General features: G+C 45.6%; 4 protein-coding genes across 14 annotated transcripts; all 4 read left to right on the forward strand.

Annotated features, from left to right (window-relative positions):
• The first annotated feature begins 2,490 nt into the window (after positions 1-2,490).
• On the forward strand, positions 2,491-84,829 carry stat5b (signal transducer and activator of transcription 5B). Of its 2 annotated transcripts, none has more exons than XM_012952833.3 (19): positions 2,491-2,684; positions 54,314-54,452; positions 57,544-57,700; positions 58,751-58,840; positions 60,589-60,763; positions 67,687-67,817; positions 69,115-69,266; positions 70,058-70,213; positions 70,932-71,111; positions 72,155-72,242; positions 73,073-73,195; positions 75,256-75,348; positions 76,891-77,097; positions 77,582-77,676; positions 81,862-81,992; positions 82,105-82,269; positions 82,352-82,400; positions 83,584-83,682; positions 84,285-84,829. In XM_012952833.3, the coding sequence occupies exons 2-19, from the start codon at positions 54,325-54,327 to the stop codon at positions 84,409-84,411; spliced, it is 2,346 nt and encodes a 781-aa protein (XP_012808287.1). In that variant the 5' UTR covers positions 2,491-2,684; positions 54,314-54,324; the 3' UTR covers positions 84,412-84,829. The 2 variants fall into 2 exon arrangements, with proteins under 2 accessions (XP_012808287.1, XP_012808286.2); XM_012952832.3 differs by lacking the exon at positions 2,491-2,684 and adding an exon at positions 19,091-19,111.
• Positions 84,606-86,894, forward strand: LOC116407957. 3 transcript variants are annotated; one of them, XM_031894422.1, is made up of 2 exons: positions 84,606-85,232; positions 85,302-86,894. In XM_031894422.1, exon 2 carries the CDS (start codon positions 85,326-85,328, stop codon positions 86,421-86,423), a length of 1,098 nt encoding a protein of 365 aa, XP_031750282.1. In that variant the 5' UTR covers positions 84,606-85,232; positions 85,302-85,325; the 3' UTR covers positions 86,424-86,894. The 3 variants fall into 3 exon arrangements, with proteins under 3 accessions (XP_031750282.1, XP_031750283.1, XP_031750284.1); XM_031894423.1 differs by having other exon boundaries at positions 84,611-86,277; positions 86,383-86,894; XM_031894424.1 differs by having other exon boundaries at positions 84,616-86,220; positions 86,410-86,894.
• Positions 86,895-87,925: 1,031 nt separating this feature from the next.
• On the forward strand, positions 87,926-104,882 carry ino80c (INO80 complex subunit C). Of its 6 annotated transcripts, none has more exons than XM_031894549.1 (5): positions 87,926-88,192; positions 100,973-101,087; positions 102,244-102,355; positions 103,559-103,626; positions 104,679-104,882. In XM_031894549.1, the coding sequence occupies exons 2-5, from the start codon at positions 100,986-100,988 to the stop codon at positions 104,808-104,810; spliced, it is 414 nt and encodes a 137-aa protein (XP_031750409.1). In that variant the 5' UTR covers positions 87,926-88,192; positions 100,973-100,985; the 3' UTR covers positions 104,811-104,882. The 6 variants fall into 6 exon arrangements, with proteins under 6 accessions (XP_031750409.1, XP_031750407.1, XP_031750404.1 ...); XM_031894547.1 differs by lacking the exon at positions 87,926-88,192 and adding an exon at positions 99,995-100,080; XM_031894544.1 differs by lacking the exon at positions 87,926-88,192 and adding an exon at positions 100,087-100,387.
• A 2,174-nt stretch (positions 104,883-107,056) lies between these two features.
• On the forward strand, positions 107,057-119,244 carry ghdc (GH3 domain containing). 3 transcript variants are annotated; one of them, XM_004918713.4, is made up of 10 exons: positions 107,057-107,263; positions 107,680-107,779; positions 108,358-108,635; positions 109,218-109,414; positions 110,056-110,653; positions 111,603-111,792; positions 114,028-114,099; positions 114,285-114,418; positions 115,642-115,730; positions 118,648-119,244. In XM_004918713.4, the coding sequence occupies exons 3-10, from the start codon at positions 108,359-108,361 to the stop codon at positions 118,867-118,869; spliced, it is 1,779 nt and encodes a 592-aa protein (XP_004918770.1). In that variant the 5' UTR covers positions 107,057-107,263; positions 107,680-107,779; position 108,358; the 3' UTR covers positions 118,870-119,244. The 3 variants fall into 3 exon arrangements, with proteins under 3 accessions (XP_004918770.1, XP_004918771.1, XP_002942362.1); XM_004918714.4 differs by having other exon boundaries at positions 107,057-107,199; XM_002942316.5 differs by lacking the exon at positions 107,057-107,263 and adding an exon at positions 107,388-107,509.
• Positions 119,245-122,387: the final 3,143 nt, after the last annotated feature.

Raw genomic sequence — 122,387 nt, forward strand, 5'->3', positions numbered from 1 at the left:
ACACACACACACACACACACGGGGGCACTGCACACACACACACACACACACACACACGGGGCACTGCACACACACGGGGGCCACTGCACACACACACGGGGCACTGCACACACACACACACAGGGGGCACTGCGCACACACACACACACACAGGGGCACTGCGCGCACACACACACACAGGGGCACTGCACACACACACACAGGGGGCACTGCGCGCACACACACACACACACACAGGGGGCACTGCACACACACACAGGGGGCACTGCACGCACACACACACACACACACACACAGGGGGGGCACTGCACGCACACACACACGGGGGGGGCACTGCACACACACACAGGGGGCACTGCACACACACACACAGGGGGCACTACACACACACACACAGGGGGCACGGCACTGCACACACACACACACACACAGGGGGCACTGCACACACACACACACACACACAGGGGGCACTGCACACACACACAGGGGGCACTGCACACACACAGGGGGCACTGCACACACACACACACACACAGGGGGCACTGCACACACACACACACACACAGGGGGCACTACACACACACACACAGGGGGCACGGCACTGCACACACACACACACACACAGGGGGCACTGCACACACACACACACACACACACACACACACACACACAGGGGCACTGCACACACACACAGGGGGGCACTGCACACACACGGGGGGCACTGCACACACACACGGGGCACTGCACACACACACACACACAGGGGGCACTGCGCACACACACAGGGGCACTGCGCACACGCACACACACACACAGGGGCCACTGCACACACACACAGGGGGCACTGCGCACACACACACACACACACACACAGGGGGGCACTGCACACACACACACAGGGGGCACTGCACACACACACACACACACAGGGGGCACTGCACACACACACACACACACAGGGGGGGCACTGCACACACACACACACACGGGGGGGGGCACTGCACACACACACAGGGGCACTGCACACACACACACACACACACACACACACACACAGGGGGCACTGCACACACACACACACACACACAGGGGGCACTGCCACACACACACACACACAGGGGGCACTGCACGCACACACACAGGGGGCACTGCACACACACACACACACACAGGGGGGCACTGCACACACACACGGGCACTGCACACACACACACACACAGGGGGCACTGCGCACACACACACACAGGGGCACTGCGCGCACACACACACACAGGGGCACTGCACACACACACACAGGGGGCACTGCGCACACACACACACACACAGGGGGGCACTGCACACACACACACACAGGGGGCACTGCACGCACACACACACAGGGGGGGGCACTGCACGCACACACACGGGGGGCACTGCACACACACACAGGGGCACTGCACACACACACACACACACACACAGGGGGCACTGCACACACACACACACACACACACACACACAGGGGGCACTGCACACACACACACAGGGGGCACTGCACACACACACACACACACACACGGGGCACTGCACACACACACACACACAGGGGGCACTGCACACACACACACACACAGGGGGCACTGCACACACACACACACACACACACACAGGGGGCACTGCACACACACACACACACACACACAGGGGGCACTGCACACACCACACACACACACACACACACAGGGGGCACTGCACACACACACACACACACACACACACACAGGGGGCACTGCACACACACACACAGGGGGCACTGCACACACACACCACACACACAGGGGGCACTGCACACACACACACACACACACACAGGGGGCACTGCACACACACACACACACACACACACACACAGGGGGCACTGCACACACACACACACACACACACAGGGGGCACTGCACACACACACACACACACACACACACAGGGGGCACTGCACACACACACACACACACACACACACACACAGGGGGCACTGCACACACACACACACACACACACACAGGGGGCACCACACACACACACACACACACACACACACAGGGGCACACAGTTCAGCACATGAAGGCAGAAAACAAAGGCAGATCTCTCCCAGCCCCTTACTAAGCACTTCTCTCTATCTCTGTATTTGCTTATGTGAGCAATTGTGGCCCCATACAGATGGCCTGACTGCCAGTGGCTGCACATGTGGCACTATTATTATTATTATTATTATTATACATGTTACACATACATGTTGGCCACTGACTCACAGTTCTCTGCAGTTCCAGCTTAGATCTTCCCTGTCTTCCCTGACACACTCAGCTCTCTCTCTAGTTCCCGCCCTCCTACTACTCCCTCCTCCCCCCTCCTGCTTCCCTCCTCCCTGCATAGTTCAGAACTGCCTTGGCTTAGCCTGTGCTCCATAGGCCGGCGGCAATGTCAATCAATTTCCCTACTAGAGGCTGCCCCTGTTTGCCTATGCCCCATTGGCCGCTAGTGTTGTCAATCAATTTCCCCACTCGTTCCGTGCTCAAAGTGGAGGACGAAGGAAAGGAGCCTGCTGACAGACATTCCAACTCGTCTACGCCTCCTCCTTCTCCCTGGGGGAACCCGGGGGCCAAAGCACCTCTCTGGGGGGATCAGGGTGCAGCAGCGCACCCCCTGAGGTAAGGGCACGGTGCACTGAGCGGAGGGATCTGCTTGGCGTGGGGGGTTATGAGGGGAACTTGCTGGGGCTGCGGTGACGGAGATGACAGTTTCTGGAGAGTTGCCTGTCACATTGGCAGGGGGGAGGCTGCACTGTACAGGGGGGAGAGTGGGACATATTTGCTTGAGTTGCGAATGAGGGGCTTTATGCCTCATAAGAAGGTTTGCTTGTGTTTGTTGGTGCTGTCACACACCCACACCCCAGGTGCCTCCAGCCTGTGGCCCTACAACTCCCAGCACCCCTATATTTACCTTATTACTTGGACCATTCCCAGATGGTGGCTTTTCTGTTTCACTTCGTTTCATATTGTCTTATTAAGAAAAGAAACAGCAGATTTTGCTTTACTGCAATGTCGTGATGCACTGTATATAACGTTTATAATCCCCCCCCCCCTCACTTGGTCACTGTACTTAGACATGCAGCTCTGCCCATTTGACTTGTTTGTTTGTTTATATTGCAGCCCTTATCTGTGTAACGCCATGATGTGCCCGGTGGGGTGGGGGCTGTAAGGGCAGGCCTATGGGTCAGCGTAGGACCCAAAGGCCTGTATAGGAGCTTATGGCAGAGGCATTGCTGTTTATATCTGTCCCTTAACGGAATGTGCTCAATGGGACCTTGGTGCCTTTGTAGGGGCCACATTGTTTACAGAACCTTGGTGGTTTGGGTTGGGAACTGTTTATCTTTTGAGTTTGGTGCCTGAATTGTCCCACAGGAATCTGATTATTGGCACTAGCAGACGTCTTCTCATTACGCTCATTCTTGGCGATCCCCTTTGTTCTTTATCTAAGACTTGGTTAGTACCATGGATAGGATAAGCAGGATCCTTAGGGTGAAGACACACAGAGCTACTTAGTAGCAGCTACTTGTCACAGCTACCAAACTCCAGAAAATCCCCTGCCATAGACAATACTGAGAATTGCCTCTGCTAAACACACTGACAGTTATCAGTAAATGATCAGCATTTTAGTAGCTGCTACTAGTAGCTCTGTGTGTCTTCACCCTTTTAGATGTGAAAAAGTAGCTGCTACTACTTAGGGTGAAGACACACTGAGCTACTAGTAGCAGCTACTTGTCCACGGCTACTAAACCCCAGAAAATCCCCTGCCATAGACAATACTGAGAATTGCCTCCGCTAAAGCACACGTAGAGACGGTTATCGGTAAATGATTAGTACTGTCTATTTCTGTAGCTGTGACAAGTAGCTGCTACTAAGTAGCTCTGTGTGTCATCACCCCAAGGGTGAAGACACACAGAGCTACTAGTAGCAGCTACTTGTTGTGGCTACTAAAATAGACAATGCTGATCATTTACCGATAACTGTCAGTGTGTTTAGCAGAGGCAATTCTCAGTATTGTCTATGGCAGGGGATTTTCTGGAGTTTAGTAGCCTGTAAAAGTAGCTGCTACTAAGTAGCTCAGTGTGTCACCAGCCTACGTGAGTCTCTAGGATCTAGTAGAGGTTTAGAAAGGGGACACGCGTGTATATATATGTCTTTTTATTCAGTCTTGAATAGTAGAATGCTGACAGATTGTTTTGAAATGTCTAGATAATCTATACTGTCTGTTTAAAGGCATATACACCTTTTCATATATTTATTTTTTGGGGGGGTGTTACTGTACCTTTAAGAACCACGTGCCGTTAAAAAAGAAATTCCCTAATGAAAAAAAACAAATAGAATTCTTAGCAGCTTTCCCAATATTCATTCATGGCACGTTCGGCAGTTGTAAAAGTTCTTTTCTAAATGTAATTTCTATTTATAGTGTTTGTCTTTCCCTTTCTGTTCTGTGACATTTGAAACAGTGTAACAGAAGGCAGCAGATTAATAGCTCTGGGGGGGGGGGACGTGACTTCTGCTACATTGTTTCATCGGAACGGGAGAAACTGATAATTGCTTTCAATTGAAACGACTATTTACTTTTTTTAAAAGTATTGACAGGTTTTAATACAGGTATGGGACCTGTTATCCAGAATGCTCGGTATCTAGGGTTTTTTGGAAAAGGGGTCTTTCCATACCTTTTGTCTGCTAAAAAAATCATGTAAACATGATACTTAAACCCAATAGGATTGTTTTGCCGCCAATAAGGGGTAATTATATCTTAGTTGGGATCAAGTACAGGTACTGTTTTATTATTACAGAGAAAAGGGAATCATTTAACCATTAAATAAACCCAATAGGGCTGTTCTGCCCCAATAAGGGGTAATTATATCTTGGGATCAAGTACAGGTACTGTTTTATTATTACAGAGAAAAGGGAATCATTTACCCATTAAATAAACCCAATAGGGCTGTTCTGCCCCAATAAGGGGTAATTATATCTTAGTTGGGATCAAGTACAGGTACTGTTTTATTATTACAGAGAAAAGGGAATCATTTACCCATTAAATAAACCCAATAGGACTGTTCTGTCCCAATAAGGGGTAATTATATCTTAGTTGGGATCAAGTACAGGTACTGTTTTATTATTACAGAGAAAAGGGAATCATTTAACCATTAAATAAACCCAATAGGGCTGTTCTGCCCCAATAAGGGGTAATTATATCTTGGGATCAAGTACAGGTACTGTTTTATTATTACAGAGAAAAGGGAATCATTTAACCATTAAATAAACCCAATAGGGCTGTTCTGCCCCCAATAAGGGGTAATTATATCTTAGTTGGGATCAAGTACAGGTACTGTTTTATTATTACAGAGAAAAGGGAATCATTTAACCATTAAATAAACCCAATAGGGCTGTTCTGCCCCAATAAGGGGTAATTATATCTTAGTTGGGATCAAGTACAGGTACTGTTTTATTATTACAGAGAAAAGGGAATCATTTAACCATGAAATAAACCCAATAGGGCTGTTCTGCCCCCAATAAGGGGTAATTATATCTTAGTTGGGATCAAGTACAGGTACTGTTTTATTATTACAGAGAAAAGGGAATCATTTAACCATGAAATAAACCCAATAGGGCTGTTCTGCCCCAATAAGGGGTAATTATATCTTAGTTGGGATCAAGTACAGGTACTGTTTTATTATTACTGAGAAAAGAGAAATCATTTTAAAAAATTAGAATTATTTGCGTATAATGGAGTCTATGGGAAATTACTTTTCTGCAATTCGGAACTTTCTAGATAACGGGTTTCCGGATAAGGAATCCTATAACTGTACTATACTAAGTGGATTTTCAAACTGCCCAGGTATGGGCCAGACAGAGGGAATAAAGTAGACTTACATTAATGTCATAGAGACAAGAGAAAGGAGATCCCTGTCCCACAGGGCTTACTATCTAATTGGGTGGGATCTTTGTTGTCAGACGCAGTTGTCCACGTATAAAAATAATGGCATTTTTATTTCAATCTGATCTGTTAACTATGTGATCACTCAGCCGCTGTAGGAAATGCTGCATACTGCGCTATTGTCCAACCAGATAAAGAAAACCTGTTTTTTGTTCATTGACACACATTGTTTGTCGGATGCAGATGAAAACAAGAAACCAACTTCATCTCATCAGATTTTTTTTAATTACAGCATCAAGGATCGGGTTTTGTAGCATCCGGCATAATGCTGACGAGATCCTGTGGGTCAGATAAAGTCCACAAAGTCTGACAAAATTAAAAATCTCCCCCAAATCATAGAAAAATCTTAAGAAATAAAAGAAGTTGTATAGTAAAATAATTATTGCTGCTTTCCTATCTGTAAATAATTGAACTGAAAAAAAAAATGTTTGGAAGGTAAACTTCCCCTTTAATACATGTAAACAAGCCTGAAGCTTCTCAACCCATTTTATAAAAGCTGAGTGTTCTGTTTAATCTGTTTTGTTGTGGCCGTGCTATGTTTTGTTATGATTCCATTTGTGATTGAATTGGCTTATAATATATACTAATATAATATATATTCCTTGTTCTACATGCAGTAGGTTGATCCAAGCTAGGTGCCGATTGGGCAAGTTTGCCCATTGTTAGTAATTGGAACTGGAATAAATAGGGTAGTTGAACTAAAGTCACCCATACCCATAGCAACCAATCAGCAGGTAGTATTTACTGGTCATCTGTTTTAAAAGAGAACATTTGATTGGTTGCTGCTTTAGATTGTAAACTCTGCAAGGACTGGGACTGGGAATGAGGAAAATGTTGCCTAAATAAAACACACAGGGGTTAAGGTGGGTAGAGGACCTGGGTTTAACGGAACAGAAACACCAAAAAATTAAAATGTTTTCAAGTAAATAAAATATAATGTATTGTTGCCCAGCTCTGGTAAAAGCTGTGTGTTTGCTACAGAAACCCTACTATAGTTTATATAAATACCCCGCTGTGTAGCCCCGGGGGCAGCCATTCCTGCACTGGTACAGCTGGGGTGTTTGCTACAGAAACCCTACTATAGTTTATATAAATACCCCGCTGTGTAGCCCCGGGGGCAGCCATTCCTGCACCGGTACAGCTGGGGTGTTTGCTACAGAAACCCTACTATAGTTTATATAAATACCCCGCTGTGTAGCCCCGGGGGCAGCCATTCCTGCACTGGTACAGCTGGGGTGTTTGCTACAGAAATCCTACTATAGTTTGTATAAATACCCCGCTGTGTAGCCCCGGGGCAGCCATTCCTGCACCGGTACAGCTGGGGTGTTTGCTACAGAAACCCTACTATAGTTTATATAAATACCCCGCTGTGTAGCCCCGGGGGCAGCCATTCCTGCACTGGTACAGCTGGGGTGTTTGCTACAGAAATCCTACTATAGTTTGTATAAATACCCCGCTGTGTAGCCCCGGGGCAGCCATTCCTGCACCGGTACAGCTGGGGTGTTTGCTACAGAAACCCTACTATAGTTTATATAAATACCCCGCTGTGTAGCCCCGGGGGCAGCCGTTCCTGCACCGGTACAGCTGGGGTGTTTGCTACAGAAACCCTACTATAGTTTATATAAATACCCCGCTGTGTAGCCCCGGGGGCAGCCATTCCTGCACTGGTACAGCTGGGGTGTTTGCTACAGAAACCCTACTATATGGTTTCTGGAATGGCTGCCCCCGGAGCTACACAGCGGGTATTTATATAAACTATAGTAGGGTTTCTGTAGCAAACACCCCAGCTGTACCAGTGCAGGAATGGTTGCCCCCGGGGCTACACAGCGGGGTATTTATATAAACTATAGTAGGGTTTCTGTAGCAAACACCCCAGCTGTACCAGTGCAGGAATGGCTGCCCCCGGGGGTTACACAGCGGGGTATTTATATAAACTATAGTAGGGTTTCTGTAGCAAACACCCCAGCTGTACCAGTGCAGGAATGGCTGCCCCCGGGGCTACACAGCGGGGTATTTATATAAACTATAGTAGGGTTTCTGTAGCAAACACCCCAGCTGTACCAGTGCAGGAACAGCTGCCCCCGGGGCTACACAGCGGGGTATTTATATAAACTATAGTAGGGTTTCTGTAGCAAAGTCACATTATTTACTAGTGCAGGGAAACAGTACATTATATTGTGATTACTTTGATGCACTTTCCTTTTTTGGTGTTACTGTTCATTTAAGGATCTAGTGGTGCTGTGAGGTGTGGAGATGTGGGATAACCCCTGGGGTATAAATAATGGTGGTGCTGACTCAGGAAGCTGCGTTTCCGAACCAATCACAGAGGGTCAAGTTGTAAAATTTGATACAGAAAAAACAGTAATGTAACTGTAGGAGAAGCAGATCCCACTGCCACAGGTCCACTCGGGCTTACTTATCAGTTTTCGAGTTAATAAGCCAAACTCGTTTGAATAAAAAACTCAAATTCTTCCAGTTTACAAACTTGAAAAATTGAAGTTTGTGTCTATGGCTTTAGTACGACTCCCGTTGACTCCTGTAGAAACTCGCAAATGTTTACATTCAAGTTTGCGAGTTTTTTGTGCATTTCAACCCCAAAAAGAATTTGTTGCCTAATAAAAGAAAACATAATTCCAAGCAACTTTCCAATGTGAATTTATTGAATGTTTTTTAGTGCTGTAAAAGTTATGTGTAAATATAATTGCTATAGAAAGCTGCATTTGCTGAACTCCTGGTTGTTACTTTGTAAACAATGTTGCAAAGGTCGGTCTCCTTCGACGAGTCAGGTCTGTCACTCTGCTGCCTTGTGTTACATTGTTTCAGTCAGAGCCACCGGAGCAGGGAATAGAAAAGGACAGGCAAACACTACTTCTAATAGCAATTATATATACAGGTATGGAATCTGTTATCCAGAATGTTTGGGACCTGGGGTCTTCTGGATAAGGGATCTTTCCGTAATTTGGATCTCCTACCTTAAGTCTACTAAAAGGTTATTTAAACATTAAATAAACCCAATAGGATTGTTCTGCCCCCAATAAGGGGTAATTATATCTTAGTTGGGATCAAGTACAGGTACTGTTTTATTATTACAGAGAAAAGGGAATCATTTAACCATTAAATAAACCCAATAGGGCTGTTCTGCCCCAATAAGGGGTAATTATATCTTAGTTGGGATCAAGTACAGGTACTGTTTTATTATTACAGAGAAAAGGGGAATCATTTAATGATTAAATTAACCCAATAGGGCTGTTCTGCCCCAATAAGGGGTAATTATATCTTAGTTGGGATCAAGTACAGGTACTGTTTTATTATTACAGAGAAAAGGGAATCATTTAACCATTAAATAAACCCAATAGGGCTGTTCTGCCCCCAATAAGGGGTAATTATATCTTAGTTGGGATCAAGTACAGGTACTGTTTTATTATTACAGAGAAAAGGGAATCATTTAACCATGAAATAAACCCAATAGGGCTGTTCTGCCCCCAATAAGGGGTAATTATATCTTAGTTGGGATCAAGTACAGGTACTGTTTTATTATTACAGAGAAAAGGGAATCATTTAACCATGAAATAAACCCAATAGGGCTGTTCTGCCCCCAATAAGGGGTAATTATATCTTAGTTGGGATCAAGTACAGGTACTGTTTTATTATTACAGAGAAAAAGGAAATCAGTTTTAAAATTCTGAATTCTTTGATTACAATGGAGTCTATAGGAGATGGTCTTTCCGTAAGTCAGAGCTTTCTGGATAACGGGTTTCCGGATAAGGGATCCCATACCTGTATTAACATTTATTTATAAAGCGCCAACATATCCTGCAGCGCTGTACAATAAGTGGGTTTCATACATTGGACATACAGAGTAACATATAAAGCAATTAATAGCCCTGTCCAAAAGAGCTTACAATCTACTGTTCCTCCTTCCCACATTTAAATGGATCGCTAGTGCAGAACCTGGGGGGGCCCGCAGGATCTAGGCAGCAAAAAGCCCCGACTATCCCTTGTTATAGCCCATATATATATAATATACAGAGTCTGCTGAAGGTGGGAAAGGTCAGAGAAAAGCAGGGGGAATTAGAGGCAGCAGTGAGAAGGCAGAATAAGCATCAGATTGTTGCAGTGTGTGGCACCAAATCCGCACTCAGCACTCACACAGATCCCTTACTATTGCTTAACATGGACTTTTGTAATTTGAACTGCAATATGAAAGCTATCCGCCCCACCGAGCCGCAGCAGTGCATGAACGGCAGCCCATAGCCAAAAGGGACCGCTTCCCAGGTACCACTAGTAGCCCGAGTAAATGAGAAGAAATGTGTAGAAAGTAACACAAGATCATTTGCTTTTTAGAAAGGAACGGTATCCGCCGGGTTCGTATAGAGGCTGCTTGTGTTCTGCGCAGGCTGTGACACCGCAATGAATTGCACCATAGCATTAAAGGAACAGTAACACCAAAACAAGGAAAATGTTGTAAAGTAATTCAAATTTAATGTACTGTTGCCTTGCTCTTGTGTGTTTGCTACAGAAACCCTACTATAGTTTATATAAATACCCCGCTGTGTAGCCCCGGGGGCAGCCATTCCTGCACTGGTACAGCTGGGGTGTTTGCTACAGAAACCCTACTATAATTTATATAAATACCCCGCTGTGTAGCCCCGGGGGCAGCCGTTCCTGCACTGGTACAGCTGGGGTGTTTGCTACAGAAACCCTACTATAGTTTATATAAATACCCCGCTGTGTAGCCCCGGGGGCAGCCATTCCTGCACTGGTACAGCTGGGGTGTTTGCTACAGAAACCCTACTATAGTTTATATAAATACCCCGCTGTGTAGCCCGGGGGCAGCCGTTCCTGCACCGGTACAGCTGGGGTGTTTGCTACAGAAACCCTACTATAGTTTATATAAATACCCTGCTGTGTAGCCCTGGGGGCAGCCATTCCTGCACTGGTACAGCTGGGGTGTTTGCTACAGAAACCCTACTATAGTTTATATAAATACCCCGCTGTGTAGCCCCGGGGGCAGCCGTTCCTGCACTGGTACAGCTGGGGTGTTTGCTACAGAAACCCTACTATAGTTTATATAAATACCCCGCTGTGTAGCCCCGGGGGCAGCCGTTCCTGCACTGGTACAGCTGGGGTGTTTGCTACAGAAACCCTACTATAGTTTATATAAATACCCCGCTGTGTAGCCCTGGGGGCAGCCATTCCTGCACCGGTACAGCTGGGGTGTTTGCTACAGAAACCCTACTATAGTTTATATAAATACCCCGCTGTGTAGCCCCAGGGGCAGCCATTCCTGCACCGGTACAGCTGGGGTGTTTGCTACAGAAACCCTACTATAGTTTATATAAATACCCCGCTGTGTAGCCCCGGGGGCAGCCATTCCTGCACCGGTACAGCTGGGGTGTTTGCTACAGAAACCCTACTATAGTTTATATAAATACCCCGCTGTGTAGCCCCGGGGGCAGCCATTCCTGCACTGGTACAGCAGGGGTGTTTGCTACAGAAACCCTACTATAGTTTATATAAATACCCCGCTGTGTAGCCCCGGGGGCAGTCATTCAATGGGAGAAAAGGCACAGGTATTTATATAAACTATAGTAGGGTTTCTGTAGGTGCCCCCGCCAGCCGCGTCCCCTAACCCCACCTCCCACCATGGGACGCCGTGCCGTGCGCTGGCATGGGTCGGGTCTGGCCTAGTGTCCCGGCGGCCCAGTCCAACCCTTTCCCTGCCTCTCGCTCTCTTAGTCTTTTTCTTGTTCCATTGGCCCCCAACATTTCATGGCACAATGTGGCCCCCAAGCACTGGGCCCTGACACACAAGCATACTATATACAGTGTAGGACAGGAATTATTGGCAGGCCCGGATTTGTGGAGAGGCCACAAAGGCCCGGGCCTAGGGCGGCAGAAGTTTAGGGGCGGCATGCCGCCCCGCCGCAAGAACATTTTTTAATTTTGCTCCCATACGGAGCAGTCGGGACCTCTCCCCACTGCTCCGTATGGGAGTTAAAAAGAGCGTTCGCGCATGCGCTGGCGCTTTGCGCATGCGCAATGGGGAGCTGGCGCTTTGCGCATGCGCACTGGGGGCGCGCTTGCGCATGCGCACCGGGGGCGCATTTGCGCATGCGCACTGGGGTGCGCGTTCGCGCATGCGCATGGGGGACTCCCACAGGGGCGGCCTCGGGGCGCACCAAAGAGAAATCCGGCCCTGATTATTGGCCCCTAAAGCACACTATACACAGGGACAGACGGTGGGTACCCTGGGGGTAGCAGTATGATTTCCCAGAACCCATAGCAGCATTATTGGGCAATGGTTGTTAGGGGCAGGCTGGACAGCTTTATGTGGTTATTCCCCCTGGTGCGGGGCCCTATTGGCCCCAATAGGTGCAATTAGCCTAAGGCCGGCCCTGAGTACTTTTATTAGCTATTTATAAATATTTAGAGTAATGCTGATAATTGTGCTGCTGCTTTGTTGCATCTATAGAAAATAGAGGCTGTGTTTGTGTCCCCGAGGAACATGTTGTTCTGGATTTTTTTTGTTTTTTAAATGGTAAAAGGGCATTTCTTCCCCCCCCCCCCTTGTTTATTGCATTTTCCTTGCAAACGGCAATTAACATTCAATGTCAGGCAGAGAAATGAGAATGTTTCAAGGTGTTTATGCGCTGAATGTTTCTGCACTTACAGTGATAATTAAAATAATTAGCCAAAGATCGAGCAGATTGGCAGTTGTGATTACCCCGCGGCACAATGCGGTTCTCGGCGCCCGCAGAGACTTTAGTGTTCCGCTGACAGAGGCTGAATGCCTTGTGGCCTACAGACGATTGCCCGACGGCCAGCGCTTCCTATTCCCGGCCTGGTTATTCATCTCTGCAGGGACCCCCTTCGCTTCCACGCGTATCCCATTCAAGTAGGAGAGGATGATGGGTACTCCATTACAGCAGTAATGCACTGAGATTAGATGTTTGTAAATACAAGTTGGAATAGTTGATGCCCCCATTCTGTATGTAATTCAGTTTTTACCATAGGTGTCGGCAGGGCTGCCATCAGAAATCATGGGTTCCCCTCTCCCAGGGCCCCTTCCATCAGTACAAAGGACACATAGACATGAAAAGTATTCTGGCCCCCCTAGCACAGTGCCCCCTAATGCTATGCTGGCCAGGGCCCCCAATTGCCCCATAGACAGTACCCCCCATACACAGTGCCCCCATAGACAGTACCCCCCATACACAGTGCCCCCATAGAGAGTACCCCCCATACACAGTGCCCCCAATTGCCCCCCATAGACAGTGCTCCCAATTGCCCCCATAGACAGTGTCCCTAATTGCTCCCATAGACAGTGCCCCCAGTCGTCCTCGACAGTTGCGCCTCGTGCGTACTGATGTCACACGTACGCACGGGGCACAACCAATCAGATGACAGGGCCCAGCCGTAATACATTAAAGGCCCGAGCCAGTCAGAAAACTGTAGCACAGCCGGGCCCCCTTTAAAAGTGAAGATTGGCCGGGCCCGGGACAACTGTCCCCCCTGTGCTCCCCTGGTGGCGGCTCTGGGTGTCGATCTGTGTAGATACATAACAAAGCTTCCATCTTTGTTATGCAGCAACACAGAAGTAGTAGAGATAGAGGAGGAAGGGTGGGCTTCAGGGGGGCTGTCTTTTGCCACAAAAAGTGGGCGTGGCTGAAAATTTTGGGGACAAGCTATGAGCAAATCCTCCCTCTCCTGGGCCCCCCAACCAAAAACATAGTCTGCTGCCCCCGGTTCCTACTCCTCTTCCTGGGCCAGCTTTGGTACATTGGGGCTGGATCCCTAGGGCTTTGGGCTGATCTGCCTGTTGCAAGAAAGAGGAAGACAGAAAAGGAAAGTGGAAGGAAGGGCTGGACACCCAGTGACTAAGTGATACAGTATATGCATTTTATTATTAAAAATAAAAGGGGTGTTTACATTAAACATACAGATTTACATACAAAAACAACTAATAACCAATAGAAGAGCTAAACAAGCTGACTGTATACAGGGGTGTATATGAGCCTGGTGCTGCCCTAGGGACCCAAATACGCCCCAACATCGTACGCATCACTTCCACAGAACCCCCGACCCTCTACCCCCTCAGTTCCCCATCTCCGTCACCAGATCTCCTATGGAAATCCGCAGTGTATGCTGGGGGCATCTTATTATAAATACCCCCCTGACTGTATACTTTTGCCTGTTTTCCCCCAATGTGAAGTCGGGTTGCCACCTAGTTCGGGTCGGCTATTTGTACACCCACACACAACCCTAACCCGGCCTTTTCCACCCACACCCAAACCACCCCGCCGCATCTATTTATAGACCCATCCCGCCTATGACATTACGGAGGGGGCGGGGCAGGGCCGGCCTATAAATTGATGCCACCCGGAAGTGGGGTTTAAGGTGGCCATACACGGGCCGATTCTAACTGCTGATATGGGTCCCTTAGACCGACTCGGCAGCTTATCGGCCTGTGTATGGGCACTACCGACGGCCTGCCCGACCGATACCTGGCCTGAATTCGGGCAGATATCGATCAGGCAGGTTATAAAATTTAATTGGATCGGGGACCACGTTGGCTCGTTGATGCGGTCCCCAAACCGACTGCGCCCATTATCGTCATTTTAATTCAATCGTTTGGCCCCAGGGCCAAATGACCGAATTAGCCTAAATTCACCCCAAAATCGCCCACCTGTAGGTGGGGAAGATCGCCAAGCGAGCAGATCTTAATGTGTATGGCCACCTTTATTTAGGTCATGGGCAGTGAGGGAGGCAGAAGGGTTCGACCTGCCCACCCCTGATCCCCCCAATCTGTCCAAATCTTACATTTTTTTTTCTTCCTGCATCTGCTCCATAATTTACCCTCCAGCTGTCCTCATGTCAAGCCCCACCCCCTTTCTGTCATTACTCCGCCCCTGTTACATCAAGCCACACCCCTTTTTGCCCACCCACCAGTGGTCGGTTAATATTATTAAGGTGCCAATGCTAATCTGAGGTTTATAGCCAATATGCTTGCCAATCAGAGTTCAGTACAAGTTATTTATTATACAGTCACATAGTTTTTGGTTTCATGTTGGAATCCTTGTCTGTGCAGTTAATATTTCTCATCACTGGGTAAAACGATGAGCCCAACATTGTTGTCAAACTTCATCACTTTGTGAAAAAATGTTAGTTCAGCAATTCCAAACTGCTGAATAAGCATCTTCATTAATTAAATGCACTCCATCCCAGAGGGGCAGCACGGCCTGTAGCCAGGATTGTTTGTAGAGAGAAAATATTCTCTTGCCCCCCCCCCAGTCTAAAGAGGGGACACAGATACTGCCCTAAACCTCAGGGTAATATACATATTTATAGATATACTTCCATGTAGTACCTATACATTTACTATACAGTACTTTGATTAAGCATCAACTAATATTTATAGAGAGAGAGATTGATTTTACCTGGGTGTCTGGACTGTGCCGTTCTTCTGCATTGTATCTATCTATCTATCTATCTATCTATCTATCTATCTATATATGAGAGATCCATAAGGTACACACCATACACAGTTTTACCTGGGTGTCTGGACTTTGCTGTTCTTCTGCATTGTTTACATCTATCTATCTGTATATGAGAGAAGTAAGGTACACACCATACACAGTTTTACCTGGGTGTCCCGACTGTGCTGTTCTACTGCATTGTTAATATCTATCTATCTATCTATTGTGTGTACATTACGTCTCTCATAGATAGATAGATAGATAGATAGATAGATAGATGTAAACAATGCAGAAGAACGGCACAGTCCAGACACCCAGGTAAAACTGTTTATGGTGTCTACCTCTCTCTCTCGATAGATAGATAGATAGATTGATAGATAAACAATGCAGAAGAACGGCACAGTCCAGATACTCAGGTAAAACTGTTTATGGTGCCTTACGTCTTTCTCTCGATAGATGATAGATAGATAGATGAATAGATAGATATAGATAAACAATGCAGTAGAACGGCACAGTCCGGACACCCAGGTAAAACCTGGGTGTCAGGACTGTTCCTTTCTTTTGCATTGTTTATCTATATCTATCTATTCATCTATCTATCATCTATAGAAAGAGATGTAAGTTACACACCATAAACAGTTTTTTTTGGTGGCTCGACTGTGCTGTTCTACTGCATTTTTTATATCTATCTATCTATCTATCTATTTATCATCTTTCTATCTATCTTTATATGTGTTTGAATGTGGAAACCTATAAAAGAATACAGTAGATATATTGGTGCTACATCTATGTCTGCACAGAGATCCGCACATATAATGAAGTAGTTTGAGGCCCATTCAGAATGTAACTCTGTCGTATGAATCAATATATTATAATGTCGTTGCTTTTCCCCCTCCTCTTGGTTTCAGGAGCAGTAATTTCTCTATATTTTCCGCGCAGGTTTTTTACTGTATTATGGATGTGTTTGTAGCACTGAGCTATTTCCTTCATGGTGAGATACAGAGGCCTTACTCTCCTTGTGCAAGGAGGCCCCAGCTTGAGGCCACAGGGGGCAGAGAGAATGCAGGGAATGACTGACATGTAAAACCTGTGCAATGCTAAATATACTATTTACTCTGCCTTATATCTCATAGAAAACCCTTAACCCCTTTCCCTGCCAGAAGTAGCCCGTATAAGCCAGAAGTAGCCTGTATAAGCCAGCAGTAGCCCCGTATAAGCCAGGAGTAGCCCCGTATAAGCCAGGAGTACCCCCCTATAAGCCAGAAGTACCCCCCTATAAGCCAGAAGTACCCCCCTATAAGCCAGAAGTAGCCCCCTATAAGCCAGAAGTAGCCCCCTATAAGCCAGAAGTAGCCCCCTATAAGCCAGAAGTACCCTCCTATAAGCCAGGAGTACCCTCCTATAAGCCAGGAGTACCCTCCTATAAGCCAGGAGTACCCTCCTATAAGCCAGGAGTACCCTCCTATAAGCCAGGAGTACCCTCCTATAAGCCAGGAGTACCCTCCTATAAGCCAGGAGTACCCTCCTATAAGCCAGGAGTACCCCCCTATAAGCCAGAAGTAGCCCCGTATAAGCCAGGAGTAGCCCTGTATAAGCCAGAAGCAGCCCTGTATAAGCCAGAAGCAGCCCTGTATAAACCAGAAGCAGCCTCGTATAAGACAGAAGTATCCCGTATAAGGCAGGAGTAACCCAGTATAAGCCAAAAGTAGCCCCGTATAAGCCAGGAGTAACCCAGTATAAGCCAAAAGTAGCCCCGTATAAGCCAGGAGTAACCCAGTATAAGCCAAAAGTAGCCCCGTATAAGGCAGGAGTAGCCCCGTATAAGGCAGGAGTAGCCCCGTATAAGGCAGGAGTAGCCCCGTATAAGACAGGAGTAGCCCCGTATAAGGCAGGAGTAGCCCCGTATAAGGCAGGAGTAGCCCCGTATAAGGCAGGAGTAGCCCCGTATAAGGCAGAAGTAGCCTGTATGTGGCTGATAGAGTAATAGAAACAGAGCCAATGGATCTGAGCAAAACAGAACATTTGTACCGGATGCCCAACCGCTGGCTTTCCAGCTGTCTAAAAGCCTTTATAGATCACATTTTTGCCCAACTAACCATATTCGATTTTGCCCAACTAACCATATTCGATTTTGCCCAACTGACTATATTCGATCTTGCCCAACTGACTATATTCGATCTTGCCCAACTGACTATATTCGATCTTGCCCAACTGACTATATTCGATTTCGCCCAACTGACTATATTCGATTTCGCCCAACTGACTATATTCGATTTTGCCCAACTTACTGTATTCGATTTCGCCCAACTGACTGTATTCGATTTTGCCCAACTGACTATATTCGATTTTGCCCAACTGACTATATTCGATTTCGCCCAACTGGCTATATTCGATTTCGCCCAACTGACTGTATTCGATTTCGCCCAACTGACTATATTCGATTTCGCCCAACTGGCTATATTCGATTTCGCCCAACTGACTGTATTCAATTTCGCCCAACTGACTGTATTCGATTTTGCCCAGTCTGTTTTACCCAGTTTCATTTTTACGCTGAACTGTTCCTTTAAGGCCAAAGCGAAAGTTGGCCACATAGGGGTTGATTTTTCATACAAATCAGTCAACAGTCAAACCATATGCTCGGCGTGTTGTTTTTTTTTTTTTTAGGGGGGCAGGGTGACCCTTTTTTTTTCCCCTTATCACCAATGGTTCCAGTAATTAATCAGCTCAAATTGGCCGTTTTAGACGCGGCCGCACCGTATCCAGCTGAGCTCGCTGTTGGACATCCTGAAATCCAACCCACGGGACACCGGGCTAACTGCGGTGTTTACAGTGTGCGAGCGGATCCGGTACTTGGCTGCTGATTAGGGGATCCAATAAAGGGGAACCAAACCCTAAAACCTTTGCATTAATGCAATCCTTATCTTCGTCTTTAAAATAAATAAATAAAAGTTGTAAAGTGCAAATATTTTTTTCTTTTTTTTCTTTTTTCTTTTCCTCGTTACGCAGCAGAGCTGACAGCTGTTGTGCTGGCCGGCCACCAGAATGTTAAATGACTGATGAAGGACACTGCACATTTCTCTCCCCTTCTCTTGTTTTGACTTTATGGTGGCCAAGGGGGTACAAAAGCTCTCTCTGGTCTACTGGGAAGGCTTTTCACTAGATTTTGGAAAAGGGCTTTTATAAAAGAGGAATCTGCTCAGGGCCCACTGATTTTGGGGGCCACTATGTCTGTATTAACTTTTTTTTCTTCTACCCCCCCCCCCTTCGTCCCTGGGCAGTGTTGATTCTCCCCCCCCTCTACTACCCAAGCCCCCAGGCTTATCCTGACTGTGAGCACAGAACGAATGGGGAATTTGATTGACTTCACTAGAGCCAATAGAGCATAGGCAAAGAGGGGCAGTAACTAGCGGGGGAATTAACTGACATTGCTGCCGGCCAATAGCGCACAGGCTAAGCCGGGCACTTCTGAACTGTGCCTGGGGGTGGGAGCAGGAGGGGGGGCAGGAGTGGGGGGAGGAGGGAGCAGGAGGAGGGGGAGGAGGAAGCAAAAGGGGGGCGGGAACTAGAGAGAGAGCTGAGTGTGTCAGGGAAGACAGGGAAGATCTAAGCTGGAACTGCAGAGAACTGTGAGTCAGTGGCCAACATGTATGTGTAACATGTATAATAATAATAATAATAATAATAGTGCCACATGTGCAGCCACTGGCAGTCAGGCCATCTCTATGGGGCCACAATTGCTGCTCACATAAGCAAATGCAGAGATAGAGAGAAGTGCTTAGTAAGGGGCTGGGAGAGATCTGCCTTTGTTTTCTGCCTTCATGTGCTGAACTGTGTGCCCCTGTGTGTGTGCAGTGCCCCCTGTGTGTGTGTGTGTGCAGTGCCCCCTGTGTGTGTGTGCAGTGCCCCCTGTGTGTGTGTGCAGTGCCCCCCCTGTGTGTGTGCAGTGCCCCCCCTGTGTGTGTGTGTGCAGTGCCCCCTGTGTGTGTGTGTGTGCAGTGCCCCCTGTGTGTGTGTGTGCAGTGCCCCCTGTGTGTGTGTGTGTGTGCAGTGCCCCCTGTGTGTGTGTGTGTGTGCAGTGCCCCCTGTGTGTGTGTGTGTGCAGTGCCCCCTGTGTGTGTGTGTGTGTGTGTGCAGTGCCCCCTGTGTGTGTGTGTGCAGTGCCCCCCCTGTGTGTGTGCAGTGCCCCCTGTGTGTGTGTGTGCAGTGCCCCCTGTGTGTGTGCGCGCAGTGCCCCCTGTGTGTGTGTGCGCAGTGCCCCCTGTGTGTGTGCGCAGTGCCCCCTGTGTGTGTGTGTGTGCAGTGCCCCCTGTGTGTGTGTGTGTGCAGTGCCCCCTGTGTGTGTGTGTGTGTGCAGTGCCCCTGTGTGTGTGTGTATGCAGTGCCCCCTGTGTGTGTGCAGTGCCCCCCCCCGTGTGTGTGCAGTGCCCCCTGTGTGTGTGTGTGCAGTGCCCCCTGTGTGTGTGTGTGTGCAGTGCCCCCTGTGTGTGTGTGTGTGTGTGCGCAGTGCCCCCTGTGTGTGTGTGCGCAGTGCCCCCTGTGTGTGTGTGTGCAGTGCCCCCTGTGTGTGTGTGTGTGCAGTGCCCCCTGTGTGTGTGTGTGTGTGCAGTGCCCCCTGTGTGTGTGTGCAGTGCCCCCCCTGTGTGTGTGCAGTGCCCCCTGTGTGTGTGTGCAGTGCCCCCCTGTGTGTCTGTGCAGTGCCCCCCTGTGTGTGTGTGTGTGTGTGTGCAGTGTCCCCCTGTGTGTGTGTGTGTGTGTGTGTGTGTGTGCAGTGCCCCCCTGTGTGTGTGTGTGTGTGTGTGTGCAGTGCCCCCCTGTGTGTGTGTGTGTGTGTGCAGTGCCCCCCTGTGTGTGTGTTTGGCTCAATATCTGTTTCACCTGCTGTGGGCCCCGGGCATCAGGGTTATGCAACTGCCATTGTATTTAATCCATAATAATAATAATTATTTAGTTGTGCAGATGTTAAGCCGGGCATACACGTTATACCCCACACCCCAAATACATACAGACAGGTTAATGGCTCCTGATACAACTGCCCCTATAGTGTGTGACTGAGATGGGGACCTTAGATTGTAAGCTCCACTGGAGCAGGGACTGATGGGAATGTGATAGGTACCTTAGATTGTAAGCTCACTGGGGCAGGGACTGATGGGAATGGGATAGGGACCTTAGATTGTAAGCTCACTGGGGCAGGGACTGATGGGAATGTGATAGGGACCTTAGATTGTAAGCTCACTGGGGCAGGGGCTGATGGGAATATGATAGGGGCCTTAGATTGTAAGCTCCACTGGAGCAGGGACTGATGGGAATGTGATAGGGACCTTAGATTGTAAGCTCACTGGGGCAGGGACTGATGGGAATGTGATAGGGACCTTAGATTGTAAGCTCACTGGGGCAGGGGCTGATGGGAATATGATAGGGGCCTTAGATTGTAAGCTCCACTGGAGCAGGGACTGATGGGAATGGGATAGGGACCTTAGATTGTAAGCTCACTGGGGCAGGGGCTGATGGGAATATGATAGGGACCTTAGATTGTAAGCTCCACTGGAGCAGGGACTGATGGGAATGTGATAGGGGCCTTAGATTGTAAGCTCACTGGGGCAGGGACTGATGGGAATGTGATAGGTACCTTAGATTGTAAGCTCACTGGGGCAGGGACTGATGGGAATGTGATAGGGACCTATGATTGTAAGCTCACTGGGGCAGGGACTGATGGGAATGTGATAGGGACCTATGATTGTATATTTTAGGACACACTTTACTGCTGCGCTGCAAGTTGGAGTGATATCCCTCCACCCCCCCCCCCCCCCCCCCCCCAGCAGCCGATCAGCAGAACAATGGGAAGGGAGCAAGATGGCAGCTCCCAGTAGGTATCAGAATAGCACTCAATAGTAAGAAATCCAAGTCCGGCTTGGGACTCCTTCAATTACATGGGAGTAGGAGAAACAATAGGTTAGCTGAAAGCAGTTCTAATGTGTAGCGCTGGCTGAAAGCTCAGACTCGGGCACAAGGCACTGAGATGGCGCCTACACACCAATATTACAGCTACAAATACATTTGTTGGTTTAGGAATAAAAGGTTAAATGGCAGAGGGAATTATTTGCTGTGTAACAGTGTCATTTAGAGATAAAAAGTGCCCCATAAATATCATGGGAGAATCCCTTTGAATTATTTGTAAATGTTATTACTATTGAAAGCAGCGCTTGTCCGTCCCTTCCAGTTCTGGTTCTGACACAATGTTGCAGAAGCCGCTGATTTACAGCCCTTGGAAGACACATACAAGTCATAGTAGGAACAGAGCAGGCTGTCGGTACAGTCAGAAGAGAAACTTAAACGGCACAGAACAAATGCTGCTTTCATTTACAATTTAAACCCACTGAATATGTTTCATGTATATTGGAAAGTTGCTTAGAATTGGGTTGCCTTCCCCTTTAATGGGAAGTGTAGGCTATTTTTATGGATCAAAGGCTTTTTACATTTATTGTATCACATGATTGTTTTGATATAATCAAGCCCTTGTTCCTTAGAATAACCATCCCAGTGCCCTGGAGAATTTCCAACTGAACTATATCCTATAAAATTCTGCTATTTCTCTATGTTATAATCAGTGGTTCCTTACAAAACCTTCCCTTTTCAAACCATATACAGGTATAGGACCCGTTATGCAGAATGCTCGGGCCCAAGGGTATTCCGGATAAGGGGTCTTTCCGTAATTTGGATCTCCATACCTTAAGTCTGCTAAAATATCAATAAAACATTAATTAAACTCAATAGGATTGTTTTGTATCCAATACGGATTATTTATATCTTAACTGGGATCAAGTACAGGTACTGTTTTATTATTACAGAGAAAAGGGAATCATTTAACCATTAAATAAACCCAATAGGGCTGTTCTGCCCCAATAAGGGGTAATTATATCTTAGTTGGGATCAAGTACAGGTACTGTTTTATTATTACAGAGAAAAGGGAATCATTTAACCATGAAATAAACCCAATAGGGCTGTTCTGCCCCAATAAGGGGTAATTATATCTTAGTTGGGATCAAGTACAGGTACTGTTTTATTATTACAGAGAAAAGGGAATCATTTAACCATTAAATAAACCCAATAGGGCTGTTCTGCCCCAATAAGGGGTAATTATATCTTAGTTGGGATCAAGTACAGGTACTGTTTTATTATTACAGAGAAAAGGGAATCATTTAACCATGAAATAAACCCAATAGGGCTGTTCTGCCCCAATAAGGGGTAATTATATCTTAGTTGGGATCAAGTACAGGTACTGTTTTATTATTACAGAGAAAAGGGAATGAGTTTTAAAATTCTGAGTTATTTGATTAAAATGGAGTCTATGGGAGACAGGCTTTCCGTAATTCGGAGCTTTCTGGATAACGGGTTTCCGGATAAGGGATCCCATACCTGTACCTTAAATACTGCATTAATTTTTGTCTCTCTCACATAAGCCTCGTCTGACTTTCTGAACTGCTCAGACTTAATATATCAGTTGATACATTGCTCAATAGCATCAAAGAAATGCCAGGAACTAATATACCACTTGCAACAGTTGCTCCAGGAAGCCCCAGGAGCATGCTCAGTAGGGACTGGAGCTTCCGTCGCTGTGCATTATAGGAATGTATCAATGGATGTATAAATAAATATTTCAAACTGGAACAGTGAGAGATTTGGCTTACTGAGCTTTCTCAATGAAAGAAAGGGAAAACAAGATAAATTCATAATTAACGTTTACGTATAAAACCAGCAAAAAATGGGAAATAACATGAAATAGAAAAGCAATAATTTCTGTGAAGCTAAACTGCTTGTGTAAGACACACAGAGCTACTAGTAGCAGCTACTTGTCATGGCTACTAAATGCCAGAAAATACCCTGCCATAGTGATTACTGAGAATTGCCTCCAGGGTCAAACTGGGCCAGCAGGACACTGGGAAAAAACGCAGAACCGGGCCAGAACCGATCCCCGCTGGGTGCTCCAGGGCCCGCAGGTCCCCCTCTCCCGACATCCCTAAGTATGTGCACCCAGGGGAGGGGGTTGGCGGGGGGGTTACCTGGGGGGAGATTGTGGGGACCACAGCGGGGGTCCCTTGGTGGGATGTGGGGCCCCTGCAGTGGAAGCCCTGGTCGGCCCTGCACCCCCGAATCCGACCCTGATTGCCTCTGCTAAAACACACATAGAGACAAATATCAGTAAATGATCAGCATTGTCTAATTTTGTAGCCACAACATGTAGCTGCTACTAGTAGCTCTGTGTGCCTTCACCCTTAAGGTAGCCATACATGGGAATATTCGCTCATTTGGTAAGGTCGCCAAGCGAGTGGATCCTTGCCCTATATGGTGGGCATAGGTGCCGTTGGATCGGGGATCACATCAACGAGCCAATGGGGTCTCCGATCCGATGGAAAGTCAAACCTGCCTGATCGAGATCTGCCCAATTTTTAGGCCAGATGTCGGTTGGAAAGGCCCATCGGGGGTGCCCATATACAGGCAAATAAGCTGCCGAATCGGTATAAAGGACCCGAATCTGCCCATGTGTGGCCGCCATTAGTCCTGACTCCCTTTTAGGAGAGTGTGCAGCAACCTAAATTCTGATTTTAGCGATTAGGTCTTAGACGTTTTCTGTAAATCCCTTAAAATCAAGTAGGCGGATGAAGATATACGAAGCTCCTGGGAATTCCGTGATCCTCAAGCCTTCATAGACCCACGGTATCGCCCATAACTAGTCCTATCCTTATATGTTTTTGTGTGGGGCACTTCATTGTAAGAATACAGCAATGCCATATGGGCCAGCAAATCCTGTAGGCTTTATCAGCAAAGATCCATCGAGATGTTTTGGGTTTCACTTTATCATGTTTCCTCTATCCCGCCCCCTTTCGGAACAGCCTTCTATCTCGCATTTCTATTCTCACTTTCAATATACTTTTTTTTGCATTGCTGAGTTGCCAATTTGCCCGTCTCAGAATCAGCAGCTTATCTGCCTGTGTATGGGCCTTCCATGATGGCCTATCCCAATTAAATCTGGCAGAAAATCAGATCGATATGTATCAGGCAGCTTCTAAAATCCCATTGGGCAATGGCCAAATAGATGTCCACCATGATCAGATTGTTGGCCTGGAGGCTAAATGATTGGATCAGCCCAATTTGGCCCAGAATGTAGGTGGCCTATTTGGGCAAAGATCAACTCAGACTGATTTTATTATGCATGGCCAGCTTCTCTGGTCAAATATATCATTTCCATTGGTCCTTTTGAAGTACTGTGGGATTTGGCTTTCCAGACCATTTAGGGGTGTATTTCTTAACACTGGAAAGCCGTTTGCACCACTTTGGTATTGCAATGGGAAGGGCTTTCCACCAGCAACTTCTATTGTTGCCCGCAAGTAATCTATCGTGGGCAACTAATCCGCTACATGGGTCTTTAAGGGTGAAGACACATGGAGATACTAGTAGCAGCTACTTGTCACTGCTAAATAATAGACAATGCTGATCATTTACTGATAACTGTCTCTACGTGTGTTTAGCAGAGGCAATTCTCAGTATTGTCTATGGCAGGGGATTTTCTGAAGTTTAGTAGCCAGGACAAGTAGCAGCTACTAAGTAGATCTGTGTGTCTTCACCCTTAGGGTGAAGACAAACAGAGCTACTAGTAGCTGCTACTTTTTCACAGTTGCTAAACCCCAGAAAATCCCCTGCCATAGACAATACTGAGAATTGCCTCTGCTAAACACACGTAGAGACAGTTATCAGTAAATGATCAGCATTGTCTATTTTAGTAGCCACGACAAGTAGCTGCTACTAGTAGCTCCATGTGTCTTCACCCTAAGGGCGAAGACACATAGGATGATAAGTCACCATGATTTTTAAAAAAAGACTAATTGCAGCGATTTTTCCGGCGTAGGGTACTGTATAAGTCACACGCACCAGGTTTTGCTGTGCGGATTAGTCACTGCGAGTTTTAAAAATGTTGCTGCAACTAATTGCCTTGTGTGTATTTGCCCTTAGGGTAAAGACACACAAAGCTATTAGTAGCAGCTACTTGTCTCGGCTACTAATATAGACAATGCTGATCATTTACTGATAACTGTCTCTACGTGTGTTTAGCAGAGGCAATTCTCAGTATTGTCTATGGCAGGGGATTTTCTGGCGTTTAGTAGCCATGACAAGTAGCTGCTACTAAGTAGCTATGTGTGTTTTCACCCTTACTGTTCCTTGTGTTGCAGTTACTGTCCATTCTGTTGCAGTTAGGGTGAATAAAAATATAAAAATATTAGTAGCAGCTACTTCTCGTGGCTACTAATATAGACAATTCTGATCATTTACTGATAACTGTCTCTACATGTGTTTAGCAGAGGCAATTCTCAGTATTGTCTATGGCAGGGGATTTTCTGGCGTTTAGTAGCTGTGACAAGTAGCTGCTACTAAGTAGCTCCGTGTGTTTTCACCCTTACTGTCCCTTGTGTTGCAGTTACTGTCCCTTGTGTTGCAGTTACTGTACCTTGTGTTGCAGTTACTGTCCCTTGTGTTGCAGTTAGGGTGAAGACACACAGAGCTACTAGTAGCAGCTACTTGTCACGGCTACAGAAACAGACAATGCTGATCATTTACTGATAATTGTCTCTACGTGTGTTTAGCAGAGGCAATTCTCAGTATTGTCTATGGCAGGGGATTTTCTGGCGTTTAGTAGCCGTGACAATTAGCTGCTACTAAGTAGCTCTGTGTGTCTTCACCCTCAAGGAGTGCACCACTTATCTCTTCCTCCCCCCGCAGAAGATTTGCTCATTGAGAGCCCATTGAACCCTCGCTCATCTTGCTGCAATCCCTGGCAGGATACGTGACTTAGCCGAATGTTTTGGCAAGTTGCGCAACTCTCTGCACTCGTTCCAACTCCCAGCCGCCCTGCAGAGCCAAAGTGCTTCTGTGTTTAACGCCTTGTGGGCAGTTTTTTCTTTTTACTCTTGTTATGAACATTAACCGATAACGTAGTTGCCAACACCTGAAAACGATTTACTGGTCACTTTGCTGCTGGGTTATTGCTCCGCATTAAATATAAATAGCCTAATATGCCACACCCGCTGTATAATGATTATTATTATTATCCTTTATATGCTGCCAGGGCTTCGGCTGCGGAGCTTACACTTTATTTTCCTTATCACATTCATACAAGACACCCGTGCATCCCAGGGACTTTGGGAAAGGGTGAAAAGATCACCATCTATTCTGTGCTACACTACAACTCTTGCAACAATGTAGCAGAAGTCAGTTCTGTTCCAGGTCTGTAAATGGGGTTGCCATCCAGGGTCGGACTGGGTGGTGCAGGGCCCCACCATGGCCTCCACACCCCCCCCCCCACCACCCATACAACCCCTCCCCCAAGCACGCCTAAATGAAATTTACCAGGGGAGAAAGACTGGCAGCCCAGGGACCCCTGCACCCCCAAGGGGGCGCCTCCACAGCACTCATACAACCCCCTCCCCTGAACTTGCCTAAATACAGCCCTATTGTAGTCCTCTTTCCCCCCCTCCCCCCCGACCCCCCCTTCAGTTGGGGAGGAGGTACTGTTTATACTGGGGCCCCCATAGAAGAATTTATTGCAGGGGGCCCAGTGCAAACAATTAGCGCTACTGAATCGGGACAGGACTCCCCTCGACTGACGCAGTGATCAGCCAATTGCCGATGTCATAGCCCTGCCCTCTGTGATGTCACCACCACGCCCCCTGGCATCAGTACCCGCCCCCTTGCATGGACCCCAAGCTGCAGGAAGGTGGCACGACCCTATCTATAAATCTGCCGGCGTCTGCTTTATTGTTATTAAAACCAGTAGTACAGAGAATGCAAACCCACAATCTGCAGATATCTTTAAAACCATTGAAATATTTCATGTTGAAAAACTGCTTAGAATTTCATTTTCAGTTTATTTTTGGGTGTAGAGCCCTTTTATGTGGCATTTCTATGTGAAGAGGCTAATACAGAAATAGGCAGTGTCTCCGCAACCCCACTCGCCGTAACGCTATACGCTCAGGCTAGGGACTCGACTTGGGGATGCACTGGTATTTAATTTATTTTGTCTATACTGTATCATGCCTGTGTGATTTGCCATGTACAAAGCTATAGGCGATATTAAAATATTCATGTGCCAAATATAAATGGGGTTCAAAAAACTGCCAGTTTAGATCATTTGCTCACCTCCAGATGAAATGCACTGCAGCTACTGTGGTTATAGCAATAGGAGGAGAGCCTTGATCTTAAAGTGCACCTATCGACCGTGGATGAGATTCACCCTCCCAGGGTCGGACTGAGCGGCAGGACACCGGGAAAATACCCGGCGGGCCCCACTGGCCCATATCCGATCCCTGCCAGAGCTCCCAGGGCTGCAGATCTCCCTCCCCCGATGTAAGTTTAATTTATGCGCACTTGGGGGAGGGGGTTGGACGGGTGTGGGGGCCCCTGAGACAGCAGCCCCAATGGACCCTGCACCCCCCAGTCCCATCCCTGCACCCTCCTGCATCACATGCATGCACATAATGAGTGAGTTGTTGCAATTGCTTATTATGCACATATGTCACAACATGGCCGCCTGCAGTGGGACCTCCATAGTGCTGGCAGGGGCTATTTTTTTTTTAAAAAAAGCTATCCTTTCCTCCAATTGGAGCATGGGATCTATCAGCCCACACCTCTGGTTTGAGGGTGATAGGTGCCCTTTAAGCTGTCCATACACTGGCAACCTTGCCAAACAAGATATACCCATCTTGTGGTGGGTGTTTCTTTTATACGTTCCTTCCCGCCATGGCTTTTAGTTCCGCCACTGGGAAGACCCTTGTCTGTAAGAACCGTTTTGCTTTTTCTAAGGCCACTCCTATTTCTGGGTGATTACTGACGGGTAACCCCAAGCTGATATTCTACTTCCAAGACTGTTTGGCCACTAGGGGCCCCTGTTTTCCTACAGTCTATGGATAAGGTCTGTTATTTACTGCTCCCCTTTATTTATAAAGCGCCTTACGCATCACATGACAGGAGTAGTTCCTCATTACCTGCCCCGGTGGAGCTGACAATGTCATTTTCCTATCACATTAACACAACACATAAGCCCTAGGGCATATTTCATTAGTATTTCATCAGTATGGCAGCTTCTAAGCATGTAGATGGTAACTCGGCAGAATAATCATATCTAACGGAGCATATCTAGAGATGTGAATATATCTCTCTGGCTTTATATTGTATATTTCCCTTTGTATTGATAAAGTCAGCAATGAAATAGGTGTCTGTATCCCAGTCCATTGCACTATACTGGTCTGTAGGTTCTCACATAAAATCACCTCTCCGGTTCTGACCTGGTTTTCAGATCAAAACTGCCTGCCTGGTTTTCTCAATTTGGAAAACCAGGCAGGATTCTGTAGGATTGGCGTCATAGCCCCGCCCCTGTGATTTCAGCGGCCTGCCCTCTTGACATCACTTCCCTGCCCTGTGATGCCACGCCCCCAGGGGGGCAGCAGAAGATGTTTTTGGTTGGGAGGGCCAGGAGAGATAGGACACGCCCACTTTTTGAGAGCCCCCCTGAAGCCCACCCACACTGTCCTTCTACTGTCCTGAACCTGCCCCTATACCTGTGCCATCCGCCCCTCCGTCTCCATTTAGCCGCAACTTCCAAAAGCTGGGAGGAATTCTGGGTGGGGCAAAGCCCCCCTGGCCCCACCGGTTCCAACGCCTATGCAGGCCCCGCCTCCCTGCCCGGAGTTTCTGTGTAGGAGAGGTGGCAACCCTAGCCCCTGTATAGCTGTGACACCCCATCTGTCCCAAGTAGGGGAATTCCGGATTCGGTTCCGGATTTGGGCCTAATCTGTCCCAAGTAGGGGAATTCGGATTCGGTTCGGGATTCAGCAGAATCCGTCGGGGTGGGTTCAGGGGTTCGGTGCAGGGGCAATTCTGCGCCCCAGCGGGCCTTCCAATGCTGCCTCCCCTCTCTCCCTGTACTTGCCAATAGGATTCATGGCAAGGCTACAAAGGCCCGGCAGGCTGCTGAAATCACAGGGGCGGGGCTATGAAGCCAATCCTAGAGAATCCTGCCTGGTTTTCCAAATTGAGAAAACCAGGCAGGATTCTCTAGGATTGGCGTCATAGCCCCGCCCCTGTGATTTCAGCGGCCTGCCCTCTTGACATCACTTCCCTGCCCTGTGATGCCACGCCCCAAGGGGGGCAGCAGAAGATGTTTTTGGTTGGGAGGGCCAGGAGAGATAGGTCACGCCCACTTTTTGAGAGCCCCCCTGAAGCCCACCCACACTGTCCTTCTACTGTCCGGAACCTGTCCCTATACCTGTGCCATCCGCCCCTCCGTCTCCATTTAGCCGCAACTTCCAAAAGCTGGGAGGAATTCTGGGTGGGCCAGATTCGGTTCCGGATTCTGGCCTAATCTGTCCCAAGTAGGGGAATTCGGATTCGGTTCGGGATTCAGCAGAATCTGTCGGGGTGGGTTCAGGGGTTCGGTGCAGGGGCAATTCTGCGCCCCAGCAGGCCTTCCAATGCCGCCTCCCCTTTATCCCTGTGCTTGCCAATTGGATTCATGGCAAGGCTACAAAGGCCTGGTTCTAGCCGCCCAGAACGCTATTGGGTTCTCTGCACTAGAAGAACTGAAATTCCTATTGAAATATTGGAAATATTGGAAGTTACCAGGAGAGGTTCCTGTGCATCAATAGGTGCGACTACGCTCAATTATGGCCATAAATGGCCCCTATTGTATCTGATCTATATACAGATGATACATATTTGGTTTATTTAGCTTATTGTGGGTATGAGCGTTCCTTGGTGCAGAATATATACATGTTCTATTGACTCGTATAGTCTATTCTATTCTAACAGTTTAGCAATTTAGGAAACCAGTACTTTTTAGTGGTTTTTGGCCGGGTTTTTCTTTCATGCTAAACAATTTTTTCCTGTAAACTGTTAAAATATGTTTTTTTTATCTCGTGTTCTTTTCTCATTTCATCCTTTTCTGCAAAAGAACAGTGCAAATCTACAAATTCCAGCTCATAACATTACTTGGCGTTCAGTTTGAAACTAGAGGTCTTACTCATCCCCAAACCCAGGATGGGGCGCTGCACTAAGTTGGGTGTAGTTACAATATCTGGGGAAGGTGCAAAAAAAAAAAAATTCAAGTCAATTTAACAGTTCCTGAGTGGGGAAACCACTGTTTTGCCTATAGTCTTTGTCCAGGGATCCCCAACGACACATTCACATATAAAAATTGTTGGTAGGCCACACTACCATGAAAAAAGTTCTTTGGGACAGGGTTGGGCTGGGCCGGCGGGACTCGTGTCTACTTATGCACGCCCTGAGGGAAGGGAGGGGGCGTGTACATGCATCGGGGGCCCCCAGGGATGTGTGTAGCCCCTGTGGGCCCTCACATCACCTGCTTGGGGATGCCAAATAAGAGCTGTGATTGCCTATTTGGTAGCCCCATGTGGCCTACAGGAGGCTCTGCTTGAAGTAGAACTTGGTCTCTGTGCTTCCAAAGCCGGAAAAGTAAAAATGGCACCTACTTCGAGGCCACTGGGAACACCATGAAAGGGGGTGGTGAGAAACATGTTGCCCCCTGAGCCCCCTGGTTGGGTAAGATCCATACCCTAAATCAGTGATCCCCAACCAGTGGCCCATGAGCAACATGCTGCCCCCTGAGCCCCCTGGTTGGGTAAGATCCATACCCTAAATCAGTGATCCCCAACCAGTGGCCCATGAGCAACATGCTGCCCCCTGAGCCCCCTGGTTGGGTAAGATCCATACCCTAAATCAGTGATCCCCAACCAGTGGCTCAGGAGCAACATGCTGCCCCCTGAGCCCCCTGGTTGGGTAAGATCCATACCCTAAATCAGTGATCCCCAACCAGTGGCTCAGGAGCAACATGTTGCCCCTGTGCCCCCTGGTTGGGTAAAATCCATACCCTAAATCAGTGTATTTCCTATGATTCTGTTCCCAGTCGCATTGCTCCGCTCAATGGCTGCGTCATTAAAATCACCCCTAATTAAGACTCTTGTAATCTTTTCTGTCTGCATAAGTGCTAACCCTCCGTTTTCTTCTCTTCATTGTCATGCACTAGTCTCTAACTAGTCTTTATCTATAATTAACCTGTCTGTGTTACAGTGAGTAAAAGTTCTACCCATGATGCCTTATCCCTAATCCAATCCTAGGCTTAGTGAGACTGTATAAAGAATTGCTACTCTGTTGTTGGGGGTCACCATTCAGCCAGGATTTTACCACCTTTTTTTTCCACCGGCGGCTCCTACTGTTGAAATGCCTTTTTGGGGTGGTTTGTCGCCCGCGATAGATGAGATCTATCATGGGCGACTCAACTGCTCTTACCCTTAGGCACCCTTAGTGCTTGCAATAACCTACTTCTCAAGCCTAAAGGTGCCCATACACCTTAAGATCCGCTTGCTTGGCAATGTCGCCAAGTGAGCAGATCTTCTCCCGATATCCCACACCTACGGGTGGGCGATATCGGGGAAATATAGGCTAATTCAATCATTTGGCCCTGGGGCCAAACAATCGAATTATAATGACGGGTATAGGCAAAGTCGGTCCGGGGACCGCATCAATGAGCCAATGTGGTTCCCGATCCGACTTGATTTTCTAAACAACCCGATCGAGATCTGGCCAATTTCAGGCCAGATATCGGTCGGGCAGGCCCATTGGTAGTGCCCATACATGGGCTGATTAGCTGCCGAATCTGTCTAAGGGACCCATATCAGCAGCTAGAATCGGCCCGTGTATGGGGACCTTTAGTTATGCCTCCAGGATACTATCCATCCTATTTTCCAGAGTAGCCGTGCCTTCCGCATTGAGATTCAGCATGTTCCCACCAAAAAGCCTGTCGTTGGCAGAAAGTCTGCCCATTTCTGCATAAAGACCAAACCTTCCTTGTTGAACCAGTTCCATAGTTGTACATTCATCTCCCCAAGCTTCTGCGGTACTACTGGTGTAGCATGTTGCACTGGAAATATCACTTCATATTGCCATACTGGCACATCCCTATGGAAATCGATAGGAACGTGTCCGTACTGGGCAAAATGTTCAATTTTTTTTGCAGAAATGTACCCACCAAGGTGCCCAGGGGTATTTACTGTAGCAGTGCAGTCTGGTATTGGTTAAGGTCCCTCAGTTTAGGAGCCAGTCATTCTTGGCTGGGGGTAATGGACCACCCCAAGCCCAGTGTTCAGAAAGGGGCAAGCACTGATTGTCAGCTCTGTAGCTGGTCTGTAACAGCAGGTATTGCTGGCAGGGGGTACTGGATCCTTTATAGTCTGGTATAATATTCTTATTTATACTCCAGTCTATAGAAGAATAGGCCACCCCAAACCCATTGTGCAGGAACCATGAAGCACTGCTTTTCAGCTCTCTAGCTGCTCAATAACCAGGCTGTCATCAGAAATCACGGGGTCCCTTGCAACAAAATTTTCTGGGTTCCTCTTCCGCCCATGCCCTGCCCCCCAATGGCCCCTCCCCCAGTGACCCCTCCCATCAGTACACAGGATGCTAAAACATTGGTAGCCAGGGCCCCCCTAAAACATTGGTAGCCAGGGCCCCTCTAAAACATTGGTAGCCAGGGCCTCTCTAAAACATTGGTATCCAGGGGTTACGTTTTGCATTGGTGCCAGGGCGGGAACCCCCTAAAACATTGGTAGCCAGGGCCCCCCTTAAAACATTGGTAGCCAGGGTCCCCCTAAAACATTGGCAGCCAGGGGTTACGTGTTGTATTGGTGCCAAGGCAGGAACCCCCTAAAACATTGGTAGCCAGGGCCCCCCTAAAACATTGGTAGCCAGGGCCCCTCTAAAACATTGGTAGCCAGGGTCCCCCTAAAACATTGGTAGCCAGGGTCCCCCTAAAACATTGGTAGCCAGGGGTTACATTTTGCATTGGTGCCAGGACAGGGACCCCCTAAAACATTGGTAGCCAGGGTCCCCCTAAAACATTGGCAGACAGGGGTTACGTTTTGCATTAGTGCCAGGGCTGGGACCCCCTAAAACATTGGTAGCCAGCCCAAGGGCCCGAGCTAAAAAACTGTATCACAGCTGGGCCCCCTTTAAAGCAATGATAGTCCTGGCCCGGGACAACTGTCCCCCCTGTGCCCCCCAGGTATTGCGGGGCTGGGGGAAGCTTTTTTTTGGGGGGGGAGGGCATGTTCCTATTGATTTTCATACAAATATGTCCATTTAGGATCCTGGGGACAGATGCCCCTGTCCAATTGTAAGGTTCATGATTATTTAACCAAAAAAACCTGTAAAAATCGACTCCAAAGATGGCAGTTTGCCAGATTGGCGATTGGGTTTCTCTTTCATTTACCTTTTGCTCGTGACTTGGACCTGAAGGGAGGATGAAGCACCAGTTTTATATCTAGGTCAGCGCTGCCCGAACAGATTTTTTTAGTGTAGCTGAACTTACCGACGCTCACAGTTCTGCATCAGCTTGGGTGGTTTTGCTAAGTGGATAACAAAGAGTTTGAATCATACGCACACAAGCAGGGCTGTAGTTATGGAATCTCCTGCGGCAACTTGAAAAGGCCTGAAAGGCCACTTAGGGTAAAATATGAAAGTAACAGTTGTGATAAAAGGTTTGGGAACCCCCTCACTGAATTACGTTAGGCTAGTGAATATCAGAAATATCGTTAAAGGGATACTGTCATGGCAAAACCCATCAGGAGCAGCTCCCAGTAGGTATTGGAACACTTTACTGCTGCACTTTACTGCTGCGCTGCAAGTTGGAGTGATATCCCCCCCCCTCCCCCCCAGCAGCCGATCAGCAGAACAATGGGAAGGGAGCAAGATAGCAGCTCCCAGTAGGTATCAGAATAGCACTCAATAGTAAGAAATCCAAGTCCGGCTTGGGACTCCTCCAGTTACATGGGAGTAGGAGAAACAATAGGTTAGCTGAAAGCAGCTCTAATGTGTAGCGCTGGCTCCTTCTGAAAGCTCAGACTCAGGCACACTTTACTGCTGCGCTGCAAGTTGGAGTGATATCCCCCCCCAGCAGCCAATCAGCAGAACAATGGGAAGGGAGCAAGATAGCAGCTCCCAGTAGGTATCAGAATAGCACTCAATAGTAAGAAATCCAAGTCCGGCTAGGGACTCCTCCAGTTACATGGGAGTAGGAGAAACAATAGGTTAGCTGAAAGCAGTTCTAATGAGTAGCGCTGGCTGAAAGCTCAGACTCAGGCACAAGGCACTGAGATGGCGCCTACACACCAATATTACAGCTACAAATACATTTGTTGGTTCAAGAATAAAAGGTTAAATGGCAGAGGGAATTATTTGCTGTGTAACAGTGTCATTTAGAGATAAAAAGTGCCCCATAAATATCATGGCAGTATCCCTTTAAGGTCCTTTTTGGATAATAAAACACAGTAGAGCGAGTGTGCTGGGTGTATGGGTGTATGGGTGCCTGAGTTAGCAGCAAGCTGTGCTTGTAGATCAGCAGATGTCAAAAAGCATTTTGCTGATGTGATTTCCAAAATCAGATTAGTGATTGTGAAACTTGCCGTTTACTTCTGGTGTGAGAAAATAAGAACAAGGGCAAATGTATGTGCAGTGACCCCCCCCCTGCAGCGTCTGTGTATAATGAGATCTAATCATCTCTCTGTGTCCTTTAGTAACAGTGTATTTGTGTGGCTCCCTGTGTGTGTAAACTCCAACAGCACATACAGTAGTCTAGGGATTAGTGATGGGCGAAATGTTTCGCCAGGCATGGATTCGCGGCGAATTTCCACGTTTCGCCATTGGCGGATTGTTTCACGAAACGGATGAAAAAATTAGCAGCGGAAAAATTTGCTGCACGTCCAAAAATTGCCGCCGGCGTCAAAAGAATAGCCGCGCAACAAAATAATAGCCGCGGGCAACAAAAGAATAGTTGCGGGCGACATTTTTATTTTGCCGCACGACATTTTCGCTGTTTCGCGAATTTTTCTCCGTTTCGCTGATTATTTGAAAGATTCGCAAATTTTTCTGTGAAGCAAAACGGAACAGATTCGCTCATCACTACTAGGGATGGGTAAAGGTGCCCATACACGGGCCGATTGTAGCTGCCGATATGGGTCCCTTAGACAGATTCGGCAGCTAATCGGCCCGTGTATGGGCACTACCGACGGGCCTGCCCGACCGATATCTGGCCTGAAATCAGCCAGATATCGATTGGGCAGGTTAGAAAATTGGTCCCAGGACGGGTGGGTGATATCTGGGTGTTCAGATTTACTCCTTCCACCACCCTATTGAGCCTAATATTTTGTCGTGATTCCACTTGGCCAAAAACAATGTGCCCGATAAAACAAAATATCAAAAACTTCACCCCACATTTTACCATAATTAACCTTTATGTTAGACTTCCAGTAGTAAGTAGGAGGGCAAATAGGATTCTTGTTAAAGGTCCCCATACACCTTGAGATCGACTCGCTTGGCGATGTCGCCAAACAAGCGGATCTTATCCCGATATCCCCACCTACGGGTGGGGATATTGGGAGATTCCAGGCTAATTCGGCCGTTTGGCCCTGGGGCCAAACGATCAAATTATTGTGACGGGTATAGGCAAAGTCGGTCCTGGGACTGCATCAACGAGCCAATGCATTCCCTGATCCGACTAGATTTTTTAACCTGCCCGATCGATTTCAGGCCAGATATCGGTCGGGCAGTCCCGTCGGTAGTGCCCATACACGGGCCGATTAGCTGCCGAATCTGTCTAAGGGACCAATATCGGCAGCTACAATCGGCCCGTGTATGGGGACCTTTAGTCGGATCAGGGACCGTATCGGCTCATTGATGTGGTCCCCGATCCGACTGATGCCTAATTCTAATTAGATCGTTTGGCCCCAGGACCGAATTGGCCTGATATTGCCCACCCGTAGGTGGGGGTATCGGGAGAAGAGCCCTGGGTGTTTCAGATTTATTGGCAGTGGCAGATATTTTGTCATGGTTCCACTTGGCCAAAAACAATGCGCCCGATATAACAAAATATCAAAAACTTCACCCCCCGTTTTACCATAATTAATCTTTATGTCAGACTTCCAGTAGGAGGGCAAATGGCTATTCTCTGTAACTCTCACCCTAACTAGACTTTTTTTGCTTTTAAAATTCAAATAAACTCATTTCCACCAATGTCTGACATTTACTAAAAAAAGTTGCGACACCGCAACTTTTGTCGAGTTGTTGCACACAAACCTCTACTTTTTCGACCTCGACACATTTTAGCTGGGGTATTTTTGGATTTCTAGCCATTTTGTCGCTTAGTAAATCTTGGAAAAAGTCACAACGTTTTTCTTTTTTTGGCGACCGCTAGTAAATGGCCCCCTGATGTCGGAACCCTACACAAAGACACAGCTGGCAAAGTGCCTGATATCACCCCATGTGCCTGTGCGTTTGCTCTAAGGGACTGTATTAAAGGGGTAGTTCACCTTTACGTTATGTTATAGAATGGCCAATTCCAAGCAACTTTTCAATTGGTCTTCATTATTTGTTTATAGGGATGCACCGAATCCAGGATTCGGTATTCACCCAGGATTCGGCCTTTTTTGACAGGGTTCGGCTGAATCCACGTTAGGCGGGATTTTTAACCCTTCCGGGTTTGGTATCAGGGTGGATTCAGGTTTCGGCCACCCAAAAAACTGGGTTCAGTGTATCCCTATTTATTTCAAAATGTTTTTTAATTATTTGCCGCCTTCTTCTAACCCTTCCCAGCTTTCAAATGGGGGTCACTGACCCCGGCAGCCAGAAACTATTGCTCTGTGAGGCTCCAGTTTTATTATTATTGTTACTTTTTATTACTTATTTTACTGTTCAGCCCCTCCCCTATTCATGAGCAGGCTCTCATTCAAACCACCCCTTGGTTGCTAAGGTAATTTGGACCCTAGCAACCAGATTCGGGGGTTCAGCTGCACCCAAAAAACTGGGTTCAGTGTATCCCTATTTATTTCAAAATGTTTTTTAATTATTTGCCGCCTTCTTCTAACCCTTCCCAGCTTTCAAATGGGGGTCACTGACCCCGGCAGCCAGAACCTATTGCTCTGTGAGGCTCCAGTTTTATTATTATTGTTACTTTTTATTACTTATTTTACTGTTCAGCCCCTCCCCTATTCATGAGCAGGCTCTCATTCAAACCACTCCTTGGTTGCTAAGGTAATTTGGACCCTAGCAACCAGATTCGGGGGTTCAGCCGCACCCAAAAAACTGGGTTCAGTGTATCCCTATTTATTTCAAAATGTTTTTTAATTATTTGCCGCCTTCTTCTAACCCTTCCCAGCTTTCAAATGGGGGTCACTGACCCCGGCAGCCAGAACCTATTGCTCTGTGAGGCTCCAGTTTTATTATTATTGTTACTTTTTATTACTTATTTTACTGTTCAGCCCCTCCCCTATTCATGAGCAGGCTCTCATTCAAACCACTCCTTGGTTGCTAAGGTAATTTGGACCCTAGCAACCAGATTCGGGGGTTCAGCCGCACCCAAAAAACTGGGTTCAGTGTATCCCTATTTATTTCAAAATGTTTTTTAATTATTTGCCGCCTTCTAACCCTTCCCAGCTTTCAAATAGGGGTCACTGACCCCGGCAGCCAGAACCTATTGCTCTGTGAGGCTCCAGTTTTATTATTATTGTTACTTTTTATTACTTATTTTACTGTTCAGCCCCTCCCCTATTCATGAGCAGGCTCTCATTCAAACCACTCCTTGGTTGCTAAGGTAATTTGGACCCTAGCAACCAGATTCGGGGGTTCAGCTGCACCCACAAAACTGGGTTCAGTGTATCCCTATTTATTTCAAAATGTTTTTTAATTATTTGCCGCCTTCTTCTAACCCTTCCCAGCTTTCAAATGGGGGTCACTGACCCCGGCAGCCAGAAACTATTGCTCAGTGAGGCTCCAGTTTTATTGTTATTGTTACTTTTTATTACTAATTTTACTGTTCAGTCCCTCCCCTATTCATGAGCAGGCTCTCATTCAAACCACTCCCTGGTTGCTAAGGTAATTTGGACCCTAGCAACCAGGTAGCTGTTAAAACACCAAACTCAAGATCTTCTTTACAAAAATTGAAATAATTACAAAACTACAAACAAAAAAAAATGAAGACCAATTGCAAATTATCTCAGAATATTACTCTCTACATCCTACTAAAAGTTAACTCAATGGTGAACTACCCCTTATAATGTAAATGATGCCATGTTTTTGAGAGAGAGATTCGAGTGTATTTATGCCCCATGTGGTTTGTCGGATGTGAATGAAGCTTGACCCATTTGTGCAACAAAGGTTTTGCCATTGATAACACGACAAACGTTGCACAAACACCAGAGAGACAGACAGGCAACGGTTGTACTTGACACTTTGCCGTTTGATAACTTGAGCCGCAGGCGAGCGGCTGGGAAAGGGGAGTTGTTTGCATCCTACTGATATGTAATTGTTCAGCGGCAAATTCACTCACATTCTCACCCCCTCGGCCAAATATTTATATTTATCACAATGTGACGGGGGAATTGGTTTCCTAGAATTCCCCAGAAAATGTTTTATTGTGTTCTTTAAAGGGGAAGTAAAGGCTGTTTATACCTCCCAACTGCCCCGATGTTCGCGAGACAGTCCTGTAACAGCTCAGCCCACAGTCCCGGATTCTTACTGAAAAGTTTCCCTTTGATCTCCTGCACTGAACGCCAAGAAAGGTACAATGTTTCTCAAACTTAATTAAATAAGTAGCTTTTGGCACAGCCCAGAATTCTCAGCCCCTGCACTGAGATACAATTGTAACTAATAATCTAAACAGGTCTCTTGGGAGAACTGAGACTCACAGATTAAAGGGCAATTTCAGGAGGGGTATTTAGGGGGTGGGGTCACAAAAACGGTGTGGTCAAAAAAGTTTACACCATTTCTTTTTCCTTCTTTACACTTTTCAAATGTTGGGAGGTATGCTGTATCACTGGGGAGGGCACTAATGTTAGGGACCCCCCCCCCAGCAGGGGCGTATTTAGGTCTGGTGTTGCGTGACATCACCCCCCAGCTTCATCACTATTTTCCTATGGAAAAACACAGCGAAGGCTGGGGGCCGCCCCAAAATATGCTGCCCTATGCCCCCCAACCTAAACACGCCCCTATGTTGTGCGCGTGATATCTCTTCCCCAAAGCCCGCGACCACAGTAGATACTGTATGCAGCAATTTCACGTTAAAAGGAGAAGGAAAGGGTCAATCTTTGGGGTAGGGGAGGGAGATCAGCAGGGGAGTGCCGGAGGGGGGGCGGGCCCTGTTTTTTCCTGGTGCCTCGCCCACCCAATCAGACTCTGCCATATTCTGCTTATGTAGGGCAGGGGTGGGCAAACTTTTTGGCTCAGGGGCCACATTGACTTACCGACAGGCCGGGCCAGTGTCACAAATCACGGGGCCTCCCAGCTCCCCACCCCAGCATCCTCCAGCCCCTCCTCCAGCATCCTCCAGCTCCACCCCCAGCATCCTCCAGCTCCACCACCAGCATCCTCCAGCTCCCTCCTAGCATCCTCCAGCTCCCACCCAGCATCCTCCAGCTCCCTCCTAGCATCCTCCAGTTCCCACCCAGCATCCTCCAGCTCCCTCCCAGCATCCTCCACCCCCAGCATCCTCCAAGCTCCATCCCCAGCATCCTCCAAGCTCCCTCCCAGCATCCTCCAGCTCCACCCCCAGCATCCTCCAGCTCCCTCCAGCTCCCTCCCAGCATCCTCCAGGTCCACCCCCAGCATCCGCCAGCTCCCTCCCAGCATCCTCCAGCTCCCTCCCAGCATCCTCCAGCTCCCTCCCAGCATCCTCCAGCTCCACCCCCAGCATCCTCCAGCTCCACCCCCAGCATCCACCAGCTCCACCCCCAGCATCCGCCAGCTCCCTCCTAGCATCCTCCAGCTCCCTCCCAGCATCCTCCAGCTCCACCCCCAGCATCCGACCAGCTCCACCCCCAGCATCCGCCAGCTCCCTCCCAGCATCCTTCAGCTCCCTCCCAGAATCCTTCAGCTCCCTCCCAGCATCCTCCAGCTCCCTCCCAGCATCCTCCAGCTCCCTCCCAGAATCCTTCAGCTCCCTCCCAGCATCCTCCAGCTCCCCACCTCCATCCAGCGTCCTTCCCAGCGTCCTCCCACCAGCATCCTCCATCTCCCTCCTCCTCCTCCTAAATTTGTTTTTTTTTGGGTTTGTTTTTTTTCAAACTTTGTTGCTAATAGCAACTATTTAGCTGCCCCACAGGACACAGTTATGGGAAAGTGATTCAGGTGGAAAATGTGATGTGAGTTGTAATCATTTATTTCTGCTAATCTGCCCCGCGGGGATTTAACCTGCTTACTGACAGTCACACTGAGCGCCGCAATTGGCTGATGTTTAAACAATTTGCGTTCTTTCACTTTAGGGGCAACTTTTGGTTTCCTTGGGGAAAGGCAGCAAGCTGGCACGGCAGGATAGCATTGCTTTACTGCACTTGGGTCCTTATCTGGGTCTCAGATAGGGCATTATCTGCAGGCAGTTTGTATGTTTTCCCCTGTTTACTTGGGTTTCCTTTGGTTTCCCTGGTTCCCACCACAATCTACAAACATACAGGCGACTGATGAAACGGACCATAATGCAGAGCTGTCAGTCATCCCCATGTCATCAGGGAGATAATGATCCAGTTCTGTTTTTTTCAGAAGTCATGGGAAAACATGTTTCTTTTCAAACCCATCAGTTAATAGAGCTTCTCCAGCAGAATCCTGCATTGTAATCTGTTTTTCCCATGGGGCTAGCCATATTCTTCATTTCCCAGGGTGCCACAGCCATGTGACCTGTGCTCTGATAAACTTCCGTCTCACTTTACTGCTGCGCTGCAAGTTGGAGTGATATCCCCCCCCCCTCACCCCCAGCAGCCGATCAGCAGAACAATGGGAAGGGAGCAAGATAGCAGCTCCCAGTAGGTATCAGAATAGCACTCAATAGTAAGAAATCCAAGTCCGGCTTGGGACTCCTCCAGTTACATGGGAGTAGGAGAAACAATAGGTTAGCTGAAAGCAGTTCTAATGTGTAGCGCTGGCTCCTTCTGAAAGCTCAGACTCAGGCACACTTTACTGCTGCGCTGCAAGTTGGAGTGATATCCCCCCCCCCCTCACCCCCAGCAGCTGATCAGCAGAACAATGGGAAGGGAGCAAGATAGCAGCTCCCAGTAGGTATCAGAATAGCACTCAATAGTAAGAAATCCAAGTCCGGCTTGGGACTCCTCCAGTTACATGGTAGTAGGAGAAACAATAGGTTAGCTGAAAGCAGTTATAATGTGTAGTGCTGGCTCCTTCTGAAAGATCAGACTCATGGTTTACAAAATGCGACCAACTGCAAGGAGTGCCCAATCACTCATTTCTAATTGGCCGGTGTTGCCTTTACCCCAAGCCGCGCAGTACTGAGTACATTTAGAGCTGGACAATCCTGCCCAAAGGTTATGTGAAAACAGATGCAATATTTGCTGAACTTATAATAACCCATACTAACCATGTATCATTAACTGGTTTGTTTGTTTTTGAAAGTTAGTAGTTCTGTGGTTGCTGTGGTTAAACTGGGCCCGTAGCAAACCGTGCACCTCTTATTACATTCCCACCTTATTGGTGTGACAAAATAAAAAGAATGAGTCACAGAAGCTTATGGGTCACAAGATACTGAACAGCACAGGGTTAACACCGGGTCCAGTCATTCATAGCAACAAATACGTTGTTTACTTCCAAACAGCAGAGCAGGATATTCAGCAAGCTGCGGGCAAAGTTGCTTAGAATTATTCTTTTATTAGGCAGAAAATGATATTTGGGGTTGACTTGTCCTTTAATAATAACGTTTTACAAGGAGGCTTTGTCTGGGCCAATCAGTCTGTTTCATGTACATGTGTATCATAGTAGGGACAAAGGCTTCTTTCCCCCTTCCACATAGGCGCCGTCAGATCGAGCACTGCATGAACGAGCCAATGGGGTCCCTGATCCAACGGAAAATCAAACCCGCCCAATCGAGATCTGCCCAATTTTAGGCCACTTATGGGTCGGGTATAGGACCTGTTAGACCCCCGAAAGACCCCCAGGTCTCAAGCATTCTGGATAACAGGTCCTATATCTGTACCAAGAAACAATTCATTCTGATTAAAAGACCAATTTAAATTCATTCTGTTATCCAGAATGTGTGGGGTCTTCTGGATAAGGGGTCTTTCCGTAATTTGGATCTCCATACTTTCAGTGTGCTATAAAACTATTGAAAGGGATACAGCCATGATTTTTATGGGGCACTTTTTATCTCTAAATGACACTGTTACACAGCAAATAATTCCCTCTGCCATTTAACCTTTTATTCTTGAACCAACAAATGTATTTGTAGCTGTAATATTGGTGTGTAGGCGCCATCTCAGTGCCTTGTGCCTGAGTCTGAGCTTTCAGCCAGCGCTACACATTAGAACTGCTTTCAGCTAACCTATTGTTTCTCCTACTCCCATGTAACTGGAGGAGTCCCAAGCCGGACTTGGATTTCTTACTATTGAGTGCTATTCTGATACGACTGCGACTTTTCCAAGATTTTCTCTGTATCTATAGGCTACAAATCTGAATTTGAGAATTTACCAGGATAACCTTGCCAAGTTCACGTGGAAGTCAGTGGCAAATGTCCCTCCCCTTTCCTTTCTTTCTTTTGTCTCAAAAACGTAAAGATTTTTCTAGGTTTTGTCCGAAATCTCAACTTTTTTTGAATTGTCGCAGCGACGATTCTTTTTTATGGATTTTCTTGCGGCGACTTTTCTGTGCATCTTGTTTTAGCAAATATTAGAGCGTCGGACTGGGCTGTGTGGTTACTGGGAAAAAACCTGATGGGCCCCCGAGGCCCAGATCCGACCCCCCCCCCCCAAAGAGCGCTTGAGGGAGGGGGTCGGAGGGTGTTGAGGGGCCTATGCGGGTGGAGGGGGTGAAGGCAGCAGGGGCCATTGGGGGGTGCAGGGGCCACGGTGGGCCCTACACCCCCCAGTCCGACCCTGGACATTCGGGAGAACGAGTTTAGGCGAAAAAAAAAAAAAGAGAAATGATGACGTTTTAGTAAGGCTGCCCCCAGGGTCGGACTGGGCGCCGCCAACGCGTTAAACGTAGGTGCGCTCAGGGAAGGATGTTGGGTGGGGGACCCTGCGGAGGGTTAGGGGGTGCGGGCGACACGGCTGGGAGCCCCGGTGGGCCCTGCACCCCCCAGTCCGACCCTGTCTGCCCCTAAAAGTAAACTGAAAGGTTAACTTCCCCTTTAATCTGAATCCTGAACTGGATCTGGGTGCATTCCCTGAGGAGCCGGAAGATACGCAGATACACACAGCGATACTATGGGTTTTATTTAATGTGCCTGAAATGTGAAGTCGCCCATTTGGGGGCTTCGGTTATTGTAACCCCCCCAGAGCCGCTCAGAGTCATTTTCTCTCTCACATAATAGGGAATAATGTGTGTTCTACTAATCTGTGTGTGTGCTCTGTGATCCCTCTCTCTTCTTATCTCCTCTAATTAAATGTCCTGTCCCCACACACCATCTTGGCTTCTTCATTAAGAACCGAATTGCACCCCGCGGCCCCCCCACCCCATCCGTCGGAACATCGTCTCATAATAACCTTTAGCCCCTGGCTGTGTTTCCAGCTCACGAGTCTAATCCTTAAATCCGTGGATTAATTTAGGGTTTATCATGCAGACACTGACTCTAATTTCTCCTATCGATGTTTATCCCCACGGCTGTTTGCCCAGTCACACCAACCAGATTAGGCGTCCTTAAAGGGACAGTTACGCCAAAGAATGAAATGTATAAAAGTAATGTACTGCTGCCCGGCTCTGGTAGCATTGGTGTGTTTTGAATTGGATTTTTATATAAACGAAGCTGCTGTTTTGTCACTGGGGCAACCATTCAAAATGGCACAGGTAACATAGCAGATAACAGATAAAGCACCATTGTATTCTACAGAGCTTATCTGTTATCTGCTATGTAACCTGTGGCTTTTCTATTTTGAATGGCTGCCCCCGGGGCTACACCGCAGGGTATTTATATAAACTATAGTAGGGTTTCTGTAGCAAACACCCCAGCTGTACCAATGCAGGAATGGCTGCCCCCGGGGCTACACAGCGGGGTATTTATATAAACTATAGTAGGGTTTCTGTAGCAAACACCCCAGCTGTACCAATGCAGGAATGGCTGCCCCCGGGGCTACACAGCGGGGTATTTATATAAACTATAGTAGGGTTTCTGTAGCAAACACCCCAGCTGTACCAGTGCAGGAATGGCTGCCCCCGGGGCTACACAGCGGGGTATTTATATAAACTATAGTAGGGTTTCTGTAGCAAACACCCCAGCTGTACCAGTGCAGGAACGGCTGCCCCCGGGGCTACACAGCGGGGTATTTATATAAACTATAGTAGGGTTTCTGTAGCAAACACCCCAGCTGTACCAGTGCAGGAATGGCTGCCCCCGGGGCTACACAGCGGGGTATTTATATAAACTATAGTAGGGTTTCTGTAGCAAACACCCCAGCTGTACCAGTGCAGGAATGGCTGCCCCCGGGGCTACACAGCGGGGTATTTATATAAACTATAGTAGGGTTTCTGTAGCAAACACCCCAGCTGTACCGGTGCAGGAATGGCTGCCCCCGGGGCTACACAGCGGGGTATTTATATAAACTATAGTAGGGTTTCTGTAGCAAACACCCCAGCTGTACCGGTGCAGGAATGGCTGCCCCCGGGGCTACACAGCGGGGTATTTATATAAACTATAGTAGGGTTTCTGTAGCAAACACCCCAGCTGTACCAGTGCAGGAATGGCTGCCCCCGGGGCTACACAGCGGGGTATTTATATAAACTATAGTAGGGTTTCTGTAGCAAACACCCCAGCTGTACCGGTGCAGGAATGGCTGCCCCCGGGGCTACACAGCGGGGTATTTATATAAATGTGGTAGAGTCTTTCCAGCATTTTTGCAGGAATCCCACTTAGCTCGGAGGTTATTCAGTGGAAGGGGCTTCCATTCAATAAAACATGAGCTTGAACCTGAGTGTTGTGTACGTGGCCTTTTTTTTTTTTTTTTTTTGAAAATCCTGACTTATTGCTCTGTGGAATCAAGCAAGCTGTCAATCACTTGTCAAGGTAGTTGAGACCCTGGTTTTGTTGGAGAACATGGATATGTTTTATCTTCCCCCAAAGGAAGAAGCCGTTTAGCCTGGATATGTCATATAATCCCCATAGTTGTCTGGGTTGGGTGCAAAACGAGTGGTTTTATTAATAAATAAACAAGGATTATGGGTGGATTGGAAGTGACTGAGGCAAATCCAGAATTGTCCCTAATCTTTAATCTTGGTATGTTGGGCGTTATGCTAATAATAAGTGCAAATATGGAGACAAATAATACATGTGCTCCTATGCATTATTGAACATTGAAATAAATAATATATATATATAGGATGCTTTGGAGTATGGGCCCCCCTGATTTAATTCAGCTTTAATCAGTATCTCGTTCTTGAGTAGGTGTCTGTCTAATACCATTCATTATCCAGAAAGCTCCAAATTACGGGAAGGCCATCTCCCATAGACTCCATATATAATAACTCAAATTTATAAAAATTATTTCTTTTTTCTCTGTAATAATAAAACGGTACCTTGTTCGTGAGCCTAAGATAGAATTGCTGCTTATAGGAGGGAAAACAATACTATAGGGTTTAATTCATGTTTAAATGCTTTTTTTGTAGACTTAAGGTATGAAGATCCAATAGATAGACCCCTTATTTACCTTTCTAAAGGTCCCTATACATGATTCTAGCTGCCGATATGGGTCTCTTAGACAGATTCGGCAGCTAATCAGCCCGTGTATGGGCACTACCGACGGGCCTGAAATCATCCACATCTCGATCGGGCAGGTTAAAACTTCTAATCGGATCGGGGACCGCATCGGCTCGTTGATGCGGTCCCTGAACCGACTTTGCCTATACCCGTCATTATAATTCGATCGTTTGGCCCCAGGGCCAAACGATCAAGTTAGCCTGGATTCTCCCGATATCGCCCACCAATAGGTGGGGGATATCGGGAGAAGATCCGCTCACTTGGCGACATCCCCAAGCAAGTGGATCTGAAGGTGTATGGGGACCTTTACTCGCATGCCTCAGTCAAATGTAAAAAGACTTGGGGAGCAACACAAGCACAATAAAAGTTCATGGAGGAGCCAAATAAGGGCTGTGATTGGCTATTAGGGGCCTCTATGCACCCTATCAGCTTACAGGGGGCTTTATTTGGTAGGAAATCTTGTTTTTATTCAACCAAAACTGCCCCCAAGTCAGGAATTCAAAAATAACTACCTGGTTTGGGGGCACTGACTTATCTGGAAAACCCCTGGTCTTAGAGATAACAGGTCCTGTACTTGTACTTTGCTCACTTAGCTGATAATAAGGCTACAGATGTAGGAATACATCAGTTGTTCAACCATCGGAATATCTAGGACACCTTTCCACCTCAGATCCCACCAAAAGGGACTTCTAAGCCGGATATCAGGTGTGTCTAGAAGAGCATTCTTTCTCAAATTTACCCTAAAGGTGGCCATGCCTGTTGGGATCTGCTTGTTTGGCAAGGACCGTCTCCCGTTATGCCCTAAGGTGGGTGATATGAGGCCATTTAGATTGTTTGGCCCTAGACAGAAGGCATAGGCATGGCTGATTGAGATCTGGACAATTTTAGACCAGATATCAGTCGGGTTGGCCCATCGGGGGTGCCCATACATGGTCTGAAGGACTCAAATCGACAGCTAAAAGCAGTACAGTCTGTATCGCTTTGGACCTTCTCTGACAAGAGATGTTTCTTGCAAGCCGTGAAAGTCCCACAGATGTCATGTCTCGATAGTGTAGCTTTCAAACCTTTATCCCGCTTTTATCCTTGCTAATGATCTCTTGGCAGAGCCTTAACCTTCTCACCATGGGGTCCCGTTTCTCTCAGTAACATCCGCACAGTAATTCTGCTTTGCCCCCATCTGTCAGAGAGCCAAGAAAATTGTTTCCTTGGACAGAAGGGCAATAGATTCATGAGCAGCACCACAAATCCCAGAGATAATACAGCAAAGGGGAGTTCCGCAAAGCTCCCTGCTTAGGCTTAAGGTTAAGTCTTGATCATAAAAGGAGGCCAAAGCTCAAACGACGGAGTCTTGACATTGTACAGCAGGGGGGTAAAGGGCTGATTCTGCAACCCTCTTATCTCTCATGTTCTTTGCTTCTGTTCAGTCTCTCAGAGATTTGGTGATTGCTGGGAATGGTTGTTTTTGTGTGATTCTGTTCATACACGCTACGGGTTCAATCTTTCACGTGACCGCTGGTCGTAGGAAAGTTCGTTTGTCCACTTTACTAACGTTAAGCTCTGAATCGTCCGATATGCAAAAATCAGAGGAATTCTTTACCCCTATCTCATGGTTCAGCATTAAGGTGTCCATACACCTTAAGATCCTCTCGCTTGGCGATATCGGGGGAATTTAGGCTAATTCGATCCCCCCAGGGCCAAACGATCGAATTATAATGACGGGTATAGGCAAAGTCGGTCCGGGGACCACATCAACGAGCTGATGCGGTCCCCGATCCAACTAGATTTTCTAACCTGCCCGATCGAGATCTGGCTGATTTCAGGCCAGATATCGGTCAGGCAGGCCTGTCGGTAGTGCCCATACACGGGGCGATTAGCTGCCGAATCTGTCTAAGGGACCCATATCGGCAGCTAGAATCGGCCCGTGTATGGGCACCTTTAGTCTTCTTCTGACGAACATTCGGATATCGGTCGTATGTTTAAAAGCAACGATCTAAAACTGAAGGTGCCCATACACGGGCCGATTCTAGCTGCCGATATGGGTCCCTTAGACAGATTCGGCAGCTTATTGGCCCGTGTATGGGCACTAACAACAGGAACAGGACCTGTTATCTCTAAGACCAGGGGTTTTCCAGATAAGTCAGTGCCCCCAAACCAGGTAGTTATTTTTGAATTCCTGACTTGGGGGCAAGTTTTGGTTGAATAAAAACAAGATTTCCTACCAAATAAAGCCCCCTGTAAGCTGATAGGGTGCATAGAGGCCCCTAATAGCCAATCACAGCCCTTATTTGGCTCCTCCATGAACTTTTATTGTGCTTGTGTTGCTCCCCAAGTCTTTTTACATTTGACTGAGGCATGCGAGTAAAGGTCCCCATACACCTTCAGATCCACTTGCTTGGGGATGTCGCCAAGTGAGCGGATCTTCTCCCGATATCCCCCACCTATTGGTGGGCGATATCGGGAGAATCCAGGCTAACTTGATCGTTTGGCCCTGGGGCCAAACGATCGAATTATAATGACGGGTATAGGCAAAGTCGGTTCAGGGACCGCATCAACGAGCCGATGCGGTCCCCGATCCGATTAGAAGTTTTAACCTGCCCGATCGAGATGTGGATGATTTCAGGCCCGTCGGTAGTGCCCATACACGGGCCGATTAGCTGCCGAATCTGTCTAAGGGACCCATATCGGCAGCTAGAATCGGCCCGTGTATGGGCACCTTTAGTCTTCTTCTGACGAACATTCGGATATCGGTCGTATGTTTAAAAGCAACGATCTAAAACTGAAGGTGCCCATACACGGGCCGATTCTAGCTGCCGATATGGGTCCCTTAGACAGATTCGGCAGCTTATTGGCCCGTGTATGGGCACTAACAACAAGCCTGCCCGACTGATATCTGGCCTGAAATCGGGCAGATCTCGATTGGGCAGGTTTGAAAATTAGTTGGATCGGGGACCGTTTTGGCTTGTTGATGCAGTCCCCGAACCAATGGACGCCTATACCCATTCCCCCAGGGCCAAATGACCGAATTAGCCCGATATTGCTCACCCAAAGGTGGGGATATCGGGGGAAGATCTGCTCGCTTTGTGACCTTGCTAAGCGAGCGGATCTTAGCATGTATGGCCACCTTAACATTCAGCCTGAAATTGTAGGATAAAGCCCTAACAATAACCAAAGGGAGGATGTTCTGAACATGAAATAGTTACAGGCACCAATCGTACGGAAGTGACTCCCATTGTAGGTTCCCCAAGGGTATCCGCAGATACACAGATACATGCGCAGATTTTATCCTTATCCCACCGACATTTTCTAACCTGTCCGACCAACTAAACGACCTATCTCCATTGTACGGAAATTATCGATACAATATTTCTGAGCTCACACACGGTTCGAAAATTGTACGAAACTAGGTTTTGTTTGATTTTATCTGTACATGTATGTCGAGCTTCAGTCTGCGATAGATCTCTGCCATCGTGGGCATCTAACCAATCCAAAATGCCTTTCCACTGGCAACAATAGGAGGAAAGGCCTTTGCATCGCAAGTCACGTGACGTTTCCTTACCCGGAAAACCCCAGATCCCGAACATTCTGGATAACAGGTCCCATACCTGTAACCCCATTCTGCCCCTTTGTCAAGGATCCATGCAATACTGTTTGGTTTCAAGCACGCAATCTACTATTTTTGGATCCGGCCGAACCCCAAATCCTTTGTGAAAGATTCGGCCGAACCCTGAACCCCAATTTGCAATTGCTAAACCTTTCTTATACCAAATACCAAATAACAATAAGAAATACATAATGTTCGTGTTCAGGACAAACCGATATCACCTTTCGGAACTTTCCCTTGATGATATTGCTGTGGCTCTGAATGGGCAGGTTGCCAGGGGAAGGGTTTGTTTTTGCCCCCCGGGGGGGTGGGCGCAGGGAGCTGTGCAGAGAAGGTATAAGAGCTGCGGTGAGGGGGGCCGGCGGTCTCTGGGAGGAAATCTCCTTCCATTTACTGTAAGTCTCCGCTCTCTCACCTACACATGGATTGGGTTTCCTCTAAATGAGGCCTGTGGTTTACTGATAAAACACAACAGTTGTGTCTCTCTCATTTTTACTTTTGTTTCTTTGCCAGTTTTCATCCTCCTCCTCCTCCTTTCTGTTGTTATTGTTTTCTTTTCTTCTTCCTGTATCTCTCCCTTTATCTGCTCTAATGCCCTCCTTCTGCCTTCTCTTGCTCCAGTTCACACAAGCCTTCAGCCTCCTCCTCCTCATTACAGCAGGCTAAATACACAGACATACGTTGTCACGGTAACGGACCTGCATTAGGGTTGCCGCCTGCCCTGTTTTGACCCGGACAGCTCAGTTTTTGGAAGGGCTGTCCAGGACGAAACTAGGGATGCACCAAATCTAGGAATCGGTTCGGTATTTGGCCAGGATTCGGCCTTTTTCGGCAGGGTTTGGATTCGGCCGAAATGAATTGAATCCATAGCATATGCTAATTAGGATTTGGTTCGGTATTCGGCCGAATCCATTGAGATGGATTCTGGTTGGTTCGGCCGAATCGGAAAAACTAGGTTCAGTGCATCCCTAGTCATAACTGCCTGCCCAGTTTCCCAAATTAAGATAACCAGACCGGACTTGCTGTGATTAACACAATGAGGGGCCATAGCCCCGCCCCTTTGATGTCACTGGCCACCCCTTCCCCACCCCTTGTGATGCCACCGACCACCCCCCCTGCCTGGAGATAGGAGCCAGCAAATGTGGCAACCCTAACCTTTGGCCCTGGGGCCAAATGATGGAATTATATTGTCGGCAATGGGGCAGTCGGTTCGGGGACCGCATCAACAAGCCGATGCGGTCCCCGATCCAACTAGATTTTCTGACCTGCCCGATTCGAGATCTGGCTGATTTCAGGCCAGATATCGGTCGGGCAGGCCCGTCAGTAGTGCCCATACACGGGCCGATTAGCTGCCGAATCTGTCTAAGGGACCAATATCGGCAGCTAGAATCGGCCAGTGTATGGGGACCTTAACTCCTTCTCCTTCCCGATCCTCCTCCAGATTTTCATGATGCCAAAGCCCCTCCCACTTTCATCATTACCCCTCCCATATTACATCACCCTTTTGTCGCTGGCCCCTGCTGGCTGGTAAATTTGTTCTTAAAAGGTGGCAACCCTAATGGCAAGTGAAGAGTGGTAGGAGAGGACAGACGGGGAGATTGGTAGCCAGCGGGGCGACTAATCTCCCATCTCCCCGCAATGCCATCCCACTGGCAAGAATGTATATCGCTGGTGGGGTGGCATACGCGTCTCTACGATTTCCGGATGTTGGCCGAAGTTTCCGCTCAAGGCATTCGGAACTTTCTGGATTTCGGGTTCCATACATGTACTGTCTGATATCTCTGTGTGCCTTGTATGCTACTTCTCTCCCTTATCAACAGACACATGTATTCTATATACCTGCACTGTATGAGACGCCGTGCCGCTAATCCTGGCCTGACGCTACTTTCCAAGTGTCTCCCAGGGTATCGTCATTGTCTGGATTTACTCACCCCGGTTGACAGATCAAACCATTACTGAGGGCCCCCCTTGGCTCATAGCATAGTTAGAGATATAAGAAATATTTTTATATTGCTGAGGTTCTAGAAGAGCTAAGACTCTGGAAATGGATAGACAGGTGGAAAGAGATATGGAAAGACAGGTGGAAAGAGACAGATAGATGGATAGACAGGTGGAAAAAGACAGATGGATAGACAGGTGGAAAGAGACAGATGGATAAACAGGTGGAAAGAGACAGATGGATAGACCGGTGGAAAGAGACATGGAAAGACAGGTGGAAAGAGACAGATAGATGGATAGACAGGTGGAAAAAGACAGATGGATAGACAGGTGGAAAGAGACTGATGGATAAACAGGTGGAAAGAGACAGATGGATAGACCGGTGGAAAGAGACATGGAAAGACAGGTGGAAAGAGACAGATAGATGGATAGACAGGTGGAAAAAGACAGATGGATAGACCGGTGGAAAGAGACATGGAAAGACAGGTGGAAAGAGACAGATAGATGGATAGACAGGTGGAAAAAGACAGATGGATAGACAGGTGGAAAGAGAAAGATGGATAAACAGGTGGAAAGAGACATGTGGAAAGAGACAGGTGGAAAGAGACAGGTGGGAAGAGACAGATGGATAGACAGGTGGGAAGAGACAGATGGATAGACAGGTGGAAAGAGACAGATAGATGGATGGATGGATGGATGGATGGATGGATGGATGGATGGATGGATGGATGGATGGATGGATGGATGGATAGATAGTAGATAGATAGGTAGTAGGTAGATAGATTGATAGATAGCTAGTAGAGAGAGAGATTGAGAGATAGATGGGTAGAGATGGATAGACAGGTGGAAAGAGACAGATAGATGGATATACAGGTGGAAAGAGACAGATGGATAGACATAGATAGTAGGTAGATAGATAGTAGGTAGATAGATAGATAGGTAGATAGATAGTAGGTAGATAGATAGGTAGATAGGTAGATAGGTAGATAGATAGTAGGTAGATAGATAGCTAATGGAGAGAGAGAGAGAGAGAGAGAGCGAGAGATGGATAGATAGGTGGAAAGAGACAGATAGATGGATAGACAGGTGGAAAGAGATAGATAGATAGATAGGTAGATAGATAGATAGTAGGTAGATAGATAGCTAGTAGAGAGAGAGAGAGAGAGACAGATAGATGGATAGACAGGTGGAAAGGGACAGACAGACATATAGACAGACAATCTGTGCTTGCAGTACTTAAATCAAAGGTCAAATGCATTTTATTGAGTCGGAATTACTGTATCTGCCTCAATCCCCCAATGGGCCAATTACCCTTCCTGTGTGTAAAATCTGGTGAAAAACATTGAAAATTAAAGTTTGCTCTCCATTAACCTGGATTTCTGCTTCGCTACGCTGGAGCTCCAGGTATTGTCTGTAGGGAGAATGAATCCAAAATGCAGGCAGAATACATCATAGGGAGATGGGATTTTTGGCTTGTAAATCCACCATATAGTAAACTACCCATATAGTAATATATACTATTACATCATATTTATCTGCTTCACTATAATATTGATGGAACTCATTCCATGAGAGAGCTGAGAGTTAGAGCCATTTCCCCATGGAGGTAGAAAAGGGGAATATATAGTTCTTGTTTCCAAGTCGCACATTGTGCAATGAACTTTCTAACAAAAAGATTGTATTTCTGCGTGCCAGAATGGCAGAAAAGGAAGATTTAAAGGAATACTGTCATGGGAAACATGTTTATTTCAATCCCATCAGTTAATAGAGCTTCTCCAGCAGAATCCTGCATTGTAATCTGTTTTTCCCATGGGGCTAGCCATATTCTTCATTTCCCAGGGTGCCACAGCCATGTGACCTGTGCTCTGATAAACTTCACTCACACTTTACTGCTGCGCTGCAAGTTGGAGTGATATCCCCCCCCCCCCCCCCCCCTCATCCCCAGCAGCCGATCAGCAGAACAATGGGAAGGGAGCAAGATAGCAGCTCCCAGTAGGTATCAGAATAGCACTCAATAGTAAGAAATCTAAGTCCGGCTTGGGACTCCTCCAGTTACATGGGAGTAGGAGAAACAATAGGTTAGCTGAAAGCAGTTCTAATGTGTAGCGCTGGCTGAAAGCTCAGACTCAGGCACACTTTACTGCTGCGCTGCAAGTTGGAGTGATATCCCCCCCCCTCACCCCCAGCAGCGGATCAGCAGAACAATGGGAAGGGAGCAAGATAGCAGCTCCCAGTAGGTATCAGAATAGCACTCAGTAGTAAGATATCCAAGTCCGGCTTGGGACTCCTCCAGTTACATGGGAGTAGGAGAAACAATAGGTTAGCTGAAAGCAGTTCTAATGTGTAGCACTGGCTCCTTCCGAAAGCTCAGACTCAGGCACACTTTACTGCTGCGCTGCAAGTTGTATCTGCACAAATTCACTTCTTCTCTTTCTGTATTACGGTACTTGGAATGGCCACGTCTCTTATCATTCTCATGTTGCTTCCCTGCAGGTAGTGATACCATGGCTGTTTGGATCCAGGCCCAGCAGCTTCAGGGTGATGCCCTGCGCCAGATGCAGGCGCTCTATGGACAGCACTTCCCCATAGAGGTGCGACATTACCTGTCTCAGTGGATAGAGGCACAGGCATGGTATGTATATTGTATGTATATATGGTATGTAACTGACCTACATTATCCTGCTGTTTTTACAAGGATAAACGAAATAGATTGACAGGTTCAGGTATGGGACCCGTTATCCAGAATACTCGGGACCTGGGGTTTTCCGGATAAGGGATCTTTCCATAATTTGGATCTCCGTAATTTAAGTCCCCAATAAGGAATTATTATATCTTAGTTGGGATCAAGTACAGGTACTGTTTTATTATTACAGAGAAAAGGGAATCATTTAACCATAAAATAAACCCAATAGGGCTGTTCTGCCCCAATAAGGGGTAATTATATCTTAGTTGGGATCAAGTACAGGTACTGTTTTATTATTACAGAGAAAAGGGAATCATTTAACCATGAAATAAACCCAATAGGGCTGTTCTGCCCCCAATAAGGGGTAATTATATCTTAGTTGGGATCAAGTACAGGTACTGTTTTATTATTACAGAGAAAAGGGAATCATTTAACCATGAAATAAACCCAATAGGGCTGTTCTGCCCCCAATAAGGGGTAATTATATCTTAGTTGGGATCAAGTACAGGTACTGTTTTATTATTACAGAGAAAAGGGAATCATTTAACCATGAAATAAACCCAATAGGGCTGTTCTGCCCCCAATAAGGGGTAATTATATCTTAGTTGGGATCAAGTACAGGTACTGTTTTATTATTACAGAGAAAAGGGAATCATTTAACCATTAAATAAACCCAATAGGGCTGTTCTGCCCCAATAAGGGGTAATTATATCTTAGTTGGGATCAAGTACAGGTACTGTTTTATTATTACAGAGAAAAAGGAATCATTTTTTAAAATTAAAATTATTTGCTTATAATGGAGTCTATGGGAGATGGCCTTTCCATAATTTGGAACTTTCTGGATAATGGGTGCCTATATGGTAAAGCACCAGAGGCTTCCATACACCTTTTTATGAAATGGGTGATTAAAGGGGTTGTTTATCTTTACAGTAATATTTAGGACAATGTAGAGAATGCTTTTTTGATACAATTTGCAATTGGTCTTCAGTTTTTAATATTTGCGGTTTTTGAATTTTTTAGTTTTTTTTTTGGCATTTCAGCAGCTCTCTGGTTGCTGGGGTCCAGTTTACCTTAGCGAGCAGGCACTGATTTGAAAGAGAGACAGGAATATGAATAGAGGAGGGCTCTAATAAAAAGTTAAGTGATAAAAATTAAAACTGTAGCCTCACAGAGCAATGGTATTTTAGCTGCCGGGGTCAGGGACAAATATGAAAAGAAATATTCCAGCTTTCAAATGGGGGTCACTGACCCTGTAGACAAAAACCTTTTGCTCCTCGAGGCTGCAATTGTATTACTTTTTATTACCTATCTTCCTGTTCTGTCCCTCTCCTACACTTATACCAGTCTCTCATGTGAACCACTGCCTGGTTGTTAGGGAAAACAGGACACTAGCAACCAACTTGAAAACTGCCAAGAAAGCAGAAATAAAAATGTATCTATGACCTTGCAGCATTTCCTAATAGCAAAAGTAGATACTTCTGTATTTGTGATTCAGTTCTTCTATACATAGAAACAGCATTGATACACGACTCCCACTTCTCTGTGTGCCGAGGCACGGTGACTAAGTACATGTGACTCTCTATCCCTCATTAGCTCCCTTTGTTGTCCTCATTAGCGACTACTCATCATTTCATAGTTCCTGCAAACCTGTCACTTGCCCAGTAATGACCCCAAATAGAGAAATCTCCCTTCTACTACTAGGGAAAGTTATTTCCAAAGCGGTTCTCTGTATGATAGATAGATAGATAGATAGATAGATAAATAAATAGATAGACTATAGATAGAGAGAGAAACTGTAGATAGATAGACTAAGATATACTTACCCCTTATTGGGGTCAGAACAGCCCTATTGGGTTTATTTCATGGTTAAATGATTCCCTTTTCTCTGTAATAATAAAACAGTACCTGTACTTGATCCCAACTAAGATATAATTACCCCTTATTGGGGGCAGAACAGCCCTATTGGGTTTATTTCATGGTTAAATGATTCCCTTTTCTCTGTAATAATAAAACAGTACCTGTACTTGATCCCAACTAAGATATAATTACCCCTTATTGGGGGGCAGAACAGCCCTATTGGGTTTATTTAATGGTTAAATGATTCCCCTTTCTCTGTAATAATAAAACAGTACCTGTACTTGATCCCAACTAAGATATAATTACCCCTTATTGGGGCAGAACAGCCCTATTGGGTTTATTTAATGGTTAAATGATTCCCTTTTCTCTGTAATAATAAAACAGTACCTGTACTTGATCCCAACTAAGATATAATTACCCCTTATTGGGGGCAGAATAGCCCTATTGGGTTTATTTAATGGTTAAGTGATTCCCCTTTCTCTGTAATAATAAAACAGTACCTGTACTTGATCCCAACTAAGATATAATTACCCCTTATTGGGGGCAGAACAGCCCTATTGGGTTTATTTAATGGTTAAATGATTCCCCTTTCTCTGTAATAATAAAACAGTACCTGTACTTGATCCCAACTAAGATATAATTACCCCTTATTGGGGCAGAACAGCCCTATTGGGTTTATTTAATGGTTAAATGATTCCCTTTTCTCTGTAATAATAAAACAGTACCTGTACTTGATCCCAACTAAGATATAATTACCCCTTATTGGGGGCAGAACAGCCCTATTGGGTTTATTTCATGGTTAAATGATTCCCTTTTCTCTGTAATAATAAAACAGTACCTGTACTTGATCCCAACTAAGATATAATTACCCCTTATTGGGGGCAGAACAGCCCTGTTGGGTTTATTTCATGGTTAAATGATTCCCTTTTCTCTGTAATAATAAAACAGTACCTGTACTTGATCCCAACTGATATAATTAATCCTTATTGAAATTAGAAAAAGATCCCTTATCCGGAAAACGACAGATCCCGAGCATTCTGGATAACAGGTCCCATACCTGTAGTAGAAACAAATCTATGAATCATATGGTACAAAGTGACATTACTTACAACCTCTTATAAACTGTGACTACACTAAAGATATGTGTTGACAAATTTATAATGGATTTAATCCTCATTACTAGGGACTCGGTGGATCCCGAGAACCCACAGGACAATATGAAGGCCACACAGCTGCTAGAAGGACTGGTGCAGGAACTGCAGAAGAAAGCAGAGCACCAAGTGGGCGAGGATGGCTTCTTGTTGAAGATCAAACTCGGGCATTATGCTACACAGTTTAAGGTAGGTTTTTGCCTGTGTTAAGGTGGCCATAAACGGTAAGATCCACTCACTTGGCAAAGTCGCTAAGTGAGCAGATCTTCTACCGATATCCCCACCTATGTGTGGGCAACGGGTTATAGGCGCCATTGGTTCGGTGGCCACATTAACAAGCTGATGTGGTTCCCGATTGGACGGAAAAATCAAACCTGCCCAAAAGAGATCTGCCTGATTTCATGCCCATACACTTTAAGATCCGCTCGCTTGGCAATGTTGTCTAGCGAGCGGATCTTCTCCCGATATCCCCACCTATGGGTGGACGATATTGGGGGAATTTAGGCTAATTCGATCATTTGGCCCTGGGGCCAAACGATCGAATTATAATGACGGGTATAGGCAAAGTCGGTCCGGGGACCGCATCAACAAGCCAATGCGGTCCCCGATCCGACAATATTTCTAACCTGCCCGATCGGTTGGGCAGGCCCGTCGGTAGTGCCCATACACGGGCCGATTAGCTGCTGAAACGGTCTAAGGGGCCGATATCAGCAACTATGGGGACCTTAAGTTGGCCAAATCCGAGGGGCCCATTTGCTAACCATAATTTTTTTTTTTTTAAAAATCTAATTGAATGTTTAGCGCAAAATGTTGCAGAGAATAAACGCTGTGACTTTTCTGAGATTTACTATGTGTCTAAATGGCTAAAATCCGAGTTTTCCAGAATAAACTTGCTAAGTTCATGTAACAGCCAATGGCAAAGGTCCCTTTCCTTGAAGTTCTTTCTCCTGTCTCGAAACTTTAGATATTTCACTAGGTTTTGTCGCAGCAACAGTTCAATAAAGTTGGGATTTTCACGGCGACAATTTGAAAAAGTTGCGTTTTTTGGGATTTGGCCGAACCCAAAAATAATGGATTTGGTGAATACCTAATTCAGTGTATAAAAATGAAACTAGTGATATTTGTATTCTGCATTTTATTGCTATAATACGGACCTTTATTAGGAAATATGGGGGAGAATCTATTGTTTTTATTGTTTGAACATTAAACAGGGGGTAACGCTGCACTCTTCCTTCACAGAACACTTATGATCGATGTCCCATGGAACTGGTCCGATGTATTCGGCACATCTTGTATCACGAGCAGAGACTCGTCCGGGAAGCAAGCAATGTAAGGCAAGGCGTTGGGGGGAAGCCATGATTTTATATTTATATTTTATACATACATACAGTGTGACAGGTATGATAGTATTGTGTGCGCTGTATCCGATCCAACAACCAAATAAAACAACAAACCATAAATAAAGCCGGCCATACACGTTTGTATTTTAGTCTTCTTCCGAAGAACGTTCGTATGGTTAAATGCAATGATCTAAAACTCACATTTAGCCTGAAATTGTATGATAAAGCCCTAACAATAACCAATGGGAGGATGTTCTGAACATGAAATAGTTACAGGCACCAATTGTAGGAAAGTGACTCCCATTGTAGGGCCCCCAAGGGTATCGATAGATACACAGATACATGCGCAGATTTTATCCTTATCCCACCGACATTTTCTAACCTGTCCGACTGGCTAAACGTCAGATAGCCATGGTACGAAAATTATTAGGACGATAATCCTGAGTTCTCACGCGGTCCGAAAACGCCAGCTTTGGCGTGGGCAAATCCAGTGCCCCATTGGAGGAACCTTTAGACAAGTTCTTCAGAAATAGTTCCCATGATTTTAATCATATTTACAGTATAATTTGGTTGTTGATTTGTATATCATTGATCCGACATGGCTGAGTGTCTGTATTATTCTTATCCTCTGCTTTAATAAACATTAAGGGTGAAGACACACGGAGCTACTAGTAGCAGCTACTTATCCTGGCTACAGAAATACAACAAAAACAATGCTGATCATTTACTGATAACAGTTTCTACATGTGTTTTAGCAGAGGAAATTCTCAGTATTGTCTATGGCAGGGGATTTTCTGGCGTTTAGTAGCCGTGACAAGTAGCTGCTACTAAGTATCTACGTGTGTTTTCACCCTTAGGGCTCTGGCACACGGGGAGATTAGTCGCCCGCGACAAATCTGCCTTGTCACGGGTGACTAATCTCCCTGAACTACCATCCCACCGGCGAACATGTAAGTCGCCGGTGGGATGGTACACGCTGCGCAGGCGATTTCGGCAAATCGCTGAGGTTGCCTCGTGAAGCATTTTCGGCGATTTGCCGAAATCGCACCGCCGCCGTGTGTGCCATCCCACCGGCGACTTACATGTTCGCCGGGGGGATGGCAACTGATGGCAACTCGGGGAGATTAGTCGCCCGCAAACAGGGAGATTTGTTGCAGTCGACTAATTGACTAATCTCCCTGTGTGCCAGAGCCCTTACTATCCCTTGTGTTGTAGTTACTGTCCCTTGTGTTGCAGTTAGAGTGAAGACACACGGAGCTACTAGTAGCAGCTAATTGTCTAATTGGCTACTAAAACAGACAATGCTGATCATTTACTGATAACTGTCTCTATGTGTGTTTAACAGAGGCAATTCTCAGTATTGTCTATGGCAGGGGATTTCCTGGCATTTAGAAGCCGTGACAAGTAGCTGCTACTAAGTAGCTACGTGTGTCTTCACCATTACTGTCCTTTGTGTTGCAGTTATTGTCCCTTGTGTTGCAGTTAGGGTGAAGACATGCAGAGCTACTAGTAGCAGCTACTTGTCACGGCTACAGAAATAGACAATGCTGATCATTTACTGATAACTGTCTCTACGTGTGTTTAGCAGAGGCAATTCTCAGTATTGTCTATGGCAGGGGATTTTCTGTCATAAAGTAGCTGCTACTAAGTAGGTTTGTGTGTGAAATTAAGCACTAGTTATACCTTTTGTAGTTTCCTACAAGCATCATAGCATACGCGTGTGGTTCCTTTCTACAGTCCAGTTCCCCAGTGGGTGGCCTTGTGGATACCATGTCCCAGAAGCACCTTCAGATCAATCAGACATTCGAGGAGCTCCGAGTTATCACTCAGGAGACAGAGAATGGACTAAAGAAGCTACAGCAGACCCAGGAGTACTTCATTATCCAGTACCAGGAGAGTTTAAGGATTCAAGGTGAGGCAGAACAATTGTTATGATTCTTAGTACTGAATTTCCCTGTACATTTCAAGGCAGTGGAACTGGAAACAAGTGCTGAACTTTTACTTTGCCTTTCTACATTTTTAAAGGGATATTTATGGGGGACTTTTTATCTCTAAATGACACTGTTACACAGCAAATAATTCCCTCTGCCATTTAACCTTTTATTCTTGAACCAACAAATGTATTTGTAGCTGTAATATTGGTGTGTAGGCGCCATCTCAGTGCCTTGTGCCTGAGTCTGAGCTTTCAGCCAGCGCTACACATTAGAACTGCTTTCAGCTAACCTATTGTTTCTCCTACTCCCATGTAACTGGAAGAGTCCCAAGCCGGACTTGGATTTCTTACTATTGAGTGGTATTCTGATACCTACTGGGAGCTGCTATCTTGCTCCCTTCCCATTGTTCTGCTGATCCGCTGCTGGGGGGGGAGGGGGGGGGATATCACTCCAACTTGCAGCGCAGCAGTAAAGTGTGCCTGAGTCTGAGCTTTCAGCCAGCGCTACACATTAGAACTGCTTTCAGCTAACCTATTGTTTCTCCTACTCCCATGTAACTGGAGGAGTCCCAAGCCGGACTTGGATTTCTTACTACTGAGTGCTATTCTGATACCTACTGGGAGCTGCTATCTTGCTCCCTTCCCATTGTTCTGCTGATCGGCTGCTGGGGGTGAGGGGGGGGGGATATCACTCCAACTTGCAGCGCAGCAGTAAAGTGTGCCTGAGTCTGAGCTTTCAGCCAGCGCTACACATTAGAACTGCTTTCAGCTAACCTATTGTTTCTCCTACTCCCATGTAACTGGAGGAGTCCCAAGCCGGACTTGGATTTCTTACTATTGAGTGCTATTCTGATACCTACTGGGACATGAAAAACCTCCCCTAGGGTAACCTCTGTCCCAAGGGCCCCCAGTTGTACAGCCCTATGCCAGACCTATCTGAATGTATCAAGTTCCCCCAGTTCTGCCCCCCCCCACTCAATACACTTCTTTTAACATACATTCTTTATACAAATCAAACCTGTTTTATAACCACAATACAACAAAGCCCCATTGTCATGATTCTTCTCTCATTCCACAAAATCTTGCCGTACATTGTTGTCTCTGCCAAGCTGCAGAAGAGAAGGGTGCGGATGATTAGAACTGCGAGACTCACAGATATTAAGTTCCACGGTCCCATCATCAGTGACTGCAGAAGTTAAAAAGATTTAACGTACAGTCCACCAATGCATAGTTCTGTCGTTGGACCCAAACGATTTGCAGTTGGTTTTCATTTTTTGTAGTTTTTCAGTTATTTTGCATTTTGTCCAGTTTGTAATTTCACTAGCTCTCTGGTTGCTATGGTCTTGTTTACCTTAACAACCAGGTAGTGGGTTAAATGAAAGACTGGAATATAATTAGGTGAGGGTCTTAATAGTAAAAGTGCCCATACACGGGCCGATTCTAGCTGCCGATATGGGTCCCTTAGACAGATTCGGCAGCTAATCGGCCCGTGTATGGGCAATACTGACGGGCCTGCCCGACCGACATCTGGCCTGAAATCGGGCAAATATCGTTCGGGCAGGTTAAAAAAATTTAGTCGGATCGGGGACCGCATCGGCTTGTTAATGCGGTCCCCGAACCTACTGCACCCATTGCCATTGTTTTAATTCTGTAAACGGCGAGGTCGCCGATATCCTCACCTACGGGTGGGCAATATCAGGCAAATTTAGGCTAATTTGATTGTTTGGCACTGGGTCCAAACGATCAAATTATATTGGCAGCAATGGGGCAGTCGGTTCGGGCACCGCATCCACGAGCCAATGCTAAGCTAAGCTGATGCAAAGTTATTGTATCCGACTGTTTCCTGTTTTCAAAGCCTCAAGGCAATGTACCCTGGCACAGCAATGAGATATCTCATAGGAATCTGTGCCAAAAAGAGATACAATGCTGGCCAGTCCTACACTCACTCACCCCCGGTCTGGCCAGTCCTACACTCACTCACCCCCGGTCTGGCCTGTCCTACACTCACTCACCCCCGGTCTGGCCTGTCCTACACTCACTCACCCCCGGTCTGGCCAGTCCTACACTCACTCACCCCCGGTCTGGCCAGTCCTACACTCACTCACCCCCGGTCTGGCCAGTCCTACACTCACTCACCCCCGGTCTGGCCAGTCCTACACTCACTCACCCCCGGTCTGGCCAGTCCTACACTCACTCACCCCCGGTCTGGCCAGTCCTACACTCACTCACCCCCGGTCTGGCCAGTCCTACACTCACTCACCCCCGGTCTGGCCAGTCCTACACTCACTCACCCCCGGTCTGGCCAGTCCTACACTCACTCACCCCCGGTCTGGCCAGTCCTACACTCACTCACCCCCGGTCTGGCCAGTCCTACACTCACTCACCCCCGGTCTGGCCAGTACTACACTCACTCACCCCCGGTCTGGCCTGTCCTACACTCACTCACCCCCAGTCTGGCCTGTCCTACACTCACTCACCCCCGGTCTGGCCTGTCCTACACTCACTCACCCCCGGTCTGGCCTGTCCTACACTCATTCACCCCCGGTCTGGCCAGTCCTACACTCACTCACCCCCGGTCTGGCCAGTCCTACACTCACTCACCCCCGGTCTGGCCAGTCCTACACTCACTTTCATCTGATTCATTAAGAATTCTACTGTTTCATTATATATTTATCAAAGGGACTGAGTTTTACCCTCTTTTAAGGTTAAACCCCAAAATGGTTGCCCTTCAGTGGGCCCATTGGGATCACCTGGCTGGGAAGGGTGGGAGCTATAGGGTGAGCGAGTTCCTAGCATCCCCGTTGATTCTCTATTTCCAGGCTGCCGTTTGAACTCCGCTAACATCTCTGTATGGGAATAATTACAAGCAATTACTCTGAAAGCCGCTGCTTGTTTTGACTCGGAGACCCTGTTCAGTCTGTCGCTATTAACTCCCCCGGGGGCACAAAGCAACTCGTCACTGTCGGCTGCAGAAAGCCCGCGGCTCCCAATTGATCCTGGTCATTAATCCAATTTTCTGCCTTTTCCATCAGGCGCCTAAGAGCTGGAGTAGGTGCTCAGGGCTAATAGCGGATTAATAAACACACAAAAACATCACTATATAAACCATTCAGTTATAGTTCTAAGAATATCCAGGGCAGCAAATATGTGTTTACCCCAAATTTCACCCTAAACGACCTTCAGTCTAGGAACAAATTCCCTAATCTCTCCCTAAGTGACACTACCGGCCCTGCTCCGGGGCTTCCCTGGGGCCCTATTGTCATTGCGTAGTCAGAGCTCACAAGCAACAGAAAGAATTCCAAGTGATATAAATGTCACAGGGGCTCATTTATAAACATTGGGCAAATTTGCCCCTGGGCAGTAAAGGAGGCCATACATGGGAAGATTTGCTTCCCATGGTGGGCAATATCGGGCTAATTCAATCATTTGGCCAATCAATCTAAAGGACTCCAATCGGTAGCTAAAATCTGCCCGTGTAAGGCCGCCTTAACTCATAGCAACCAATCAGTGATTAGCTTTTCTTTACCAGCTGCAACTCACTCACCCCCGGTCTGGCCAGTCCTACACTCACCCCGGTCTCACCCCCGGTCTGGCCAGTCCTACACTCACTCACCCCCGGTCTGGCCTGTCCTACACTCACTCACCCCGGTCTGGCCTGTCCTACACTCACTCACCCCCGGTCTGGCCAGTCCTACACTCACTCACCCCAGTCTGGCCAGTCCTACACTCATTCACCCCCGGTCTGGCCAGTCCTACACTCATTCACCCCGGTCTGGCCAGTCCTACACTCACTCACCCCCGGTCTGGCCTGTCCTACACTCACTCACCCAGTCTGGCCAGTCCTACACTCACTCACCCCCGGTCTGGCCAGTCCTACACTCACTCACCCCCAGTCTGGCCAGTCCTACACTCACTCACCCCCGGTCTGGCAGTCCTACACTCACTCACCCCCAGTCTGGCCAGTCCTACACTCACCCCCGGTCTGGCCCCCTACACTCATTCACCCCCGGTCTCACTCACCCCCGGTCTGGCCAGTCCTACACTCACTCACCCCCGGTCTGGCCAGTCCTACACTCACCCCCGGTCTGGCCGGCCCTACACTCATTCACCCCCGGTCTGGCCAGTCCTACACTCACCCCCGGTCTGGCCAGTCCTACACTCACTCACCCCCGGTCTGGCCTGTCCTACACTCACTCACCCCCGGTCTGGCCTGTCCTACACTCACTCACCCCCGGTCTGGCCAGTCCTACACTCACCCCCGGTCTGGCCAGTCCTACACTCACTCACCCCCGGTCTGGGAATCTGCCCGTGTAAGGCTGCCTTAACTCATACCAACCAATCAGTGATTAGCTTTTCTTTACCAGCTGCAAGTAACTAAAAAAAAATAGTTAAATATTTAGGTGGATTTGCACTTTCTGACTAGGTCTGTTGTTAATGAGATATGCACGGGGCACGCCAGTGGTGTAACTATCAATACAGAAGACCCCACGGTCACAGGAAGGGGGGCGGGCAACAGGGGTCTGCTGTATTGTAGGCGCATCTCCTACCATTTTTTTTTAAATAGCAATGGGGGCCCGGAAGGTTTGACTCGGTGCGAGACTGGAGGGGGGGTGGGGGAGGAGGGACTGTTGCACTCATTTTAGGTAATACAGGTATGGGACCTGTTATCCAGAATGCTCAGGACCTGGGGTTTTCCTGATAAGGGATCTTTCTTATATATGCAGGTGCCATTTTGAATATACTGTTAATAAGGCAAGCTTTGTAGCACAACAAAATTTTATGCATTTGCCATCTGGGTGATATCTAGGAAGTGTTGAATGGAAACTAAAAGTAATTGTAATTAAAAATCTGAGCTGTCAATCATATATTGCCTGCTCCGCCTCTACGAGCAGATTTTTAAATATATTTATAACCTGTATGGATGATTTTATTGAAACAAAGAATTTGGGTTTCATTTCTAAAGGACTTTTATTATACGTATTTTTACGTATGAGTGACAGGTCCCCTTTAAATAGCGTTCTGCTGGCTTTTACACACAACAAGGAGACCCTTCGCCTGTGCGGTTTGCTTTCCCTTTAGCGCCCGAGCCACAATTCTTACTTCTTTCTCTCTCTGCGTGTAATTGCTGTCATTTGGGGCACAATTATCTTTGCAAATGATGAGAAAGTAGTTATTACGTGACCTTAATTGCACATCCCGGTTTGGCCAACAAATGGCTGAAATCACACAAAGCCGGCGGAACCAACTGAACTGCGTCAGAAATGGCTTTCACTTTATTTATTTTCCTTTTAACCTCTGCACTCTCTGCTTATCACTGCTGCCTGTATATAGCCCTGTCTGTAGTTTATAGGGGTGGTCAGGGTCGGACTGGGGGGTGCAGGTTGTGGGATTGCCCTGGGGGGTTCGGTTCTGGCCCACCGGGTTTTTTCCTGGCAGCAGGAGCCCCCAACACCCTCTTGACGGAATGTGGGAGTGCCCTGGGGGGTTCGGTTCTGGCCCACCGGTTTTTCCTGGCAGCAGGAGCCCCCAACACCCTCCTGACGGATTGTGGGAGTGCCCTGGGGGGTTCGATTCTGGCCCACCGGGTTTTTTTTCTCGCAGCAGGAGCCCCCAACACCCTCCTGACAGATTGTGGGATTGCCCTGGGGGGTTCGGTTCTGGCCCACCGGGTTTTTTCCTGGCAGCAGGAGCCCCCAACACCCTCCTGACGGAATGTGGGAGTGCCGTGGGAGTGCCCTGGGGGGTTTGGTTCTGGCCCACCGGGTTTTTTCCTGGCAGCAGGAGCCCCCAACACCTTCCTGATGGATTGTGGGATTGCCCTGGGGGGTTCGGTTCTGGCCCACTGGGTTTTTTCCTTGCAGCAGGAGCCCCCAACACCCTCCTGACAGATTGTGGGAGTGCCCTGGGGGGTTCGGTTCTGGCCCACCGGGTTTTTTCCTGGCAGCAGGAGCCCCCAACACCCTCCTGACGGAATGTGGGAGTGCCGTGGGAGTGCCCTGGGGGGTTCGGTTCTGGCCCACCGGGTTTTTTCCTGGCAGCAGGAGCCCCCAACACCCTCCTGACGGAATGTGGGAGTGCCGTGGGAGCGCCCTGGGGGGTTCGGTTCTGGCCCACCGGGTTTTTTCCTGGCAGCAGGAGCCCCCAACACCCTCCTGATGGATTGTGGGATTGCCCTGGGGGGTTCGGTTCTGGCCCACCGGGTTTTTTCCTAGCAGCAGGAGCCCCCAACACCCTCCTGATGGATTGTGGGATTGCCCTGGGGGGTTCGGTTCTGGCCCACTGGGTTTTTTCCTTGCAGCAGGAGCCCCCAACACCCTTCTGACAGATTGTGGGAGTGCCCTGGGGGGTTCGGTTCTGGCCCACCGGGTTTTTTCCTGGCAGCAGGAGCCCCCAACACCCTCCTGACAGATTGTGGGAGTGCCCTGGGGGGTTCGGTTCTGGCCCACCGGGTTTTTTCCTGGCAGCAGGAGCCCCCAACACCCTCCTGACAGATTGTGGGAGTGCCCTGGGGGGTTCGGTTCTGGCCCACCGGGTTTTTTCCTGGCAGCAGGAGCCCCCAACACCCTCCTGACGGATTGTGGGAGTGCCCTGGGGGGTTCGGTTCTGGCCCACCGGGTTTTTTCCTTGCAACAGGAAATTTGAGAACTAGTGAACAAAAAGCTTAATAACTGATAAACCATAAAAATTAAAAAAGAAAAATGAAGACCAATTGCAAATTGTCTTAGAATATCACTGTTTACATTATACTAAAAGCCAATCTAAAGGTGAACTATAGTATTGGCAGCTCTCTGGGTATTTACACTGACACAGTGATTTCTGCATTTTGACATTATATATATATATATATTATACATGACCTGTCCCAAGCATACTTTACCCTGATTTATTTTTTTAAACCATAGCTCAGTTTACCCAGTTGTCCCAGCTCACCCCTCAGGAGAGGATCCCCCGCGAGGCCACCTTGCAACAGAGGCAAGCATCCTTGGAAGCCTGGCTACAGAGAGAGGCCCAGACACTGCAGCAATACAGACTGGTAAGCCTAATGCATTCTGTTACTGAGCAGTTATACAGTAAAGAAGATTACATGTAATTACAGGCACTGTTTTATTATTACAGAGAAAAGGGAATCATTTAACCATTAAATAAACCCAATAGGGCTGTTCTGCCCCCAATAAGGGGTAATTATATCTTAGTTGGGATCAAGTACAGGTACTGTTTTATTATTACAGAGAAAAGGGAATCATTTAACCATGAAATAAACCCAATAGGGCTGTTCTGCCCCCAATAAGGGGTAATTATATCTTAGTTGGGATCAAGTACAGGTACTGTTTTATTATTACAGAGAAAAGGGAATCATTTAACCATGAAATAAACCCAATAGGGCTGTTCTGCCCCAATAAGGGGTAATTATATCTTAGTTGGGATCAAATACAGGTACTGTTTTATTATTACAGAGAAAAGGGAATCATTTAACCATGAAATAAACCCAATAGGGCTGTTCTGCCCCAATAAGGGGTAATTATATCTTAGTTGGGATCAAGTACAGGTACTGTTTTATTATTACAGAGAAAAGGGAATCATTTAACCATTAAATAAACCCAATAGGGCTGTTCTGCCCCCAATAAGGGGTAATTATATCTTAGTTGGGATCAAGTACAGGTACTGTTTTATTATTACAGAGAAAAGGGAATCATTTAACCATGAAATAAACCCAATAGGGCTGTTCTGCCCCAATAAGGGGTAATTATATCTTAGTTGGGATCAAATACAGGTACTGTTTTATTATTACAGAGAAAAGGGAATCATTTAACCATGAAATAAACCCAATAGGGCTGTTCTGCCCCAATAAGGGGTAATTATATCTTAGTTGGGATCAAGTACAGGTACTGTTTTATTATTACAGAGAAAAGGGAATCATTTAACCATTAAATAAACCCAATAGGGCTGTTCTGCCCCCAATAAGGGGTAATTATATCTTAGTTGGGATCAAGTACAGGTACTGTTTTATTATTACAGAGAAAAGGGAATCATTTAACCATGAAATAAACCCAATAGGGCTGTTCTGCCCCCAATAAGGGGTAATTATATCTTAGTTGGGATCAAGTACAGGTACTGTTTTATTATTACAGAGAAAAGGGAATCATTTAACCATTAAATAAACCCAATAGGACTGTTCTGTCCCCAATAAAAGGTACTTATATCTTAAAAATCCTTTGCTTAAAACTAGTCTCTGGCATTACAGGCTACATTGCTGTTGACACGGGTGAAAACTAAGCAGAAATATTTTAATCTTTCTTGTGAACTTCTATGGTTTTATTTTTTTTTAACAGGATTTATCAGAAAAACACCAGAAAACTCTCCAACTCTTGCGAAAACAGCAGACGATCATCTTGGATGACGAGCTGATTCAGTGGAAAAGGCGTCAGCAGCTTGCGGGGAATGGGGGACCCCCAGAGGGGGGCCTAGACCTGCTGCAGACATGGTATGTGCTGAGGATTCTGCCTTCGCCCACATAATATTTCCATATTGGTTACAGTCACAGGGGTGAATGGAACAGTGGCGTAGCCCCCATGGTCGCAAGAGGGTCTGCTATAGTGATGCGCGGGTCAGATGTTGGTTGGGGAGGCCATTCATTGGTCCCCATACACGGGCAGATAAGCTGCCGGATCGGTCTAATTAGAAGGACTAATGTCGGCAGTTGAAATTGGCCTGTGTATGGGCACCTTAATGGCTATGTCAGTGAGTAAACCATTATTACAAAATGGTGGGGTGGACTCAAAAATGAAAGGAGACATATTGGATAAATGGGAAAACCCCAATTTTGTAGGTAATTATGAATAATATCCGGTGCTGGTTTCACTTTGGGCCAAACATTAATCATATCTGTAAAAATGGCCCCTTAATTGGAGCTCCCTATAGATCCTCTCAGGTCCCTGTCTGGGTTTCAAATGAGGGGTGGGCGTGTCCTAACAGTCCCTGCCAAAAGCACAGTAGGAGGGGAGTAGCCAATCACAGCCCTGCATTCAAAGAAGCAAAGACAGGCTCCAGTTCCCTATCAGGTCAGCCTAGCTGCTGATTGGTTCCTATCCTTCAGTGCCGCCGGCCCCCCTGCACAGCCTGGGAAAGGAAACAGCAGGAAGTAGAACAGATGGGCGGGGCTAGTGGGGTTTTGGTGGAATTTCTTAATAAATCAGTCTGAAACACAACTTTTCTAGGGACAATCCTTCTATATCTAGAGGGGCATAATTCACCTTCATCTTTATTCTCCGCCAGGTGTGAAAAACTAGCAGAGATCATCTGGCAGAACCGGCAGCAGATCCGACGAGCCGAGCACCTATGTCAGCAGTTGCCCATCCCTGGGCCGGTGGAGGAGCTCCTCTCTGAGCTGAACGCCACCATTACTGATATCATTTCTGCCCTAGTCACCAGGTAATTGGGCAATTCCTCCAAAGAAAAATATTCATTCATCCCATCTACTCTTAACAGTCCATTAATACCTTAAAGGGGAACGTTGCCTAAACACAACTTGAGCTTTTTGACAAGTAAACATAATCTCAAGCAACTTTGCAATATGCATCAATTAAACAATATTCAGCCTTTTTATGATGTTTAATGTAATAATCTGGTTTGGAACAGTTCCCTAAGCCCCGCCCCCTGTTCCCTAAGCCCCGCCCCGTGTTCCCCTGCTGATCTGGCTGACTACTTTGTGACTCAAATAAACTGCAACAGTAGCGCCTGTCCCTCAGCCTGCCTCCTCCCAATCCCACAATTCCCTGCTGCACACGTGATGTCAATAAGGAAAGGAACATCCCAGTGCAATGCATTGTGGGTTATGTAGTTCCTGCATGCTGTCTGTAAGCTGGGGAGAAGTTGTTACAATTTGTAACATCAGTGTTTTAGTCCCTCCTCCCCTGCCAGGATTACAAATGATACAGAAAGAGTAGAACAGTTTTGCAGCTGGATTTCAGCATATAAAAATGGTATTTATTCCTACTGTTTGAAGGAACAGATTACAGGGATAGGGTTATTAGGGGTTTCTGGGTTGTCTGGGGCTCAAATTTTAAATTAGAAAGCAGAGTTCCCCTTTAAAACTGTGCTTTGTGTGCAGACCAAACCTCACTTTGTTATTCTGTGCTCTTCATTGCAGTACGTTTATCATAGAGAAGCAGCCCCCACAGGTCCTCAAGACGCAGACAAAGTTTGCTGCCACGGTTCGGCTCCTAGTTGGGGGCAAACTGAATGTCCACATGAACCCGCCGCAGGTGAAGGCCACCATCATCAGTGAGCTGCAAGCCAAAGCACTTTTGAAGAATGAGAACACTCGCAAGTAACTGTCATAGAAAGCATGTACAGCCCTATTGGGTTAATTTCATGGTTAAATGATTCCCTTTTCTCTGTAATAATAAAACAGTACCTGTACTTGATCCCAACTAAGATATAATTACCCCTTATTGGGGCAGAACAGTCCTATTGGGTTTATTTCATGGTTAAATGATTCCCTTTTCTCTGTAATAATAAAACAGTACCTGTACTTGATCCCAACTAAGATATAATTACCCCTTATTGGGGGCAGAACAGCCCTATTGGGTTTATTTCATGGTTAAATGATTCCCTTTTCTCTGTAATAATAAAACAGTACCTGTACTTGATCCCAACTAAGATATAATTACCCCTTATTGGGGGCAGAACAGCCCTATTGGGTTTATTTCATGGTTAAATGATTCCCTTTTCTCTGTAATAATAAAACAGTACCTGTACTTGATCCCAACTAAGATATAATTACCCCTTATTGGGGGCAGAACAGCCCTATTGGGTTTATTTCATGGTTAAATGATTCCCTTTTCTCTGTAATAATAAAACAGTACCTGTACTTGATCCCAACTAAGATATAATTACCCCTTATTGGGGCAGAACAGCCCTATTGGGTTTATTTAATGGTTAAATGATTCCTTTTTCTCTGTAATAATAAAACAGTACCTGTACTTGATCCCAACTAAGATATAATTACCCCTTATTGGGGCAGAACAGCCCTATTGGGTTTATTTCATGGTTAAATGATTCCTTTTTCTCTGTAATAATAAAACAGTACCTGTACTTGATCCCAACTAAGATATAATTACCCCTTATTGGGGCAGAACAGCCCTATTGGGTTTATTTCATGGTTAAATGATTCCCTTTTCTCTGTAATAATAAAACAGTACCTGTACTTGATCCCAACTAAGATATACTTACCCCTTATTGGGGCAGAACAGCCCTATTGGGTTTATTTCATGGTTAAATGATTCCCTTTTCTCTGTAATACACACACAATTATTGACAAATGACATCTAAACTACTCACTAATATTTTTTTTTTTTTTTTTTGTTACAGTGAGAGCAGCGGAGAGATCCTAAACAATTGCTGCGTTATGGAGTATCATCAGGCCACAGGCACCCTCAGTGCTCACTTCAGGAACATGGTGAGTAGCGAGCATGTCTGACATTACCTGGGTACTGGATTAAAAAAAGTAAATATAAATGAATAGTGAGCACCATAACAATTCACTGAGTTACTGCATTTGGCTTTTCATTAAATAGGACAATTCACACTCATTATATGTACCTAATGGGTTAATGCAATTAATATTAAGGGGGTTGATCACCTTTGAGTTAACATTTAGTATGATGTAGAGTGTATCATACGACAATTTGCAATTGGTCTTAATCATTTATTATTTGTGTGTTTTTTTGTTTTTTTTTAAACAATTGCACTTTTTGTTCAGCAAATTTCCTATTGGAATTTCAGCCATTATCTGGTTGCTAGGGTTCAGATTACCTTAGCAACAAAGGAGTGGTTTGCATAAGAAACTGGTATATGAATAGGAGAGGGACTGAATAGAAAAATAAGTCATAAAAAGTAACAATGGCAATAAAATTGTAGCCTTATGGAGAAACAGTTTTTTAAATGAATACTTAACCAACAGATTTATATTATGTTAAGCAATATATATCGGTAAATATTGCCCTTTTACATTCAGCCTGCATCCTCACAATCCCACAATTCCCTGCACACATAATGTCAATAAGGAAAGGAACATCCCAGTGCAATGCATTGTGGGTTATGTAGTTCCTGCATGCTGTCTGTAAGCTGGGGAGAAGTTGTTACAATGTGTAACATCAGTGTTTTAGTCCCTCCTCCCCTGCCAGGATTACAAATGATGCAGAAAGAGAAGAACAGTTTTGCAGCTGGGTTTCAGCATATAAAAATGGTATTTATTCTCTAACTGTTGTGTTTTCTCCAAAAATGAAGTCTCTGAAGAGGATCAAGCGCTCGGACAGGCGGGGAGCCGAGTCTGTAACGGAGGAGAAATTCACCATCCTGTTTGAGTCCCAGTTTAGTGTAGGAGGCAATGAGCTGGTTTTCCAGGTCAAGGTAATAAGACCCCCTAATTTTTATATTCCTGTATTATATTTTTCTCGTCTCCTGTAGGAGGAAAGAACAATGTTTGAACTGAAGGTCGATAAAAGCTGCAAAATAAAAATGGGGCAGATATTTTTACAGCAGGTTTTGAAATTGTGTTGGCCAAGGAGCAAATAAGTGCAGTCATGGGGTCCCCTCCCAGTGAGTCCCCCTGGGGCCCCAGTATGGGCTAATCATTGAGCCACCAGTATGTTGGAGGGCAAGTTGGGTTAAACAACAAACATCCAATCCAGACAAATGGATCTTATACCGAATGCCCACTGTTAGTAACAAGAGAGGCTTCAAATGTTTTTTTTTTTGTCCCTTGTGGCAGCAGCTTTTCCCTACTGATTCTCCTGTTTCTGAGGAAATAATCAGTACCCTGTGTTTGTTATTATTATAACCAGTCCTGCGCATACTGCAAGGCAAGCAAAGGAAAAAGTGTCATATTGTATGAAGCAGCCGGCCCCTGCGGCACAAGTAGCCGGCCCCTGCGACACAAGTAGCCTGCCCCTGCGGCACAAGTAGCCTGCCCCTGCGGCACAAGTAGCCGGCCCCTGCGACACAAGTAGCCTGCCCCTGCGGCACAAGTAGCCTGCCCCTGCGACACAAGTAGCCGGCCCCTGCGGCACAAGTAGCCGGCCCTTGCGGCACAGGTAGCCGGCCTCTGCGACACAGGTAGCCGGCCCCTGCGACACAGGTAGCCGGCCCCTGCGACACAGGTAGCCGGCCCCTGCGACACAGGTAGCCGGCCCCTGCGACACAGGTAGCCGGCCCCTGCGGCACAAGTATCCTGTCCCTGCAACACATTTAGCCGTCCCCTGCGGCACAATTATCCGGCCCCTGCTGCACAATTATCCGGCCCCTGCTGCACAATTATCCGGCCCCTGCGACACAAGTATCCTGTCCCTGCAACACAATTATCCGGCCCCTGCTGCACAATTATCCGGCCCCTGCTGCACAATTATCCGGCCCCTGCGACACAAGTATCCTGTCCCTGCAACACATTTAGCCGGCCCCTGCGGCACAATTAGCCGGCCCCTGCTGCACAATTATCCGGCTCCTGCTGCACAATTATCCGGCCCCTGCGACACAAGTATCCTGTCCCTGCAACACAATTATCCGGCTCCTGCTGCACAATTATCCGGCCCCTGCGACACAAGTATCCTGTCCCTGCAACACATTTAGCCGGCCCCTGCGGCACAATTAACCGGCCCCTGCGGCACAATTATCCGGCCCCTGCTGCACAATTATCCGGCCCCTGCTGCACAATTATCCGGCCCCTGCGACACAAGTATCCTGTCCCTGCAACACAATTATCCGGCCCCTGCTGCACAATTATCCGGCCCCTGCTGCACAATTATCCGGCCCCTGCTGCACAATTATCCGGCCCCTGCTGCACAATTATCCGGCCCCTGCTGCACAATTATCCGGCCCCTGCTGCACAATTATCCGGCCCCTGCGACACAAGTATCCTGTCCCTGCAACACATTTAGCCGCCCCCTGCGGCACAAGTAGCCGGCCCCTGCTGCACAATTATCCGGCCCCTGCGGCACAAGTATCCTGTCCCTGCAACACATTTAGCCAGCTAGTTTGAACAATTTTTATTTGTCCTTTTTTTCCTGCTTTTGTATTAATGTATCTTACACATTTGTGGCAACATAATTGCTGTAAGTAGCCAGTTAATGCCACTTAGAGATGACGGAGGGGCTGTATCACCCGAAGCACTTTGCTTGCACTTTGGAGAAGCGGTGATTAGAAGGCCTATAATTTGTAGTGGGTCACTTCTCATTGACATCTAGGGGCAGCGCTGTTAGTCAGCCCTTACCCATGATTATCTCCTGGAGACGCACAGGTACTGGCACATTTATGGGCTGTAATTACTGGTGACCCTCATTACTTCCCATTAATGTATTGGCAGCCAACTGATATTTCAGTGAAGCGGCGCTGATCCAAATGCCCTGTGTGGTGTGCCCCATTCGCACTGAGCATTTTTCAGTGACCATTCCGTCTCTGTTTTCTTCACTTTGCAGACGTTGTCCCTCCCTGTCGTCGTCATCGTTCACGGCAGTCAGGACAATAATGCCACGGCCACCGTTCTGTGGGACAATGCCTTTGCAGAGCCAGTAAGTGCCGATTTCATTTTATGTGAATATTTGTGTTTTATAGGAAACAAAAAATAACACTTTTAAAGGGGAAATGGGAATCTATTAATTTGTAAATACAGGTATGGGACCTGTTATCCAGAATGCTGGGGACCTGGGGTTTTCCTGCATTACATTTCTGTAATTTGGATCTCCATACCTTAAAAAAAATCATTTAAACATGAAATAAACCCAATAGGCTTGTTCTGCCTCCTATAAGGGGTAATTATATCTTAGTTGGGATCAAGTACAGGTACTGTTTTATTATTACAGAGAAAAGGGAATCATTTAACCATGAAATAAACCCAATAGGGCTGTTCTGCCCCCAATAAGGGGTAATTATATCTTAGTTGGGATCAAGTACAGGTACTGTTTTATTATTACAGAGAAAAGGGAATCATTTAACCATTAAATAAACCCAATAGGGCTGTTCTGCCCCAATAAGGGGTAATTATATCTTAGTTGGGATCAAGTACAGGTACTGTTTTATTATTACAGAGAAAAGGGAATCATTTAACCATTAAATAAACCCAATAGGGCTGTTCTGCCCCCAATAAGGGGTAATTATATCTTAGTTGGGATCAAGTACAGGTACTGTTTTATTATTACAGAGAAAAGGGAATCATTTAACCATGAAATAAACCCAATAGGGCTGTTCTGCCCCAATAAGGGGTAATTATATCTTAGTTGGGATCAAGTACAGGTACTGTTTTATTATTACAGAGAAAAGGGAATCATTTAACCATGAAATAAACCCAATAGGGCTGTTCTGCCCCCAATAAGGGGTAATTATATCTTAGTTGGGATCAAGTACAGGTACTGTTTTATTATTACAGAGAAAAGGGAATCATTTAACCATGAAATAAACCCAATAGGACTGTTCTGCCCCCAATAAGGGATAATTATATCTTAGTTGGGATCAAGTACAGGTACTGTTTTATTATTACAGAGAAAAGGGAATCATTTAACCATGAAATAAACCCAATAGGGCTGTTCTGCCCCCAATAAGGGGTAATTATATCTTAGTTGGGATCAAGTACAGGTACTGTTTTATTATTACAGAGAAAAGGGAATCATTTAACCATGAAATAAACCCAATAGGGCTGTTCTGCCCCCAATAAGGGGTAATTATATCTTAGTTGGGATCAAGTACAGGTACTGTTTTATTATTACAGAGAAAAGGGAATCATTTAACCATTAAATAAAACCAATAGGGCTGTTTTTTTTAATTATTTCCAAATACTGGAATTTATGGGAGATGGCAATGCCGTAATTTGGAACTTTCTGGATAATGGGTTTCCGAATATCAGATCCCACACCTGTACACATCATTGAGCAAAATGAGGGGAATTCTTTAGGCTCTGTAAGCTTGAAGTAAACAATATTTTGGTGATAGGTTCAGTTTACAATATTTAACTCAAATATAATGAGTCTACTGTTACTGTTTCCCATCTTTACTATACATATAATTTCAGTTTTATCATCTGATAACAAACTCAAACTCGTGTCTTTTCCTCAATACAGGGCCGAGTCCCATTTGTAGTCCCAGACAAGGTTGTGTGGCCCCAGCTGTGTGATGCTCTGAACATGAAGTTTAAGGCCGAGGTCCAGAGTAACCGGGGACTGAGCGATGAAAACCTGGTGTTCTTGGCCCAAAAACTGTTCAACAGCAACCTGAGCCATAAGGATGATTATAGCAACATGACTGTGTCCTGGGCCCAGTTCAACAGGGTGAGTTCCTTTGTAGGGAAGGGAGGATTTTACACTGATTACATTTTATTCTTGAACCAACAAATGTATTTGTAGCTGTAATATTGGTGTGTAGGCGCCATCTCAGTGCATTGTGCCTGAGTCTGAGCTTTCAGCCAGTGCTACACATTAGAACTGCTTTCAGCTAACCTATTGTTTCTCCTACTCCCATGTAACTGGAGGAGTCCCAAGCCGGACTTGGATTTCTTACTATTGAGTGCTATTCTGATACCTACTGGGAGCTGCTATTTTGCTCCCTTCCCATTGTTCTTGCTGTACTGGCAAGTGTGGCCTATGGCATTGGTGATTTAATGGCAAACAAGCTGGTCTGATCAGTTCTCACAGTATGAAATCCATTACAGCCAGATCATCTTTATGAAGCCAATGCTTCTTTGAGATCTCTGCATTTGTGCACCTTCACCTGCATTATTACATGTCCTGCTCTTTCCCCCTCGTATGTTCCCAGGAGAATCTACCAGGTTGGAATTACACCTTCTGGCAGTGGTTTGATGGAGTGATGGAGGTTCTAAAGAAACATCTCAAACCACATTGGAATGATGGGTAAGTACAGCAAAAATGACTGCTTTGTTGCACATGTACAGGTACGGGACCTGTTATCCAGAATGCTCGGGACCTAGGGCTTACCTGATGTTTTATTATTACAGAGAAAAGGGAATCATTTAACCATGAAATAAACCCAATAGGGCTGTTCTGCCCCAATAAGGGGTAATTATATCTTAGTTGGGATCAAGTACAGGTACTGTTTTATTATTACAGAGAAAAGAGAATCATTTAACCATGAAATAAACCCAATAGGGCTGTTCTGCCCCAATAAGGGGTAATTATATCTTAGTTGGGATCAAGTACAGGTACTGTTTTATTATTACAGAGAAAAGGGAATCATTTAACCATGAAATAAACCCAATAGGGCTGTTCTGCCCCCAATAAGGGGTAATTATATCTTAGTTGGGATCAAGTACAGGTACTGTTTTATTATTACAGAGAAAAGGGAATCATTTAACCATGAAATAAACCCAATAGGGCTGTTCTGCCCCCAATAAGGGGTAATTATATCTTAGTTGGGATCAAGTACAGGTACTGTTTTATTATTACAGAGAAAAGGGAATCATTTAAACATTAAATAAACCCAATAGGGCTGTTCTGCCCCCAATAAGGGGTAATTATATCTTAGTTGGGATCAAGTACAGGTACTGTTTTATTATTACAGAGAAAAGGGAATCATTTTTAAAAATGTGGGGGCATGACTTTTCTGTAATGCAGAACTTTCTGAATAACGGATTTCCAGATAACGGCTATATATTATATATCTAGCTGCCCTGCCACGCAGTGCTGTACAAACCAAAGGAATCCGACCAATCATATTTACCAGCTCCCTGATTTAAACCAGTAGAGACACCTGATTAATTAGCAGTACATTAGAATGAAGGCAGTTGACTTAATTGGATTTATGTATCTAAATTAAATGTTCATGTTTGTCATAAAGACCATGTCTGGTTTTGAAGTCTTGAGCACATTTGTGCTACATGGATATGGGTTTTCCTTATTATCACAGTAAAGGGGAACTACACCTAAAAACAGTTTATCTTTTCTTTTACATATAAATGTTTTTTAAGCTGTAAATATAATTTACAGTAAGTAAGCTCTCCAGCTTGGAATTTCAGCAGCTATTGGCTTGCTAGGGTGTCGTTTACGGTTTTTTTTTTTACTTCTAGATATTTTCAAGATTTACAAATGGGGATATTGGGGATATTGTTTCTCAAAAAAATACTCCCATAATTTGTGATTTATTAATGTTTAGTTTTATCTGTTGAGTACCATAGAGTCCTATGGAGGTTTAGAATAGTCATTAAAAACCTCTCATATTTTCAAAGGGGAAGTTAATCCCATCATTATTTTTTATTTCACCCAGTTTCATGGGGACGTGGGTCCCATCATTCTTTTTTATTTCACCCAGTTTCAAGGGGAAATGAATCCCATCATTTTCTATTTCACCCAGTTTCAAGTGGAAGTGGATCCCATCATTCTTTTTTATTTCACTCAGTTTCAAGGGGAAATGAATCCCATCATTTTCTATTTCACCCAGTTTCAAGTGGAAGTGGATCCCATCATTCTTTTTTATTTCACCCAGTTTCAAGGGGAAGTGGATCCCATCATTCTTTTTTATTTCACCCAGTTTCATGGGGAAATGAATCCCATCATTTTCTATTTCACCCAGTTTCAAGTGGAAGTGGATCCCATCATTCTTTTTTATTTCACCCAGTTTCAAGGGGAAGTGGATCCCATCATTCTTTTTTATTTCACCCAGTTTCAAGGGGAAGTGGATCCCATCATTCTTTTTTATTTCACCCAGTTTCAAGGGGAAGTGGATCCCATCATTCTTTTTTATTTCACCCAGTTTCAAGGGGAAGTGGATCCCATCATTCTTTTTTATTTCACCCAGTTTCAAGTGGAAGTGGATCCCATCATTCTTTTTTATTTCACCCAGTTTCAAGGGGAAGTGGATCCCATCATTCTTTTTTATTTCACCCAGTTTCAAGTGGAAGTGGATCCCATCATTCTTTTTTATTTCACCCAGTTTCAAGGGGAAGTGGGTCCCATCATTTTCTATTTCACCCAGTTTCATGGGGAAGTGGATCCCATCATTCTTTTCTTTTTCACCCAGTTTCAAGGGGAAGTGGATCCCATCATTCTTTTCTTTTTCACCCAGTTTCAAGTGGAAGTGGATCCCATCATTCTTTTTTATTTCACCCAGTTTCATGGGGAAGTGGATCCCATCATTCTTTTCTTTTTCACCCAGTTTCAAGGGGAAGTGGATCCCATCTTTCTTTTCTTTTTCACCCAGTTTCAAGGGGAAGTGGATCCCATCTTTCTTTTCTTTTTCACCCAGTTTCAAGTGGAAGTGGGTCCCATCATTCTTTTTTATTTCACCCAGTTTCATGGGGAAGTGGATCCCATCATTCTTTTCTTTTTCACCCAGTTTCAAGGGGAAGTGGATCCCATCTTTCTTTTCTTTTTCACCCAGTTTCAAGGGGAAGTGGATCCCATCTTTCTTTTCTTTTTCACCCAGTTTCAAGTGGAAGTGGATCCCATCATTCTTTTTTATTTCACCCAGTTTCATGGGGAAGTGGATCCCATCATTCTTTTCTTTTTCACCCAGTTTCAAGGGGAAGTGGACCCCATCATTCTTTTCTTTTTCACCCAGTTTCAAGGGGAAGTGGACCCCATCATTCTTTTCTTTTTCACCCAGTTTCAAGGGGAAGTGGACCCCATCATTCTTTTCTTTTTCACCCAGTTTCAAGGGGAAGTGGATCCCATCATTCTTTTCTTTTTCACCCAGTTTCAAGGGGAAGTGGACCCCATCATTCTTTTCTTTTTCACCCAGTTTCAAGGGAAAGTGGACCCCATCATTCTTTTCTTTTTCACCCAGTTTCAAGGGGAAGTGGATCCCATCATTCTTTTTTATTTCACCCAGTTTCATGGGGAAGTGGATCCCATCATTCTTTTCTTTTTCACCCAGTTTCAAGGGGAAGTGGACCCCATCATTCTTTTCTTTTTCACCCAGTTTCAAGGGGAAGTGGACCCCATCATTCTTTTCTTTTTCACCCAGTTTCAAGGGGAAGTGGATCCCATCATTCTTTTCTTTTTCACCCAGTTTCAAGGGGAAGTGGACCCCATCATTCTTTTCTTTTTCACCCAGTTTCAAGGGGAAGTGGACCCCATCATTCTTTTCTTTTTCACCCAGTTTCAAGTGGAAGTGGATCCCATCATTCTGTTTTATTTCACCCAGTTTCATGGGGAAGTGGATCCCATCATTCTTTTCTTTTTCACCCAGTTTCAAGGGGAAGTGGATCCCATCATTCTTTTCTTTTTCACCCAGTTTCAAGTGGAAGTGGATCCCATCATTCTGTTTTATTTCACCCAGTTTCATGGGGAAGTGGATCCCATCATTCTTTTCTTTTTCACCCAGTTTCAAGGGGAAGTGGATCCCATCATTCTTTTCTTTTTCACCCAGTTTCAAGGGGAAGTGGATCCCATCATTCTTTTCTTTTTCACCCAGTTTCAAGGGGAAGTGGACCCCATCATTCTTTTCTTTTTCACCCAGTTTCAAGTGGAAGTGGATCCCATCATTCTGTTTTATTTCACCCAGTTTCATGGGGAAGTGGATCCCATCATTCTTTTCTTTTTCACCCAGTTTCAAGGGGAAGTGGATCCCATCATTCTTTTCTTTTTCACCCAGTTTCAAGGGGAAGTGGATCCCATCATTCTTTTCTTTTTCACCCAGTTTCAAGGGGAAGTGGACCCCATCATTCTTTTCTTTTTCACCCAGTTTCAAGGGGAAGTGGACCCCATCATTCTTTTCTTTTTCACCCAGTTTCAAGTGGAAGTGGATCCCATCATTCTGTTTTATTTCACCCAGTTTCATGGGGAAGTGGATCCCATCATTCTTTTCTATTTCACCCACTTTCAAGTGAAACTTAAACACATTATTGTTTTCCAAGAATGAGCGCCAATGCTGTTAAAATGGCTGCCGGAGCACTTCCTGTTTGGGGAAAAACAAAGAGGATTAATGGAAACGAATGTCCATTTAAACTTGAATTTTTCTTTTGAATCGAAAAATGTGTGTTTTTTAAACGTAAATTTTTTAACTGAAGCGCACTTGTAAAATGTAAAATAGGTACAGTGAAGGCAAAATGGAAACTGACAGCTTTATTTGTACTGCCGCAGGGCCATCCTGGGATTTGTCAATAAGCAACAGGCACACGACATGCTGGTGAACAAGAGGGACGGAACATTCCTTTTGCGCTTTAGTGACTCGGAGATCGGGGGCATCACAATAGCCTGGAAGTTCGAGTTGCGTAAGTTGAAATCGTTACCGTTAGTACTGCTGTAATGCCTGTATATGGGGGCCCGGAGTCATGTGACCCATAAAAGATACCTCGGATAATTTGCTCTTTTATCTCTTCCCAGCGGACAGAGCCTTGTGGAACCTGATGCCATTTACTGCCCGAGATTTCTCTGTGCGCTCATTGGCCGATCGACTGGGGGACCTCAATTACCTTATCTTTGTGTTCCCCGATAGGCCCAAGGATGAGGTCTTCTCCAAATATTACACCCCAGTTCTCTGTAACCCCTGTGAGTCTGCCTTGTTGAACATATATTCACTTGATTTTGGTTTTTGTCAACATGTTTAACCCTACAATTTCTCTTGTTGCAGCTAAAACAGATGGTTATGTAAAACCACAAATCAAGCAAGTTGTTCCAGAGTAAGAACCCATTATTTTTTTTATCAGTGTGTGGTATTACTGGTTTTGTCAGTCATTGTATTGCAGGGTATGCATTGTGGCAAAGTAAAAAACACTTACAGTAGTCTAGCTACAACACTCACTAAAGGAATAGAACAATCCTTAAGCCACAATCTTAAGAAACTATAATTTCCCCAACTTGGATTGAAACCCCTGAATACAGATTGAATCTAGAACAGGGGGCTCAAACTCAATTTACCTGGGGGCCGCAGGAGGCAAAGTCAGGATGAGGCTGGGCCGCATAAGGGATTTCACAAAATATTGGCTTTCAAGGGATAATGCAAGGCACGGCGGGCGGGAGCTGCTGATTGCGGAAATGACGTTATGCCATCATAACAGTTATTATGGGAATGTGCACACAGAACGTCTTCCCATAATAACTGTTATGATGGCATAACGTCATTTCCACAATCAGCAGCTCCCGCCCGCCGTGCCTTGCATTATCCCTTGAATCGCAATAAAAATCGCGATACATTCATTGCTTTTGAGAAGGTGTTGGTGCGGGCCACAAAATACAGTACCGAGGGCCGCAAATGGCCCGCGGGCCGCAAATTTGAGACCCCTGATCTAGAAAATGTAGAGCAGTCATTCCCGAACTGTGGGGCTGGTCTCCCTGGGGGGCATGGAAGAGGGCAGGAAGGTTCAGCCTGAAGGCCAGTCAGCAGGAGAACTAGGAAGAATGGACATTAGGTCTCCTACATACACCTAAACGTCCTAGTTGGGTATGAGGATGAATATATATATAGTTGCTCTCCTAGATGTTCTTATGTTTAGATACTATGGGTGAATGGCTGATACACAATATTGTCCTATATGTCCCTCCAACCCTGGGGAGCTTGGAGGAGGGTAAGAAGGTTCAGCCTGAAGGCCAGTCAGCAGGAGAACTAGGAAGAATGGACATTAGGTCTCCTACATACACCTAAACGTCCTGGTTGGGTATGAGGGTGAATATATATATAGTTGCTCTCCTAGATGTTCTTATGTTTAGATACTATGGGTGAATGACTGATACACAATATTGTCCTATATATCCTATATCTGTACATATTACATGAGATAAGGGTTGCCCCCTACTGAGGGTTGGACCATTTTGAATTAAGCAAAATCAAAACTGACCTATAACCTTTGGGTTTTGTCTGCGCAGGTTTGTTACAAGCGACGTCATGCCGCCGAGCACTTACATGGATCAGGCCCCATCCCCTGCGGTGTGCACTCAGTCACACTATAACCTGTACCAGCAGAAGTGAGTATCTGGCATCTACTGGGAAATGATTCTTTGTGGCCTAGGGGAACTAATAGTGATGGTAGGTTTAATCTTAATGGGGTGGTTCACCTTCTTCATCAGGTAATAGGGCTGTTCTGCCCCCAAGAAGGGGTAATTATATCTTAGTTGGGATCAAGTACAGGTACTGTTTTATTATTACAGAGAAAAGGGAATCATTTAACCATGAAATAAACCCAATAGGGCTGTTCTGCCCCAATAAGGGGTAATTATATCTTAGTTGGGATCAAGTACAGGTACTGTTTTATTATTACAGAGAAAAGGGAATCATTTAACCATGAAATAAACCCAATAGGGCTGTTCTGCCCCCAATAAGGGGTAATTATATCTTAGTTGGGATCAAGTACAGGTTCTGTTTTATTATTACAGAGAAAAGGGAATCATTTTTAAAAATTTTAATTATTTGCTTTATAATGGAGTCTATGGGAGATGGCCTTCCTGTAATTGGAGGTTTCCGGATAAGGGATCCCATACCTGCAGTCTTCTAGTAAAGACTATATGCTACTATTCTGTGCTCAGAAGATGACTTTGTTCTGATATTCCATTGTCTCATTCTCCTGCAGTCCGGACTCCGTTCTCGATCCAGACGGAGATTTGGATCTAGACGACATGGATGTGGCTCGGCACGTGGAAGAATTGCTCCGGAGGCCCATGGATAACAGCCAATGGATACCTCACGCGCAGTCCTGACATGGTTCCCCGCCCCTGTCACCCCTCCCCCAGCCAAATCCAATACTCAAAATGTGAATTATTTTCACGCGAATTTGTTTTGATATTTTGTGCATGGTGAATTCTAGGTTTTTTTTTTTTGTTTGTTTTTGGTACTATTTTCAACCCGTACAATTTCACTTTTTTTTTTTTTTTTTTAACCCCCCCGTCTCCCTATAAGCGCAACCCCATTTTGTAGTGGTGAAATACCGAAAAGAACCAAATTAGGCTAAATGTCATGTTTACTTTTCAATTTTCATTTCTCGGAGTCTGAGCCGTGGTTTCAGAAGGTAATAGGATATAGCGAGAGAGAGAGAGAGATAATATAAGAAAACCCTATATAGGATTTAGGCAGAATTTTAAACCTATTTAAGATAAATATATGTGATTATTTTTAACATGTTTGCTCCACGTTCCCTTTTATGATTTTTCCTCAGTACGATACTGGTGCCAGTGCCGGTGGGCACAATATGGCTGCTGGGTCCCTTTTCATTTTGGCCACAAAAATGTTACATCTGAAGCTGATGTTCAGTTTTGTGTGTGTGCTATCCAAGTGTCTGTAACTCTCTAACTCACTGACTGTGGGGTTTAGAGGCTATGGATATGGATTGGGGTCCAGAGGCTGTGGATTGGGGTTTAGAGGCTATAGATTGGGATTTGGGGTCCATAGGCTATAGATTGGGTTTGGGGTCCAGAGGCTATGGATTGGGATTGGGGTCCATAAGCTATGGACTGGGGTTCAGAGGCTATGGATTGGGGTCCAGAGGCTATGGACTTTAGAGGTCATGGATTGGGGTTTAGAGGCTATGGACTGGACTTTAGATGCTATGGATTGGGGTCCAGAGGCTATGAATTGGGATTGGGGTTTAGAGGCTATGGACTGGACTTAAGATGCTATGGATTGGGGTCCAGAGGCTATGGATTGGGATTGGGGTCCAGAGGCTATGGACTGGGCTTTAGAGGCTATGAACTGGGCTTTAGAGGCTATGGATTGGGGTCCAGAGGCTATGGATTGGGATTGGGGTCCAGAGGCTATGGACTGGGCTTTAAAGGCTATGGACTGGGCTTTAAAGGCTATGGACTGGGCTTTAGAGGCTATGGACCTGGCTTTAGAGGCTATGGACCTGGCTTTAGAGGCTATGGACCTGGCTTTAGAGGCTATGGACTGGGCTTTAGAGGCTATGGATTGGGGTCCAGAAGCTATGGATTGGGATTGGGGTCCAGAGGCTATGGACTGGGGTTTAGACGCTATGGACTGGGGTTTAGACGCTATGGACTGGGGTTTAGATGCTATGGACTGGGGTTTAGACGCTATGGACTGGGGTTTAGACGCTATGGACTGGGGTTTAGACGCTATGGACTGGGGTTTAGACGCTATGGACTGGGGTTTAGACGCTATGGACTGGGGTTTAGACGCTATGGACTGGGGTTTAGACGCTATGGACTGGGGTTTAGACGCTATGGACTGGGGTTTAGACGCTATGGATTGGGGTTCAGATGCTATGGACTGGTGTTTAGACGCTATGGACTGGGGTTTAGACGCTATGGACTGGGGTTTAGACGCTATGGACTGGGGTTTAGACGCTATGGACTGGGGTTTAGACGCTATGGACTGGGGTTTAGACGCTATGGACTGGGGTTTAGACGCTATGGACTGGGGTTTAGACGCTATGGATTGGGGTTCAGATGCTATGGACTGGTGTTTAGACGCTATGGACTGGGGTTTAGACGCTATGGACTGGGGTTTAGACGCTATGGATTGGGGTTTAGAGGCTATGGACTGGGGTTCAGATGCTATGGACTGGGGTTTAGACGCTATGGATTGGGGTTTAGAGGCTATGGACTGGGGTTTAGACGCTATGGATTGGGGTTTAGAGGCTATGGACTGGGGTTTAGACGCTATGGATTGGGGTTTAGAGGCTATGGACTGGGGTTTAGACGCTATGGACTGGGGTTTAGACACTATGGATTGGGGTTCAGATGCTATGGATTAGCCCAAGGACAAGACAAGGCACTTCTTTGAATGACTGATGTTAATTTTGTTGTTTTGCCCTACATTTTCCTGTGCAGGCCCAGACTGGGATTCAAAATAGGCCCTGGCATTTTAAGCACTCGAGGGCCCAAACAGCCCCCCCAGCCGCCCAATAAATAGTGAGCTATCTCTCAGCATCATACAAACAACCCCTTTAAAGCATTGCATTTTTTTTAGGCTTATTCCCAGGACAAATATGCTGTATTAACCCCTCACCCCCCAGCTGTGCAGTTACTTGCAGCCCCATAGATGTATTAAAAGACAAATCTGATCCCTTGGCTTCCTGATTTGTGCAGGTTGCATTAATGGGGCACATGTCCTGTAGGCTTATGTACAAGAGATGTGTGGGTATATAGTGAATTATGTACCCCCTATTGTAACATATAGGGATATTATAAGCCCCAGAGGAGTTCCTTATAATATATAGTGAATAAAGTACCCCCTATTGTAACATATAGGGATATTATAAGCCCCCGAAGAGTTCCTTATAATATATAGTGAATAAAGTACCCCCTATTGTAACATATAGGGATATTATAAGCCCCCGAGGAGTTCCTTATAATATATAGTGAATAAAGTGCCCCCTATTGTAACATATAGGGATATTATAAGCCCCCGAGGAGTTCCTTATAATATATAGTGAATAAAGTACCCCCTATTGTAACATATAGGGATATTATAAGCCCCCGAGGAGTTCCTTATAATATATAGTGAATTATGTACCCCCTATTGTAACATATAGGGATATTATAAGCCCCAGAGGAGTTCCTTATAATATATAGTGAATAAAGTACCCCCTATTGTAACATATAGGGATATTATAAGTCCCCGAAGAGTTCCTTATAATATATAGTGAATAAAGTGCCCCCTATTGTAACATATAGGGATATTATAAGCCCCCGAGGAGTTCCTTATAATATATAGTGAATAAAGTACCCCCTATTGTATAATATAAGGATATTATAAGTCACCGAGGAGTTCCTTATAATATATAGTGAATAAAGTACCCCCTATTGTAACATATAGGGATATTATAAGTCCCCGGGGAGTTCCTTATAATATATAGTGAATAAAGTACCCCCTATTGTAACATATAGGGATATTATAAGCCCCCGAGGAGTTCCTTATAATATATAGTGAATAAAGTACCCCCTATTGTATAATATAAGGATATTATAAGTCACCGAGGAGTTCCTTATAATATATAGTGAATAAAGTACCCCCTATTGTATAATATAAGGATATTATAAGTCACCGAGGAGTTCCATGACCATATATAGGTACGAGGCTGAAGGCGAGTGCTTTTATACAGGTCTGAGATGACTTATAAAATCCTTGTATTTTACAATAGGGGGTGATTTATTTGTTATAATATATAAATTTTATTGAGTCATGTGACAGAAATTACATCACTAAGCTCCAATTATAACTGATGACATCACTAAGTACCGTTTATAAGGATATAATTTACAGTTTGGTCCCTTAGGGAAATGACCCAACTGTATATTATAGGTATATATAATATATATATATATTTTGCCCACTGGCCCAAAGTAGTGATTGTCTTTAACATTTTCACCCAAGACAGGGCCTTGTTTTAGCCTCGGCTTCTGCACAGAACAGATATTAAAGGAAAACTGAGCCACTTATTGAGCCATAAATGCAGCAGTGATTAGTACACGAGAGAGAGAGAACTGGGAGATGGAATGGCAGCCAATAGCAGATAGTAAGGTGTGTATGAGTTATATATTTTCAGGTATTTCTGCACGTTTCTACCTGTTCTCACCTGTGACATTGGAACTTTAAAGGCACAAAAAACTATTATTTTTAAAATACAGAAGTCAGAATGCATTTATTTTCTAAAAACTTTTCGCCACATACGTGCAACCTCGACTCAGGGTGTCATTGGTAGTTTTTGCATCAGTTTCAGGACCCCCCAATCCCATCCACGTGCCCCTTTAGGTTCTCAGAAGTAAACTGCCGGCAGTAGGAAAGTCTATAGGTCCATAGTCAGTAGTAGGGGGGGGGTTTGTTTATATAGGGGAACCTGCCAAATCTTGAAACGCTGGATCTATAGACTTATTGCCTTCTGCCACAGTCAAATGGAGAACTGGATGAACTTCCACAATCTATGGACATTGTGAGAACTCTGAGCAGCCAACACTATTGTCACAAAAATACGCGTTTCAGTATATTTGACGCGTTTCGCAACTACAACCTGAATCAACCCTTCCTCAGGCTTAGCTGGTGCTCCTATGAGCCAAAGTTCCGCAACAATAGAATAACTAACAGCTTTACAATATGGAGAAAGGGGGAATGTTACTTAGTCCCAGGTATAACCATAATATTTACAAGAGCAAACAACATATCTTGATAGCTTCTAATATCATCATTACAAGTATGAGATGGATTGTTCCCTATAAAAGTCTATTTCAAAGTGGAAAGGGAGATATTTCTTGTCCAAGTGTAGAATCAGTTCAGGTCAGGCAATCATTGGCAGTCAAGATTTTGTCTAATGGTGAAGACACATGGAGCTACTTAGTAGCAGCTACTAAACCCCAGAAAATCCCCTGCCATAGACAATACTGAGAATTGCCTCTGCTAAAACACACGTAGAGACAGTTATCAGTAAATGATCAGCATTGTCTGTTTTAGTAGCCACAACAAGTAGCTGCTACTAGTAGCTCCGTGTATCCTTACCATAAGGGAGCTACTAGTAGCAGCTACTTTTTCACAGCTACTAAACGCTAGAAAATCCCCTGCCATAGACAATACTGAGAATTGCCTCTGCTAAACACACGTAGAGACAGTTATCAGTAAATGATCAGCATTGTCTGTTTTAGTAGCCACAACAAGTAGCTGCTACTAGTAGCTCCGTGTATCCTTACCATAAGGGAGCTACTAGTAGCAGCTACTTTTTCACAGCTACTAAACACCAGAAAATCCCCTGCCATAGACAATACTGAGAATTGCCCCTGCTAAAACACACGTAGAGACAGTTATCAGTAAATGATCAGCATTGTCTGTTTTAGTAGCCATGACAAGTAGCTGCTACTAGTAGCAGCTACTTTTTCACAGCTACTAAACACCAGAAAATCCCCTGCCATAGACGATACTGAGAATTGCTTTGTGGCTACTAAAACAGACAATGCTGATCATTTACAGATAATTGTCTCTACGTGTGTTTAGCAGAGGCAATTCTCAGTGTTGTCTATGGCAGGGGATCTTCTGGCATTTAGTAGCCGGGACAAGTAGCTGCTACTAGTAGCTCTGTGTGTCTTCAACCTTAGGGTGAAGACACACAGAGCTACTAGTAGCAGCTACTTGTCACAGCTACTAAAATAGACAATGCTGATTTACATTTACTGATAATTGTTTCTATGTGTGTTTTAGCAGAGGCAATTCTCAGTATTGTCTATGGCAGGGGATTTTCTGGAGTTTAGTAGCCATTAAAAAGTAGCTACTACTAGTAGCTCCGTGTGTCTTCACCCTTAGGGAGAAGACACATGGAGCTACTAGTAGCAGCTACTTGTCACGGCTACTAAAACAGACAATGCTGATCATTTGCTGATAATTGTCTCTACGTGTGTTTAGCAGAGGTAATTCTCAGTATTGTCTATGGCAGGGGATTTTCTGGTGTTTAGTAGCTGCTACTAGTAGCTCTGTGTGTGTTCACCCTTAGACTCAGCAACTTATCTTCCCGTGTATTGGGGGGATTAATATCTGGCCCAAGTGTCGATAGGGCAGGTTTGATTTTCCTATCAGGGGACCACATTGGCTCGTTGATGCAGTCCTCAATCCAACAGAGCAAATACATGTTGCAATTTGATTGTTTGGCACTGGGGCGAAACCATCAAATTAGCCTGATATTGGCCCAACTGCAACTTGTGTCAGAGAAACAATAGGTTTTTATGGAGTTTGTATCCCAATAAACTGGAATTGCTCTCTTTTTATGGAATGTTTCCCTATTTATATTTACAAAGTCGTCCTTTTTTTTAGAGCTCGTTGATCAACACTGGGCAACTTTGCCCGTGGGCAGTAACCTATAGCAACCAATCAGCTTTTTTTGTCAGGCAGCTGCATGTAGAACAATGAATGCAACTATTTCATTGGTTGCCATGGGTTGCTACCCATGTGCAATTCTGCTCATAACCCCCCCCCCCAGTATACCCCTTATTGGCTGAGCCAAAACCATCATGGGACAATGTGGTACCCCATTTGATAAGGAACTACAACTCCCTGCACCCTCTGCTTGCTGAGCTGATAAGGAGCGGGGGGGGAACCTATTATTCCGGCACAACTGGTCCCTCAGCAATAGGCACCCAATGATATCGAGAGATAAATCTTACGTAGGGAAAGCTAAGCCATCTTTGTCCCGTGTCCGGTTCTCTTCAATTCCCCCCGGCACCTCCATTTTGTTTTGTTTTTTTTCGCTTCTAGATTTTATTCCTTACGGTTTTTATTCCTGTATAGAAAATTGAAAGTATAAATATATATAACGTAAAAATAATAATTGAAAAAAAAAACCAAAAAAAAAATAAGACAAGAGACTCAGCACTCAGGACACAGATATAAATATGTACATATATATATCTTTTTAAATACAACTCTCCGTATACGATACAATATTGTTGGTTTTTTTTTTTTAATGTTGGGGGGGTGGGGTTTGTAGCGGAGGGCAGCGCTGACCTTAACGGAAGAAAGCAAGTTGGGCCTCGAGGGGTTAACACAATAGTTCCGGGGGGGCCTTACCACAAGCAGGGGGGGCTCCCTAACTCTACCTTAAAAAAAAAAGTGACCTTCCATAAGGGTAGAATTCGGACTTTTTTGGGGTTCTAGACGTTAACCATGTAGTTGCTGCGTTGCCAACAGTAGGTCGTTTCCAAGGAGGGTCTCCTGTTTGTAAAGGCAACACAAACACAAAGTCGGGGTGTGTTTATTAACGACGGGGGCAAGCATCACCGGTGATGTTGCCCATAGCAACCAATCAGATCTTTGCTTTTGTCTTCTCTGATCTTCTCCCTATGTGGCCACCTAAGATGGGGGATATGGAGCTAATGCGATTGTTTGGCCCTAGGGCATAGGCGCCCAAGAGGTACCCTGAACCCTTGTGAGTCGGTGCCAGAGGCCCCGCCCCCCCAGCTTCCGCCAGGGTCCTTCCCGTATCCTAGAATCTCAACTGATTTTACTTCTCCTTTGGTTCAATTCTCATTGTCACATCTCTGTATTCCAACCATTCAGTTGTATGTAAATGCTCAGTTACAGGCCCCTTTTTATTGTCTTTTGCCCCCCCCCCCCCCCCCCCCATATCTTTCAGTTACCCTCTTTTACTGAATAGACTAAACAATGATGGTGTGTTTTGTGCATCTGTGACTTTTATTTTGGGAATAAAATGTATTTTCCATTAGAAATATGTTTTGTTGTATTAATGATACACTGGTGTTTGACTAATACAGGTATGGGGACCTACCATGTAACTGGAGGAGTCCCAAGCCGGACTTGGATTTCTTACTATTGAGTGCTATTCTGATACCTAATGGGAGCTGCTATCTTGCTCCCTTCCCATTGTTCTGCTGATCGGCTGCTGGGGGTGAGGGGGGGGATATCACTCCAACTTGCAGCGCAGCAGTAAAGTGTGCCTGAGTCTGAGCTTTCAGCCGGCGCTACACATTAGAACTGCTTTCAGCTAACCTATTGTTTCTCCTACTCCCATGTAACTGGAGGAGTCCCAAGCCGGACTTGGATTTCTTACTATTGAGTGCTATTCTGATACCTACTGGGAGCTGCCATCTTGCTCCCTTCCCATTGTTCTGCTGATCGGCTGCTGGGGGTGAGGGGGGGGGGGGGGGTATCACTCCAACTTGCAGTGCAGCAGTAAAGTGTGAGTGAAGTTTATCAGAGCACAGGTCACATGGCTGTGGCACCCTGGGAAATGAAGAATATGGCTAGCCCCATGGGAAAAACAGATTACAATGCAGGATTCTGCTGGAGAAGCTCTATTAACTGATGGGTTTTTGAACAAAATATGTATTCCCATATCAGTGTTGCTTTATAGAAATAACCGTGCATAGCAACCTCTCATTTAATAAGTGAGTTGCTGACACATCAGGCAGTCCCATTGCATACACAGTGTCCCACACAGTCACACCCGACACCATCTTGCCTTGCTATACACACAATGTCCCACCCCTGACACCATCCCTTGCTATACACACAATGTCCCACCCCTGACACCATCTTGCCTTGCTATACACACAGTCCCACCCCTGACACCATCTTGCCTTGCTATACACACAGTCCCACCCCTGACACCATCTTGCCTTGCTATACACACAGTCCCACCCCTGACACCATCTTGCCTTGCTATACACAATGTCCCACCCCTGACACCATCTTGCCTTGCTATACACAATGTCCCACCCCTGACACCATCTTGCCTTGCTATACACAATGTCCCACCCCTGACACCATCTTGCCTTGCTATACACAATGTCCCCACCCCGACACCATCTTGCCTTGCTATACACAATGTCCCACCCCTGACACCATCTTGCCTTGCTATACACAATGTCCCACCCCTGACACCATCTTGCCTTGCTATACACACAGTCCCACCCCTGACACCATCTTGCCTTGCTATACACAATGTCCCACCCCTGACCCCATCTTGCCTTGCTATACACACAGTCCCACCCCTGACACCATCTTGCCTTGCTATACACACAGTCCCACCCCTGACACCATCTTGCCTTGCTATACACACAATGTCCCACCCCTGACCCCATCTTGCCTTGCTATACACAATGTCCCACCCCTGACACCATCTTGCCTTGCTATAACACAATGTCCCACCCCTGACACCATCTTGCCTTGCTATAACACACATGTCCCACCCCTGACACCATCTTGCCTTGCTATACACAACAGTCCCACCCCTGACACCATCTTGCCTTGCTATACACAATATCCCACCCCTGACACCATCTTGCCTTGCTATACCACACAAGTCCACCCCTGACACCATCTTGCCTTGCTATACACCACAGTCCCACCCCTGACACCATCTTGCCTTGCTACACACACAGTCCCACCCCTGACACCATCTTGCCTTGCTATACACAATGTCCCACCCCTGACACCATCTTGCCTTGCTATACACAATGTCCCACCCCTGACACCATCTTGCCTTGCTATACACACAATGTCCCACCCCTGACACCATCTTTGCCTTGCTATACCACAATGTCCCACCCCTGACACCATCTTGCCTTGCTACACACAATGTCCCCCCCTGACCCCATCTTGCCTTGCTATAACACACAGTCCCACCCCTGACACCATCTTGCCTTGCTATACACACAATGTCCCACCCCTGACACCATCTTGCCTTGCTATAACACCAATGTCCCACCCCCTGACACCATCTTGCCTTGCTATACACACAGTCCCACCCTGACACCATCTTGCCTTGCTATACACAATGTCCCACCCCTGACACCATCTTGCCTTGCTATACACACAGTCCCACCCCTGACACCATCTTGCCTTGCTATACACAATGTCCCACCCCTGACACCATCTTGCCTTGCTATACACAATGTCCCACCCCTGACACCATCTTGCCTTGCTATACACACATGTCCCACCCCTGACACCATCTTGCCTTGCTATACACAATGGTCCCACCCCTGACCCCATCTTGCCTTGCTATACACACAATGTCCACCCCTGACACCATCTTGCCTTGCTATACACACAATGTCCCACCCCTGACCCCATCTTGCCTTGCTATACACACAATGTCCCACCCCTGACACCATCTTGCCTTGCTATACACACAATGTCCCACCCCTGACACCATCTTGCCTTGCTATACACACAATGTCCCACCCCTGACACCATCTGCCTTGCTATACACACAATGTCCCACCCCTGACCCCATCTTGCCTTGCTATACACACAATGTCCCACCCCTGACCCATCTTGCCTTGCTATACACACATGTCCCACCCTGACACCATCTTGCCTTGCTATACACAATGTCCCACCCCTGACACCATCTTGCCTTGCTATAACACAATGTCCCACCCCTGACACCATCTTGCCTTGCTATACACAATGTCCCACCCCTGACACCATCTTGCCTTGCTATACACACAATGTCCCACCCCTGACCCCATCTTGCCTTGCTATACACAATGCCACCCCTGACACCATCTTGCCTTGCTATATACACAATGTCCCACCCCTGACACCATCTTGCCTTGCTATACACACAGTCCCACCCCTGACACCATCTTGCCTTGCTATACACACAGTCCCACCCCTGACACCATCTTGCCTTGCTACACACACAGTCCCACCCCTGACACCATCTTGCCTTGCTATACACAATGTCCCACCCCTGACACCATCTTGCCTTGCTATACACAATGTCCCACCCCTGACACCATCTTGCCTTGCTATACACACAATGTCCCACCCCTGACACCATCTTGCCTTGCTATACACAATGTCCCACCCCTGACACCATCTTGCCTTGCTATACACATGTGCCTGCTATCCCACCCCTGACACCATCTTGCCTTGCTATACACACAGTCCACCCCTGACACCATCTTGCCTTGCTACACACAATGTCCCACCCCTGACACCATCTTGCCTTGCTATACACACAATGTCCCACCCCTGACACCATCTTGCCTTGCTATACACACAGTCCCACCCCTGACACCATCTTGCCTTGCTATACACAATGTCCCACCCCTGACACCATCTTGCCTTGCTATACACAATGTCCCACCCCTGACACCATCTTGCCTTGCTATACACACAAATGTCCACCCCTGACACCATCTTGCCTTGCTATACACAATGTCCCACCCCTGACCCCATCTTGCCTTGCTATACACACAATGTCCCACCCCTGACACCATCTTGCCTTGCTATACACACAATGTCCCACCCCTGACCCCATCTTGCCTTGCTATACACACAATGTCCCACCCCTGACACCATCTGCCTTGCTATACACACAGTCCCACCCCTGACACCATCTTGCCTTGCTATACACACAATGTCCCACCCCTGACCCCATCTTGCCTTGCTATACACACAATGTCCCACCCCTGACCCCATCTTGCCTTGCTAACACACAATGTCCCACCCTGACACCATCTTGCCTTGCTATACACAATGTCCCACCCCTGACACCATCTTGCCTTGCTATACACACAATGTCCCACCCCTGACACCATCTTGCCTTGCTATACACACAATGTCCCACCCCTGACACCATCTTGCCTTGCTATACACAATGTCCCACCCCTGACACCATCTTGCCTTGCTATACACAATGTCCCACCCCTGACACCATCTTGCCTTGCTATACACACAAGTCCCACCCCTGACCCCATCTTGCCTTGCTATACACACAGTCCCACCCCTGACACCATCTTGCCTTGCTATACACACAGTCCCACCCCTGACACCATCTTGCCTTGCTATACACACAGTCCCACCCCTGACCCCATCTTGCCTTGCTATACACACAGTCCCACCCCTGACCCCATCTTGCCTTGCTATACACAGTCCCACCCCTGACACCATCTTGCCTTGCTATACACACAATGTCCCACCCCTGACACCATCTTGCCTTGCTATACACACAGTCCCACCCCTGACCCCATCTTGCCTTGCTATACACAGTCCCACCCCTGACACCATCTTGCCTTGCTATACACACAATGTCCCACCCCTGACACCATCTTGCCTTGCTATACACACAATGTCCCACCCCTGACCCCATCTTGCCTTGCTATACACACAATGTCCCACCCCTGACACCATCTTGCCTTGCTATACACAATGTCCCACCCCTGACACCATCTTGCCTTGCTATACACAATGTCCCACCCCTGACACCATCTTGCCTTGCTATACACAATGTCCCACCCCTGACAACATCTTGCCTTGCTATACACAATGTCCCACCCCTGACACCATCTTGCCTTGCTATACACAATGTCCCACCCCTGACAACATCTGCCTTGCTATACACAATGTCCCACCCCTGACCCCATCTTGCCTTGCTATACACAATTCCCACCCCTGACACCATCTTGCCTTGCTATACACAATGTCCCACCCCTGACACCATCTTGCCTTGCTATACACCAAGTCCCACCCCTGACACCATCTTGCCTTGCTATACACAATGTCCCACCCCTGACACCATCTTGCCTTGCTATACAACAATTCCCACCCCTGACACCATCTTGCCTTGCTATACACACAGTCCCACCCCTGACACCATCTTGCCTTGCTATACACAATGTCCCACCCCTGACACCATCTTGCCTTGCTATACACAATGTCCCACCCCTGACACCATCTTGCCTTGCTATACACACAGTCCCACCCCTGACACCATCTTGCCTTGCTATACACAATGTCCCACCCCTGACCCCATCTTGCCTTGCTATACACACAATGTCCCACCCCTGACACCATCTTGCCTTGCTATACACACAATGTCCCACCCCTGACCCCATCTTGCCTTGCTATACACACAATGTCCCACCCCTGACCCCATCTTGCCTTGCTATACACACAATGTCCCACCCTGACACCATCTTGCCTTGCTATACACAATGTCCCACCCCTGACACCATCTTGCCTTGCTATACACACAATGTCCCACCCCTGACCCCATCTTGCCTTGCTATACACACAATGTCCCACCCCTGACACCATCTTGCCTTGCTATACACAAATGTCCCACCCCTGACCCCATCTTGCCTTGCTATACACACAGTCCCACCCCTGACACCATCTTGCCTTGCTATACACCACAGTCCCACCCCTGACACCATCTTGCCTTGCTATACACACAGTTCCCCACCCCTGACCCCATCTTGCCTTGCTATACACACAGTCCCACCCTGACCCCATCTTGCCTTGCTATACACAGTCCCACCCCTGACACCATCTTGCCTTGCTATACACAACAATGTCCCACCCCTGACACCATCTTGCCCTTGCTATACACACAGTCCCACCCCTGACCCCATCTTGCCTTGCTATACACAGTCCCACCCCTGACACCATCTTGCCTTGCTATACACACAATGTCCCACCCCTGACACCATCTTGCCTTGCTATACACACAATGTCCCACCCCTGACCCCATCTTGCCTTGCTATACACACAATGTCCCACCCCTGACACCATCTTGCCTTGCTATACACAATGTCCCACCCCTGACACCATCTTGCCTTGCTATACACAATGTCCCACCCCTGACACCATCTTGCCTTGCTATACACAATGTCCCACCCCTGACAACATCTTGCCTTGCTATACACAATGTCCCACCCCTGACACCATCTTGCCTTGCTATACACAATGTCCCACCCCTGACAACATCTTGCCTTGCTATACACAATGTCCCACCCCTGACCCCATCTTGCCTTGCTATACACAATGTCCCACCCCTGACACCATCTTGCCTTGCTATACACAATGTCCCACCCCTGACACCATCTTGCCTTGCTATACACACAGTCCCACCCCTGACACCATCTTGCCTTGCTATACACACAATGTCCCACCCCTGACCCCATCTTGCCTTGCTATACACACAATGTCCCACCCCTGACCCCATCTTGCCTTGCTATACACACAATGTCCCACCCCTGACACCATCTTGCCTTGCTATACACACAATGTCCCACCCCTGACACCATCTTGCCTTGCTATACACAATGTCCCACCCCTGACACCATCTTGCCTTGCTATACACACAGTCCCACCCCTGACACCATCTTGCCTTGCTATACACACAATGTCCCACCCCTGACCCCATCTTGCCTTGCTATACACACAATGTCCCACCCCTGACCCCATCTTGCCTTGCTATACACAATGTCCCACCCCTGATCCCATCTTGCCTTGCTATACACAATGTCCCACCCCTGACCCCATCTTGCCTTGCTATACACACAATGTCCCACCCCTGACACCATCTTGCCTTGCTATACACACAATGTCCCACCCCTGACACCATCTTGCCTTGCTATACACAATGTCCCACCCCTGACACCATCTTGCCTTGCTATACACACAGTCCCACCCCTGACACCATCTTGCCTTGCTATACACACAATGTCCCACCCCTGACACCATCTTGCCTTGCTATACACACAATGTCCCACCCCTGACACCATCTTGCCTTGCTATACACAATGTCCCACCCCTGACACCATCTTGCCTTGCTATACACACAGTCCCACCCCTGACACCATCTTGCCTTGCTATACACACAATGTCCCACCCCTGACCCCATCTTGCCTTGCTATACACACAATGTCCCACCCCTGACCCCATCTTGCCTTGCTATACACAATGTCCCACCCCTGACCCCATCTTGCCTTGCTATACACAATGTCCCACCCCTGACCCCATCTTGCCTTGCTATACACACAATGTCCCACCCCTGACACCATCTTGCCTTGCTATACACACAATGTCCCACCCCTGACACCATCTTGCCTTGCTATACACAATGTCCCACCCCTGACACCATCTTGCCTTGCTATACACACAGTCCCACCCCTGACACCATCTTGCCTTGCTATACACACAATGTCCCACCCCTGACACCATCTTGCCTTGCTATACACACAATGTCCCACCCCTGACACCATCTTGCCTTGCTATACACAATGTCCCACCCCTGACACCATCTTGCCTTGCTATACACACAGTCCCACCCCTGACACCATCTTGCCTTGCTATACACAATGTCCCACCCCTGATCCCATCTTGCCTTGCTACACACACACAGTCCCACCCCTGACACCATCTTGCCTTGCTATACACACAATGTCCCACCCCTGATCCCATCTTGCCTTGCTATACACACAGTCCCACCCCTGATCCCATCTTGCCTTGCTATACACACAGTCCCACCCCTGACCCCATCTTGCCTTGCTATACACACAATGTCCCACCCCTGACCCCATCTTGCCTTGCTATACACACAGTCCCACCCCTGACCCCATCTTGCCTTGCTATACACACAAGTATAGTTCACTCCCTGTAAATAAGTATAGGAGGACCCAATGTTGTGCCCTGACTATTGCTCTGCGGGGCCCCCGGGGCCTGTAAAGGGTCCCCCCTTTCTAGCCATCTCATTCTACCAACAGGGTAACAAACTGCCTATCAGCTCAAAGCTTCTGAGGGTGCCGGGAGTTGTAATTCAATGAGCAAAGAAACGCAGGTAAAACCACCCCTGTATGTAATGAAGTTCAATGCCAGAGGTGCAACCTACTCCCCTCCATTTATGGGATTCTGGAAGTTATAGTTCAGGCAGCCCCCCACACACAGGCAGGATTTTAGGTATTTAAAGGGTAATTTAACCCCTTCCCCTAACCCTTTATCTGAAAGCAGCTAACTACATATAAGCCTCCTGCTTCAATCACAAGAACCACCCAATCCCATTGCATGCTGGGTATTGTAGTTTATTTGACGAGCAGCAACAAACAATAGCAAAAGAAGAACTACAGTACCCAGCATGCACTGGGAAATTTTACAGGAAAGGGGAAGAGGCGGCCCAGGTAAGGCTGAGAACGTTTTGCTGTGGGTGTAGTTTGAGTACGTTATCAAGCAAAAAACCCCACAGCAACTTCCAAAACTGGACAGCATTTTACACTGACGGGTTTCGGCTTTATCGACCCGCCACTGACTTGGTAAAGCAGCCTAATATAGATGGAAAACCAGCAGCCTGGCAACCCTGGTGAGCGCTGAACGAGTGGGGAAATTGATTGACGTTACCGGCGGCCAATGGAGCACAGGCTAATGGGGTAGGATCCGAGGGGAAATTGATTGACGTTACCGGCGGCCAATGGAGCACAGGCTAATGGGGTAGGATCCGAGGGGAAATTGATTGACTTTACTGGCGGCCAATGGAGCAGAGGCTAACAGGGGCGCAGGAGCCGAGGGGAAATTGATTGACATGGCTACTGGCCAATGGAGCGCAGGGGGTGGCAACGAGAGAGAGCTGAGTGTGTCAGGGAAGATCTAAACTGGGAACTGCGAGTCGGTGGCCAACATATATAATAATAATAGTAATAATAATAACTTGTCATGTTATAAAATAACCTATTCTTAGTCACTTTTTAATTTGTTTTATATTCTATTTTTTTCATAATTATATGACATTTTCTTTTGCCCCCCTACAACTCTCAAATGGGGGTCACTGACCCCGGCAGCCAAAAATCTGTTGCTCTTTGAGGCTCCAGTTTTCTTGTGAATTTTTATTACTTCTCTTTCTATTTAGTCTCCCTTCCAGTATCTTGTTCAAGCCACTGACTGGTTGCTAGGGTAAACTGGGCCTTAGCAACAGGATAGCTGGCCCCATATCTAAAGTAGTTTTTTTCTATAGCTTGAAGCACTTGAAAAACCAAATGAATTGCTAATATTCCAGGTTTCTCTGCTGTTCTTTTCCAGGTAACGGCTTTGAATGAGTGAAATGAGTGAGAACAAACCTCCCAACGCTGAGGGAACAAACGCGCAGACAGAGACGGTTACCAATCCTTTGCCATTTAAACACCCGCATTTTCTCGTAAGTATCGCTTTCTCATCGATTTTATAAAAAATGCCAGAAATGTTCTGAACTCACTCGCCATTTTCTGTTGCTTTAAGGTCCCCATACACGGGCCGATTGTAGCTGCCGATATGGCTCCCTTAGACAGATTCGGCAGTTAATCGGCCCGCTTTGATTCACCTGTTGAATCGAGGACTGGGCTTGAATACAGGGCTGTATTTAGGTGGCACCCTAGGCACCGGACCTAAGTACGCCCCCAGGTTGACTTGTATGGGTGTGTGTGTGACATCACTTACTCTGTGTGTGACATCACATGTATCTGTGATCATCATGGGGGCCCTCGCCCCCCCAAACTATGCCCCTGGATTTGGCCAGAAAGCAACTGGGGACATTTTTTTTTTTTAATTAATTATATAGACACCCAAGTGCCACCCCCTAAACGTCCCCCATACACGGGCCGATTCTAGCTGCCGATATTGGTCCCTTAGACAGATTCGGCAGCTAATCGGCCCGTGTATGGGCACTACCGACGGGCCTGCCCGACCGATATCTGGCCTGAAATTGGGCCAGATCTCGATTGGGCAGGTTAGAAAATCTAGTCGGATCGGGGACCGCATCGGCTTGTTGATGCAGCCCCCAGACCGACTTTGCCTATGCCCGTCATTATAATTCCATCGTTTGGCCCCAGGGCCAAGTGATCGGATTAGCCTGGATTCTCCCGATATCGCCCCCCCCCCCGTAGATGGCAGCTTTCCTCCTTAACTCACACCACTTCCATCACTTTGGCCCCAGGCTTAACTCCTGTTATGCCCTACACTTCATACCCCATATCACTGGCTCCTCCCCCAGAAAAACCCCTCCCACTGCAACTCCATTCCTGTACCACCCCGTACTCTTCTACCCCTTGGGTGGGTGGGAGCTGTTCAGGCTAACAGAGAATGCCCCCTTCACTTCCTTCCTCCTTTAACCCCTCGTGTCTCAACCCTTCCTAACAGGCAACCCAACAAACTACAACTCCCATAATTCCGAGCACACTCCTCCGGTTCCCTGTCTCACCTTATTCCAGCTCTGATGATATGTCCTCTTTCCCGCAATTACAATACATTTTTCCCATTGCCCAGTTCTGTGTTTAATTGATTTTCTTACACGTATTCTCACCCCCCCCCCCCCCCAGCACTCAGGCATTGGCGGCGCCGCAGCTGGCAAGAAGAACAGGACCTGGAAGAACCTGAAACAAATTCTTGCTCTAGAAAGGGCATTGCCATGGCAACTAAACGATCCAAATTGTAAGCTTTCCGTGATTTTATAAATATTCCCCACTTATAACTTTCTGCCAAGCGATGTTAAATTGCAGTTGTCTATTGTAATAGATGGGGCTATGGGCGGTTCTTTTGCTCCCCCCTGTCCGCAGCAAACACTAAAGGAGAAGTAAACCTTTACAAGAAGTTGATGTAATGTACCGGCAAGCACTTTGGCAATTTGCATTCATTATTTCTTTATTTTCTATTCCAAAATATTAATAATAATCAATAGCACCACCTACTGGTCACTTTAAGAACATGAAGCAGTGTAGGACGTGGTCAATATTGTCAGGAGAAAGAAAGAGGGCTTTAATGTGGCCAGACATGGTGCTCGTTTGGTGAGGTCGTCAAACGAGCGGATTGTCTCCTGATATGCCCATCTACGGAATGAAAATGGCCGATGTGGTTCCCGATCCAACAGGAAAATCAAACCTGCCCAACTGAGATCTGACCGGGTTGGTCGGGGGGCCCCATACACCAGCAGCTATCTGAGGTTTCTAATGTTTCTCCTACCCAGAAGAACATCGGAGCAGCCCTTTTTCTTTCTCCTTCATGTTCGGGAAGTTACCAGCAGGTGGCGCTGTTGTAACCAAATGCCTAACAGTACTTTAACCCTTAATATCTTGGCATTTAAAAAAATAAATAAATACTGAATATAAATTGCAAAAGTGCTTGGAATGGAACTCTTATCAATTTTACGTCAACTTATTTTAATGGTTTACTTACCCTTGAATATTTAATATGGGTGCTCTTAATTAAATTAATAAGGCATGGACGGAATCCACTATTTTATGATCCGGCCGATCCCTGAATCCCTTGACTATCCCCCATATGTAATAAAAGGCAATGAGTTTGCCCAGGAGCAGTAACCCATAGCAACCAGTAAATGCTTTCTACTAATTGGTTGCTATGGGTTACTGCTCCTGGGCAAACACATTGCCTTTTATTACATAACCCCATTAGAGTGAGTTGTTTGCAGCAGGAAGAAAACGAATTAAATCAAGGTAACGAGAAACAAATAATAAAACCAATGTGTATAAAGGAACCTACTACAGTTTGGGTGCAGGTTTCAGTCCCACTTTTATATTAATGTATTTTTAAAGGGGCAGTTTACCTTCAGGTTAAGTTTTAGTTACTAAAACCAGTTTAAAAACTATTGATCCTGTGTGTGTTTTGATCATATTCCAGATTTCAGTATTGATGCTCCTCCATCTTGCAAGCCAGCAAAGAAATACTCGGATATCTCAGGACTCCCTGTAAGTACGAATAATGTCTGCAAGACTTTCCCTTACAACTCACTACTGGGCATGAAATGGCAACTCTAGCACCATCTAGGGGCAGGATTTAACACTCAAAAAATGGTGTCTGGACATGGTGAGACAAAATGTGAAAACTTGCTGGCTGCATCTGTATTTTCTAGAATGCTCAGGGCCTGGATAAAGGATCTTTCTGTAATTTGGATCTCCATACCTTAAGTCTACTAAAAGTAATTTAAACATGAAATAAACCCAATAGGATTGTTCTGCCCCCAATAAGGGGTAATTATATCTTAGTTGGGATCAAGTACAGGTACTGTTTTATTATTACAGAGAAAAGGGAATCATTTAACCATGAAATAAACCCAATAGGGCTGTTCTGCCCCCAATAAGGGGTAATTATATCTTAGTTGGGATCAAGTACAGGTACTGTTTTATTATTACAGAGAAAAGGGAATCATTTAACCATGAAATAAACCCAATAGGGCTGTTCTGCCCCCAATAAGGGGTAATTATATCTTAGTTGGGATCAAGTACAGGTACTGTTTTATTATTACAGAGAAAAGGGAATCATTTAACCATTAAATAAACCCAATAGGGCTGTTCTGCCCCAATAAGGGGTAATTATATCTTAGTTGGGATCAAGTACAGGTACTGTTTTATTATTACAGAGAAAAGGGAATCATTTAACCATGAAATAAACCCAATAGGGCTGTTCTGCCCCAATAAGGGGTAATTATATCTTAGTTGGGATCAAGTACAGGTACTGTTTTATTATTACAGAGAAAAGGGAATCATTTAACCATGAAATAAACCCAATAGGGCTGTTCTGCCCCCAATAAGGGGTAATTATATCTTAGTTGGGATCAAGTACAGGTACTGTTTTATTATTACAGAGAAAAGGGAATCATTTAACCATTAAATAAACTCTGTGGGCCTAAAATGTATAACATCATGAAATATTGAAGAGCATCCGAATCAACAAAGATTCTATGCGAGTGAATGAACTAAATGTTTATTTAACCTTATTTTGCTTTGCTTTTGTTCCCTAGGCCAACTATACCGACCCTCAGAGCAAGTTACGGTTCAGTACGATTGAGGAATTCAATTATATCAGAATGCTCCCTACTGATGTAGTGACGGGATATCTAACCCTAAGGAAAGCTACAAGTATCGTTTCATAGCCAAGTCAACATACAAACACTATTTATTATTAACTGTGGATGTAAATAAAACATTTTTCATTTTCAGTGTGACTCCGCCTTCCTGTGTCTTACTCAGAATTTGTGGGTAATGTCAAATGTAGTGTTAAAGATTTCTCATTATATATAGATATATATATAGTCACTATGGTTGTCGGGTTATATAGCCGGATAAAGGGGCGTAGGTCATAACATTGGCAACATCATGACATGAAGACATTGCAATTAACATTTTATTATCCTTAACATGTATAACATGGACTTATAATGAAGTCTATATACAGAAATGTTAGTATAACATTTACATAACCATCAATCCTTACTCACCTCCAAAGGGGGCAGGCCTAATTCACATGTAAACTCCTGGGTCCTGCCTTTCTTCTCCCACCCTAAATCAATGTTGACTACTCCAGGCCTATTAAACTACTTATTCTCCCTGTCAACTACCCCATTTTACTTCCCCCTGGAGCTCAGAGTAATGGTACCTCCCTGCCAAATAGAACTACAAACACAGACTTCTATCTCCTAAGTCTGAGCTTTCAGAAGGAGCCAGCGCTACACATTAGAACTGCTTTCAGCTAACCTATTGTTTCTCCTACTCCCATGTAACTGGAGGAGTCCCAAGCCGGACTTGGATTTCTTACTATTGAGTGCTATTCTGATACCTACTGGGAGCTGCTATCTTGCTCCCTTCCCATTGTTCTGCTGATCGGCTGCTGGGGGTGAGGGGGGGGGATATCACTCCAAATTGCAGCACAGCAGTAAAGTGTGAGGGAAGTTTATCAGAGCATTTTTGTGTTATTTGGGGAGCATTAGGACCCAGTCACATGGGTGGAAGGGAGGAGAGTGGTACTGTTAGTAATTCATACCCGGTGGTGCACAGTAAGGTGCTGAATAGCAGGAGATGTCGGCTACTCTATAAGCTGTGTGAGTGTGTTTGGGAGGGAGTACGGGCCGAGGAGCAGCACTCACTCTCTCACTCACCCCTGCACTTACACTCACACACTGTATGTTCCACACACATTGGCACCGCTCCTGTGAGAACTGGGAACAGCTCATAAGTAACTTTTATCTATGTATAAAGCACTGACAGGGTTGGGAAGGAGCTTCTATTATGTTATAGTATGTTATAGACTGGCCTATTCCTAGCCACTTTGCAATTGGTCTTCATTAATTATTTTTTATAGTTTTTGCCTTCCTCTTCTACATCTTTCCAACTTTAAAACAGTGACCCTGGCAGCCAAAACCTATTGCTCTATGAGCTTGTAACTTGATTATTCTTTGTATTCCTTATGTTTCTATTTAGCCCCTCTCCTAATCATATTCCTGTCTCTCATTTAAACCACTGCCTGGTTACTAAGGTAAACAAGACCCTAGCAACCAGAGAGCTGCTGAAATTCCAAACTGAACAGCTGCTGAACAAAAAGCTAAATAACTGAAAAACCACAAAAAATATCAAATGAAAACTGCGAGTTGTCTCAGAATCTCAACGTCTGTGTCTTTCTTAAAGGTAATGTAAAGGTGAATAACCCCTTTAAAGGGGTGGTTCGCATTTAAGTTAACTTTAGTATGTTGAGAAATGGCCAATTCAAAGCAACTTTTCAGTTGGTCTTCATTATTTAGTTTTCATAGTATTTGAATTCTTCTCTTTCCAGATTTCCCCCCCCCGGCAGCCAAAAAATGATTGCTCTGTGAGGCTCCAGTTTTATTGTTACTTTTTTACTTTTTATTACTTATTTTACTATTCAGTCCCTCTCCTATTCATATACCAGCCTCTCATTCAAAGCAATCCCTGGTTGCTCAGGTAATTCGGACCCTAGCAACCAGATAGCCGCTGACTCCAAACTGGAGAACAGCAAATCAAAATTAGAAATAATTAAAAAACTACAGCTAATACAAAATGAAGACCAATTGAAATTATCTCAGAATATCACTCTCTACATCATACTAGTTGAACAACCCCTTTATAGTGCAGAAGATATTTATTGCCCCATATAGGGGTCCATATGAACCAGACAGGCTGTTTATTTTGTGCAATTGGGCATATTTCACTATGGCTACAGGAGGCTAAGCCTCCCCAAACCTGCCTGACACTTTAATAAAAATAAAAATCCCTGACTGACTGCAGATTCTACTGTAAACAGCGCAGTGAGGGCAGTGGGAAAGACCTTTCCATTCCTGCAGGTCCAATACTGTGGTAATCAGCTTTCTGCTTACAGCTTCTCCAATCAGAGCGCAGCTCTTTTTACAGACAGTACAATCTACCAATCAAGCGTAGAGAAGTAGGTGGAGGCGTTTACAGGAACTGAAGGCACTTGGAAAGTGAAAACGTATTAAACCTGTGGGCAGGGGCATCCAATTCAATGCCCAGGTGGGTTCCTAAAGTACAAACCCGCTGATGTACAGGTTTGGGATACTTTTAGGAGCCTCCGCAGGTTTGTACTATGAAAACTAGCCAATGTTTTGTTTTCCCTATTGTACCTGATGTCCCTCTCCCAGTGCATGTTGGGTAATGTAGTTTGTATTAAACAATACGCCTATATCCAAGGTTAATGTAAAACTACATTACCCAGCATGCAATGGGTCTGTGTAGAAAGAAGCTCCCTTTTCTACTCTACTTTGCTGCTGTTTCTAACCCCTCAGTCCCAACCTGCCTGCATTACGGCTTCCTGCTCTTTATGGTATGAGATTGTACTATGTACAGTGATGGGGGGGCTGCCATTTGTTACTTTATGCAGTTGGTCCTTATAACTCTCAGAATCTCTTAAGTTTTCTGAGAGTTGTAGTTAAACACACCCACATGTATGTCTATCCACTTCTGCTGTAACTTATGCCTTCTTTTATCTTTTAGATTTTCATTCACGGTGGATATTGGAAAATTAGACCTGGCAACCCTGCCTGTAAGGTTTTACCTGCGCTCCTCACTGACTGGATCCTTGCCTCTCCCACAGGTACTGTATAGCTTCTGGGGGCTGATTATCTGGTTGCTAGGATCTAAATTACCTTAGCAACCAGGCAGTGGTTTGAATGAGAGGTTGGAATATGAATAGGACAGGATCTAAATAGAAAAATATGGTATTCAAAGCAACAATAAAACTGTAACTCACAGAGCAATAGTTTTTGGCCCCCATTTGAAAGCTGAAGGGGTTAGTAGAAGAAGGCACATCATTAAAAAATGATAAAAAAATAAATAATGAAGACCAATTGAAAGGTTGCTTAGCATTGACCATGATATAAAAAACTAAAAGTTACCTTAAAGGGGAACCACCCATTTAAGCTACATTACCTAGGTCTCCATGATTCAACCTTCCATCAGAACCAACGCAAACCAACCAGTTTTTAGCCTACAGCACATATAATAAAGCCCCCAAAAATCACCCTTTCATCATGGATGGGTGGGTAACGGACAAAAAAGGGACAGTTGTGGTTCCGGGGGCCCATAAGTGCAATGAATTAGATACAGGGCTGCCGGGGGTATCGTTTGGGCCAAGGGATGAACTGATGAGTATTGCCTTTCCTCTCCTATTAGGATGCTAGTGGCCGTCTCCCTGTTCCTAACGTTATTCCTGGGGGCTTTGGGGTGCATCCTCTTGGTTCTCCCATGGAAGAGTTGGGCTGCACATAAGCGCTTGGTCCGGTTCTGGCGCTGGAGATGCCTCCGAGCCCTATCCAGAGCGGAGCAGCGGCACAAGTTGGAGAAGGACACAGCAGATGCTGAAAGGATACAGGAGAAGGTGCTGCTGGGAATCTTAGGGGGGCTGAAAGAGACAGACTATGGGCAGAAGCACCACTTCCGAGACCTGACAGGTACATGTCTGACACTCTCTATAAAGAGATCCCATTATTCATTTTCCTTTAAAGGACAACTAAAGCCAAACAAATGATTCAGCTATTCATAGGGCTTATTGATGTAGCCCAGAGATACAGCATTTACTAATTCCGGTTAGTGATGTGCAGGCCGGCCCGATGCCCGTGGGACCCGTGGGATGGGCGGTTTCGGCCCGACCTCGGCACATCACTTGTGGGTCGCGGGAGGGTTCGGGTTGAGCTCTTCCGCTTGCTCTGCCCCCCCCCCCCCACAACCTAAAGCTGCCGGTATGCGTTTTCTGGCTTCGCAGAGCAGTCGTTTTTTGGCTGCCGGGGTCATTTGAAAGCTGGAAAGAGTCAGAAGAGAAAAAGCAAATAATTCAAAAACTATAACCAGTAAAAAATGAAGACCAATTGAAAAAGAATAGACCAGTCTGTAGCATACTTACCTGAAAATCATCCAGATATCTATTGGACAGGTTTAAAAATCCTGTCAGGGCAGGGGCTGCATTGGCTCCTATTATGATTCCATCGTTGGCCAATATTGGCCAAAAATCTTTAAGTTGTGTTTCTTCTCAATAGATGTCTCCTCCTTCCGGAAGCTGCACCCACTGACTGGTTACCATGACTACAAAGACTGCATTCAGCAGATATTGGAGGGAGCAGAGAATATCCTTGTGCCGGGAAAGCCAATCGCATTAGTGGCAACAGCGGGTACATCCGGGGCCCCTCGCACAGTGCCAGTCACAGCCCACAGTGCAGCCGAGCGCTTCCAGCAGGTACCGACATGGCAGCACTAAGTCTGGGTCAGATACAGGGAGAGGGGGGGTGCAGTTGTGCCCCATAAAATCTTCTTCTGTAAGGGGGCCCAGTTGCGCTGCAACAAGTTACACATATTGCATAAGATAAGCATAAAGTTACGGCAAAACTTACGCAGTTTGCGTAACTTCCACAAAAACTGTTTGGAAAACGACGTAACTTGTCTAGAAACTTCTGTAACTTACGTAGGAAACAAAAGCCAATGCAGAGAAGCTTTGCAGGGACAAACCCCACTGCCCCCCCAATGAGTTAATAACTGAAGGGAAACCCCCACTGCCCCCCAATGAGTTAATAACTGCAGCAGATCACCCCCTTTTATATGGAGGTCAGCCTCTGCCCTGCCCATTTCCAACCCGCCCCTATCCCCTCCCCAAGTGACATCATATCCTGCTCTCATCCTAAAGCCCAGTATTAATGGCAAAAAAGGTGGCAACCCTGTCTCTAATGAACAATATAAATCTCAGCCTGAAAAGTAGTAATTGCAAAACCATGAATCTTGCCAGGCAAAATGGCAGAATAGAGTTAATTGCATGTAGAGAAAATGAAAAGCAAAGGACAGACCCCTGCGGTACCCCCCTAACTACTCTTTGTATCTCTTTAGGGAGCCATGGTGTCCCTGGAAGTCATTCACAGCACTTTCCCTGGAGCGCTGGAGAAGGTGGCCAGGTTCTCCGTCCCACCGAGTATTTGCCATTCCAAATCCGGCATTCCCATTGGTCCATACCCCTCGGTAGCTTCCTATACGGAGCAGCTCTACACCCCTGACGTCCCTAGTGATCCCAAAATGGCCGCCTATGGCCTCTTGTACATTCAGCTGCTCTTTGCCTTAAAGGAGCCCGGCCTGACCTCCCTGGAGACCAGCTTTGCTTGGCTCCTACTCAGAGTATTTTCCATCCTGGAGACCCAGTGGGAGACTCTTGTGAAGGACATAATGCAAGGCCGGATCAGCCCGGATCTGGAGCTTCCCCAGGACGTCAGAAAGCAGATTGAGGATAATTTGTTAGCGGAGCCCAGGCGCGCCAGGGAGCTTCACGCTCAGTGTGAGAAAGGCTTTCTGGGCATCGCTAAGAGGATATGGCCCCGGCTGCAAGTGGCAATTACAGTGTGCTCAGGCGGCAGTGAGTTGGACTGGCAGTTACTTAGAGATGTGCCGTGTCAGGGAGTTACCCTTTATTCTCCTTTATACTGTGCAGCAGAGGGTAAGTGTTTGGGCTTTATTTGTAAAAACCAGGCACAGAGTACTGGGGGCTCCCACCGGGGGGTTTTGGCACAAGTGTATGTAGGGTTGGCACCTTTGCCTATGGCTAAACCTGAACAAAGGGGGCGGGGCTGATGGCATCAGGGGTGGGGCAGTGATGCCGGGGGGTGGGCATGATAATGTCAGGGGTGGGCCTGATGATATTGGGTGGGGTTATGATGCCGGGGCGGGGTTATTACATCACTTAAGGTCCCCATACACGGGCCGATAGTAGCTGCCAATATGGGCCCCTTGGACTGATTCGGCAGCTTATCGGCCTGTGTAGGGTCAGAAACGAGGGGCCTGACCGACCGATATCTGGCCTATAATTGGGCAGATATCGATCGGCCAGGTTAGAAAATTCAGTCGGATCGGGGACCACATTGGCTCGTTGATGCGGTCCCCGAACCGACTGCCCCATTGCCTCCAATATAATTCGATCATTTGCCCCCAGGTGGGGATATCAGGTGAAGATCCGCTCACTTGGCGATCTCGTCAAGCGAGCAAATCTCAACGTGGATGGGGACCTTTAGATGCAATTGGCTGGATTTCTGTTCACAATGTTTTAAACCAGACAGGAGGTTTTGAAAGGACAGTCCATTGAAAAACTGCGGTGTCTGGTTTAAAGTCGGAGAGGTGGCAACCCTACATTCTGCCTTTGGGATCTATTATACAGAAACCATTTTTCCAGAAAGCTAATTTAGAAAAACAATTCCTCATTTTTAACTGATTTGCTTTTTTCTTCATGTCAGGTTTGGACTAGGGGGGTGCAGGGAACAGGGTCCCCCCCCCCCAACGAACACAAAATGTCCCTACGTTTTTATCTTTTGTGTCATTTTTCTCTTGTTAAATCTTTTCATCTTGTTTTTATTGTTACTCTCAGTCAGTGATTTTCGACTCCTTCTTCACAGGGCTGTTTGGGGTGAACATTTCTCCCACTGCTGTGGCCCCTCGCTATGTGTTGTGCCCCCGCTCAGCATTCTTTGAGTTCATCGCCGTCGGAGTCGGGGCGGAAGGATCAGAAGAAACAATATGTTTGCAAGATGTTTGTGCTGAGAAAGCCTATGAGCTGGTTATAACCACCAGAGACGGACTGTGCAGGTAGGGCCAGGGGCTGGGAACCCTCCCAAATTTATTATTACAGAGAAAAGGGAATCATTTAACCATTAAATAAACCCAATAGGGCTGTTCTGCCCCCAATAAGGGGTAATTATATCTTAGTTGGGATCAAGTACAGGTACTGTTTTATTATTACAGAGAAAAGGGAATCATTTAACCATGAAATAAACCCAATAGGGCTGTTCTGCCCCAATAAGGGGTAATTATATCTTAGTTGGGATCAAGTACAGGTACTGTTTTATTATTACAGAGAAAAGGGAATCATTTAACCATGAAATAAACCCAATAGGGCTGTTCTGCCCCCAATAAGGGGTAATTATATCTTAGTTGGGATCAAGTACAGGTACTGTTTTATTATTACAGAGAAAAGGGAATCATTTAACCATGAAATAAACCCAATAGGGCTGTTCTGCCCCCAATAAGGGGTAATTATATCTTAGTTGGGATCAAGTACAGGTACTGTTTTATTATTACAGAGAAAAGGGGAATCATTTAAACATGAAATAAACCCAATAGGATTGTTGCTTTTAATTGAGTCTATGGGAGATGGCCTTCCTGTAATTCGGAACTTTCTGGATAATGGGTTTCTGTAACATATCCCATTCCCAGAGCTGGATTTCTCTCTCTGTTGCTAGCACCCCTTCCAGCCACTTGCACCCGTCCCCCCACTGCTGGCACCCCCTCTCACCCACCTGCGGGTGCCTCCTGCCGCCACAGCAGGAAGGCAATGTGCAGATTAGGAATTTAGTCACTTAGGTAATTAGTCACTTCTGATTATATGTATGTATTGTGTATATAGTGAATAAAGTACCCCCTATTGTAGAATATAGGGATATTATAAGTCCCCGAGGGGTTCCTTATAATATATAGTGAATAAAGTGCCCCCTATTGTAACATATAGGGATATAATAAGTCCCCGAGGGGTTCCTTATAATATATAGTGAATAAAGTACCCCCTATTGTAACATATAGGGATATTATAAGCCCCTGAGGAGTTCCTTATAATATATAGTGAATAAAGTGCCCCCTATTGTAACATATAGGGATATTATAAGCCCCCGAGGAGTTCCTTATAATATATAGTGAATAAAGTACCCCCTATTGTAACATATAGGGATATTATAAGCCCCAGAGGAGTTCCTTATAATATATTGTGAATAAAGTGCCCCCTATTGTAACATATAGGGATATTATAAGTCCCCGAGGAGTTCCTTATAATATATAGTGAATAAAGTGCCCCCTATTGTAACATATAGGGATATTATAAGCCCCCGAGGGGTTCCTTATAATATATAGTGAATAAAGTGCCCCCTATTGTAACATATAGGGATATTATAAGTCACAGAGGAGTTCCTTATAATATATAGTGAATAAAGTGCCCCCTATTGTAACATATAGGGATATTATAAGTCACAGAGGAGTTCCTTATAATATATAGTGAATAAAGTGCCCCCTATTGTAACATATAGGGATATTATAAGTCACAGAGGAGTTCCTTATAATATATAGTGAATAAAGTGCCCCCTATTGTAACATATAGGGATATTATAAGCCCCCGAGGAGTTCCTTATAATATATAGTGAATAAAGTGCCCCCTATTGTAACATATAGGGATATTATAAGTCACAGAGGAGTTCCTTATAATATATAGTGAATAAAGTGCCCCCTATTGTAACATATAGGGATATTATAAGCCCCCGAGGAGTTCCTTATAATATATAGTGAATAAAGTGCCCCCTATTGTAACATATAGGGATATTATAAGCCCCCGAGGAGTTCCTTATAATATATAGTGAATAAAGTACCCCCTATTGTAACATATAGGGATATTATAAGTCACAGAGGAGTTCCTTATAATATATAGTGAATAAAGTACCCCCTATTGTAACATATAGGGATATTATAAGTCACCAAGGAGTTCCATGACCATTAGGAGGCCGAATGCCGAGTGCTTTTATACAGGCCATGGAACTCCGAGGTGACTTCTAATATCCTCATATTTTACAACAGGGGGTACTTTATTTATTATAATATACAAGTTTCAGTGAGTCATGTGACAGAAATGACATCACTAAGCTCCGTTTATAAGGCTATAATTTACAGTTTGGTCCCATAGGGAAATGACCCAACTGTATATTATATGTGTATATGGTACATGTATATATGGTTACTGCTATAGCAGCATATAAATGTTATGCCCTTTATTCTCTGCCATAGGTACCGACTGGGGGATGTTGTACGAGTTACTGGTTTCCACAACAAAAGCCCCATCGTGGAGTTTCTGTACCGGTAAGTTGCCGAACACTTTCACATTTTAACCAGAATTTTGTTGGTTTAGTTTGAAGATGTATAATGGGCAGTTATTAAATAAAATGAGAAATATGATGTATGTATTAGAGAATTAAGCAGTAGATCAGATAGGGGGTTGTACTCTGAAATATAGAAGTTTTTATGGAAACATTGCATTTCTGTAGGAAAAGCCAGACCTTAAGCGTCCGAGGAGAACAAGTGACAGAAGATGAGTTCTACAGGGTCTTACTGCGCGCTGTGGGGCTGTGGCCTGGGGTCACTCTCATCAACTACTGCTGCGCAGAGAGTGGCATTCTGGGTAAGTCTGTGTCTGCATTAAACTGTCTTATCATTATGGGCAACAGCAAAACCCCGTCTGACCACAGAAAAGCAGCATTTTCCCCCCAAGTACATTCCCTAGCCCCGGCACCTAGTTTATATGCCCTAGAGCCACGTGGAATAGTAACATAGTTTGCTATAATAACCAAAGGTCTGTTAAGCTCAACCTTAAGGTGCCCATACACCTTAAGATCCGCTTGCTTGGCAATGTCGCCAAGCGAGCAGATCTTCTCACGATATCCGCCACCTACGGGTGGGCGATATCGGGGGAATTTAGGCTAATTCAAACGTTTGGCCCTGGTCCCATGTATTCAATATGTCTCCTTCAGTGTCATATAAGCTGATGCCGCAGGGCTGATTATTATGTTCTGATGGTAATGGCACTGATTGTATCAGTCAATTATTCTTCTATTCAGAGGTGTAACAATGCCCAGATTAGTTAATAAAGCCCAATACGTTTAGAATTGATGTAATGGCCCTGCTGTTCCCCATTAATCTCTATTATCCGAGGGGGCAGGGCTGTGTTTTCTCTCCTATCAGTGAAGCTGTTCCCATTAGAATCATGCTAGCTAGGGTCAGAGGGCAGGGATAAAGAAAATATTGAATTGATACAGAGATATGTACCTTATGGATCAAAAGGAATTTAGCCTTAAGTCTCCCTGTACTCACAGTGAAATCATTATTTTCCTGAAATTCACATTAAAGGGGCAGTTCACCTTTAGTATGTCATAGAATGGCCAATTCTAAACAACTTTTCAATTGGTCTTCATTATTTATTTGTTATAGTTTCTTAATTATTTACCTTTCTCTTCTGCCTCTTTGCAGCTTTCAAATGGGGGTCACTGACCCCGGCAGCCAAAACCTATTGCTCTGTGAGGCTCCAGTTTTATTGTTATTGTTACTTTTTATTACTTATCTATATATTTAGGTCATCTATTCATATTCCCATCTCCCATTCAAATAACAGCCTGGTTACTAGGGTAAATAAGACCCTAGCAACCAGAGAGCTACTGAAATAACAAACTGGAAAGCTGCTGAACAAAAGCTATATACTGTAACTGAAAGACCATAAAAAATGAAGACCAATTGCAAATTGTCTTATCAATCTTTTTCATATTAAAAGTTAGTTAAAAGGTGAACAACCCCTTTAAAACAGTGTATATTGCTGGGGATGGGTATCATGTAAAATGTCTTTCCCTGCAGGGCACCTGTCTGGAGGCTCAGACCCTCATTATGAAGTTTTCATTGCAGTGAAGGGGGCCAGAGACCTGTCAGAAGAACAGAGATATAAGGTAGGAACGTGTAACACATTCATTTATAGTTTATGGTCAGTGGAAATCAAGGTTAAAATGGGATTTGGTGGAATAAAAACCGCAGTGTGGGGATTTCACCACTAGATGGCGGTGTGAGTATAAGCCAAATCCCTTTCCATCTAAACTGTCATAATCGTAAATGGTCAGATATTTCTTTTTAGTTCATTTTTTTTTCTTTCTCCTTGGAACAAAAATCTGATTGCCATTACTAATAGATTAGCTACAAGGTAAAGGGTCATTTTCTATTCAAATAAAACTTGCCTAGACTTTATGGGGTTCTTATAAGGCTGCCAGATCATTTGATTTATCAAACCCATTGGCATTTGCCTGGCAAAGCTGTTTGCTTACTGACTGTCTTTATGTCAAGAGAAGTATTAAATTTTTTGGCCAACATTTTTATTAAAGGTGAACTTAACCCAAACACAAGCTTTTTGGGCAACTTTGCAATATACATCAATTGACATTTATGCGTTTTTTCATGATGTTTAATGTAATAATCTTTGGAACAGTTCCCTAAGCCCCACCCCCTGTTCCCTAAGCCCCGCCCCCTGTTCCCCTGCTGGTCTGGCTGACTACTTTGTGACAGTAGCGCTTGTCCCTCAGCCTGCCTCCTCCCAATCCCACAATTCCCTGCTGCACACGTGATGTCAATAAGGAAAGGAACATCCCAGCGCAATGCATTGTGGGTTATGTAGTTCCTGCATGCTGTCTGTAAGATGGGGAGAAGTTGTTACAATGTGTAACATCAGTGTTTTAGTCCCTCCTCCCCTGCCAGGATTACAAATGATGCAGAAAGAGAAGAACAGTTTTGCAGCTGGATTTCAGCATATAAAAATGGTATTTATTCCTACTGTTTGAAGGAACAGATTACAGGGATAGGGATATTAGGGGTTTCTGTGCTGTGTGGGGCTCTTTTGGTTCGGAAGCCGAAGTTCCCCTTTAAAGAAACAGTAAAATAGTATTCATGCGGGTTTTTATTTTTCATTAACTTTCATTTAGACCCAGGAGCAGCCTCTCTGGTTTCTATAAGGCTTTCAGCTTTGTGCAATAATGATAATAATCCAGAATATCCAGAAGACCTGCAGCAACATGTAACAGTGGCTGCTGTAACTGGAATGTGTGTGTGTGGGGGGGGGGGTGCTGGGAGTTCATTAGCACGGGGATAATTGATGGGCTGAGCATGCTGGGAGTTTCTGCCTCCTCGGGCAGTGAATTTGCAGAAACCTAGGGAAATAGCAGAGGTTTGTACTGTACATTCCAAGGGTCCCAGCAAAGCAGTCACAGAGGGAGAATCCATTGTTCCGGGTACAGAGATAATGAGCCCCCCCCCCCCGTACCTGCAGGGCAACTGGTTATCTCAGCTATTTGACTCCTTACTGTCCCGCTATGCAGAAGGCCACACAAGCTACTTCCAAGCCCAAAGCTCCAAAGCCGGAACATTCTGCATTATGTAGTTGGTTGCACCCTGCCGGGCCCTCCTCCCTATCGAGCACCTAAATGAAACGGCTCCTGGTTATGGGTGAATCCTTTCCCAGCAGGCCTTGGGTCCTGACATAGTGATTAGGGTTGACCCACAGCCAATGGAACCACGGGTTTGCCCTTAGGTCAGGGGGGTTAGGGTTAAACCATTGTCAGCATGGAGTAACTATGGAGGAAGAATACCCCATGTCACGGGGGGCATGATTCCTATATAGTGATAGAAACCCCCCCTCAGTCGCTCTTACCTACACCGGGGCAAGCAGGGGGGGCACAATTGATTCAGTGGGTGGAGTCTATGAGTGCTGGGCCCCTCTGAAGATTTTTTGTGGGGGGCCCAATGCATAGTTGTTACACCACTGATTGTGGGTTCGAGTTGGGTGACAGTATTTTCTTCTTCTTTCCAGCGATGAGTGAAATATTCACCATGAGAAAAAAACCTCCCATAGACTCCAATGGCCACAAACAAGTTCCTTTCCTTATTGACATCCCGTGTGCAGCAGGGAATTGTGGGATTGGGAGGAGGCAGGCTGAAGGGAGGCTGAGGGACAGTAAAATGGAACCACTGAAATATGAATAGGGGAGGGGCTGAGTAGAAAGATAAGGAATAAAAAGTAACAATAACAATAAAACGAGCCTCACAGAGCAATAGGTTTTGGCTGCCGGGGTCAGTGACCCCCATAGAAGAGAAAGGCAAATAATTCAAAAGCTATACAAAATAAATAAAATGAAGACCAACTGCAACTTTTCCTGGAATAGGACATTCTAGAATAATCTAAAAGTCAAGTTACAGGAGAGCCTCCCCTTAAACAAACCCAAACCCACTAATAGCTTTTGGTCTTTTTAATGGCATGAAATTGCCCTCAAGAAATAAATACAAGTCTGAGACTTGGGAGGTGTAAAGGGTAAATAGCAGCAGAGCCGATCATGAGATTTAGGAATATGGACTTTCTGGATGACGTTTCTGTATTTCTAATCTATGTTTAAAAGGGCTGCTTCACCTTTTAGTATGTTAGAGAATGTACCATTCCTAGCGACTTTGCAATTGGTCTTCATTATTTATTTATTATAGTTTTTTTTAATTATTTGCCTTCTTTCTTCAACATTTATTCTCTTTCAGGCTACAGTTTTATTGTTATTGTTACTTTTTATTCCTTATCTTTCTAATCAGCCCCTCTCCTATTCATATTCCAGTCTCTGATTGGCACGACTGCCTGGTTGCTAAGGCAAACAAGACCCTAGCAACCAGATAGCTGCTGAAATTGCAAACTGCTCAATAACTGAAAAACCACAAAAAGACCAATTGCAAATTGTCTCAGAATATGACTGTCTACATCATAGTAAATGTTAATTTCAAGGTGAACTACCCTTTGTCTTCTCTAATCCATCGATCGCTCTTACTTTCTTTCCTCTCGTACAGCTGGATCAAGTTCTTCAGGAGCATTTCCCTCTGTACAAGTCCTTCCGATTTAAAGGCAGCATTGGACCGGTCCGTGTTCACCTGACAAGTCCCAAGTCCTTCTATAACCTTCTGGAGCTTAGCTCCTCCCTCTCGGGAGCCCCCCTCCATACTATACAGCCCCCCAGAACGCTACGATACAGGGAGCTGGCTGAAAGTATCCGGAAACAGGTCCTGTCCTGACCGTCCAAGGACCAAAGAGAATGATCTAGAACTTCTCTACTGATTATGATCAAATATTTAGCGACCATTTAGAACTGCGCAGTTACAGTTTGAGCAGTTTGTCCTTTATTGGCCATGACTGCTGCTTTTTTATATTAATAGAGACATATAAATTCAGATACTAAATGAGATTTCAGATGCTTTGCCGAAATAATCATATGGCTAAATAAGCAAAATGTGCATTACATTACCCAGCAGGATGGATCTAGAACCTCCAGTATAGCAGGTTCTATATCAGGTTCCAGATATTTCTCTAGGGTAGTGCTTTTTGTATATAGACATGCAATTAACCAATATATCACATGTATACGGGCTGGATTATGTAAAAAAAAAAAATATATATATATATATATATTATGTCAAAATAATGTCACAGGGAGAAGTCCGTGGAACCCAATGGATACAATGGATACACAGTCCCTACTACGCAGCATTCAGGCCCGGCTCTAGGGAATGTAGCAGCCAATTGGGCATCAGTAGAGGATGTGCCCGGGGCCATTAAAGAAGATTTTTATAGTGCTGGAGAATTAGTGATCGCTTATAAGGAAAATGCTATGGTAACATGTAGGAAAGAGGTCTTGGAAGTGTTAGAAGGGGCTGTGGGTGTTGCAGGTAGCAGAGCCGTGATAGTGAGAGGGGTATAGAGACAAGCAATAGGGGATAGAGTGACAGAATAGGGCTCATTTATATCCACCCTTTTCTCTGTAATAATAAAACAGTACCTGTACTTGATCCCAACTAAGATATAATTACCCCTTATTGGGGCAGAACAATCCTATTGGGTTTATTTCATGGTTAAATGATTCCCTTTTCTCTGTAATAATAAAACAGTACCTGTACTTGATCCCAACTAAGATATAATTACCCCTTATTGGGGGCAGAACAGCCCTATTGGGTTTATTTCATGGTTAAATGATTCCCTTTTCTCTGTAATAATAAAACAGTACCTGTACTTGATCCCAACTAAGATATAATTACCCCTTATTGGGGCAGAACAGCCCTATTGGGTTTATTTAATGGTTAAATGATTCCCTTTTCTCTGTAATAATAAAACAGTACCTGTACTTGATCCCAACTAAGATATAATTACCCCTTATTGGGGGCAGAACAGCCCTATTGGGTTTATTTCATGGTTAAATGATTCCCTTTTCTCTGTAATAATAAAACAGTACCTGTACTTGATCCCAACTAAGATATAATTACCCCTTATTGGGGGCAGAACAGCCCTATTGGGTTTATTTCATGGTTAAATGATTCCCTTTTCTCTGTAATAATAAAACAGTACCTGTACTTGATCCCAACTAAGATATAATTACCCCTTATTGGGGCAGAACAGCCCTATTGGGTTTATTTAATGGTTAAATGATTCCCTTTTCTCTGTAATAATAAAACAGTACCTGTACTTGATCCCAACTAAGATATAATTACCCCTTATTGAGGGCAGAACAGCCCTATTGGGTTTATTTCATGGTTAAATGATTCCCTTTTCTCTGTAATAATAAAACAGTACCTGTACTTGATCCCAACTAAGATATAATTACCCCTTATTGGGGCAGAACAGCCCTATTGGGTTTATTTCATGGTTAAATGTTTTTTTAGTAGACAAAGTATAGAGATCCAACTTATAGAAGGACCCCTTATCAGGTCCCAAGTATTCTGGATAGCAGGTCCCATACCGGTATATGTACAGCTGGGTACCCCTATAGGTGGAACCAAATAGCCCTGTACTTACTGGGTGTTGCCTTGTTCCTTTTTCAGAACTTCTAAATGTAAAACTAATGAGTTTATTTATTAATTTTTGAGTTTGTAAATTGGAGAGGTTTTTGTTTTTTTTAATTCAAATAAACGCGCATTTAAAAAAAAAAAAACAAAAAACTAGACTGTTTGCTTATTAGTGATACATGGGGGGGGGTAACTTACAGACACAAATAGGCAAATATAATGCTGTAGGTCACATGTATATATAAATTACATATGGAAGCTGCACAGCAGGTATGTTCATAATTAACCTTTTCCATGCTGGCTTGGTTTGACCTGTGTTGTTAATAAGCACAATAGAACCTGGGGAGCTTGCACTTTAGTATGAGCCAATTATCTAGCGGGTTAAGTAAACAAATGCTGTTGTTCTGGCGGTTTAGCTTCCCATGAATGTATAAAGGGAATAGTTCCGCCGTTCCGGCGCGTCTCTCATTAATCAGTATCTCATTATCTTTTCAGGCGCAAATAAAAATGCTGTTCGGGTCCCTCGGTAGTCTTTTTGGCAAATACCCGGGCTGAATCTGAATATGAATAAAGACTGTTTCCAACTGGTAGAGCGATCGTTATTCCTGGCGCGGGGCCCACGGTCAGGTTGGAATTAATATGCAGACGGGGCTGCGAGCTCTGGGGTCCGGCGCCCCCCGTGGCATTAGTCAGGAGCGGCTCATTTACAGTCTGTGCTGCTGCGTTACATCTGTCACTGCGACTCCAGTCCAAAGGATAAGGAAAATTCTTTTTTAAATTATACATATGATTGAGCTACTGCTGTACAGGTATCGGACCCCTTATCCAGAAACCCGTTATCCAGGAAGCTCTGAATTACGGGAAGCCCGTCTCCCATAGACTCCATTTTAATCTATTGGGGCAGAACAGCCCTATTGTGTTTATTTAATGGTTAAATTATTCCCTTTTCTCTGTAATAATAAAACAGTACCTGTACTAGATCCCAACTAAGATATAATTACCCCTTATTGGGGGCAGAACAGCCCTATTGGGTTTATTTCATGGTTAAATGATTCCCTTTTCTCTGTAATAATAAAACAGTACCTGTACTTGATCCCAACTAAGATATAATTACCCTTATTGGGGGCAGAACAGCCCTATTGGGTTTATTTCATGGTTAAATGATTCCCTTTTCTCTGTAATAATAAAACAGTACCTGTACTTGATCCCAACTAAGATATAATTACCCCTTATTGGGGCAGAACAGCCCTATTGGGTTTATTTCATGGTTAAATGATTCCCTTTTCTCTGTAATAATAAAACAGTACCTGTACTTGATCCCAACTAAGATATAATTACCCCTTATTGGGGCAGAACAGCCCTATTGGGTTTATTTCATGGTTAAATGATTCCCTTTTCTCTGTAATAATAAAACAGTACCTGTACTTGATCCCAACTAAGATATAATTACCCCTTATTGGGGCAGAACAGCCCTATTGGGTTTATTTAATGGTTAAATGATTCCCTTTTCTTTGTAATAATAAAACAGTACCTGTACTTGATCCCAACTAAGATATAATTACCCCTTATTGGGGGCAGAACAGCCCTATTGGGTTTATTTCATGGTTAAATGATTCCCCTTTCTCTGTAATAATAAAACAGTACCTGTACTTGATCCCAACTAAGATATAATTACCCCTTATTGGGGCAGAACAGCCCTATTGGGTTTATTTAATGGTTAAATGATTCCCTTTTCTCTGTAATAATAAAACAGTACC

Source organism: Xenopus tropicalis, chromosome 10 (assembly GCF_000004195.4).
Source record: "Xenopus tropicalis strain Nigerian chromosome 10, UCB_Xtro_10.0, whole genome shotgun sequence".
Classification (NCBI taxonomy): Eukaryota; Metazoa; Chordata; class Amphibia; order Anura; family Pipidae; genus Xenopus; species Xenopus tropicalis.

What these genes read in the sequence shown, in the direction of transcription:
- LOC116407957 (XM_031894422.1), top strand. Translation starts at nt 85,326, where the DNA reads ATGGATTGGGGTCCAGAGGCTATGGATTGGGATTGGGGTCCAGAGGCT.
- ghdc (XM_004918713.4), top strand. Translation starts at nt 108,359, where the DNA reads ATGCTAGTGGCCGTCTCCCTGTTCCTAACGTTATTCCTGGGGGCTTTG. An exon ending in ACCAGAGACGGACTGTGCAG is followed by an intron (nt 111,793 to 114,027) that starts GTAGGGCCAGGG and finishes TCTCTGCCATAG; the next exon opens with GTACCGACTGGGGGATGTTG. An exon ending in CAGAAGAACAGAGATATAAG is followed by an intron (nt 115,731 to 118,647) that starts GTAGGAACGTGT and finishes CCTCTCGTACAG; the next exon opens with CTGGATCAAGTTCTTCAGGA.
- stat5b (XM_012952833.3), top strand. Translation starts at nt 54,325, where the DNA reads ATGGCTGTTTGGATCCAGGCCCAGCAGCTTCAGGGTGATGCCCTGCGC. An exon ending in ATTATGCTACACAGTTTAAG is followed by an intron (nt 57,701 to 58,750) that starts GTAGGTTTTTGC and finishes CTTCCTTCACAG; the next exon opens with AACACTTATGATCGATGTCC. An exon ending in AGCTGGTTTTCCAGGTCAAG is followed by an intron (nt 73,196 to 75,255) that starts GTAATAAGACCC and finishes TTCACTTTGCAG; the next exon opens with ACGTTGTCCCTCCCTGTCGT.
- ino80c (XM_031894549.1), top strand. Translation starts at nt 100,986, where the DNA reads ATGAGTGAAATGAGTGAGAACAAACCTCCCAACGCTGAGGGAACAAAC. An exon ending in TTAAACACCCGCATTTTCTC is followed by an intron (nt 101,088 to 102,243) that starts GTAAGTATCGCT and finishes CCCCCCCCCCAG; the next exon opens with CACTCAGGCATTGGCGGCGC. An exon ending in CGGATATCTCAGGACTCCCT is followed by an intron (nt 103,627 to 104,678) that starts GTAAGTACGAAT and finishes TTTGTTCCCTAG; the next exon opens with GCCAACTATACCGACCCTCA.